At 38.5% G+C, this 121,896-nt stretch overlaps 1 protein-coding gene across 1 annotated transcript; it reads left to right on the top strand.

Annotated features, from left to right (window-relative positions):
• The first annotated feature begins 985 nt into the window (after positions 1 to 985).
• On the top strand, positions 986 to 106,083 carry VCAN (versican). Its single transcript, XM_088522107.1, has 15 exons — positions 986 to 1,358; positions 10,086 to 10,161; positions 18,009 to 18,371; positions 29,144 to 29,318; positions 29,434 to 29,561; positions 40,912 to 41,205; positions 50,941 to 54,126; positions 73,368 to 78,893; positions 81,034 to 81,147; positions 82,004 to 82,117; positions 89,571 to 89,729; positions 90,146 to 90,228; positions 104,154 to 104,298; positions 105,268 to 105,450; positions 105,880 to 106,083. Exons 2-15 carry the CDS (start codon positions 10,092 to 10,094, stop codon positions 106,008 to 106,010), a joined length of 10,671 nt encoding a protein of 3,556 aa, XP_088378233.1. The 5' UTR covers positions 986 to 1,358; positions 10,086 to 10,091; the 3' UTR covers positions 106,011 to 106,083.
• Positions 106,084 to 121,896: the final 15,813 nt, after the last annotated feature.

Genomic DNA, 121,896 nt, shown 5'->3' with positions numbered 1-121,896 from the left:
AGGCTGTGTTGGGAAATGTTCTGGGCTCGTTTCAAACTCTCTGTCAGCAAAACTCCAGGGATACAGGAGCTGGAACAATAATAGTGAGAGGCACTGAAGGAAACCCCCTCCTGCATCTTCCTAGCGTTTGCGCCTGAGGCTGCCAGAAACGTGCCCAGATCAGACACACCTATGTCTTCAGGCTCTTCTTTGCTGGGCCTGGATTTACACCTTCTGAAGGGAGGAGAACGTGGCACGCGCTCCTCTGGGAGCGAGCGTGCCAAGGCACAGCTGCTTGCCAGGATTTTGTGCCTGCTGAAGGGTGCCTCTGTCACACAGCAGGATAGGTACATCCTGGGAAAGGAGTTGCATGTGAAACAGGGGCCGAGCTTTAATTGGTGAGAGTCCCTTGTAGAAGGGTGGGTTAGAGTTCTGCTCATGACTTCATCTCCAAGGGTTTTGGATGCAAGCACAGCCTCTAATCTCAATAAAGAAAGAAAAGCGGCTGGAGATGCGTAAAGCTAGGGTGGAGAAGCTTGGCTTGGGAGGCTGTAGATGTGAGACTGCCTGTGAATTGGCACAGTTGGAGGAAGTTTGGAACAATTACCAATATATTCTTTTATTACAACCTCCGCTGAGATGGGAGGAGGAAAAGGGGGGGGGGGGGGGAGAGGATTTCAGGCCCACTCACTTTCCCCATTTAGCTGGCTTTGGGAGCCAGAGCAGAGGAGGTCTCTCCATTCTCTTCCCAGTTAATTATTTAATTAGGGAACAATGTTTCTTTCACACTTTCCCGAGGGCTGATGCCTGCGCGCCGAGCGGCGCAGCCCGAGCCGCTCTCCGCCGCCGCCGCAGCGCGGCTCTGAGGCGGCTTCTGGGCCGCTCCGGACCGGGGCCGGGTCGGGGGGCGGCGGCGGGGCCGGGGGCGGTCGCGCTGCTCCCCCCGCGCCGGGCGGGCCCGGGAGCGCCCGCCGAGGCAGGCGCTGGGGGCTCTCCTGCGCCGAGCAGCTGCGGGAGCTTTGCAATTGCAAGGAGGCTCTTGAAGAGCCTCTGAACCCTCCTCTCCCCGAGCCAGCGCCCCTCCTCTGCAGCGCTGACGGTACAACGATATAATAATGATGGGTGGCGGAGGCTCGCATTTGAACTTGTAGGCGAGCTCCTTTTGCCCACAGCTCAGCGCAGGAGCTCGGAGTCAGGTGCTCGCCTGTGGGGAGGGAGGAGAGAGCGAGCTCTGGGAGAAGGGGAGACCCCGGAACCAGCATCTCCTCCCAGCACTAACAAGGGGATTTACTCTTTCATGCGGCCACTGGGATCTCTGGACTAGCCTAGCACCACGTTGTGATTTTTTTTGCAATCTCTGCAACACACTACCTTTTAAGGTAACTATATTCTTTTAATGCTTTTCTTTTTCCTTGCCAATAAGCACCTAGTGTAAGATTTAAGATTTAAAGCGATTGTTTTGCTGTTGGTACCTGTAAACAAAGAGTTGAACTGCAGACCTTCAGGGAGAGAGAAGGAATATCAGTGATTGGGGAATTTAAGCAACCTGGGTAAGTTCAACAACACGCGGGGAGGGAGAGGAGAAGGGATTCTCTGGGACCTACAAAAATCTCGTTGTGCAAAGAGGAGAACAAAGAAAACTAGGAAATAGAAGACTTCGGGGGTGGAAGCGCTGACAGAAGTCTCCGCATTGGTTGTTTGAATGGATGGGAAGGTAGAGCTGCACCTTGGTGTGCGATGGGACTCAGGAGGGAGAAAGGAAGCAGCTATTTTGCACGGGTATTAAATGCACAAAAGCACTGTAAAATCATGTAGCAGGAGCGGCAAGAAGGTCTGAAGACCCCCCCCCCCCCCCCCCCTTTTCACATTTGGAAAAGTGTATGCTCACTCTCCTCTGGTGTTATGGTGTTTTGTGCTTCCCCCATCCTTTTTTTTTTTTTTTTTTTTTTTTTTTTTTTCCTCTCCTCTCTCCATCCTCCTCTCCTTTCCCTCCCTTTCTCCTCCCCGATGTTCCTGGAAAGCTGTTCCCAGGGCAGAGCGAGGCAGTGGGACTGCGAGACTCAGACAAGCATCCCTCCAGGGGAGACAGAAAGCAGGCGTCCTTTGAGCCACATTTTCATGCTAAAAGGGAGGCGGTGGGCGAGGAGGAGGATCACAAGGTCAGCGGAGCAAAACGCCCCCCTTTTACACCCGCGAGCAGCTTCTCGGGGGGCACTGCTTTCCCCCCTCCGCTCGCTCCTTGGGGTCCCTCCTTTGTGTTACAAAGAAAGTGAGAGCGTCGTGAAAGGATCCCAGGGAGTTTCGGCGGCGGGAAAAGAAGAAGAGAGAGGGGAGAGAGGGGGGAGGAAAAAAAAAAAAAAAAAAAAAAAGGCGGGAGCCCCTTCGGCGGAGAAGCCCGAGCCGCTCCGGCGGCTCCGGCCTAACTTGGTCGCACAAAGCGGTGCGGGGCTTCCGTGCCGCCCCCCTGGTCCCGCGGCTACCTGGGGAGCTGCCCGCCCGCCCGCCGGGCGCGCAAGGTCTGGCCAGGGGGGCTTCCCTTTTGTTGCAAAGAGGTGACGGGGGGCGCTTAATCCGTTCGCCGTTGAAACGTGTTGCAGAAATCTGGCCCAGGACAGGGAGGCTTTAAATATTCTTTTTCTTTCTTTTTTTGGGGGGGAAAAAAAGAAAAGACTGAAAGAAAGGAGTTTCATTCCAAAAAATGAGTAAGACTTGGCAGATCTGAAACAAAGTCGAGTCAAATATAGGGATGGGTGGCTTTTACTGTGAAGCGTGTTGCCGGGGAAGGGAGAAGTCGGTGGCTGCAACGTAAGAATGCATATGTATGTATATAATATATATATATATATAGTTCTCCTAGGAGCCTTGTGCCTGGGCTGCTGGGGAGTCTCGGAGCGGGGCAGCGCGCGGAGGTTCCCTGCGCTCGGGCGGGCTCCGGCGCCGCAACTCGCGCGCCTCCAGCCTGCGACTTATTACTCAAGCGAACTGAAGAACGTGTCCAGATTTCTGTAAATGTCAGGGTGTGGGACGCGCGTCTTGACACAATGCAAACGCGAGGGGAAAAACCTATGTCATCGCTGGAAGCGGCGGCTCCGCGGACGCAGCTGCTGCACGCGCGCCGTGCGCCGGGGCAGGCGCGGGGGCTTCCGCGGGGCTTGCGCGGGGCCGGGCGGAGCGGAGCGCGGCCGCCGCCCCCGCGCGCTGTCGAGGAACGGGGCGGCGGGCGGAGGCCGGGCGCCCCCTGCCGGCGGCGGGAGGGGGCGCGGGGCCCGGGCCGGCGGAGGGGGGAGGCAGGAGCGCAGGCCGCGGGGCCCGTGCGCGGCAGCCGTGGGGCGTTTGGGGGGCAGGGGGCCTGCTGCGGGGACACAGGGTGTGTGGGGCACGGGCAGGGGTGCAGGGCTCACGTGAGGGGCGCAGGGGATGCCCTGGGTGGCATAGCGGGGCTTGGGGCCGCAGGGAGATGCTCCTGAAGGAACACGGGCTGAAAGCCCCGTCAGGGATGCTGGGCTCAGCCAAGAGGGTTGAGGGGCAGCTGAAGGGGACATGGCACCTCTGATGGATGCAGGGCTCAACCAAAGGGCTTGGGGCCAATGGAAGAGTCCAGTTCAGAGGTGGGGGGACATGGGGCCCAATGGAGGGGCAAGGGGGTAGCATGGATGGTGAATGAGCTGGGACTTGCATGTGGCAGTGTGGACTGGTGCTCCCTGGTCCTTAGCTTTCAGGCATCATGTTGCTCTTGGGATCTTCTGCCAGCAGCCACAGGAAACTTGCTTCTCAGAGAGCAAGATGAAAGTATATGCCTACAGCATGTAGTGTGCTGGATGATAACTGCAGGGGAGGCTGGGGACCACAGGTACAGACCACCTCTGAGGCTTTGCTTGGTTCCTCGTGCAGGGCTGGGCTCTGCTCCCACGTGTGCACAGCTGGCTGTGGGACTGGTGGTAGCGCACGAGCTGGTGAAGTTACTACATGCATTGTGAGGCTGCGCGTGGTGCTATTCTGAACATGTCACAACCATTTCTAATTAATGAGGGAAATACCTGATCTAGTTGTAATAACACCTATACAGGAGGGAAAAAAAAAAACTAAGCTTTTAGCTTTCCTAAGTGCTTTGTAGAGGCAGAAGAACAGTCATGCTAATGTCTTCAATATGTGTTGCGTACGTAACTCTTCACAAATGTCCTTGCACGTGTATTGTGTGTGTGTTTATTCGAGGGCCTTAAGTTCCCTGCCCATAGTGCAAATATAATCAGTTCAACTGGCCTCAGAGCACTGAAGCTGGAAGCCTCTGTCAGATGTGCTGATGACCCCATTGGCCTCATGCTGCACTCTTTGCTCCTAGGGTAGTTGTGGCATTGTGGCCTGTGGATTGTAAATGCCCCAAGCTGTGTTTAAATCAGTTCTGTGCTTGCAGCGTATGCAGCTGCATCAGTGCTCTTTGGATGAGCCTACTCCTTGGGCAGGAGGGTGCTCTACTGCTCTGCTTGGTAGCTGTAGGCGTGGTGTTTCCTGTCCCACAAAGTTGGATGGATAGAAGAAAGGCAGTAAAGGGGTCTCCATTGATTTTACCCTTTCTTGGGACAAGAGCTCTGATACTTTCTGCTTTTTCTCACCCAGTTTTCCTTCTCATTTCCCCCTGCTGTTACTCTCACATTCTTCTTGCCATCATGGCCACAGCAATGACATAGGTGAGAGGCAGATGGGGAAAGGAAGGGCAGGAATACCCAGAGGAAGCTCAGCAGGAGGCAGGAGAATGGTGCTTGTGCCACAGACAGGACTGGGATGGGCACAAGGTATGGGTGACCTGCAGGCACATGGGGTTGTGGACCCTGCTGCAGGCTCTACCTGAGGCGCTTTTCTGTTGTGTCCCAGTGAGGCTGCTTCCGCGTCCAGAGCAGCTTCTGGCATAAATTATTGCTGGCCGGGAGAGGGGGATGTTCTAGCGCAGCAGCCTCCCTGTAGCTGCCAGAGCCAGCGAGGGTTGCCAGAACATGCTGTGCTCTGGTCACTCTCCCATCTGCGCCTCTGCTCATGCTTGGGGCTGGAGGCAGCTCTGCCGGCCTGTTGTGACTCCAGCACCAGGGGACTCCTGCAGACCCTGCTGGCTGCTGGTGTGGGAAGCGGTGAGGAGAGGTTAGGGCAGAGGCCCTCAAGACCCTTATGGCCTTGTGCCCTATTGCAGGAGGCAACTTTGCATTGCCAGTGATGAATCAGATACAGGCCAAGCCAACCAAGTGGCAGCACAGTGAACTAATTAATCACATGGCAGAAACGTGGTGAAACAGGCTAAGTTAATTAAACAGAGCTTATGGTTAAGTTAATACATGTGAGCAATTAACAGTCAGCTGGCACAAAAGGATCAAAGGATGGCAAAAGAAAACGCAGACTGTGTGTGTTTGAGAAAGTATAGCAGCTCCAAAAGTTTCAACCAGAGTCAGAAGGCAGCGAGAGAAGTGCTACATCTGGGATAGGTCAGTTCTAGCTTGCCTGGTTTTCACTGGAAGGTTGTGTAATTTACTGTTTTATCCATTAGTAGGAGCAGTAACCTTAATTCACTTCTCTAGTGCCAGATTTTCTTTGGGATATTTTTTTTTTTCAGTTATTATGAACCTTAAATTTACTGTATAGGCAGAAAGGGGAGATGGGCAGAGCCTTTTTTTTTTTTTTTTTTACTCAAGTAATGTGTCCAGCTTTCCCAATATAACTGTAGGACGTGTCATTATGACATTTTGCTATGACCTGAAAAGTTCCAACCTCTTATGACAGTGTCACTTCTATGAAAGTAGCTAATTTCTTACTTTTCCAACTTCAGGAGAAAAAGTTTTGGATAGTAGATGCTACATGGATAATTCACTTTCTTAACCTGAAATTTCCAAAAGGCGTAGAGAGGGAGAGACATGATATTCTCCCATCTGGTTAAATTAAAATTGCATTGGTATGACATCAAGCCTTCATTGTAAGTTAAACACAAGCTGGAATGTGATCAGAACTTATTGCTCATACAAATTCTTGCTTAGCTACTACTTTTGTAAGGCAAAGCAGCACTGCCTGTAAAAATGGGAACTGTATTCTCTTCCCCCAAAAGAACACATTTTCATCCTTACTGCTGCTTTTCAAAGATGTGAAGTTTACCAGGGACTTGGCATCTTTCAATTAAAAGACACTGTGCCCAGTGTAGATCTGTTTGTATGAAGTAGCTGCTAGTAAACTGGATCAGTCTGATTGGAAACCAGCCAGCAGGCAACCCAAGTTTGGCCACATAAAGTAAGATTTTTATTTTATTTTGTTTTAATAGATGGTGGAAATTAAACACTTACTCAAGTCTTGTAGTCCTGAGTTGGCAGGGTTTCCTTATGGTATCCATACTGTTATGGCTTTTTTTACTCCAGGCATAGTCACACCAAGTGGGGAGAGAAAAGAAAAAAAAAATGGGGATGTGGAAAAAGGTGTGTTTAGAAAACTTTTGGCTAATTACTGGCTGTGGACTGAGCAGAGGTTTCTAAATTGTAGAGTGCAGGGATGGGAAATGCAAACCAGCACTAGAGCAGGGATTTCATTTATTTTTCAGAAAGCTACAATGCAGCAGTGTCAGCTGCAGTCTGGGTTAGTCAGCACCAGGAGAGGAGATGGGAATAATCACATTGGGATTAATTAAAGTCGCCTGGGAGTGTGGGCAGCACTGATTGGGATGCTGGGGACTAGCAGTAAACACTCTTGCCAGTAACTCCTAAAGAATATTGCTGATGCTGCATTTGAAGAGTTTTGCTTTCCAGCTCTAGACTGGCTGCCCTTTGGGGTCATGTTAGGTAGTGCTCATTCTGGCTGCTGTAGTGGAACAGCGCTCTGTAACCTGCAGCTTAGCTGGATCCCACTGAGGACCTGGGTGTCAAAACCCTCATGCTTGAGTGTTGCCTGGGAGTCATACCCATGGACTTAAGGGGCGAGGATTGAAGCAACATCTTTCATCACTTTAAAAAGCACCTCCAGGGAGAGAAGGTGTAGAAAAAGAAGCCATAGATACTCTGTTCTGTACCGATGGCTGATATCAGCTAGGCTTCATCACTCATAGGATGCCTTGCAGATTATTCAGTTGTCCTTCTGTTTTCATGGGCTGCCATTGCATTTTTTCATGTTTAGTGCCTGCAAGCTGCTGCTGACTTCTTCATATGGTTCCTCAAATTGTATTTGGAGTTCAGTCACTGATATGGTGTCTGATACGCTCTGTGTGTGTGTGTGTGTGTGTGTGTGTGTGCGCGCAAGCTGTAAAGGAATGGGAAGATGAGGTCCTGCCTTGAGCTTCAATGCAACTGGCGCTGCTAGTTCTCATAGCCCTTGTATGCAGTAGCATTGGTGGAATTACCTAGGTGTGGAACTAGTTGCACCATCTAGGAGTGTGAAGGACTACCCATCGGTGTGTGGTGAGTATGTAGGTACTGCTTGTCAGAGCCTGCCCCAGAGCCTTGGATCACCAGTCCTGTTGTGTGGTAGTTCTGAGCAGGCTGCTCTCTTATGTTCAAGAGTGCCTCTCTACAATCTGAGGTGTCTTAAAAATTTTTGAAACTTTCAACAATTAAAGGATACATCCTGGATTATCACAGCTTGCTCAAGAGAGCATTTATGCCAAACACCAGTTAGGTGAAAGCATTTTCACACCGACTGACACTCGCTTTTGCCACTCTTGTGAGTAGGGTGAAAAGTAAAAGGTCACGAAATAATCCTTGCCCTTCAGGATTGTCCATTAGAAACTATTAATCTGAGGCCTCCAAAGAGACTACTGATGTTTCCTTAGCCTTCCTGTCCCTGTTTGACTTGAAAGCCTGTTGGCTTTCTTCCCCCCAAAGGAAATGCCGTGGAATGGAAGGTGTAGAGCAACATGTAAATTGTGCTGTTTAAGTGCAGCATGCCCATTTTCAAGGAAAAACAAATCCTTTATTCTTTTTCTCTGTGAACTTCTTTTGTTTGTTGTATGAGAAACCAAGGTTGCCTTCTGGGGGAGGAGGGAGATAAAGAGTATGGGAAAATATGAAAAGCTAAGCTTGTAAACAATTTATTCTTCACTATTTTGTTTGTTGATGAGCCAATGGGTGACACATAGGAAACACATGGACAGAATATTTCAAAAGAAGGTCGGGAGCCACAGCGGTCTCATCAAGGCCAGAACTTTAGCACTATCTTGAAGGCAGGTCAACTATTTGCTGTGTTTGAGGGTGTCAAATTCTGCAGCACTTCTATTTTGTGCCTTTTTAGAGTGGAGGAGCTAGTTTGTAGTAATTTCTGTGAGTTATGTTTCACAGTGGTCTCAGGATATGAGGGCTGGTTGAAGTGCCTTCTAGTTTGTGCACATGCATAGACTTAAACTGACCTCTTATTTCCTGAGATGTAGTAATTGCGGTCATTTCATGAGTATCTAAGCAAACACAACTGCTCTATTTGAAAAGTGGTCTACTGCTTTCAGATGAACTCTTGATGCCTGCAGCTCTTTCTGTGTAACCTTTCCACTCCTGACTGCCTTCCCTGATAAATTTCTGAGGACTACAATCACTGTCTAGATTTTTAAAGTTACTTATTAAATGGATGGTTTTGTTTTATCCGTGTTCAGCCATGCTTGTATAAGTAGGGGAAAGATGAAAGACCGTTTGGGTGTTGTTGGAGGATGTGTGTTAGTCTTCAAAAATGTTAGAGGAGACTAGGACTCAACACGAATTAAGTCTAAGATATCAGTTCTTGTTTAGGATTTGGTCATAAAAAGTGCAAATTCCATGGAGCTGGAGTTGCAAAAGAAGTGATATCACATCATAATCTCAGGACACTTGAATGGCTGAAGCAAAGATAGGGCATCTTTGGCAAAGGGCGGTCAGCTGCATGCAAAGCAGCTGGGCTCTTTCCCCACACGCCCTGGGAACAGATTGCAGCATACAGTGTAGCTAGCCAACTCTGGCCATCATCATACAGGGGAATGAAGCACTCTTGGGTTTCCAGTACTTTTGGATGGGAATTCTGAACTGTTACGCTGTTATGTTAGAGCTGGGATGCTTTCGTGTTAGAGATTGCCTCATTGTAAAGGCTTGGTTTGAGATATTTTGCCTCCTTTCTGAGCCATTTAGCTATTACAGGGTGGACCCAAATTTGCATAGACTCTTGAGAAGTTTGGGCTATAGCTGAAGGATGTGTAGAGGACTTCCTTGAGTTTGAATGTATGACCAGTAGTTTTCTGAGTTTGTTACTTTGTATGCATTAGTTTGGCTGTCATGTTCAATATAATCTGTGAAGTTTTGTGGTTGTATTAGTTATTGTTTTAGCCCTAAAACATGATGTGGAAATATTAAGCATTAAAATGCTCATGTGTAAAATTCTAAAATATGTAATACAAGTTTTATAGTTGTAATATAGCTGTATATCTAGTAAATCTCAGTTTCAAGATTCCCAATAGCAGTTAAACTGTAATATGTCTGGGATTGAGAAGAAAAATGTTGGGTTGGGTTACTAGCTGAAGCAAAGAGCGCAGGTAGTATATTTTGAGAGCAGTATTGGGAAATCTGGAGTTTTTGTGATAAAACCGTTTCAACAGCAGTGTTTCACAAACTGTTGTTGAAAGCTATTTCTTATAATTGATGAATATATCGTCCATGAAGAGAGACCATTATGAAGCCATTATAATGGCTGACATTTATGGGAATTGTTATGCTTTTTTAGTGCACCACTTAAATTTCCGTATTAGCTCATGTTCAATGCATTAACTAGGAAGTGGAATAAAAATTACAATATGCTATTATGAACACACTTTTCAGTTGGAGCACAGCAACCTCAGAAGGAGGTGAGGAGCACACACAAAGGGGATTGACAAGTCTGAATATCGCTTGAGAATTGGTAATCTGAAATTCATCTATGAATCTGTGTTAAATATGTCCCAATTGTCATTATAACAAATCTCCGTCATAAAATGTGTGGGGAAGTCTTGAAAACAGGAATCCTTGGGCAGCATGTTTGCAGATGGAAAGCATCATGAGTTTATTCTAATATCAATGACAGTTATTGAGGTACTGAGTTATAGCACTTGACAAGGCCATGGTGGAATGCCTTTGACTAACTCATTTTTTCTTTATCTGTAGGTCAAGATGTTGTTAAATATAAAAAGTATCTTATGGATGTGCTCTACATTAGTTGTAACACATATGCTTCCTAAAGGTAAGTCTCTCACATAAAGAATTATTTATTAAAATTCATTTTACTGACAATGGAAGGCATCATGGATCAATTTGTAGCATGTATCCCAAGATACAGGAGATCCAAGATACAGGTTTCTGGTCTTGTCTTTGCTATTACTTTCTGCAGTATTGTGTATCCAAGTTTGCTTTTATGTTTTCTTCTTTGCTTTACTAATTTACGTAGAGGACTGTGGTGAGGGTGCTTCTGCAATATCCATATGTGTCCATCTGTTGTCTCATAAGGTCTTAAGTGACACTGTAGGTCAAATAATGAAATGCCATTGGATTACATTGTGTAAAGTAACTTAGATTCTCTTCTCCAATTTTTCAAGAATAGAATTTTAATTCTGTAACCTGTGCTTGTGAAGTGCTTGACCTGTGGGTCAGATGAGTCTTATACCTTCATTTTTCATGGATTGAGGAAGAGCTTTGCCTCAAGAGATGAGGAGAGGGCTTCCAGGAGGGGTAACTGTAGCAGAGGGCAAACCCTGTCCACGGGAGCTTCAGCCTCGCATTCTGGAGGAGGCAAGGAGTGATGCCTGTGGCCTGGCTTTTGGGAGCAAGAGCAGATGCTCTATGTATGTATATCGCTCCTGTATATCTTGCCACAGCACTCTTTTGGATTTATAGGACACATGCTCTTCCGTAGTTCCTACTCTCTATATTCTGGAGTGGGCAGTGACAACCCCTTTGTTGATGGTGGCAGACTTGTGTGGTTTGAGTGATCTTCAAGATATTGAGAAGGGGCAGTTTCCAGGCTGTTGGAGCCTGGAGCAGTGTTGCATTAAGGCAGATGCAAGTGTTAGGCTTGTGTGATAAGGAGGAGCATTTCTGTTATGACTCATTTAAAATCTTATGTTTACTTAGGGTATAACTTCATGGACACTATAACCTCACAGACATTACTTCTCCTTCTCTATCCCCTACTGCTAGTTTTCATGCTTTCCTTTGTACTGACACTAGTATTTATGTAGGTATATGGTCAGCTGGATGAGGTAAATACACTGTCTGAAAGACAATCTATTACATTTTTAAAGGTTACTCTTTAGCTAGGTTAGATCTTTGATCTGACTCTCCACTCGCAAAAATGTTAGTGCTGGCAGAAGTAGGGAATGGGGAACTCATCACTGAAAGTAGGGTAGAGTGGGACTGAGCCTTGTAGTGGTAGAAGATGAGTCTGCACCTCTAACTAACCACTAATTATTTACTCTGCCTTTCATGATTTACTGTGCCATGAGCCTCTAAAATGGCTCATGTGGTCTCTAGAGTGAATTTTTTTGGTAAATAGGCAAGTACATACCAGGATGTTTGTATGACAATGCTGGTTAGAGGTTCTCAAAAATAGTAGTCCGGGTTCTGACTAGTCCTTGTTTGCCTGGATCTTTGAGGAAGAAGGTAGAAAGAGCTCCTAAGAATACATGGTGAAGACTGTGGCTTTTATTTTTGAAGTTAGGGGCTGTTCTTTTGTCTGACATTCTTAAACATGCTCAAAGCATGTCCATGATGAGGAGAACAAAGATGATAAAACATTTTATTAAAAAAAATATAGACTTGATTATATCCTTGTATTTTCAGAAATATCAGCTAGTTCGTGTATTGCTGGTTTTGAGCAGGAATATTACAGGATCACTGAAAGCTTTTCCAATGCAGCTGTTTACTTTAGCTGAATAAAAAAATCCTATCTTTGTGTCTAGAAGAGCTGGACAAGGATTTCTGAAGCTTCAACTTTCTTCTTTATAAATTCTCAATTGGAATACAAACCTGAAGCCTTGGAATCTTTCATGAAACACAGATTCCCACATGTCCATTCCCCAGATGGGTTGGGTAACTCCACATGTTTTTAAACAGGTGCTGCATAGCAATATTGCTTTCCCAAAGCTTTCAGGTAAAATCATTCTGAAAATTTGAAAACCTTCCCTCAAGAGGAAGGAAAAAATGGAAAATTTGTCAAAATTTACACAGGTATTTAGAAATTAAAAGTTGAGCTTCGAGCTGTCATTTTATTCTGGGGAAAAATGCTGTGCTGGAAACTTTGTAAGCATCTGTAGTATATGGTGACTAACCTATTTCCTGTCAGTCACTGCTCTGGTGTCTAATCATCTGTCGTTCAACCTAAACCTGGCATTATTATAGCTGCTTAGTTTATTCAACAGCTTAATATAACATCTTCCCAAGCAACTTTTTTTTTTTTTTTCCCCAAGCTCCCCAAAAGATTTTATTTGGATATTTCATTTGAGTCCTGTCTCCCTCAACCTGCGTCAACACACTTTATTTTTTTTTCTTTTGAGTGCAAATCCTGGAATCCAAGAGTTTAATAATAGGTGTAAGAAAACTTTAGCTTTACTTAGAGTTTATAAGGGGTAACTGTAGCAGAGGGCAAACCCTGTCCACGGGAGCTTCAGCCTCGCATTCTGGAGGAGGCAAGGAGTGATGCCTGTGGCCTGGCTTTTGGGAGCAAGAGCAGATGCATTCACTGTCTTTGTTTCTACTCATCTTTGAGAGCAGTTGCGTTCATAAATACCTAACATATTTGCATGGTATACTCATTAGATTTTATACAGCAGTGTAAGAATTTTTTTGTTTGAATGCAAATTGAGAATGCTTTTGTATGGGTTCTTTAAGACCTTAAAGAGAGGAGAGAGGTATGTCATGAGGGCAGTAGGAAGTCCAGCATAAGCCTCTTGGGTCACAGGAGCACTGCTTTGCAGGACCTGCAATGTTTGCTTTGCTGTACGTGAAGGATTAATGACAGAAGTTAATGAAGAAGTTTTACACCTACTGCTAGCTTGACAGTTATGCACTTTTAACTACCTAGTGTTAGGATATTGTAGTTTATAAGATAGCCTTGGTGATTGTGCTAAATATTGGCATTTACTTTTTAAGTATCTATTTGTCATTCCATGAAAGCCCTGTAATCCACAAAAGAACAGAAATTTCCTAAATTGCACTTTATTGTCTATTTCCAAGTAGATACACAGCAGGTTATCTTATGTTGCATATGTATGCATGCATAAAATACATGTATGCATGTATATGATTTTTGCATATATATTTGTGTGTACACATGTTAGTGAATTCTGCAGCTGGGACTGCTACTTGCCTGGCTGCCTGTGATTTACTTGAAGAGTCTGAAGGTAATTTATTCTTCATTACTTTAGACTTTCTTCAGTTACTCTGCTTGCTCAGACAAATCTCCTGGTAAAGAGCTTGGTGAGGGTTTTTTGTTGGGTGTCAGTCTATTATCTCCACTGTCAAAGTCCTATGCAAGTTTGTGCAAGCAATGCATTCATTTTAATTATTTTCTCACCAAAAGATTTAGGGTTAATGGATAGACTTCTGAAGTTCAATTTTAACAGTCAGATTTACAGAACACACAAGTTCATTGATCCTTTCTATGGCTACTGGGCCTGTTTAGCCTGGAGAAGAGAAGGCCAAGCGGAGATTTGATCAACATGGTCACGTACCTGAGAGGTGATTGTAAGGAGCATGGGGCCAGGCTCTTCTCCATGGCGGCTGGTGGCAGGATGAGGGGCAACGGGTGTAAGTTGAAACGTGGGAATTTCCACTTCCATATGAGGAAGAACTTCTTTCCTGTGAGGGTGACAGAGCCCTGGAACAGGCTGCCCAGAGAGGCTCTGGAGTCTCCTTCTCTGGAGATCTTCAAAACCCTCCTGGATGCCACCCCATGCCACATGCTCTAGGTGTCCCTGTTTGTGCAGGGAGGTTGGACTAGATGAACTCTAGAGGTCCCTTTCAACCTTAACCACTCTGACCGTTAGATCTATAGCATGTATGTAGGTAGGCTGTTGATGAACTCAAAGGGGAGGTTTAAATGTCCTTGTCTTGCAAACTGGGCTTAAAAATAGAATCTTTTACTCTTTAAACTGTGTTTTTGGCTACTTATTTAATAACAGCATTCTGTTTGATTAAGATTAATTTTGTAGAAAAGTTGTTCTTCTAAACACTGTCACCTCCTATAAGGTGGAATCTTTTCTTTTGGATTCAGACTTCATTTGTTACAAAACTGGTGTTGTGGTTAGTGTAAAGCAACACTTCAAAGTTCTGTAATCTTTTTCTTTACAATTTATATGTGCATATGTATACAAAAAGAATACCAGGGAAAGAGACTCTCTTTTCAAGCAAGAAGTAGGTTTATAGTTTGTGTCCAACTTCTGAAGAAAGCCATCAAAGCCATACTTCGTTGCTAAGATGAGCTGACTTTAGAACCCAAAAGATAGGCTGGAAGAACCTAAGGCAGTTTGGTTAACAACGAGGGAGGAAAAAAAAATCTCTTTTAACTCCTCTCTAAAAATAAATCACAAAGTCTCTTTATTCAAGGTGGGTAGCAGAAGCCATGTCAAAGAAATCCAGGAGATTTATGGATGCAGATTTATAGCTTATCAAGTTACTGCCTTTAAGAATGTCCCTTTAATTAATAATGCAACCCAAACCAAAACCCAAAGCATTTGATTAGGTCATCTGGTAAGGAATGGCTCCAGGATCTTGGGCCATAAGATGGGAAAAGGCTTGTGATTTTTGACTATACCTGAAACCTACCTTGCCTTTGTGCATACATTGGCAAGTATCACATGCCGTCAGTCCTTCTTCAGTCCCATGCACCATGAGCCTCCCTACAATAAACTGGTAAAAATACAAACCTTAGCCTTAGATTTGGGGAAGTTGTATGGAAGTCCTACAGTCACTTATGCATTACACTCCTGGTTTTTATTAGGATCTCACATGGGGAAAGTTTTCATTCTGCCTTCTGTCATTACTCATCCTGAGTACTTGACGTTATTTAATGTTTAAAAATGAAAGATACAAACAAACAAAAAAACTACTGAGCCACAATACAACCCTGCCATAATTTGACTGTGTGCTACTCTGGACACAGCCCTGCAGCCTCATCTCATACCACTCTCATTGACTTTTCCAGGATGTGCAGCAGGGGTCCAAGTGATTTGTACTTGGCTGTGTATTTTCTCTTTTCATTGCCCGGGTATTTTCCCTAATGAATTAATCTTGCTTAACAACCGCATGTACTATATAGCAAAAGGAAAAATGACTATATTCATCATATTAATCACCAAACATGTTAGTCACTTCAGAACTGTTCCCATCTTTTTCTTTTTTTTTTTTTTGAAGTCCATGATTTTATTGATATTTTAGGTCATACGTGGCCCATGGGATAAAAGAGCATTCAACAGTAGGGAATTTCCATCCTAATGAATTAGCAAATATCTTCCCGTCTCAGCTTGTGTTCAGATTTACAGAGTTACAGAACGTTTTCTTACTTGATGGCTTGCTTGTATTTTGCTAGCCACACACTGTTTAAGGAATTTATACCATACCATGGTGAAAAACAGACCTAGTATGGAGCATGAGCAAGATGAAATGTAAAAGGAACAGAAGTAATTAATAGGATTTGATTAATGAAATGGATTAGTTAATAGGAGAGGATTAAGAGAGTGATGTTTTCTGCATTGGTCAGTAAACTCAGCTTGGGTAGTCAGCTTGGACTACTGCAAGAAGTCCTGTTTTTTGAGACAACGCAGGAACATTTAATCCAACACTTTAGTTCATGTGTTTTGTTTTTCCTCCTCTCTACTGTTCTGTCTCCTGCAAGTCAAAACAAAGAGTGCTTTTATAGAAGTGCTTTATAAGACTTCTGCAGTTAGACAGATGTATTTGTAGCTGCATGGTCTTCCTATTCTGGGATCTAGCCCAATTTATGATAGATCTAGTTTGCATATCATGATGAGTTGTGTTTGCTGCCAAAAGCTTTCAGTCTACTGAATGTGAAGATACAGATTTTAAAGGGAGAAAATTTCCTTAGGGGTCAGTACTGATAGTCCAGATCACTTGCAACAAAAAAGAGATCTATAAAAGCTATTAAAATTCTTTCAGTCAGGATAATTAAGAGAAGGTCATTTTTCATTTAAGAAGTTCCCGGTATGTATTTAAATGACAAGAGATCATAATAAATACTAAACATTTGGAGACTGATTTTAATCTCCCACCTGTGCAATTTGGCAGTCATTCTATCACAACTGACAGGATTTGGTCTTAAGTCTTTCCTTAGTTCTACCGCACTGTTATTTGCTAAAGTTACAAGAAGTTAAATGTGATATAAGAATGAGTTGGGTTTCCTACTGGTAAAGCCAGTCCTTCCTAGTTTATGGCAATCAGTTGGCTCTAGGGAGGCAATTTTGTATTTCATTGCTAGTAATAGCCATAACTTTTTTTTAAAAAAAGTATATGCAAACAAAAATTTTGAGCTAGTCTTTAGAAATTTCTACTGGCTTGTCTGTAAGCCTTGGGAATTCTCCAATGTACAGTTCTTGTACCGGACCTGCTTTTTTTAGTCTTTCCTATTTTGCAAATAGATTCTTGCTAGACTTGAGTTAGGTATGAATGGAAAGACCATGAGCACTTCTGTTCCAAATTGTGATTTTTCTCAGTGGTCAGTTCAATTACTCCATTTTTCTAGTAAGTAGTTTTAACTAATATATCAAAATGTTTGGATATCAAGATGATTATTCTATTGAATCATTTTAAGATAATACTGCTAATACCTTTTTTGCTGTGTAAAGGTCCATATCTCTGATAAAAGTAAATAACAAGTATTTTTTCCCTGTTTTTCTTCCTCATTCTTTTCTTTCAAAATCTGCATTGTACATGCAGAGATAATGTTTTTGATGGTAGATAATATTTCATGCATCATTGTGCCTAGTACTTGTTTGAAGTCCCAAACTTTATGAATCTTAGATGACTTGAAAGTGATAATCAGCATTTTCAGCCTTTCTAAACTGTTTGAGTGCAGGACAATGAAAGAAGATATGTATGCATGTGTATATAAATACACAGATATATGTTACTGTACTATACCTAATGAAGCTTAAAAGCTGGTGTATAATAGTATCTAACAGAAATCCTCTTCTCAGACATTTGCTGTGTGGAGGTTGGATGAACAGTAGTTAGCTTTTTCCTCAGGAGAATGTCAGATGAAAGTATTTTAAAGTGTTTGCAGCTGGTGATGTCATAAAATTGATAAAGGTCCTATCATGTCAAGTTTGAATCAAGCAGGGGCTTTCTGTGCACTTTACTTCCATTTTTGCTTTAACATCATAAAATACCTTATTTCTGTAACATATTAAAGGCTCTGCGTCTGCAAGGAAAAAAAAATAAAAGAATGACTGGTTAGAATCTGTCTGGAGAGACTTTTGTTTCAGTACCTATGCAATAAAAACAGTTAACCCTTTAAAGATTAATGGAGCAGTGTAATGAAACCTATGCGAAGTCATAGGCTATATTTTACCCTTAGGATGTGAATGCCTAAAGAAGTTCCTGTAAGAGCATGAACGTATAGCTTATCAGTAGCTCTGCTATGTGCATGCTGCCGGAGAGCAGTAACTCGCCCTCTTTTATTGAGCTGAAACTGCCTTTACTCCTATGAAGTAACAAAGCGTAGCTCTTACAATCCATCTGGCAGCTGAAAAATTCAAAATGGTTTGCATAACTACAATAACTACGTATAACAAATGGAGAAAAAAGGTCGTCATGTATTGAATTGATTAGCCTAGCCAGGAGAGTGGTGGAGGCAAGCCCAGGGCCTTTGGGCTTAATGAACGGCTCAAGTTTTTGGAGCGGTATTTTTTTGTTTGTTGTTTTGTAGTGATCATTTTGGGTATGAACCACCTAAGGATCATGAGACTCCGGTCTTCCATGACTGTGAATCCTTAAATAACACTGTAATTCATATATTTTCTAGTTTTCTGGTGCTCTAATGTGACTTCTTTCTCTTCTCTCCCCCTCCTTTTCTTCTAGTCAAAGCAGCCCAGGTAAAGGGATCCCTCTCGGAAACTTCAATCCTTCCATGCTTCTTTTCAACTACACCCACTATTGCCTCCAGCTACGCGCCTGAATATCTTCGAATCAAATGGTCAAAGGTTGAACTGGATAAAAATGGAAAAGATGCAAGAGAAACCACAGTCCTGGTTGCCCAAAATGGAAACATCAAAATAGGTCAAAACTACAAAGACAGAGTGTCTGTTCCGACCCATTCAGAGGAGACGGGCGATGCTTCACTGACTTTCTCTAAGCTGCGCGCCAGCGATGCAGGCGTGTACCGCTGCGATGTCATGTACGGGGTTGAGGACACACAAGGCATTGTATCATTGGCTGTGGATGGTAAGGATTTCCTTATTTATTATCAGCAGCGATCGCACTAAAAAGTAGGAATTGTGATACAACTAGAGGACAGTTTAAGCAGTGTCTTTAGCAAATTGTTCTTCTTAAATTGTTGACTCTTCCAGTTCTCTTCTTTTCCTTTGTTTATTCTCAGGAATCTTTTTCAGTCTATAGTTCCCCATTTCACCATTTGTCATATTTTTGAAGTTACTCCTAATGATATTTGTTTGTTCCTGAAGTAGTTTGATATTTTGCTCATATTCTTTGCAAGATGAGCTCCTGCTTTTACAGTCTTTTTTTTTTTTAGGATAAATCTCTGTTCTCCAACACCAACTCTTTTGAGCCGTGGTGCACCGTATAATAATATATGTCTCAAAATTACTTTACAAGTGTCTTTACAAGAAGATAAACTCGGCAAGCAGAAACAATTTCATTTTTATGTAGGATGAGAAAAAGCAATTGTCTTGCCACTGGAGCTCTAGTTGGCCTTGCTTGCCACTGGCTGTGCAAAAAATAATGCAGACTATACTGGGAATCACTGTGGTATGAACATCAGTCGCAAAGGAGGAATTTCCTTTGACATGATAAGAAAGACTGGGCAATTAGGAGTTTTGCTTTTCTAACAGAAAAGCAAAAAAGAAGATAACTGCTAATCTTCTCATTCATGGAAGATCCAGAGCTGAGGCTTGGCTTTTGAGTACTCAAGGAAATAGCATCCAAAACTTTGAGGAGAAGTGTAACGATATGTAACAAACAGGACCTTAAAAAGTGCATAAGTGCCGAAAGAAGCACCTGATCTCTATGTGCTTTAGCTCTAGGAGCATACTTAAACAGCACAGTGAGTACAGGGTGAGAGAGACTGCTGCAGGGCGTGTGTGTGTGTGTGTACTGGAGCAGGCTATACTTGCATGAACATTAGCTTGGACTCTTTGCTTAGCACTCCTTTTACATTTAGGTGTTTTTCTGAAGGTTTCGTGAGTATTTATTCCAAGGACTGAATCCCAAAGCAAACATTAATATTGACTGCTGGAAATCATGGCTTTGGCTAAGATTTTTCATAGGCTTAATACTTCATTGTTCTTCCAATATGCTTAATGCAACTTTAGCAGTTGTTTGGCAATGATTCAATGAAAGGTTTTAGAGGTGTGGTCTTAATTTGGAAATACAATAAATCAGTATAGCTATTAGTGTCTGTATAACTTCACAGGCTGTGTACTCTGATTGGCAAAGGCAGAAGAAATGCTGGTTTGAACATTATTTTTCAGTAGCTAATGTACCTAGCATTCCTTATTCCTTTTAAATTGCTCCCTTGACTATATATCTATATCCAGAAGCAGCAGACATTTACTGCAATAGAATGTCTGATTTATACCATTACTTCAGCTTGTATAGCTGGTGCTGCTGCAAAACACTGTGTGACATGCAGAGTTCAGATTTTCTTTTTTTTTTAATTTAGAAAGTTTCACACAGCTTTCTGCCAGTGCTGTTAGTGATTGCTCTAATGTCAGAATTTGGGAAAGGGAAAAGACTAGATCTTGATCTAAGTGGAAAATAGCATTATTAAATTCTCAATTGTTCCCTCAGTATTTTACCTTTTCTATTAAGTAAATAAATGACATTTATCAGGCTTGAGGGGCAACAATTTTATTCCATTAGATTGCTGCCTTGTCTGTAATTTGAGCTTTTATTTACAAAAAAAAAAAAAAAAAAGTCCCAAATAAAATTAGTTTTCAACGTATTGTCTTTTTGAGACTTCAGCCTAAAGCAGTAACAACTGCCTAAGGAGAAATACAATCTTTGGTGCTTATTCTGTTCTTGTTCTTCATTGACTGTCATTGCCATGGTACTGGAGAATGTTTTTTTCAGAGCGAAGGTGTTAACTGCAAAGCTGGCAGCTAAGACCATTCAGCACTGTGTTTTGGTCAGCTCTTCTAAGCTAAGTGCAACTGATAGGAGTGCTTGTGAAGGAACCCTAGGAAGACCTGGCAAGAGCATTACCAGTTTTGCTAATGCAACAGATCAGAAACATGGTTTCATTACTCCAGTATAACAAGTGCCAAGTTTTAGATGAAGTGTAGTAGCTGAACATGTGCAAACTTTAAGCTCCTAACAAATGAAGAGAAAAATGCATTCTTGAAGCATGCTTTCTGTGAGGACTGAATGGGCATGTTTTAACCTTTTGAAGTGGATTTTAAGTGGTTATTGTGGGTCAACTGATGCTGCAGTAACTCGATGGTTGTCCTGAGCCTAAAGCAAAGCAGAATCCTTTTATTTAAGGTAGGAAGCTTTTGCCAAATTCCCCTGCTTGAGGGTAATTTGGATGTAGAAGGAAATTTTGCTGATATTTCAGAAAGCAATGTACTACTTCCTTGCTCAGAATGAGTATTATATCTTTCAGAGAAGATTTTGTAAAGGACTTTGAGATCCTTCTGGTAAAAGGAAGTATGCATGTGGTCAAAATCACTGTAACCATTATTTGCTGCTGTTTTTTTTTTTAAGTTTGCTGCTGTTTCCAAGTTGAGCTTTACAGGGTGAATAACTGATATTAGATATTGAGAATAAATAGTGAAACACTTAAGGGATGATTTGTTCAAGCATCCTTGTCGTCTTTCTGTATTGCATATTTCTACTAAGTCCTTTTTGACAAATGAAAATCTATATAAAAAGCAGTCAGCTCTTTGAGATTTTTGGGAACTTCACTATAATTCTGAGCTTTTTCTCTTTGCTTTAGTTATGTATACAGTTTATTCCTGATATACAGGTGGCCAGCAGCTGCTTACATTAGTTCTGTCTGTTAGGTGTTAGCATGCATCGTTAAGATGTTGTGGTTTAACATGTCACCTGGGCAGTGCTTATGAGTGCATTATTAGCCCATGATGGATGTGAATTAGTTTAGCTTTTAGTTTTAAAGTTGATCCCTCTTAAGGTTATGTCTGAACACTGGGGTTATGAGAGCTGATGTGGGGCTGGGCTAACTCAGTCTTGTACCCTGCCCTGAGGATCTGATCCAAGGGAGGTCTCCTGTGTAGGACTACAAGGACATCACGAGTCACATGAGTTAGTTGCTTTGTTTTTTGCTCTGGGTTATCTGCCTTCGTAGGTCTGCCTTCCTCCCAAATCGAGTGGGAAGATGGTCCAGTAGCGACAGTAATCAGGCATTTTGTACAGTTCGCCGCAGATCAGTGAGGTTAATTGAGCTGTACCTGCCATGCAGATTATCGTGTTTATTTGGCAGCTGGTGCAGGTGTAGCGGAGAAATGTGCTACACTTAATTTTAGTCCACACAGAAAGTTTCAGGGTGGCCAGATGTCCTTGCTAGTTAGCTGTGACCACAGGATTGTCCCTGAGGCAGGGAATGAGCCAGTGCTGACGGGTCTATGCTTGCTGCAGAAGGGTGTTTTCATCTCACAGGGCATCTCCTTTCCTGTTACTAATTGTGAGGAATACTTTCCATATACCCTGGTTGCAGTTAGAATTCTAATTCCTCAGGCAGAAAAATTTTATGCTCAAGTAAAGCTAATAGTCTTACAGCATTATATGCTTGGACCTCTTAGAAAAAGTGGAATATGCAAAATGTCATTCATATGTATTTTTTCTTTTGAGGTGTTATCTTATCTGTCTTCTCTATGCTTTGTTCTATTTGACATCTTCCCCTTTTCTCAGGAACTACCCTTTCTTTGCCAGCTGTTGTAATTTTATCTTTCTACAGCATTTTCAGTTTTAATTCTGGACCCTTCTATTATCACTTTTATTAAATCCACGGCTCAAACCATCTTTCAGTAGGAAACCTCAGTCTCTTGATTTTTGAATGCTTGGAGTTATTTTTTCTTCAGTCTTAATTGTTTTCTTCGCACTATTACCTAAAAACATCAAGCCATGCCAGAGCCCTCAGATCTCTAAGCAGGATGGCTTTCCCTTCTCTTTAGCTACCAGTGGTGGAGGCAAATGTATATGCCTCTTCCTTCCCATTTCATGGGGCTTTCCCTTTTTGCAGGTCTTTGGATTTTTGCCTTTGCGCCAGTAGAGGCATAGGGATACCACAGAGAGGTTGGCTACCAGCAGGTGATGCCTTCTGAAGGGCATCTCTGAGTATTCAGCTGCCTGCTAATAGTTCACCGAATGCAATTTCATGATGTTGAACTTTGACGTATGACTCCAGTTTTGAAATTAAGAGCTAAAACCAGGTTGGGATTTATTTTAACTCCAACTATTAAAAAACGAGACGGGGGAGAGGCGGAACAATCCAACTAATCTGTTCAACTTGTAGGCTGTTGCCCCAGTCAACTCCTCTTTGGTGAGCGTCTTGGGTGAGCTCAACTCCAGCAGTCTATATCCCCCTCCCTTGATTAGAGACTTAGAGGACTAACTTATCTTAGTAGTCTAAGCTAAAACTTCAGTTTGCTACAACTTTACTAGGCAAGCAAACCTAGGTGAACTGACTCCCCCAAAGATTTTAGAAGGAAGCACTGCTATATCTCTCTGTGTCCCTGTTTGTTTTCTCATGATAGATATAATAAAACTGACTTTTATAGAATAGTTTTAAGGCTCCTTAGCAAAAATCTGACCTAAGAGTGCCGAGTAGCAGCTCTCTTCATTCTGGAACATGATTGGATATTTAGCGAGTTTCTCGTTTTGTGTTCTGCTATGGTGTTGGGCAGTAAAAAGATAACATCTGCCCATGTCTAATCCAAAAGAAAAATCTGAGTAAATCACTTATTTGAGAGGATTTTTGATAACTGTCCTGAAAATGCCTGCAGATTAGTGCTATCTTTTTCTCACTGATATCTTGTGAGACTGCTTCTTTCGTAGGCCTGTTGTTTTTATGCGATTTTGCTGTAATTCTGAGAGACTTTGTAGAAATCAGGTAAAAAAAGAGAAAGCCATTAAGGAAAATCCTAGGTTTACAATACTGATTTAGTTAAGGGGAAGAAGCAGCAATTAGAGAAGCAGACTTAGATGGTAATTCACATTTTCATTTTTATGCAAACTCTTTTTTCTTGCAGGCATTATAATGATAATAAATGGGAATTGTTTTCTATGTGGGAACAGTGCTGCTCAATTGTCTTCTTAGCTCTGAGAGATTGTGTGTTGACGACCTAATTGATTTATTCTCTAAAGCCAGAATTCTCCTTCATTATCTCTTAAGTATGGCATTTGAAGAGATGTTTTTTTATTTAATCGCTCAGAATTATGTCATGCACCCTTATCAGTTCTTCATTGCTAACTAATTTAAAAAAGACTGCTACATCTTTAGAATTGTGTTTTCTGCCTTGAATTACTTATCTAAGGAGGTTCCAGCTTCCGCAGCTGAGACGGGAAGAGCACAATGACTAACTGCTATCAAGTGGAAGGAGAGATGAGTTTATTTCTGGTCAAAAAAAGACCCAGGGTTTATGCACAGTGCACCTCAGGGGAAGGGAAGTAAAAACACCCCAAGAAAGCTGCTCTCCACTTCCTGCAGGGACTGGCAAAATGGCTGCTAATGTGCAGCCTGGTGGGGTTTTGTGCCAGCCTGGAGGACTTGGAAACAAAATGCTCCGGGAGCTGCATCAGCCTCATGGCATTGGTTCTTCTGCAAGCAGCTGAGGAGGGCAGTTGCTGTACATGGCATGATTTTTCTATTTTTAATTGATCAGCACTGGCTTAGCCTCTGTGGGTAGTTGCACAAGTAGAAGCAAGGAGGTCTTCCACTCGGGAGAATCTGCCCCGTGAAAAGGTTAGGTAGAGTACAGCATTAATTGCTTATCCCCTCTGGACCAGCTTGTTCAGAGCAGTTTGTGTACCCATGCACGCAGCTGTGTTATTCTGTGCAGCTCAAACACCCCAAACTCTGTGCAGAGAAACAAAGTTAGAGTCAGTTCTAACTGTTCCTACCTCTGGAGAGCAGGAAGCCCTCATGGGTGCATGGGAGCAAAGCAGTTGCTCTGCACTTTGTCTGCATGCTGAGAAGCTCCCCAAGGTGTTTGTTGGTGGAGCTCCCACTGATGCAATGCAGCCTCTGCTCCTCAGGTGCCAGAGCCTAGGACAGGGGTTAGAAGATGGGTGCAAAACCTCGAATGAGGAACACAAATGAATTATTCATACAGGAAGCTGAAAATGCTGCCATATTCCTTCCTTTCATGCAGTGGCCTGTTCTATAGCCTCTATTTTGGTGTTCATTTGTGATGTAAATTGTTTTCTGCATTAAAAGCAGGGAGGATCATCAAATTTATGTAGAATTTGATTAGCTTTGGAAATAACATGGGGGATCTTTGAGAGGCCTGTCCCTCCCAGACTATCATTTGAACCTAAAAATTAACAGATTTGCAGCCTCTGTCATCATAATCTTAGTCTTTTCTCTTGGGTTGCTATTTGAAAAGCCCAATTAGATATTCTTTGCTGGATCAGACGGCTTGCCAGATTCGGCTTTCATGTGGCTCTGAGACTATATGTTGCAGCAATATGGGTTCACTAGTGATAGTGAATAGCAATTTATTGGCCACAGTAAAGTATGCACTGTCTTATGTGAGCCTCCCTCTAGTAATTCCTAGCAAGGAATTACTGCAGCGTGACAACCTAGCAAATTAGAAGGCAATGGTGGAACCCAAATGTGAAACCTCTGGACTAGTCTCTTGCGCATGTAAGTTCAGTTTCTTAGAAGTGAAATACTTTACATTTTTCTCTCATTAATGTAACACACAGATAACTGACTAAAAGACATGCTCTCCCAGACAAAATTCTGTCATTTGGGCAGTGAATCTTGAATACCTCAAATTACTTTCTTATGAGTGCTCTTTCTTGCTCAAAAGTAGTCACTGCTACTCCTTCCTGTAATTATACTTAGCTGTTTAGCCAGATGTCCAGCAACTATGTTATGCTGCTCTAGTCTGTTTTCCAGTTGCTTTATTTGTTGTTGGACAACTTTTTTTTCTTGCCTTTTCTTGCAGAAAGCAAATAGACAAAGGGGAAAAAATCCTTTACAAATGTTTTAAAGTGCAAAAACTTGGACAATGGATTTTGCCCCTCTCTCTGTGTCTAACTGAAACAATGAAAGTCCTGCGCTTTAATCTCCTTAGCCCCAGGGGCTCTTCTAATTATTGCAGCTGTTGCACAGGCTTATACATACTGACCTCCTCCTTCCCATTCATCTTGGAGGCTCTTTCATGTCCATTAGCTCCTCACTGACAATGGAAGAGCCTTAAACTCTAAGAATAGGTGAAGTTTACCTTTTGGATCAGGGTGAGGAGAACAAAGCATTCTCCAAGTTCCTTTCCAGGATTTACAAATGACCAAAGGCTTTTTCTTGACCCTGCAAAAGCTACTTTAAATTGGGAGTGATACCAACATTGATACAATTCTTTAGTTTTGCCTTATTCGGCTATCACAGAGCTTGCCAAAATATGCCAACTGAGAAAAGCAGTGGTTACTCCAAAAATGGGAGAGAGTTGAAAGATAGTTGGTTCTTGGGAATGTACTTGCATTTTTAAGCAATATGAAGCTCTAAAAAATGAGTTCAGAGAAATATGTTGCCTCTCCTGCTAAATTAATGAACCTTTTTGTGGTTTTGCTGAGCAGAAATGCTTTTGATCCCAAATGAAATGTTGCATCAGTCTAGTAATTTTGAAGGAAAAAAAAGTTTATTAGAGGCAATGAATCTAAATTTATATAAAATGCATTTTAATTAAGGTTAGAATACCAAACCAAATGAACAAAGTGCTTCACATACTTCTGAATTTATGGTTGGTGTCTGTTACAGGCTCAGAGTCTGATATTGTATACTATAAACAGCTATATATATATCTTTATATATAAAATATATATTCTATTAATTCTATATGTTCTTATAGTTTTGTCTTTAGTATTCAGGATAAATGTTTTAGCCGTTTTCCCATTTCTTATTTCTGGCTGTAAAACCCCAAACAGGTCAATGAAGATCATATATTTGTTTTCTACTGAACCACTGAATAGAACCATGCTGATTTATACCAGTAGGTAATTGGTCCTCAGTGTCAACTGAAGTAACTAAATATCTTAAAGAAAAAACAAACAAATGAAAAACACTTATTTTTTGCAAATTTAGCAGATTAAAACAATGAAGTAATCTGTAACTTCTGTCTTTTTTTTTTTTTTTTTTTTTTTTTTTTTTCTGTCATGAGATAGTGCTCTGTGATGGAAATATGGATTAAAGGATTCCATGATTCCATGTTTTGGGCAATGCAAAAACAGATGACCTTTATGTTATCGAGAGTGATAGTCGAGAGTCAGTTGAGAGACTGAGGGAGCTGGGCCTGTTCGGCCTGGAGAAGAGAAGGCTGAGTCTGATCAGTCTGATCAGTGTCTATAAGTACCTCAAGGGAGGCAGTGAGGAGGATGGTGCTGGCCTCTTTTCAGTGGTGGCCACCGACAGAACTAGAGGTAATGGCCACAAACTGAAACACCAAAAGTTCCACATGAACTTAAGGAAAAATTTCTTAACAGTGAGGGTGACAGAGCACTGGAACAGGCTGCCCAGAGAGGTTGTGGAGTCTCCTTCTCTGGAGATCTTCAAAACCCCCTTGGACCCAGTCCTGTGCCACGTGCTCGAGGTGACCCTGCATGTGCAGGGGGGTTGGACTAGATGATCTCTAGAGGTCCCTTCCAACCTTAAGCATTCTATGATTCTGTGATTATGCACGTATACATTTTGCATGTCTATACATACCTTTTCACACAACTTGGACAATGCTAAGAGTCTATAGATTTTTTTTTTCCCTAATTAGATAACCGTGTGTGTCACAGAACAGCAAAAGTGCATGACAAGCATGAGCTAGTGTAGAGCTTTTTCTGCCACCCCCTCTCAATCTCTCCTATTCCAGATAGTCTTTATCAATAAGGAAATGTGACTGAAGCTCATCTGTAGCACTGGGGCCAGCTGGGCCCCATCCATGCTGCTAGACGCTTTTGCCTTCCAAAAGAGGATGGGCTTCTTGAACAGAGCCTGTGGGGAGGTGTCCCCAGTATTTACTTCCTCCTGGAGCTTTCCCAGAAATTATTTGGAATGAGGCCAGGGCCAAGTAATGCAGTGAGCTAATCTAACCGTTTAGCAGTTTTGGTGATTGACTTGCAGGTACCTGATGAGTTGAATAACGTAGGCTCACTAACCTAATGTAGGCACAGTAGGTTTCAGGATGTATTCTTCAGTTGCTACTTTTGTCAAACATTGCTTGAGTCCATTTGATGCTGTCTGAAATTATGTCACTGCTCTGAAGAAGCAACTGTGCCTTATCCATTGTCAGTCATTCTGCAATTGCAGTTTACTGGACACTGATGGTGTATGGTCCTAATAATTGGCACGGCTGATGGGTGGATCTGTATTAAGTAATGAAATATGGGAATTCCCCAAATTTCCTCTTCTATCTCCTTTTTCTCTGCCAGTAGTTTTGGTGGAGTTGGAGTTTGAGGATTGGGATTTGATTCAGCTCTGTATAGGTTTTACACAATGTGTGCGGTTGTAGTGTTTTTGTTGCTGTTTTTTCTCGCTCCATTTGGGAAATTTTCTTAGCAAAAACATGCAAAGAAGAAAAAAGTATATTTTCTACTTATTGCTCATATCCAGATCTCTGGCAAAATGGCAAAATTTCACTGAATTTGTAAGACCAGAACTATTTCTAAGTATATTGAAAGTGCATAATACTACTTACTCATAAATTATCAAATTTCTTCTGCCTTTCCACAAAAAGTTCTAATAAAAGACTTATAGTGAATTATTTATTGCTACAATTCCTCTATTTTGAAAAAAAATATGTTGGGGTATGTTATTTCCTCATCACAAAAATATTCCCTCCACAAAAGTATTAGAATAAAGGAACACTATAGGATTTATTCTTCTGACTTTGTAGCCATTCTGTGAGGTAGATTATTTATAGTGTTGCAGCTGTTTCTGCAGACTTTAGAGTGAAATAAATGAGGCTGTATATTTTTGCTCAAAGATCATCATGAGATATTCTTTTGATGGCAGACCATAGAAGACGTTGATGGGATGGAAGGAAGTGATCCTGCTGTGAGGAGTGTCTGATTTCTGCCATTTCTGTGCTGGTACAGTTTGTGGTTTGTTTAAACTGTACCTTTGTAACTGTTGCTGAATTCAGAGAGTTACAGCCAGCTGTAGAGAAAAGAGAACATGGCACTGACATAGCACCCATCTTTACCAAAGCCACCTCAACTCTGCCTCTCTCTCTCTAGCTTCTGATATGTTCAAGTAACCCTTTAAAGTCTAAGTTCTTTTTAGAACAAAACAGCACCAGATAAAATCAAGCTTTGTCTAGTCTGTATTGTTTACAGCATGTGTAGGAAAACAAGTTATGAAAAGTTGACCAACAGCCATATGTTTGTCAATGTTTTATTTGTTGTAGGCTTTGCATGCATAGGAGCAGATGTCAGGCTATCTCTGATCATCAGATCTTCATGAGCAGTAGAGACCTGCTCCAGAAAGTCCATTTTTCTTAATCCTCTTCTTTCCAAGGGCCGGAAGTGCTTAGCCTTTTCTGGTCACACAGTTTGTGCCATGCAGGCTCTGTGCGTACAGGAAGATAATTTCTCCAGGCGTGCCTAATATAAAGTGCTGCATAACGTGCCAGTAGCAACCGCTAGAGGGGGACATCATTTATATGACAGACTCTTGAAGATTCTTACTATTTTTATTATACCAGTCTGTTTTCAGCATTGTAACAGTATCTGGGGAAAGTTACAACATAATGAGAAGAGCAAAAAATGATGCAAGATGTGTCAGTAATGCGAATTTGTTATCTTTGCAGGTGTTGTATTTCACTATCGTGCTGCAACCAGCAGGTATACTCTGAATTTTACACAAGCTCAGCAGACTTGTCTGGACAATGGTGCTGTCATAGCAAGCCCTGAACAACTGAAAGCGGCCTATGAAGATGGATTTGAACAGTGTGATGCTGGCTGGCTGTCTGACCAGACTGTTAGGTGAGACATTTAAAAGGTCTCTAGACAGCATTTTCCAAAATTAATATGCTTAGCCTGTACAAACTTGAAGTGCTGACTTAACCATAATAACAAATGTGATCCTGCTGCATTTCAGATATCCAATTAGACATCCAAGAATTGGCTGCTTTGGAGATAAAATGGGAAAGAAAGGAGTCAGGACATATGGACGCCGTTTTCCTAATGAGACTTATGACGTGTATTGCTATGTGGAACACATGAAAGGTAAGATAGACCTATACCTATTCTGCACTGCAAAATCTAAAATGACTCTAATACAGAGTCTAATACAGAAAGGTAGCAAAATAAGTAGTTCCTTGCAAAATATGTTTTGACTGTTTTTAATATGAAGAGAGTTGCTGAATGAAGTGAACCTATAGCTTGTTCTGTAATAAACCTTGCTTAACAGCGTATGTGAAGGTGTACAGCTTACTGAGAGACAATGTTAAAGAAGCAACAGTCAGTAACAGTAGATCTCACAAAAAGTTGTTGAAGCATCTTCTTTATTTAGAATGTTGTTAAAATACTTTCAAACTAACATATTTAACACTTGTGTGTACATATATGTAAAGCTGAATATAGTACATATGCTAACTGTATTATAGCTATGTTTACAGTTAACATTTTACATATTCAACATTTTAAATTAGACAGAATTAATAGGATTTAATTGCAATCAAGGACTAATGCCACCTTTTTATGAATAGTCTCTCACAATTGAAAAAAACAAACAAGCAAAAACTTTCCAATGAGGAATCTACATCTGTGTGTTTTTTTTTTTTTTTTTTTTTTTTTTTAATAAGATGCTTTGTGATTCTGTAGTATGGTCATAGCCTTTGCAAAGGCTGCTGTTTACAGGCTCTAATGCAAAGGGTGTCTATGAACCATGGATCATGTTGTGCCGTGGTACCCCAAGATTTGTGGAAGCGTTGAGTTCTATGATCAGTACTTATTCAGGAAAGAGTGGAGTGGTAAAAAGGAAAAAAGCACAGTAATTTTTCCTGTGATTTGAGAGTTCTATTACGCATAACTCTCCATATTACAGGTGTGATGGTATAATCATTTCTTTTCATTTATCTTCTAGAAAGGAATTTACCTATATCCTTCTAGGTGGCTTACAGATATATTCCAGATACTACATATTTATATGCTTAGACATCACTGTGACTAGTTTAAATATTTATACTTAAAATATAAATTTAGAAATATCCATTTCTGTCCTGTAACCTTTTTTGTTTGTTCTTTGTGGTTTTGTTCTTGTTATGCTCATGGGAACATCACTTTGGGAGCAGAAATACCTTGTAACCAAAGTGCATTTTCCATCTACCACAATGATCCGAGACTGTAGTTCTGCTCCATTCCATATCAGTTCCATTGTTTGTTCTAAAAGATACTTTAAGTTTGTAAGTGTAGATATTAAGGGGCAGATCGTTGCCTGATACACATTTGGTATAACACTTTTGACCTCAGTGAAGCAATAAATCAGACAGGGCTGATTTATTATATACATGTATATTATTATATACAAACAGCCTGCCTGTTTGTATATGTGTATATTCCTAACAATAAATTGTAACATTTAGCTGCTTCTCCAACCCCTTCCCTCCCTCCCCGCCCCCTCCTCCCCCCCTCCCCCCCCCCCCCCATGCCCTCTACATTAGAGCTGAGCTAAATTAGGTCATTAAAAGGGTTTTCTTCTGATGACGACTTCTGGAGACTTCAATCATTAAACTAGTAAATGTTTTTCTTATATCTTAGTAGCTGAGAATCTGGCCCAGACTGTGTTCACCTAAGTTACCAAAAACGAGCAATGCAAGTCTTTCATCAATGCTCAAAACTCTCTAAAGCTTACATATAGCCAAGAGTGAACAGCATACCCAAACACTTGAAGTTGATAACAATGGTTCTTCATAAATTCTTGGTGGAATTGAATTCTGAATCAAAATCATGACTCTAGCCATGTAAATTTAATTTTGAATTGTTGATTTTGAAAAGAATAGTCAGAACTTAAGCCTATTTTATTGAGGCTGATATTCTCTACTCAGAACAACCCACAACCAGTCCGCACGAGTCTCCCAAAGAGGTTGCAGTTACTGCTCAGTTTTCTTAGGTGAAGATGCAAACACTAATTTTCAATTTCAAGTCATTCTTAGTTGTTACTATACTTCAATTACCAAGATACATGAGCTGTCTTTCTTCCCTGGATAGCTGTATATTTATGTTCTATTGTAGAAGGTGATGATTTGTTTTTCTCATATTCATGTCTTTGTGCCTATGAGCTGAGCTGCAGTAATGTGATCTGCCTGGCTATGAAGCCTTCAGCATTTCACAAATACAGACTAGCACTGATACTGAGTATCAGCCCAGGTTAAAATAAGCACAGTATTTTTGCCTTCTTCTTGCATAGTGGCTTTCTGGGGAATATTGACTAAAATCAAATACAGTGCATCAGCCTTTTCCATGAAGGTATTCCATACCAGACCAAGCTTTTTATGAACTGCTTAAAAGTCTTTCTTGAAAACTGATTGAGGACTTCACTCCTTTGGTCCAGTGAGGCTCTTCATTACAATGATAAAGCCCATCTTATAGTAAAAGAAAATTCAGAGAAATGGTACAAGTCCATGTTGAGAATGAAATTCTGCAGGAAGCAAAGATACCCACAGGTTTCACTAGCATATTTTCCAAATGGCAAGTGTGCTTGACCTTGTCTTGTCTAAACGATTATCAGCATTTGGGTATAATATGTATATTATACACGTATACTGATAATATATATATGCCCAAGGATATCTTTCCCCAAATTAAGAAAATAAAGCGTCCTGTCTTATACTGGGATATGCATTGTATATGTATTTCCTGCTGAAGATGGCCTAAGAGGAAAAACAAAGCAGTATGTGATAAATGATGGTTGCATGTTTATTTCTTTTAACTCAATTAGTTTGACCATAGACTTCCATGGAACAGAGTTAAGTCAACACGGTTCACATAAAAAAACTCACCCTTAGGCTCTCTATTTATGTGGCATGTTCTGCAAAGAGATACCTGCCTAATAGCTGAGTACCCTTTGCCCAATGTATAATGTTTTTGTGGCTTCTGATTATCTTGATCAGTTTTAATGCCGGATGAACATCTTAAATAATACCTAACCAAAGATGCCCAAAGATTGATTTCTCCCCCTTGTTTTCACCTGTTTGGTTTTCAATTAACTAGAGTCAGAAAAGGAGTCAGTTTAACGGGTATAGATATACTGTATAAGAATGTTATACTGACATACAAGAGGGGTAGTCTCTTCTCTCTGGATAAGAAAGAACAGCTATGCTGTTACGAACGCGTGGTACTACATTGTGGTATCGTGCAGGATAAATTGTTCTCCAGCACCTTCACAGAAACTTGAGACATTGAGGTAGACTTTCTTTTTAACATAATGCTGAGAAGCCAAATGGTTTTGCCTATATAGTGGAAACTTTCTGTAAGAACATGGGATAGTTTCAAATACTGAACTTGACTGAAGTTACACAGCACCAATGGGATTACAGTTTGGAATAGCTTATTCATGGAGAATTTTATAAACTGCCAACAAAAGTTTTTGGAAAGTGGAGACTGCATAAAACTAGACCCTTTGTTTTGTCTGATTGTAACATTTGGGTAAAAAGAAGTCTTTGTGTTCAGAATGTAAGACTATGTTGAATCTTTGATTGCCCTCTCTAATTATGACTGATGCAGGAAGATGCAACCTTTCTCTTATAAAGTGTTGAGTGCTCTCAACAAAGGATATAGGTGATAATTAGCATATTGTAGGACTTTGTAGACATGATATTTTTCATCCTAATTTGAAAGTTGGTGTCTGTGTAGTTGGTTCTAATTCAGTGCCAAATCTAATAGACTTGCACTAAATAGGTCCAGAGAGCTAGAGTTAATGGGATGACTATTCATAGAATAAGATGGTGTTTGATTAGTGATACCAAAATCTGGACCCTAGTGAGAATCGTGGAAGCCATTGAACATTTATTGGTCTGTTGGCCTGGTATCAGAGAGGGTGTTAGCCCAGAAAACCATAAATGGTGGCAAAAATAATTGCAATTCTTTTTAGCTTAAATCTGTATTGAATTTTTAGCACTAATAGTTACACTGAGGATTTGTAGGAGCAACACCATTTCAGCTTTCTTCCTTTCTGGTCATGTGAAATCATTAGGTTAGCCAGAGAAATGGATTTCTCCTTGAAACAAACAATTAGTTTAAATTAAAAGCAGTTGTCTAGGCTATTACCATTCTCTTGTTCTGAGAGAAGCCAGAGATATTAAAGACCATGTGCAATTATAAGTAAAATATTCTGAATCTTGGTAAAGAGCACAAGAGAATTATTATGGGAAGGATTTAAAACTTCCGAACTCCTAGTGATATAAATAAGAATCTGGAGACAAAATTTCACTAAAATAGGTGTGGGCATAGTCTCTTATTACAAACTGGTTTACATTTTTCATATTTTATTGCAATTCATTTTATTAAGCTTAAAATATTTTTATTAATAGATTTGGATGCAACCTGGAGGTATGCTAAGCAGCTTTAATGAAATGATGTCTTTACCAGTGCCTTCTATGGACTAATCCTTGTGATGTCTGCATGAAAATGGATGATCAGGAAGGAAAAATTTCTGTTCTGTCTTCAGATAAGAGTGTGTGTGATTAATTTGTCAGTACTGTGATGTCAGAAATGGAGACAGTGAAATGTACTCGCCAAAGCCCACCGATGAAGTGTGGGGCTCTGAATATGTGGTGCAGAGCCAAAGCACAAGCTGCTCCATGCGGCATTGTCTTCTGGCCAAAGTCAGTGAGAGAAACCATATATGTCTAACAAGTATATGTAATATGCAGATGGGGAGCCATGCAAAGAAAACTATTTTGGGGTGGCTGTGAGGAGGATTATAAAGTCTCCTTTCCATGCACCATTTCCCCCCCAGTTAGTGCAGGTAAAAAAAGAGAAAAAGTTTTTTTTTAAAAAAAAAAAAAAAAAAACCTCAAACCAGATGTCTTTTAATACTTTCCATGCAATTTTGCTAGTGTGAGATACTTATGTGAGAATAATAATAATTTTTAAAAAGTTGCAGCCTAGGTAAAGCTTCAGGTAAGAAGTTTCTGTGTTTTTGGCAGCTAAAGATCTTTTCTAGAGTTCATACAGGTTCTGGAGAAAGCACTAGATCAAATTTCAATTAAATTTAATCCTGGAACACAGACAAAAAGGTCTTATCTTTTCTTCTGTCTTTCAGGGCCTGTGATAGGGACATATCTTTTGCATTAGGCTAGACTGGGCATGTGTCTCTTCAGCCTTGAACTGTGTGTCCTAATGTATATACAGCATGCAGGAGTGCATAAGCGGAATATAGGGCCCAAACATAGGAAGCTAAATAATAAATAATACCGTGGTGCTTTTTATGCATAACCTGGTATGTGAACTCATAATGTGAGTAAGCTCCTCTTTCAGAGGGATGCAAAAATTCTACCTTCTGAAAGCTTAATGTAAGAGTAAGACATAAGAAAAAAAAAAAAGTTAAAAATCAATTTCTCTATTTCATATAACTCAAGGTCAGTGACATTCTCCAACTTTATCAGAGCTCTTTAAGGGTGTAGCAGTCACCATGCTACTCTTCATGCTTCATGACAGCCTATGGAATAAGATGAACTCTTCTAAGATGAACTCCCACTCCTGCCAAGTGCGGTGGGTTCCTCTTAAGCTATCACTTTGCATAAAACAGACCTAAGACATTCAGGAGAGTCAATTAAATCATTACTGAGGTATATCTAGGTGAATCTACTAGCTTGTTTTAACATGTGAAAGACTTCTTCAGCTTGTCTAGCTTTCTGCTTTAAAGTAACTGACCTAAAATGTTCAAATGTTCTATTTTCTTCTGGAAGGGCCTTTTGTTTGGGCCAAAGAGAGAGAAGAGGAGGAAATGGTCCCAAATATGCATTGGTAGATATTTTAGTTGCCACCATATTCCTTTTTCTCTAGATACTTGACTGTATTCTAGAAATCAAGGGTTAGACAGAGTTCATATTCTGAGTAAAAGGAAGACACAGAGTTCTAGAGCTCTAACACACTCATCAAGGCAGCTCTGCTTAATAAGTTTGATAGGTTTCACCATCTCTCAGAGCCAGCTAACGAGCATGTCTGGAGTTTCCTACAGACCTATTATACTCGAAAAGGAAAGCTACTGGACTTCTAGTGAGGAATACTGGGTCTTCTCCTTAAATGTGTGAAAATATATTGAATGTTTTTTAACTTAGAGTTTTGAGTGGTAAGCATTAAATCCTATAGGAAATGATTAGCTTTTTGTGTACTTGGTCTCCCTTTGAATTCCCCTAATAGTTCCCTTGGTCTTTCTTAATTGAGACTGAAATGAGGTGAAGGTCATAAAATCAAACCACCACCAGGTAAAACTTCTGAACATTTCTTCCTAATTTGTGATACTGAATTCCAGATGAGACAGTAATGAAGGGAACTGTTGCTCTGGGAGAGTAAGATGGGGGAAAAAGGCTAAAAATATGAAAAAATAAATAAGTGTAAGTTTTTGAGGTGTTTGATTTGTTACCAGATACGTCAAAAGCACTTCGTGAGCAGCTACCTCTGTCTTGAACTCCCCTGTGGTTTTGGGGAAGCCTTTGTACATCAGCGTGTGCCATGCCATTGAGTTGCGTGTCATGCTTTTCTCTGCCAGGTGCAAGTACCTTGTAGCTCCTATGTTCGTCCTGGCATGCAGGGTGATGGTCTGTGAATCAGGGGGGACGGTGTTGTGCTCCAGGTTTGGGGAGTGACATAGGCAGGCACAAAGGTTTCCTCTAGAATGTTACAGTCTACCCATCCCTTAGTGCGGTTTCATCTATGGAAAAAGAAATTACTGATGAGATCTGTGCTGGAGGGCTACATCTGACTTCATTAGTTTTGTCCTAGTCAATGCATGTTGTGTATTGACTCCTGGCTATTGGTCTATCCTATTTATATTTCCATACTTGCTTTTAAGATGTGCAATTCGCAATATTCATACCTACAGACATGTCCCACTTAGGGAGATATCTCCAAATGAGAAAGAATATATGTGTTATCCTTCAAAGGAATGAAACTTACTATAAAATCTGTTGAAAAATCTCTAAATCTTTTTGCTTGGGGGTTGTAGAATATCAGCTTTTGTCTTCAGGAGAAAAAAATTGGCATCTTCATTTGACTTGAAATATTTGAGAGAGGAATAAAGCACCACTGTAGTCAGGTGTCTTTTTAAATGAACTAAAACACACATAACAGGAAAATCCCGGAGATTCTCTGAGTGGTCTGACTGCTGAGGCTAGGCAATCAGCCTGAAACTTGATTTTAAACAGGGGCCAAGAATAATACCCATTGCATTATTGTCTGCAGTCTAAACATTGTCACGGTCTCCATTTCACCCCCTGGTACTATAAGACTCGTTTCTCTCTATCTGCTGGTGTAAGCCCTGGGATTTGTCTGCATAATATTGCTAAATTATTCAGAGTGGGCTCCAGCTATGAAAACATTGTACATGGCTTTTAAACACACACACACAAAAATGGAATCTTTTCAGCTTTGGTGTTGGTGGCTATGTCACTCATTTATCAGCCAGACCAGTTTTGTTTTTATTTCCTTGTGTTACACTTCTGCTTGTTAATCAAGGTGCTTTCAGACATCATAATTCAGACACCGTAAGAGTATAAGAGTATATTCCTGCTAAATATGGAGCTTAGACCATTTGTGCTTTCAAAATAGGACCTATATGGATTAACACATGGATTAAATATATTTTATATACTAGTTTATAGTTTCACTATTGACTTTTTATTACATTTAAAGGAAATTTCTGTGTAAATATTCTCTATTTAGTAGTTTGAACTAGCCAGATAGTTTCAGCTACTGCAGCTGGCAATGCAAGGCAGGATAGGAGCATAAGTCCTTTCTCCCATAGCCTTTGTCAGTTTTGAGGTTGAAGTATTGAAAGCTGTGTGCAGACCCTAAGCTATATAAAATAAGTTATTTTTTACTAAATACTTGGCTCTTCTGAGGAAATTTCCAATGTTCTTCCTTTAAGTACCAGCACCTTTCTTCACATTCATACTTCTGTTATTTCTGTCCTGCTCTATTACCCAGTTTGTACATAGATTAAAGGGGAAACGGTGTATTTTCCAGACCAAGCCTGCTTTTCTTTCTTTTAGATAAGAAGCTAGGTTTACAGTGAAGTAGGACCATCCCTCTTTTCACATGGTATAAACAGAATTATCTTATGGCTCTGAGGACAAAACTGCAGGGAAAAGCTTCAGGGGTTATATAAGTAGCCCTTCCAGAGCATGTACACAAAATTTGTAAACATCAATAATTCGATAGCCATCTCTTTCTAACCCGAGAGGTGTCTAGCAAGAGCCTTGGCACTTATCACATCAGAGAGGTGATGTGGATTGCAGAATGTTCTCTGTCTGTATTAATGGATGATACCTGCAAGGGCTGCCTTTAGGAAATATGGGGCCATCTGCATCACTGCTGTCCCAAAGAAATGTGTGCGAGTGCTTCAGCAATGTACACGAGGGCTTACTGTACATGAGTCCTGTTTCGTTTTCAGTATGCAGTTCCCCGAAGTGCTAAGTCCATTGTGTGGTCTGCCCACAGTTTGCTCCAGATGAGAAATGCAGGAAATATTGTACAAATTTGTCACATATCTTGGGGCTGCTGTAATCAGATTGATGCTTCCTGTCCTTGAGCTTTGAGTGCTGTTTTCTTCCCATGTGCTCAACAGAAGTCATCTTTCTCCCTTTTTTTTTTTTTAAATTATGATTTCGGAAAATTGTAGGACAACTTTCAAATGTTTTCAGTTTTATTTGCATATTATCTCTTGATATTGCATATCAAATATACATTGAAACACACAGAGTTTTCTTTCTTGAACTGGACAGGCCAATTGCGAAATCATGTCTCATGAGAAAATGACCGTTCTTTGGAATTTGACTTTTGCACTCTGCTGGGTTGTTTTTAAATAGGAGCCCTAGAGTCATAGCAAAACACTCCTTGATTGGAGCCGTTGTGAGCTGCTATGTTTTAACTTAGTTATACTTTTTATTTTGCTGTTATCATTTCCAAAATACACGACTCTATACTCAGTGTACCATGGAATGACAATAAAAGCATTTTGTTAGTTCTCTGGCATCTTTTCACATTCTTTTTGCCTTTATTATTAAAAAAAAAAGTCAAATAGGTGACAAGGAATGCAACTTCACTTGCTGGAGTGTTCTGGTTAGCCTGTATTTTTTCTTAAATACATACTTTTTCTTTTTAGGATTTTGCAGGGTTTTTTTTTGTTTGTTTGTTTTTTTTTGTTTTTTTTTTCTCCTTCTGGTAAAACGCAACTTGGACAAAGATGGTATCTACATGACATTTTCTGACTTTAAACATGAACCGTATAAGTAGGTCTTGGGTCTGCAGGATAGACTTAGTGCAGAGCAGGATATGCCACTCACCTTTCAAATGTGCATTATCAGCTCTGCATATGTAAGCATACTCCAAGGCCAAGTTGCATTTTTATATGGAAATTTGCCTAATTGAAAGCAAATTTTGAAGAAAAATGCAACTTGTGAGATTTGAAGGGTAAGTTTTTAACTAGTGGCCTCCCTTATATAAGTACAATTTGAACACTGTGTTTTGAAGTTTTGCAGCCAGACATGAGTTTCGCTAAGCTTCCTTGCTTTAGTGGTGCGGATATCAACTTGGAGGAGTAAATACCTCTACCTTTAATGATGCTACACAAAGCCTCCATTTGGAGGCAGTTGGCTTCCTATGCACAGTGATCCAGCTTAGTTGATGGAAACTTTACAATGCTATTAATCTTACTCTGTTTAACTATTTTCCTGTCTTTTCAGGAAGCTTTACCCAGAAGGGATGTTGTGGGTTCTTTTGGCTTTATTTACTTTTTTAATGTATCATATTTGTTATTAGCAAAACAATAAAATACGTTGGTTTTCTTACTTTCTTGTCGAACCAGATTTAAAATTTCCCTTCCCAGGAGACTATTGGATAGTCTTGGGTGGGTTAGCAGAGTGGATTGCTGTGCAGAGGTCTGTCCTTGCTTCATTGATTCACAGTGCTGCCACGGGGACGATGTTGTGGGTAACTCTTGTGTATTGGTCTGTACTGGCCATGATGCCAGACCCACAAAAAATGTGTAATAAAAGGTGTGTTTTTTGTATGCTCCGTAGGGTTAAATCATTTTAGAACTTCTGAGGGTTGTTCACTCCTCTTATCTTAAAGTGTGCTCACTAGACATACCCTATCCCTCACCTGCTACAGTACTTTACCTGTGTTAGAAACATCCTACAACACGTATAAAGAAACTTACATTATGGGATTGATATTACAGCTGTAATAACAAATCATAATTTCTACCTAGGAGGAAAAAGAAATTTGGCAGATTGCCTTCTTTCACACTTGCATTCCTTTCAAGCCTGAAACAAGTGTAATGTGAATGAAACCGCTTGGGGTGATGTAGTCTCTCTGTCTGCCTTTTGCTAGTTTGTCTTAAGAAAAGTACAGAAGCGAGAGAGATTGCATGCCCAGTGTGAGCTAGCTGCCCTGCAGCAGCGGTCACTGTTGTACACTGGGCAGAAGAGAACATCTCATAATAAAAGTGATGAATTTACGGTGTTTTCTTCAATTGAGCATCTGGATTTTAAGTTTCATCAGTTCTGCAAAATCTGAACAAAAATTAGAAAGGAGTCAGTCTCCTACTTCATTCTCAGCATGTGAACACTAGAACTTTGATTTTGTTTCTGATGTTTTAGTGAGTATATGTGCCAATTAAACCAACTGTATAATGGTGATTTAACTTAGAGGATGTGCTGCTGGAAGATATTTGATGTGCTGTTTATTTGGATTTAGTATCTGGATAGAAAGGTGATGTTTGCAAATTATAATTCTGTGGAAGATAAACCAAATTAAGGTCTGTCTAGCTCATTCATCTTTTTTCAGGTGAAGTTATGGGTTTAGTATACAAATCATGTCAGGTGCTTTCTGTCATTTTTTCCACCTTGGGGCAAAAGAAAAACCAGTGGAAATACGATATTAGAAGCTGCTTTGGAGCAGCTAGTGAAGAACATTTGATTTTTGTATGCATCTCAAGTGAGTTTTTAGTGATAACTAGAAGGTCAGACAGGGAGCCTGCAGGTGTAGAAGATACGTTTTACTGAGAAAATAAATGTGCTCAGATTAATTAGCGCAGCTGAGTTGCTCACTGAGGAACCTCACCAAGGAGCTCTAAGGCCCACCATTACTTCTGCCTAGAGATTCCATCTTCAGTCCCAATGCATAAGGTTAATATGTAATGTTTCTGCTTTTGAGGTAGGTGCTTTCTTATATTATGATCCATTAGCTTTTCTGTCTACTTTAAGTTTTGTTTAATTTTAAGAAAAAAAAAGATATTTAAGCAAAATTTGAAGAAAAAACTTGGGGGACCTTGGCAGAAAGAGGGAATCTAGACTGACTTGGTAATAGAAGGTGATACTCCATCTTCATTATCTGTGTTTTCTTCCCTTAGATGAAGTGGTTCATGTTTCGGTTCCTGAGAAGCTAACCTTCGAAGAAGCTAAGGAGTTGTGTCAGAAAAGGGACGGCGTTCTTGCGTCCGTTGGGAACCTGTACGTTGCCTGGAGGAACGGCTTTGACCAGTGCGACTACGGCTGGCTGGCTGACGGAAGCGTTCGCTATCCTGCTTCTGTGGCTAGGCCCCAGTGTGGAGGAGGTTTACTTGGGGTGAGAACCCTGTATCGCTATGAGAACCAAACAGGCTTTCCTTACCCAGATAGCAAGTTTGATGCCTACTGCTATGAACGTAAGCTTTTTCTTTTAGTTATAATTTTCAGTATGTCCACAAAGTCTAACCCTGAAAGTATTTACTTTGTTACATGTTTTGTTTCAGTTTTTCAGTGTTTGTGGAGCACATGAGTATGGTTTTGCTTTTGTTTTTTTGTTCTTTTTTTTTTTTTTTAATCACTCTGGCTTTAGAAAAAGAGGAGAAAACCCAAATTAAAAAAAAAAGTTTTTACAAATATTGACAGACAAGTACAGCAGAAAATTAAGGTGAGAGTTCAGCCTAGGCTGTTGTATTTAAGCTGAGTGACACACCACACCTGGGGCTGTGGAATAATAAGTAATTCAGTGTCTGACTGGCTGTATGTTAGTATCTTCTGTTTGATTTCAATTAACATGGAAACTGAAGAAATGCCCTAAGAATAAATGCTAGATCAAATGAATGACTGTCATCTAGATTGATGCTCTATTTCCAAAGATGGCAACAAGAGAGACTATTACAGACTACACACAGGCCTGGCCATTTCCAGGTCTCCCAGATGACTGCTATTTTGGGTCTGTCATTTGATTCCAGGCATTTTCTCCCATCTTATTTTTTTTGGCTTCTAAAACAGTTTTAATTTCTGCTCTCTGTCACTTGATATATTTCATGTGTATACTGTGGATGGTTTAAATTGCCTTTCTTACTATGATTGTGCAGCTTGTTTCCCCCCTGGTATTTTGAGAGGCAGATTGAGTGCTTGCCACATCCGCCTGGTAGATTGCATCAGTCTAAACCAGATTCTCTTCTATGCCTGCCAGCTTTCCTCTGGCTTTGAGTTCCTCTGCAACCTTTTACATTTCCAGTGCCAGCAGCCTGGCTCTGTTAAGATGATCATGCAGTTCATCCTTCTCGTACAGGTTCGTTTTGTCTGCAAAGGTTCCCTAGCTTCTAATAAACCTTCTTTCCTCCTTACTATACTGCCACGTCATCTGTGCATTGTAGTTCCAGATCACTGCCTGCTTATCAGGTCTCCCTGAAATTGGCAGTCTTGGGACTATCACCATGGAGGTCCTGGGCTCATCTACCTAGCAACCTCCAGATCATCCATCCTACATTTCTGTTTGTGGTTCTGTTTGCTGTTCGCATATACTTCCAGATAACCTATCCATGCATCTCATGATGTCCAGCATGCAAATTGCTGTGCAGACTTCTCAGGCGTCACAAACCCAGCCATATGCCTGCCTGCTAATAGAGACTTCCACCACCTTATTTCTATCCTTTAAGATCCCTTCTGTCGCTGGAGTGTTCTTGGTGCAAGAGGACACTGCTACTAGCGAGAAGGTGAGTTCTAAGAGATTAGAGCACTTATTTCCAGCTGAACATCCCCTTTCCTGAAACTTACAGCCTCCTCAGCAGGACAAAGCTTTGGACTGCTCTTTGATGTCCTTATGGAACTTCTTTGAGGCCTCAGAGAGGCCTGTTTGTTCAGTGAACAAGTTCCTGTTGTTGCAAATAGTACCTGTAGTTGCAAATAGTACCATTGACAGTAAGGAGTAAAGGCTACTTGTGCTGAGTTCAGGACTTGGTCTGTAACTATTTTGGGGGAGGGGTTTCTCATGTGACTTTAAGTCATGGCTGCTTGAAATGTGCAACCTCTACTGCCCTTGTTGAGCCAGCTGTAGCTACAGATCTTTCCAGCACAGGCACTGGATTCTCTTTTATGGACAGTCTTTGCTGCTGAAAGCAAATCCTGGCACCTGGCGTAGTATTGCAGTCTGGCAGCTCTCACTTCAAAAGTGTGTCAGTGGGAGTTGGAGGTGCCCCATGTTCTCACACTCCTATCTGCAACATTTTAAAATACTTTTTTTTTTCTTTGTTGTTTTGTGGGTAAGATCTTGCAAAACTGCCTGTGGAAGCAGTCCTGATGGACTTCAAAGGAGCTACATGCCAGAGGAAAGACTAGTTAAGCTCAGGAGTGTGCGCTTTATCTGCATAATAGTATTTTGTCATACTTTTCCTTCTGTCCCTCTGCTCAAGTGTTTATTATCACTTTTAGTGTGATGGGTAAAATTGACACTAATGGGGGTGAAGCTCCTCAGTCCATTCAAAAAGCTGGGACAGGGACTTTACAATTTGCCTGTAATCTAGTCCGTAGAACAAGTTTCAACTTTCCAAGCCTTTTGTGTGAGTGAACGTCACTTATTTCAAATAAAATGTGTGCTCTGACTGTCTTTTCAGGAAGTTTTACTTAACAAATTTTAGTGATGTACCGTGCATCCTAAAATCATCACTCACAAGAACTTGGCTGGTGACTTTTTTTCTAAGCGTTCTTTCTACAAAGTCGTGTCTTTCAGACAAAGAGAGTAAATATTTCATCAGTTTACAACCCAAGAAGTAGACAGTTTATTACTTTGGATCTTTTTACAGGCTAAAAAAAAAAACTAAACAAAACTTACATAATTTTTTTTAGACAGGACTCACTAGCCCTTTTAATTGCAGTCAACGTTAGATCAGATTTACTTAAGAGCTACTGATGATTCAGATTTTGCTAAATACAGCTCTTTTGTGTATGGAAACACAGCAGTGTTTCTTTGAGCCGTGTGCCCTGCTTCAGCCTGTGTGCCATTTATTTCAGAAGTTCACAGAATGGTTGAGGTTGGAGGGGACCTCTTGAAACTATTCTCTCTCCATTTCAGAAGATGCTGAGGATGTCACAGGAACCAGCTGCAAGTCTTCGTTTACTTTGGTAAAAGATTTATACAAGTGGTGAGTAATGAGACTCACTGTCTAGCATCTTGGACTTGCACATGTCAAACTTCAGTGACTATAGAGTGAGTCACTCTGGAGCCAGTCCTTTTTATGAGGAGAGAGAAAGGAAAAAAAAAAGACTCCGTTGTATAGCAGGAAATTTGAACATAAGTCCTTGTTCCAATTAATCTTTAGTCTTAAAGTCTCTTCTGAAACATCCCGGGCAAATCTGTTTCAAAGTTTCCATATAGGAATGTATTACGTGAAAGTCTGCTATCCCTAAGCCCAGCCTGCTTTTACTCTATGTGAAGCTAGTTAAGCAGTCATTTTATGCAGCGTTCCCATACAGCCAGCCAATAAAATGGTACTTTCGATGACCTTGAGTCTTGAATCCCATACAATGCTGACAGCTTTTTGTATCATTACGTATCGAGAGAGTACCATACTGTTAAGTTTGCTTCCTAGCTTGAATACCCAGTCAAACAAACAAAGAGCTTTTTCTGTTGCTTAAAAATAAATAAATAATAAAAAAAGGAAGATCCTTACATTCATTTGTGAGATCCAGGTCTGCTAAAGGGAGAAACACAGAGTTCCTGTGTGAGCCAGGCAAGATCAAGCTGGCTATCTAGACTAACACCAGTACCGGAGGTCTGCAGAACAGATGTTTCATACAGTCGGAAACAGTGATGCCACATTTTTACTATGTCCCAGGAAAATTTCCTCTCACTCTTATGTGAAAGCTAGTGAAGTTCCCATTAACTCCACTTCAAGACCGATATGGCCACGCGCTGTGTCTTTGGCTTGAAGTGAAATGACAGTGATTAAGGATCTGTATCTGCCACTTTTACTCATGCTGAGTAATTTTATACTCTCTCAGTAAGTCCATGAGAACTAACGGCTCTCGGTCCCAGAGAGGATTAGGGCAACTCTCAAATTTTCCCATACTCCGAAGCAATAGATCTGTGTCAAAGCAGACGTCTGGCTTAATCATTACAAAAACAGATCTTTTACAAAGCTGATTGATAGGTCATTTACAAAGGTGATATCTCTTTCTTCAGTACAGCTTGTGGTCTTCACTCCTATCTGAGCCTTATTGATGGGAAATCTCAATATAATAATTTTAAATTGCATCTAAGTTAGAAGAAACCTTAAACTATATTTTGAAATCTTGGATGATTTTATAAAATGTGCTATATAGATTTAAAAAAAAAAAAAAAAAAAAAGTAACCAAGCAGTATGTTGAACTTACAAGCAGTAGGCATTAATTTCAATAACATAATCAGCCTGGGCCATATTTAACTGCAGTGCAGTTAAATTTCAGGATTATAACTTCAACTTTATTCTGGTTACAAAGTCACATTGTACAAAGTGTCTTGACCTTTAGAAAACACTTTAGAAAGTAAAAAGGGCTTAGACTAATAATTTGTGATTTAAAATACAAAATCTTGTTAAAAAAAATAAGACCTTCACTGCTTTAATCACAAATATTTTTATTCTACAGAAACCACATGGCCCTGAGTTTCTAAAACATTAGTCATGTTTATCTCATCCTTCCAAAACTTCCTTCTTGTGGAGACTGTTTAGTTCTCCTTTTTTGACTGAAATGTACGTAATGATGTACCTGGTGAGGCTTTAAAAAATTCCAGTTAGGCCCATGATTAAATACTTGAGACTCTTTGGGGGTCATCATCAGAATTAATGTATTTGAAGTGTTAACATATAGGAATTTTCTTCAGTAAGATAAATTAATTTAAATTTTTTTTTTATTTAAAAGAGTTGTAGATAAACAAGTTGCTGATAAATAAGTTTTTGAAAAGTGATGCTTATTTGTAATTGAATAGAACATTGTTTCAGCAAAAACTATTTAACTTTTAATGATTTCCTATTTAATGGCTAGTGACTGCATAGATACATGGATATTTAAATAATATTCTTTTTTTATTCTTTCTTGCTCTCTCCCTCTCTGTTTCTCAAGATTTGATACACTGAAGTTTGTGGGAATCTTGTCACTGACTTCAAGAGGCTTGGGATTAGACATTTTAATAAAGTAGCATCTCTAGCATAAATTACACTACATAAATGCACTAATCAAAATGCATAAGGTTTTTGTCTTAAATACTGGTGCAAAAGTGCACTTGTTGAACCTGTTCATAAAGAGAAATGGTTGAATTTTATGAAAAATAAATCCATATTTTGCTGAGAAACACTGAATACTTGAAGTTATATTGCCTGAGACCTATGTTGATTTTGACGAACCTTTCAGTAAAACATTTTTTTCCTGTCTTCATTTCTTTCTGGATTGACATTTTTTTTCCGATCTGCTTTTTGTTTTGGCTTTGTTTCCTGCAGCTTTGTTGTTTCCTTTTGGTTTGGATTTGTGATTTCATTTTAGCTCTAAATTGGAAATATTCAGGTTTTGAATAATTCCTGACGCATTGTCCCATGTGTTAATTCACTGAATGAAGTTCAAATTATTTTGATTGTTTCAACACACCCACATCAAGGGTGACTTCAAGTCACCGTCTTCTTGTGACTAAGGGCCTGTTTGCCTGATGATTTGTCTGTCTAAAGCTCAGAATCAGAGATGGGTTTTGAAAGAAGAAATATAGGAAGCAACAGCTTTCTTAGTATGTAATAGGACAGACCATTGTTATGTGATGGAAATGAAAAATAGTTGTGTCTCTGCAAACCTCTTCCTTGCTCCCCCAGAACCTCTATTTCTGACATTCCCGAGAGTTCAAGCAAGAGTATTTTAGCATGTTTCTGTGCATGTGGTGCAAGGCAACTTGCAAGTACTGTTTTTTTGTGGAAGACTTTCTGTGAAAACACAGCAAACAGCTGAACATAACAGAGCCAGTGTATTATACCCTTCGGTCGGCTCAGCCCAGTATCAGAATGGGCAAAAAAGAGTAGGGAAACATCTCAGTCATACGACTGACCACAGGCTGTTAGCTCTGCTCATGCTTCCTTTTTCGTATGTGAAGGTGAAGGCTTAAATTGCTTTACCGAGGCAACTACCTTCGCTCAACAATTTTCTGGAACGATTCTCTGTTAGGAAGATAGGTCTTTGACCTTCTCTCAGAAATGCAGTTTAGTAAGACATGCATCCCTGCAAATATCTCTGGTAATATCTTGGATGAGTATAGGTCAAATAAATCCCTAGAACTCTCTACTAGCTTCATAGCATGCACCAAACATTACAAAGGAAGTACATGATAACAGTTTCCAGCATGTTTCTTATTAAAATCGTTACATGGTATCATTAAAATGTACATGCTTAAGTTGCACAGTGTGCTTTTCTTGGAAAAAAATACTAAGTTTTAATGGTGCTCCATTATTTTAAACCCCTGTTTAGACAATGATGGGAAAGAAGGTGAAAAGAGGCTATACAGTGAAAGCATAAGACAGAGAGAATGAAACAATATCATATCTGTACAAAACTACAATCTCCATCCAAAACCAACTTCATTCAGGTTGTTCATAACATAAGAATCAATAATAATAAAAAAATGAGATAGCCTTTGATATAACCAGCTGCTGGTGAGATGACTTGCTTTCTTGCTGCTAATAGGTTGATGAATTTTATTAGGAAAATCTGCCTCATGACTTGCATCAGGAGGAGGACAATATGCATATCGCATGCATCTCGCAAGGACTGCAGTAATGTAAAACATCTGGGTAGAGAAGATGACAGTTGAAACTGACATTCAGCCTATTAAAACAAGTATTAAAGATTTTTGTTTTCTTGCAGAAAAATAAATTAAGAAAGATAGATTTCTTCATGAAGAATAAGCATTTTTTTTTCATCCACTCAAAAAAGCTTGCAAACTTGAACGAAGTGTGTAAAAGATCCTATATCTTCTATTTATGCCAGCACAGTTCTAGTTGTCCTGAAAATTAATTCTAGCCCAAACAGCTCTTTGGATAGTACTAGATTTATGTCACTCTGCACATGATAAAAATTGGTTGTTTGTTGATAAAATCTTTAAAAGTAAATGTTTTCTTTACAACAGTGTACAAATGAATATTTGCTGAATAGAGTACCTTTGGGATTTGCTCTGATTTTCTTTATAAATAGATACTTATTTTATTGAGGAATTATCAGATAATGAGTGATGAAGTAACAGCATCTCAGACATAAATCTATGAACATCTGGGGCTTCCAAACGTTTTCTTGGAAAGTTACCTAAACAGTTGTGAATAAGCACATACCTGGAAGTGATGGAACAAGATTGACTTTAACTTCACCAATTATACCCTCATTTTGTCCAACTTTGCTGTATAATAGTAGATAGTGATATTCTTTCAAACAGTAATCTTCAGCATTACTTGAAATATGTCAATTGAACATTGAGCAAGTGACTGATTTTTGCCTTCAAAACAAAGTCTGTCTTCATTAAGGAAAATCACTTTGCCTTTAGAAGGGATAATACAGGACTATGCTGTTTACTTTCTACTTTTTCATAAAGAAGGGCCATAAGACAAATCTGTCTTGGGATGAATGTTTTTTTTATGAATGATTTTGGTTATCTTGGCATAAGAAGTCACTACCAGTATATGGACCAATATTAACTTAGTTACTTGTAGTCTTAGCTCCATATCTGGGAAGTGAAACTCATCTGTTTAAGTGACTCATTGATGAAAAATGATTTCAAGTATAGCAGCATTTTTTAATATATATACATGTATAATATATATTAATATAACACTATATTTATACATATTATATATATATATTTGTATATGTAAATGTAAAAACATTGCCTCAGAGTCAAATAACACAGATGTTGTAAGGAGTAATAAGCATCCATTTTAGGTCTTAGCACCCCAAAGTTTAAAATAATTTGTTTTAGTCTGTGCTTTCCTTTGTGAGGTCTTCAGAAGTTTACTCGTTCTTGCTCAACTGAATGCATAAACCTACAAGAAAGAATATATAAGTAACTAAATCTTATCTATCAAATTACACACATACACACAAATTAACACATCATAGAGAAAATAATTCATTCCCTTTTCCTCTGGGAAAGAACACTGCTCTTTTTAACCATAGCAATGCCATATCTTTTTATCCTCATAATTATGTTTTCACTTTCATTCCTTGTTCAAGGCTGAAATACCAATTATTTTTCTGCATTTCCCTCCTCTGTAAGTCTATCCATTCTTCCAGAAATTCTAAGCAGCCAGCCTCTGGCAAGCTACTTCTGTCTACTGTACGATAAAATCAAATAGCTTTCCTACACAGGCAACAATTTCAAAGTTTGGTGTTTAAAACTAAACAAATATTTGAGTGACCCTAACTTACATGCACAGAATCCATATATACAAATACCAGAGAGGCACCCAATTAGACATGAATGTGCGAAAATAACTGATTCATGCATACATGCTGTGAATGCTTGAGCGTCAAATATCATTGCACAAATATAGGGCTACAGTTAAGTCTAAAATTTTCTCTTTCTTTTAATTCCTCGTTTTTGCTCATGCTATTATATAACCCGAACTTTCCCCATATTCCTTAAGTTCCCACTGAGTAAGATAATGTTTCAGCATCTAGAACATCTTAATACCTGTATGTCAGGCAATAAAAGTTTATTTCAAAACTCATTTCTTCTCTGAATTGTTGTGTGTACTCCACATAAAGTAGATTTTTCCTGAACTCTTTCATTAACTCAGAGCTACACTACCAAGCTTTTGTCTTCGAGGTTATCTCATAAAATATTGTAACTATCTGTGGTATTTCTTGCATGTTTGAGGAATAGTTTTCTTGCCCTGTTAAAGGTTTAGCCATCTTGAAATTGTATTCTTATTTTGCTTAGTATGGTTTGAAGGGCCATATTTTGCTCTTGACTTGGTTCCATATAGGACTTTTGACTCTGGACTGCTTAGCAACTAGGATTTAAGATGTTGGCATCTAGCCTCTGTCTGTTCCTATTGCCCTTCTAAAGATTATTGACCTTATAGAAGATCTGGCAGAAGGGAAGGTGTTTTCACCCTGGGCTTTTCCTGAGTAAATCCTGTCTTCTTAGCACATACTCACTTTTATCACTGGCTTGAAGCCAGACACCAGACTTTGCAGCAGAATGGCTGCTGGCATGCATTTCCTTCTCAGATAGGGTGGAAATCTTTGGCAGAAGGAGGGGATACGGGGCATTTTAAACTATTGTGGTTTGATTTACCGGAAAGGCTTTACTTTGTGTCTTGTGATCAAGGATAGTTACTTAGTAACTCCTTGCTGTCACACTTATTCAATATTCTGCCTTTTCATGTGCAACTTTCCCATAAAAAAAGCTTTTGTGTGTGAAGGAAGTTTAAATGTGTACCTTTGAAGTGTTTTCCCAAGACCAACATCACTAGAGTACTAAGTTTATGATCTTAGAGCTTATTGTTCTCACCTTTCTCCATAATCTACATTTCTCTGAGTAGAATTTAAACATATGTCAGCAAGTCTTGTGGCATTGTGATATAGTGTTTTCTCATGGCATGTTTGTTTCTACTGCTGAAGCACACTCTCGCTCCTATGAGTGCTCCTTTTTGTGTGCTGAAAATAAGCTAAATTGATATTTCACTGCCTCTCTACAGCTGAGCTGGAGAAAACCCACAGATTTGAAGTACTGTGCCTTCTTGACATCGTGAAGTAAATGTATTTATTCTCTGAACAGTATTTAGCTATCTGGTGGGTACAAATATAGTATTAGGCTTTCTGGGGGTAATTATGTAAATGATAAATTTGAGGAATACTGCTACTGTGCTCATTTCATCTCTAATTGAAAATCATCCAAGTTGGATGCTCTTGCAGCATTGTAATGTGGTATTTTATAATATCATTCAAATCTCTAATGTATTCTAAACAACTGTCTAAAGCTTTTGACCTTGATGCTTTTCTCATAGTAGCATTTACTTTTTGTCAGGAACATTCACACTAAATTAAAATATCATTTGTTTGTGCTCTTGCTAAATGATTCCTTAAAATGCCTTTTTTCTCTCTCTCTCTCTCTTTTTTTTTTTTTTTCTTTTTTTTTTTTTAAGGTAAAAAAGTCATACCAGAGTCTACAACTCTTAAACTGGGTACATCTCTGAACACTATGTCAGACAGTGTGAAACCATCATCTGCTAAAGTTACTCTTAAACCTCCTGTTTTTGAAGCTTCAGTTACCGAAGTGGCTATCACCGAAACAAAGGTCCCTTATTTAGAGGAAACAGCCCTTGAGAGTGAGGAAGATACAGAAATGGCTACTGCTTTGGCTGAGGAAAAAAGGGAAATGGAGGTGCTTCTGAAGAACAAGTTAACCACCCTTCTACCTCAAACTGTCACAGATGGCGAATTAAGCACTTATGATGCACTGGGAGGGACTCAATATGATGTTTCACCTAGCTTAACAGAGAGCACATCTGCAACTTTGGAGGAGCACACTTATTCTGAAGCAGAATTGCCCGAGGAACAAGGTAGGTCTGAAAGCATTAAGGACGCTTTCTTGACCTCTGTCATTTTTCAGGATAGCACAACTGTACTTAAGAGTTCTTCTGTTTCATGGGAAGATATTGAAACAGGCAATTCAGAAAACCGTGATGATGATGACCAGACTGAAGAAATAGAAGTGGGTCCTATGATGACACCCACAGACAGCTTGGTATCAACTTCACAGAGTGGGTTTCCCAGGGCAGGATCTTCAGTTTCACTAACAAAACAGAAAAGCTATTTTGCTACCCAGTCAACAAAAGAACCCACAAAAAAATCAATGGAAGCAAAATCTGACAAGAAGTTTACAACTGTTGTAATCCCCAACTCTTTTTTCACGGATCAATATGATCTTACTACAGAGGGGGAGGGCAATGAAAGCATGTTCACTGTTATGCCTGATAGGATTTCTGGCATGGTTACTAGTAACATCCCAGAATCAGATGTTCCTTCTGTATCAGAAACGTTCTCAGATGAGCATCTGGTAACCACTGAACAATTTTCTATGGTCAGTGAGTCAACACCATCATTGAAATTTAGTTCCTCTGCAACTCTGTTTGAGAATAATGAAGCATCGGCTGAAGGAAGCAGAGAGGACTTGAAAGATGAGCAGCCTACCATGTCATCTGCAATACCTGTGTCTTTTACTCTACCAGCTGTTAATCAGACAGGATCTGAGCCCATCGTTCTCTCAGGAAGTGTTACTTCCCCACAAAGTTTTGGAGAGAGTTTCACATCCATCATCCACTCATCTCCACAAACAGTAAGATCAGTCATTTTAGAAGAACAGGAAAAAATGAAAGAGACAGAAGAGCAGACAATAGATGTTACAACCCCTTATGGCACAGCAGTCACTCCTGCTTCTATTAAAACAGAATCTGAGGGACATTTTGTAAGAGAGAAGTCCACACCTGCTCCTCCAGTCTCCAGCATATGGCTACTGACAGAAAACGATCTGAATTATATAAGAAGAGAGTCATCTCATGTTATGAGAATAAATGAGATAGATACAGAAGATGGGGTGTCTGGAATGGAGCCTACATCCTCTCCAGGGAAAATTATGGAACATACGAAACACCCAGGAGCAACATATTCAGAAATAACAGATGAAATTAAGATAAGCCCTAAACCAATGGAAAAAAAAGATGATGAAGAAGCTGTATCTGCTGTTTCTGATCAGAGTAAAGATATTGGAAGTGTCTTCCCCACAAACAGCTCTTCAGATTTGGAACAGGTCACCGTATCCAGAATATCAGTGGATGAAGATAGTACAATAAAGCCTGTTAGATCCTCAAATGATATTGAATTAACAACTGTTTTGCCCACAGTTAGGGAGGTCACTGAACATGAAGGATATGAAACATCAGGGTATATTTTGAAAAAGTCTATGCCTACCCCAGAAGTTGGACAAAGAGAAGTTGCTGAGAGTTCAGTAGCAACACCTGCTGATGAAGATGTCACTACTGAGATGGAGGTTTCATTACACACAGTGACAGAAGAAGATCAGACAAGCATTGCAATGGTAACTGAGGAAGAAACACTGGCAACTCTTCCAGACATAGAAGGAACATCATCATCTGGCTTTGTAGGAACAAAGGAATCTATAATGCTTACAGATATAACAAAGATAAGTACTACAGTTGCCCAGAAAGAACGTGATGCTTCCATAGTTCCAGTTACTCTTGAAAATGAGATCACTAGAGATATGCAAATAATTGATCAGACCACTTCTGTTGGTTTCATTCCAACAGAAACAACTGCAAAAGACAGTGAAGTATTTCTAGATGAGCTCTTCAAGAAAGATCAAGATATGAAACTAGGTACTTCTACAGATTTGACCTTACCTGTGACAGCCACTCAAATACAGGAACAACAGATGGCATCAGAATCTGAATCATCTAAATCAACTGTTCAAGAGAAACAGGATGAGGCAGGTTCAGCCTATGAGGAGACATATCCAGCAACAGAAGTATCAATGCCTTCGGTAAAGCTGACAGATTATGGAAGAGTCCTAGGACCTGCTGAAACAAGCACTGTCACCCTGCTCCTCACAGTGACTTCCAAAGCTGCAACTGCTGCTGATCAAGAAGAAAAGATTACTGAAGCAATGTCTGCAACAGCAAGTACTCAAACAGAAGCAGATGAAAGGAGAGGAACCCCTGCCAGAGAAGAGGACAGCAGTATAGTGAGCTGGGAATCTGTGTTGCCCCGTCATACAGTGCCGGCAGACCATTCTACTGCAGAAAGCATTACTCTTCTGACATTGGGAGCTTCTGCAAGCCAAACTTTGGAAGGTTCGGGAGTATCAGAAGAACCTGAAGAAATCAAACCAGTTATAATTTCAGTAAATGCAACGGAAAAAACAATCCCCAGTGATGTAACTACATTTTCCGTTAGTGCTGTAGACAGAATTCAGCCTACATCAGCATCCAAACCTACTCCAAAGTCACCACGTATCATTGTTGAGGATGATGAAGCAGTAACAAGTAGTGACATCATAATAATTGATGAGTCTATTTCCCCCAGCAAAGCCACTACTGATGATGATCTGACAGGAAGAATGTCAGAACCAGAAATTGATAATGAGTATTTCACATCATCAACTGCTACTGCAGTTGCACGACCTACTGCACCACCCAAAGTGAAGGAGGCCACAGAGGCATTAGAACCTCAAGAGGTCTCTCCTTCTACTTCATCCCCTGATAGTGGAAGTGACATAAGATTGTATGTTATTCAAATCACAGGCAATGATACAGGTAAGATTTTGCCTTTTAGACCTACTGTCCAGCACAATGGACAATTTATCATAACAAAATGGTGTATTTTAGAATATATTGGAGGTGTTTCTTGGATCACTGAACCATGCAAAGTACCGCATTTTATCTAGACAGCAACTTACTAAGTGTTGGTATGTCTATTTTTCTATTGATTAGAAAAAAAACTCTGCAGAAATGCATAATATATATGGTTTTAGGCCAGATTGCTTTTCATGTAAGAATGAAGATAAAACACTTGTACTACCTATTAAGAGTCTTGATGATTATATTCCTGTTTTCTTATATGATGTTGTCAAGTCATTGATTTAACTTCAGCTGCCTGTGAAGCAAGCATTTTAATATCACAGCTTCCATTCCATGCATTACTGGTCTTGAATGAAGCACTAGATTATTTTAACATTCCATTAGTCTATAGCTATTAACAATGCCATTTACGGTGTAGTCAGCTAAAAAAGATAAAGACGTATTGTTATGTCCACAGATGTATCTCATGTGGCTTGGGGGAAGGATTTTTGCAGGTTTTTGTAGCACATCATAATATTTTTTCTGACTGGTTTGTAGCATCTGTGATGCAAATTGACATAATTTGTACAGGCTCATCATATTTTTTTAGCTGATGGCACTGTATATGTGTACGCAGCTTCAATTTCATGGGTATCCAGAACAGAAACTGCCAAAATAGCAATAAAACTATTGAGTTTTGATCAATGTGTTTCTGTAATATAACAGCTGAAGGCCATATAGTTTTAAATTAAGGAAGCCTATAAACAGACAATTATATCTCTTGATAAAGCCTTATTTTTTAAAAATGAGATAAGAAAACTGGCAAAAAATGATAAAACTCAAAATAGTTATTTATTTATTAAATATTTATTATATAGCTGTTTATTTTTAAAAAGGTATATTTTTCTTTTTTTGAAATAACACAGTAAAAATACATTTTGTGTGCCTTATGTATCATAACTGTATTTCTGATTTGAATGATTATAGAACAAGATGGTTTCTCATTGATTCTTGACTTCAATTTCCATATCTCTGAAGGACTTATACAGCTACCGTAACTTATGCAAGTCTTTTGATTTTGTCAGGAGTTGCATTCTGTTTAGCAGAGTTTTTTTCAGAAATGAAAAGGCAGTTGTAGATCCCTTGAGATCTGCTGTATCGTTATTGAACCTTTGGTGCAGTGGATTTCGTATCCTTACTTACTTTAGGCTTATTATGCTATTTTATATTTACAAGATGTATACTTGCACAAGTTATATCAGTGGCAGTTTAACCCTCTATTTCAGAAAATAATAGCTCAGTTGTTTAAACATTTTTCTGTCATATAAATACTTTTGTTTCTGGGATACTTTAAGGATATTTTGGCTATATTGCTAGTGTATGGGAAGTTAAATGAGACAGTCTGGTAAATCTGTCAAGAACAGAAGGTAATTTCTGCAGATTAGGTTACATACTAAATATTTTTGTAACTGTGGAAATTTGGTTAACTGAGACGAATAATTAATAGTGAGACTGTACAGTAGTGATACAGTTTCCTGTGTTATATTGTTAGGTTATACTACAGTTTATTGCACACAGGAGAGTAGATTGCATTGAGCAGCTATGTATTCAAAGTAGAGGGGAGGAAGTTGTGTGTTTTGGAAATGTGTAGAAACTTTATATTTTCTTTCATTGGTATACAAGATCTATCTTTCAAGATTTCTCAGCATATGTATCAGGAAGAGTCATGGTTTATGTTTTGCTTAGTGCAGTTGGAGATATTGCGATTATGTGAATTGTTAATCCAAACTGAACTATGTAAGGGACAGTGGATCAATGCATTGTCACATCCACAGCTGTGCTTGCTCTCATTTGGGTGATCTAGCCCTGAGGATAGACTTTTTTTTCAAGGTTTACTTTCTGTGTCTTCACAAACTTGCTAAAGCTGTGCATGCATATTTGCAAAAGTGAATGTGTTTGTATGTTTGTGGATATTTACATGCAGGGTTAAAGGTATACAGTCTTCAAATTCTGCCTTTAGGAGTGAATATTCTCTAAATGGAAGTGTCTCTCCCCTTCCAAAATGCAAGGAATTTTATCATGTATTTAGTACAAGGTCACAAAGGAATTTTCTTTATTACTCTGTTTTCAGAATCTGACAGTGTAAGTTCCTACAATTTTAGCTACTTGCAGAGAAAAGCCACCCTATACCTACAAGGTAGCTTAGAGCTGCCAGAGATTTATTCTGTCTGAGGATTTGGATTAGTGTTTTCTGTTCTTTCTGGAGAAATGAAAGGCTGAATCTGGAAAATCCTGTCAAACACATTTTCATTGCATTGTGCTTCAGAACATAAGGTTTCCTTTGTGCTGAAGGGAATGCATATAGGCGGTGGTGGAGAGGAGTGGATTTGGCAAATATTCCTAACATATACCCTTTACTAGGATATAGTTCAACTTACTCTATCATTATTGATTTAGAAATTGATTCACAGTCATCCAGGAAATACACAAATGGTACCTTTGACTTCTAGTTCTCAACTAAATCAGAACTATAAATAGTTTTCATCATTACAACTCTCTGGTAAAACAAGAGTTTTTTCTCTTTTGCCTTGGCATATTTTCAAGGCAAGATAGCCTGGCATTCTTAAATATACGATAATAAGAGTATAAGCAAAGGCCTTCATGATTGTGAAGCCAAGAGTCCAAAAATGCTAAATGCTAAAAAATGGCAACTTGCATACCGTGCCCTCCAAATAATAGGTGTTGTAAATAGGAAACTATAAGGTGAGGTTTGCTGTATAAAAGTTGTATATAAATGAATATAATATTTTCCTTCTTGTATATGCAGTAAAGTTGGCAATATTTTTTTAAGAAATATTTCTTTACCTCCTTGTTGCTCAGTTTTTGCTAGAAACAACAGTCATTAAAGCAGAACTTGATAGAAATACAGTATCATATTTTGCTTCATATCAGACACATCACTTAATTACAGTGAAAACTGACTATTATATTAAGACACTGAATATTGCTCTCTGTAGCTCCATTTGCCATCTGTAGAGTAGGCATAATAATACTTAAGTGCTCCACAGAGGTGCTGTTAGGCTTGGTTAGTTATGAGCTTTTATACTCTGAAGGGAAAGCAGGGGTCATGCCAAACTAGAGGAGTTTGGAGAGAAGCAGGCTGTTTTAGCAGTACTCAGAGAGCAGGACAGCGTGTGCCACGCGTAGCTGCATCTCTCTCTGCAATGTGTGGGTTGTCTGGAGTCCTACTGAAGCAAAGGAAAGCCCTTTGCTACTCCAGGTCTAGTAACTGTGCCTGTGGCCAGGATCTGAGAGAAGTAAAATCGGGAAGCATTTCTTGCGCCATTCTTCTCCCTCTTAAACCCTCACTGAACTGGCAACGACTTTCCTGAAGTGCTTTGAAGTCTTTAGATGGAATGTGTTATGGATGTATGGAATGTGTTACAGATGTATGGAATGCAGGGGATATTATTCTTTGTTATTATTTTAGATGCAAGCCGCACTTGAAAGATGTTGAATGTGGACAGGGTTAAATTCAATTTACATATACTGCTGAGAATCTTAGGCTGTCTTAGACCTCCCAGATTAGTCCTAAATAGTACAATATATACCCTCAATTTGATCCTAAATATATTTGTCCTTTTTAAAATGCAATGCTCCCTTAATTTTATTCGACCAGCCATCCAGAAAGACTTTTTCCTAAAGGTCTCTTTTGCCATCCAAGAGTTGAATTGTTATACTCCTAACTTCTCATACGTTTGCTTGTGATCAGTTAAAACTTTCATTCATAAATGAAGTTTCATTTATATAAAATTTCATATAAAAATTTCATATAAAATTTCATATTTCATATAAATTTCATATAAAATTTTACTCATGGAAACAGAAGTAATTAGGGACCTGGTTGTAGATCCTACTCACTGTCCTGCATTTTGGTAAATACACTCAAATGCTCAAAAGAAAGAACATAAGTGCTGCTTATATGTACAAGACTTTTTTTGTTTTCTGTCTTCATAGTTTTTTGTGATAAAATGTATTGTACAAACAACCCATATTCAGCCCTGTGAGCAAATGGCAGGCAGGAGCACAAATTAAGAGGAATATAAAGTGTGCAGTTTCTGACAATTTATGGCACAAACACACAGACCTAGGACAGGTGTTCAGATTAATGAGGAGAATATGTTTGTGCATGGGGAATAATCCCTTTTTTGTTATAAAAAGGAACAGGCACATGGTTCATAAGGGAAAGTCCTTGAGACTTCATTCGTTTATGTGGAATAACATGTTACTCTCTTTGGCTCATGACAACCTTGTCAAAATGATAAAGCTCAATAACCCTGCTCTGTGATGTGTTACCATAATAGCGTTTTTCCGTTGCATCAGACAGGACCTAGAAGTTCTGTCTTTCATCGCAAAGAAGTAAAATTCACCACTTTTTGCCCTTTTATGTTCAAATAGCTACTGTGTATTGTAATGGCAGCTCTGATGCTGTTGCTGGAAGGTAATGGATTAGCAGCTGAAAAAAGAAGACTGAAGGAACTTTTCAGCTCGTAAAGGTTTTATGAGCTGAAAAATGCTTGTGGGGGTGTTGTTTAACAGTGGTTGAGGGGATACTGGAAACCTAATCCTGTCTGTATCAGAAGTAATTTGCACACCTGCGCTTTTTGGAGACATTTAAAAGTCTTTACTTAGTGAATATGTTTCAAAGTGCTTATTGGACCCTGGGACTCACACCAGCTCTATCTGGTTTCTTGTCGCCTCCAGCTTTGAACAGAATGAAACTGCAAGAACTTGTGCTTTATAGAAGTGGAATTTTGTGGAAAGAGGCTATAAAGCTCTATGTTTCAACATGCAGTTCTGTTGTATGCACATTTCTGCCTTAGAAATGTAAGAGAGTATGTGAAATTTGAATAAAAATGAATACTGCAGAGTACAGAATGCTAGCAACTCATTGTTATAAACCTTTTTAAAGGCAGATTACAGTCTTTTCAGGTCCTTCTAGACCGTGTTTCAAGGTTCATTTAGTCCTCTTGTCCGCAGTGCTCCTACTGGAAGGATATTCCAGAGCATCATGATTTTGTACACATTTATTCTTGCCAGCATTGTCTTTAGCTCAAATAATTCTTTTTTTTCTCTCTGACATTTGTCTCTCAATACTCTTTTTTCTCTGTTGAGGTATACCAAATAACTGTGTCCCCTTCATTTTGCTAACTTTGGGGAAAATATGTGCATGGAAGGATGGAAATGCTTTGGGCTACTAGGGGAGGAGCAGGCCCTGTTCTAAGAGCTGTGTGTGTGAGAATGGTGCGATGCCCTGATTAGATTACCGTGTGGAGGGATGGGAGTAATATGCCCTAAAAACACAGTTTTCGGGCACCACTTCACTTGCACCAGAGCCATCAAAAATACATGGGGCATGTACATTTGTATCTGCCTGCGCCTGTACCCCTGTTGTTCTCTTTTAAGTTATTCTGTCTATGCCCCCTGGCAAATCTGTCTGGACAATGTTCTTTGAGGTATATACCTGTGTGCTACATGCTATTTTTGTTGTAATTTTCAAAAATTATGTGTATTAATTACTGTGTTAGGAGGTGAGGAGACTTCTTAGTTTTTACGCTAAAATCACTTTGTTTTTCCACAAATAAGTATATCTTCCTAAAACCTATTGTCTATTCTGAGTACCTATTTCAAATCTAAGTTTCTTGTATAGAAAGTTGTTTTCTTGCATTAACTTCATTCTCTGACTGACTTCATGTCCAATAGATGTGTATGAATATGATTTCTCAGACTGTGCAAGTTTATCATCAGTAACATCTGCTTAGTATTAGTAGTGCTTAATTCTTGTGATCACTATCATGCATCTAAGAGAAAGTAAGTTCCATATTTGTCTAAATAACATGATAAACAGTGCACAATGTAATTTTAAGTACATCTTGACTTGTATATGTGCTGGTGTGGTATTCTGTGGCCACAGCTTTATTGCTATTGTGCTAGTAGACTGACCTGAGTTCATTGGGATGTTGTAGCAATAGGGAAAGCAGTTCAGTGCTCCCTGAACCAACTTCCCTACTTATTAAAAGCAAAATCTATATCCTGCTTTAACTGAGGGTTGGCTCTGTATCCTTATTAACTGCAATACTCTAGCTAATATTGCAGCAGCTGCTGGTGCTCTTTAGTCCTGGAGAAAGGATACATTCACCCCTTTCATGAGTACTGTAGTCAATGGACATGGTCTTATTTCTAAGTCTGAATGATTAATGCAGGCTCTTGCAGCACATTGGTTTCTAGCACTGTGCTTGTGTGTTTGGCTAGGAAAGGAAAAAACTTAATGGTTTTGAAACACATTTCCAAGTGAAAAGGCTTGTTAATGCCAGATAGCTATTCAAGTAATTTTCGTATCCTGAATGACCAAACTCTCCATATTATTCCTGAAACCTGATATACATTGAGCCAACTTCTCATTTTGTTTAGAGTAACTCAAGTGTTAAATGCTAAGTACTGTGGCCAGATTCTGATATCATGTTCTCCAATGTAATTACAGCATAATAATTCCAATGAGCTGATTGAGAGCAGAATAGTTTTGGGGATGGTAGGTACCAGAATATCTTCATAACCTTTACCACCTTCAGTTCACTTTGTAATTATGGTATTCTTTTCTTCAGGATGGATTTGTGTTGTAGAGAATTAAGTGAACATATTTAATCCTAATTGATAGACCTGTTGCTTAATTAATATGGCTAGATTTTTTTCTAAATTAGAATATTCAAGTTGCCTTAGTATTGTAAAGGGCTTTTAGAAATAAACAAGACACAATCGCATATAAATTAGATTTATAATTCAAAAGCAAAAGGGTCCTGTGTGACAGAAAGCACTAATAAATAAATAATTGTAATAAATTCAAGCTTTTTGTGCTTTGCTCTTTTTCCAAAAAAAGAAAAGAAACAGAAAAAAGCTCAACCCTGTATCTAACAGAACTGAAATTTAATACTTAAAAAGTTTCAAAAGGAAATAAAACTGAGCCTGTGAGTTAATAAGTACTTTGTAGGCCACTATTACTGGCTATTCCTGGAAAAATTGGAATAAAAATTTCCCTTTTACATTCCTGTATAGACTCCCATAGATACAAGGAACAGTGTCCTCACATTATAGAGGGTTCAGAGGTTGCCTACGCATTCCCTGCTGTTTTTTCATTGTTTCCAAGGAAACATCCCAGATATAGACACAGGGATTACACATTTCTGGTTTTCTTATAGCTCTTTCTTTATTCATGAGAGAAATGAAAGAATTTTATTCATAGGTACAGTGTAGTTTCCATGCATCTGTTGTAAATGAAGAGGAATCCTTTAAGTTTTGTTTGTCTTCAGAAATTGTACTGCCGAAAAAATGAAATACTTTTTAAATAGAAACTACATCCAGAATATGCACTGACATTTTTAAGAAAGGTAGTTGTCCATATCAGAGTTTCTTGCTACTTTCAGAGAATGTTGTCCTTATCATTTTAGTGCACATAAAGTGATTCCCTGTATAAAGCCAAACTCTGGATAAATACCGGATGCGATCCTGGAAATTTAAACAAAGATGTTCTTGTAAGTGACTCAGACTAAGACTCTTAGTGGAAAGTCATTCTGTTAAGAAGGGTCACTTGAAAATTATTCTGATAACAGAGCTTTAAAAATGCTTGTTGGCTATTCTTTCTTTTTGAAATCAGCTTTTAGGCTATTATTTTTCAGTAGCATTTTTTTTGTTTGGTTTTTCTTTTGCACATTTTAGACCTCTATGAATCTTTGAAATTATTGAAGTTCTTCTTTCTAATGCAGGGAATACAGCTAGTCTTTTTTTCCATCTCTCTCATTTTGGCAGTGTGTAGATGATTGATAAATTTGATTAATAGCCTGCATAATACCTGTCAGTGTCTTTGAAGATCATAGAATCATAGAATCATAGAATGCCTAAGGTTGGAAGGAACCTCTAGAGGTCATCTAGTCCAACCTAGATCCTTGGAATTGTTTTCTGGCACAAGTCAGGATGTGTTCAGAATGTCTGCAACATATTTCCTGTAGCCTTTGGGAAAATGGAGTTAAAGTTATCTATCTTGTTATGCTGAATAATTCACATTAAAAAAAAAAAAAGTTCAGTGAATTGTACTAGGAACTGTCTGACCAGCCCTGCATTATTACATTGTTACATTTGCTTAAGTGAGGAAAATTCAGTTTCAAAAATTGTACAGAAATTTTTCTTCATTAATGGGTAGACTCCTGGGGAGGAAAACTTCAATTGGAAGTTTGCTCCTGATCTTTCAGTAGTCCCTATGTGCTTTTGTGTTTCCTCTGCTGTTTCCCTTTTTAACCCAGCATTAGATTACAGAATGCGTGAGAAGCATTAATTTTTAGCTAAAATCTTGTATATTTTTCATGTAGTTCCTTGTCAAGCAGAAGTTCCATAGAGTTACCGGGAGCCTTTTGGCATTAAGAAAGAAATTTTTATGTATTTGATGTAATTACTGTGTAAAAACTGCATCAAAGAATATGAGAAATCAGAATCCATCTTTTTAAAGTTTTTATTATTGAAGATTTTTTTAGATGAATAGTAACTATTAGGAGCAAAAATATCTTAAGGATAAGAACACAAGGTAAATCCTCTGGTGAAACTAGCTAGTGCTAGTGGAGTTGTAACGGTGAGTGAAGATCTGCCTTCACGCAGGTACTTCGTCTCGTATTTGCAGGAGGTGAACTTAGCATAAGTTCTCACAGGATTTATTTGACTAATTGCCAATCAGTGTTAGCTGATTTCATATCTTGGGTCAGAAAGGCAATAATGGCAAATTTGACTTAATAGTGGATTAGATGATAATGTTTGTTGTTCTTTTGTGTTGGTACTGGAGTTACCAAGCTGGAATCACAGCTGAACGTTGCAGTTCATGTAATGGATAATAATTTAGCACAAGCATGAGTGTTGCATTACTGAGATTATTCAATGATCCAGGAGTTAAAAGCTGTAGTCTTTAACCTGAAAAACTAGTTTTTCATATTTAACATGAATTAAGAACGCTATAAAAATCAATGAAAGTGAACTATTTCTGCCTCTCCAGATAGCATTCAATCATTCATTTGTTCTTGCTTTATTTAAATTATTTGCCTTTGTGGATGCTTTATATTTTTTTTTTTTTACCCATCTTCTTCTGGCTACAGAGCCTGTCAGATGCATGCTGACACGGTTTTAGTCAAAAGTCTGCCTTTTCTGTTCCCTATTTTTCAGTTGTGTACCAGGCTTACCACAGCTATACAACTATTCTTAGCAATACTTGGTTGAAAACTTTTGTTCTCAAGTATTTTCCAGCAAAAAATTCTTTTTTGAAAAACAAATGTTTCTAAAAACAAATTAATATTTTTCCAAACCATTGTTACAAGGAGAAAAAATGAAAAAAATACATTTTTAAAAGAAAAATGAAATGTTTTCTCTTGTTTAATATATATTTGGTTATATGGTTAGAAAAAAATAATTATTTTAATTATTTGTATAGTTTATATATTCTTTTCCATCTCAAAATTATAAAATCGTTAAAATGTTACAGGCATATAGTAGTTTGCACTCGCATAAGTCTTCTCCACTAACAAGCTTATCCTGGAGTACTTCTGCATTAGGTTTGCTCTTCTGCTAAGCTCTTCTTGTAAAAAGCCACTTGCCATTTATGTCAATATATATGTGTATAATCACTCTAATTGTATATAGTCTAAATATGTTTTCATTTAAGATGTTATGAAAGATAATTCATAGAGTAGCAACTCTAATCATTTTACCCAAGGCCAAGAATTATTTGTCATGTATTGGGCTATTTTTGCAAAGCTTTGGTCATATTTCAGTGAAGAAAAGTGAAGGCTAAAAATAGACTTTCAGTGACAGAATAAATGTATCTTGTCACACGATTAATAGCTCTCAATATCTCCACAAAAGGAACAGGACTGCAGGCAATCCGTGCGATCAAGTGCGGTTTTGAATGCTGGCTGCATGAACAGTTAGATTGTGCAGAGGTTAAATTAAAAGTGTACCCTGAGATACTGGAAAGATACTTTAAAATTTCTGGTGGATAAAATATCAGAACAGCTTCATGATAAGTAGCAGCATATGTACATAAACTACATCAGATTTCAGTAAAAAGAGCATTATGGACTAGATCAGGTGGAATAATCAGGATGATTTCAGTTGGCTGAAAGGGGCTGTTCAGAACAAAGCCAGTTTGAGTAGAGAGGATCCTCCTGAACATTTTTTTTTCTTTCTATGGAGATAAATCTTTCATATATTCCCATAAATGTATTGCCATATAAATAAGCACAGCTGTCTATATCTCTGTAGTAGGACTGGAACATGAGAACATTTTCTGTTTTTTCTTGTTTTTTTTTTTTTTAACCACATAAAGTTTCCCCTTTGAGACAAATGTTGTTTTTCAAGAAAGTAACATTTAGCTTATGTCTACTAAGTAAAATAACCTTTATTAATACTGCACAAGTGTGATATCAACCTGATTTTTTTTAGAACTGCACAAATGAATTAATAAGTCTACTGTAAGTTTGTTCCTAAAGTCAAAATATATTTCTTTCATGACAGTTACCAGGGAAAGGGACAAGGGAATAAATGCTCCTTATGGGATATTTCATGTCTGAGCAACTACAGTAACAGTCCAATGGTGGGCAACATCTGCTTCAACGTTGTTTGTATCTCTATAGTGTTTTGACATGTGAACCTCAATTGTGGCAACAAGTCATTTTTACGTCTGCGCTTTTCCCATGTTAATAAGGACAGAGTTTATTGACCCTTGTTTCAACTGTGTAATAGGGGCATTTTGAGGTTCCCCTTGTGTAGCACAGAACACTGTTGGGAGTAAGTATCACAAAGAGACAGTGGTGAGATCGATCTAGGGTTGAGTTCCCGCTGTTTCCTCAGCCAGGAAAGATCGTATGAGATGAAGCCTGAAGTAGCTTTGGTGAGCAGTCACTTTCATTATCAGCCATCACTTCTGTCTGTCACCTGACCTGCTGAGTTGGCCTGTGCAGTTGGACTTTTCTATACATATCCAGACAAACCAGGTAATCCAGGTATTATGTGACTGCAGTCTGACTTTTTGCTTTGTTTAGGGTTTCAGCTGGAGGAAAGGATTTAATATTTTCCAGCTATTTGGTTTTGGGTGGTTTAGCCCTGCAGAGCTTACGAATTGTTTTCTCCATGGGCAATAAGTAAAATGTTGTCATTGGAAGGCTAACTGTGGCAGGACTGATATGGTAGGATTCACTGAGGAAGAAAGGCTGTGGTTAGAGCCTTTTTTTTTTTTTTTTTAAGTCATATCCTGGACTGGAAATGAAATGGGGAGAAAAATAGTTGTCCTTAGAATGTCCTATGACATATACTCACTTATTCTACAGGAAACTCAATCCTGCACTTTCTGGGGCTTAGACTTGCCTCTGCAGGACTGCTGTTTTTAACAACTTGACATTTTACTCAATCTGTTTTGTCTTAACAAGCCTACCACTGGCATGGTGTGAATGGGGGAGAAGGCAGGAAGCAATGAGGCCAGAGGAAACCCCAGAGATGGTCAGAAGGCTTCATGAAGCTCTTTTAAAATAAAATGGTTTCTTTATTTCTGGTATGATTCTTGCGTCATCATGTCTATTACTTCAATATTTGGCAGAGAAGTGTGAACACGACCGTGCAGGCCAGAGCCTTGTGCAAAACAGATGTCCACAGAAGTGACATCCACTTTGCACAGGTGTTTCTGGTCATAGCCAACTATTCTGGCAAGCTGGAGCTTGTGGAAATGATGCAGTTTGTGCGAAAAATTTAGTTTAAGAGCTTTCCAAACCTTGATACTAGGTTTTAAATAAGACTGTATCTTGTGTGGTAATACAGACACCTAAATATTGTTAAGCATTCTGGTTAAGTGCATTTGAACAGGCAAGACTGGCCACCCATCCTGAACTACTTTCAGCTCCTTCACAGGCAGCTATGCAAGAAATTATCATTTGTCATACAATATTTGTATTGTCTTCCAAAAATTTACTTGAGAGCAGTGATGCATCTTATGCAAAGTCAGTCTATATTTGATATTTTTTATATATACTACTGATGAGATTTAATAATACAAATTTCTCGTTCAGTTATCAGAGGGATAACAAAACGTGATTTTTGATTAAATTTACAAGGTTAAAAAAACTTTTGAAACATGCACTGCAAGGTAGCCAAAGTTAACAAAATTTTTGGAAGTATATATCCAGCTGGGGAATATTTTTAAAAGAACTAAATGAAACTTTTTGTTTACTTAGACTGAATAGTAAGCAAGAACTGATTTTACAAGACCTCATCATACATATGGGTAATGTTAATATAAGGTAGAAAGATAAAAATAATCAAAAATTTTAATTATTTCTGGATATTTGTTTGTTATCTTTTACTTAGGTGTGTATAGTAGTAGCCATGTTTCTTTAACACCTTACACCAGATCCTTGGCACTATTCCCAGCTTTTCCTGACGGGGGAATGGGGTATGCCTGAAGCACTGTTGCGCTTTGACTGCACTTAGTTAGGTTAATGATATTACAAGATGGCACAAGTTAGAGGAATTGCAAGCACTGAAGGCTGACATTTGGAATTTTCCTTCAGCAGGGAATGTTTATATTTCAAAATCTTATTTCTTTTGAATTGAGATGAAAAGAACCTTGAAAAAATTGAAAAAACCCTTCCCTATGAAACAAAATGGCACAAAAGATGTTATCAGAATGTTTTAAGTTGAAATAAATAAATTGAAGCATTCTGTTCCAATTTAAAATTAACATTTTTATAGGAAAAACTCTAAATGTAAAATTTTTGAACCAAAAATAAAAAGATTTTTTTTTTTCCTATGGGGGTCATTTTGTCATTGCTTCCTCACTCCCTTAGTACAACAAAAAAGTTGCAACTGACACATTGCAATGGAATTGTTAGAGTTTTCTTTAATTGGAAGACTGTACTCATAAAACTGTTTAAATTAACCCACACTGCAAAGCTTGTCCCCTACAGGTCTTTAGTTCAAGAGAGTGGAAATATGACATAAAGCTGCCTAAGTCTTTCCTCTTGCAAGATACTGAATCCAGATACAAGGCTTCACCGTACTTCTATACAGTTTAAATAATTCTTTCTGAATCTTTTTTTTTTAATTTAAGGATTTCTTAATATTTTCCTGATGAGGTAGAGACACCCATTGAACAAGTTTAATTGTGCTGGTAGCATGACCATTTCTGATAGTTCACTTTTGTGAGCTGGTCAGGAGAGTCTCATAAATGTGCAGGGATTTTAAGAGAACAAATTAAAGCCGTTAGGTTCCATGATGAGAAGTCTTAACCAGATAGAATGTGCATGTTTAGTAAACTGTTCTGTGGATTTTCCATTTGGATCAGCTTTTCAAAGGAGGTTTAATCCACAGCAGAGCGTTCACTCAGAGAAATTCTGTGGTCAGTGTTGTATGGCAGGTAGGACTAGAAGTTGGTCCTGAATCTGTGCATAAATTAAAATATAGCAGATTTGTGTGTCTGCTTCCATTTGTTCTCTTTGTTGTTAGCATGATTTTCATAGCACGCCTTTAAAATTTGGGCCTGCATTGGCCCATTGGTTTAGAAATAATAAAAAGCCTGATCTATAGCTGGTATGAAGCCTGAGATGTCAGACTTGAGCTGTAATGGAATGGCTTATCTAAGCCGATGATCTCTTCTTCCATGTCTAGCTGATGAACTAAGTTGTTGTGCCAACTGTGAGATATTACAATTTTGCTTGTCCCATGCTCCTTGACTCATATGCATCAGACTTTGGACTCAGCACCTGATCAAAGGGAGGTGATATGTAAGGCTGTTATTAGGGAGCAAAGCTGTTTATGGTAGGTGTAATGGAGTCTTCTACATTAGATGATGATCGTGGTACTGTACAACTGACTGTAGCCCAAAGGAGTCCTGAAACAAAACATGCATCAAGAGTGCAGAGACTCAGTGTGATTTTGATTTTGTTTTTAGTGATTTCACATTTTCATCTCCTATAATCTTTAGCCAAAGTCACCAGGCTAAAGTCCTGAATGGTCCATCAATCACGACAATGGTAAAGAACAAAAAAGCACAGTCCTCAAATGATGGTAAGGGTTGATTGTTTTGAGCTAATGTGTGAAAGATGGTTTTTCTTCAATCTATGATTATTTTAATTTAAGTATAAAGGCATTTTGGACGGTTTTGTATTAGTGGGCTGAGATCTAGGGTAGACTCTTGTTAAAGATTTTGAACCAAAGTAATCACAGATATAGACATGAACTATATGAAGGCGTGTTTTAAAAATGGGGAGTTTCGTTTGTGCAAGAATGGGCAAAGTGGCATGCAGACCCGTTCTTTTCCGTAGTATTATTACATATCAAGGTCCATGTGCTGATAGAGGAGAAGCCATTTCACTGCATGGCCCGGTGTAGTTGAGTGCATCTTACTTGAGTAGGCATTCAATGCATCTAAAAATAAATGCAAAATAAATATCTGAGGGGAAGCAATGAAGTCATTTAATGCGACTGTAGTTGGCAAACAAGAAAAGAGCAGGTTTTCTCCTTTTTTTACCTTAAACTAACTTGCTTATTGCTTTTCTTTGAGCCACACATATTTGATTCTTGTTGAAATTAAATTATGATGTCAGCTCTTTTCAGTCACTGAATGTCACGTTTACAGAAACTTGATATGGACCCATACACTTGCAATATTTTATGATATTTTAATCATTATATGAAATAAATTCTCCTTAATATAATTCTTTTGAAGCAAAAATGAAGAAATTCTGGTCCTCATGCACAGAAAAAAAAATCAATAATTAAAACTCTTTTATGTTTTCATCCTAACCTGCCATGTGTTAATGTGTTCTTGATAATGTAACATTATGCAATTTGTAATGTTGTCACATGGAATGAAACTCTCACTTTCAAGACACAAACGGCCCTAAAAAGTGTTTCTAAATTCTTCTCTTCCTGTATTCTAATCAAAATACAGGCCCTCATTCAAAATCCATGGAACAATTTGTGAATCTTTCAGTGTAATTCATGGGTTTATCTGAACTCCAGTCCTTCTACAGAAGACTGAACAATATTATTTCTCACAAACAAGTTGCCAAGTTGTTCTCACAAACACTGGGCAAATTGCAGGATTCTGCAGGCAGAATTCTGTTATTTGCAGGATTTCAGCTTAGATGCTAACTGTCCCAGTATAAATGAGATTTTGCAAAATTGTGCTACATCCATAAGTCTTCTGAATAGTATCATTCATTTTTTTGAAAGTTTAGAAAATGTCAGAAACTGTTTTTCATTTAGTTTACTATTCATTCTTCTTCAGCTGCTTATATGAAGGTAGAGAAAATGCTTCCTACTGCCTGACTTCGAGAAAATAATTTAGAGTTCTTTGTAAAATATTAAAAATATTTTCTAGAAAGATAATTTAAAGCTTCTATATATATTAAATGGGTTAAGAAACACTCTAGGCTGCTCATGCACCTATATATTTAATCTATGTCCACTGTATACTTCTTCACTTTCCTTAATGAAAGGCTTTTCTGATAAATCTCCTCTAGGACTTGTTTGAATTGGCAGGCTGAACTGCCAAGCCTTGTTTTTACAACTTTTCAACTACTTATTTTTTTCTTTTTTTTTTTTTTCCTAGAAATTATACTAAAAAAATCCCCTCTTTGAACAAGCGCTATTTTTTGGTTTGCTTGTCATGATAATATATGAACTATTTGTAAAAATACTGAAGAGCTGAAATACTTTCCTTAAAATCTTCACTTTATTTCCTATGGAAAAGTTTGTATCTGTATGGCTTTTCCTGTACAGGACACTTCAGCTGAAATGGACATGAACATAAAAATTCTCAACACATGTCAGCTCTACCTATACAATTAAAAACTATTGCAGATGCTTGTGTGTCTGCCCTGAGGGTCTAACAAACCAATTTAATAGATAAGACTTTTCCCTAAATGCATATTTTATGATAAAATTCAGGTTTTCATCCCCATCTTTTTCTTATTCTTAGAAAACAAAGTTATATGTTATATGACCTGTATTATTAGAGCTATGAGCTGTATAATTTTGGCCATCTATAGGTTTTAGAGAATTTACCATAGTTAATAATGCTGAACATTAGCAACTTGGCCTGCTAAAGCAGAATAATCTAAGCTCTAGAGAGGAGATTTTTTTTTATTAGAAAGAATTGAGCAGAATTCAGTGTATTACTGTTTTCTTAAACCTGATTTTATTCTTGAAACAAATAAACAGAACAGAAATGCTTCATATTTAATGAAAGAGATTTTTAGCTAAGGTTCTTTTATGTGGATCTTTGTGGCATGTGAGATCTTGAAAAAGCTAACAAAGTAAAAGTAAGGTCTGATAGAGATCTTTGTGTATGTAAGAATTTGTCTGTCTTCTACGTGAATTTGGAACAGATGTTGTTCATTAAATTTATTACCTACCATAAATGATTTAGCGTGAGCTAGTGATTTGAGGGAATCCCAGGTGTGCACTGCTACAAAAGTAGTACACTGGTCAGAACTTGTTAGTCATGGTGTCTTCCTACACCATAGAGCCTATCCTGTTCCGCAGAGATTTTCAAAAGATTTTATGTATAGCTGTGTGCAAAAGGATGCCTTTGTGCAGACAGCCATGGAAATCATATTTAAAGGTTGTTATATTTAGCGTATATACTAGGCCATTTCTGCATATTTTTACAAGGTCAAATTGATCAAATTTGCCATTTACTGATTCATTTGCCTAATTCCATTACATTTTTGCATTCGTAGTTTTGAAAAGACAGTATACAAACCTGTGTTGATTAGCATTTCCATTTGTGTGAAAATATGACCTGTAGGTATTTCTGATTTTTAAAATTTGTCATTTCTGAAAGTGACATTACTGCTCAGTTGTAGCTATGTGTCTCCATGACAGATTGCATATCTTGCACAAATAGCTATTTTTTTTCTTTTCTGCATGAGCAAGATTTGAAAGGTAAAGTAGATCTGAGAAAACTCAAATAAGCAGCTGCAGAAACTGTATTTTACCTGTGGAAGCATGCAGCCTCTGCCAATTAAAAAAAAAAAAAAAAAAAAAAGCTACTGGAGAAAGGAAGAGGATGAAATGCTCCCTCTACAAGCACAGAATAAGACAAATCGAAAAATCTAAACAAATCTATGTCAGGGAGAAAGGAGGAATTTCAATTCTATAGTTATCTAATGATCTAACAGAGATGATGTAATTCAGGATGAAGTAGACAACAGACTACTTTGGGGCAATATAGGACAGATGAGACAGAAATGAGGTATAAAGCAACATTTTTTTCCCTGCTTTGGGAACACTGAACTTAGTTCTGTACCTCTGGCTTGTACAAAGAATCAAAACTACTGCTTCTGATTATTACAGTGGAAATACACAACACTGAAGATGATTTATTCTTTGTAGAACAGGTATGGATCTTATTTTTTTTTCCAAGATGTTTGATAATTAAACTTAAACCTTAGAGTCAGGACATCCTCATTTCATGTTCCTGATAAAATATGCCTGACGCTGCTATTTACCCTTCAGCTGGAAGTATGTCAAATTGAAGACTCAGTAAATACTTCATACATTTAACTGCAAACACAGGGTGAGTTATTAGAACATTAATTCTCAATAAAGTTGTAATGACCTTTTCCAGTCAATCTGCATGCCCCAAATGCCTCAGAAGAATCAGAGGCCTCTTACAAGGTTATGCATCAGTTTAATGTGATTTAATACGTGCTTTTCCAGAATGATCACCTGATTACTGTATCTTTGTGGGTCCTGCAGGTTCAATGGTGTTCATATTTAGTAGAATTACTTCAAACTGATGAAATATTTTACCTGTCATATTTTTTTTATATGCAAGTTAGATAGTTTTAATGAGGAAAATTTATTTACACATCGTCTAGTGTGTATAACAGAATACCTGAAGGTATGCTGTGGAGAGCAACTGTTGCTGACAATACTCTAAGATGAGGTGGTCAGTGTTGGTTCAGATCCTCCAATGGTAGATGTAGGCAGAGTTCCATTAGCTATATCCATTTATACCAGCTGAGAATAAATTTGTTTTGGAGAAAAGGCTTATATACTCTCAAGCAAGATACATTATTGGAATAAGGATTCAGGACAAAGTTTCCAGCTTCAAGTCAGTAGGTTGAACCTTGCATCAGTGACAGCCTGAAATATTGCTTTTTTTCTGAGACATTTTTTTTTCAGTGGGTAGCATACATTACGTAGTACCAAAAATTTTCCCTTATTGTTTATTCTGAGATGGAGTACTTGAAAAGTGGCTGTTGAGTTATGAGCTATCTGTTGGGATCATAAATGTTACGGATCATAATGTTAGGATCATAAATTTATGAGGGGTTTGCAGCCTTGTCTACACAGAACTTTCTTCCTCCTTTTTGGCTCTTTTGTCTACCTAGGAAAAAATATTAAAAAGGAGAGGTTTTCAATGTGTGTGTGTGTGTGTGTGAGAGAGAGAGAGAATAATTCAAAGTGAGTGATAAACAGAGAAAAACTACTGAGTTTTTTTTTGTATTATTATCTGGATAATGGTTCAATTTTTGTATCCAAGGTAGTTTTATTTGCTCTTCGTTTTGGAATGGTACATTGCAAGACTTCTGGAAGTTAGTCTTTGTTTATTAATCTAGGGTCTAAGAATAAAGAACCAAGGAGCTCATGGAGTTTTGATGGTATTACTTGAATTAGAGGATACATAGAGGATAAAAGGAACTGCAGAGATATGTTCTATACATCCTTTTAGTAAAAAGTAGTAGTAGCTAGTGCCACAGTTCTATAAAAGCAGTTGCTGAATGTTTGGATCACAATGTTTGGTCTAAGAATGATTTTCATCTTGCTTATTTCTTATGTCTGCTGAATAGGATGAGTCAGCTCAGATCTGGTTTGGGGGATTACATATATGGCAATCGACAATATTACATGACCTTCATTTTTAATATAGATGAATACTTCAACTGAAAAGTCAAGTACTGTAGAATCTTTGAAAATAGTGTCAATAGAAAAACATTTTTGTTTATTTCCTGTGTTGTTTTGAATTTTTTATATTGTTTTTTGTTTCAGTATATGGTTTGTTCTGCATATAATGCACGACCATCTCTGTCACTTAGGGATTGTGAAAAGCTCTTTTTTTTTTGCAGATCATCCGGTGAACAAATTATTGGATGAGCTCAATCCCCACAAACTTCCTCAGGCAATAGATGAGCCCCACATTGATGCAGAATCATCTCAGACTGAACCCTGTACTTCAGACTCTGTGCAGGATTCATCTGAATATATTGGACCTTTTCTGTTGGATCCTTTCTTTCCAAGTTTTTTAGACTCTTTGGAAGAGGAAGAAGACTGTGAAAATACTACTGATGTTACAACTCCTCCAGCTTTGCAGTTTATCAATGGCAAACAGCAAGTGACAAGTGCACCTAAAAGCACAAAAGCTGAGGAAGCCAGAAGTGACCAAATTGAAAGTGTTGCACATTCCAAAAATGTAACCTTTTCACAAATCAATGAAACAAATACATTTATAATATCTGAAAGTGATGCTTCTGATACAAGGCAATCGGGCAAAGCTGGAGAAGTAACAGGGGTGTTTGAAGTTACACAGCCGACAGCAGATGTTGCAATGTTAGAACCTGTATATAGTGGTGAGTCAGAAATTGCCACAACAGATAAATCAGTAGAGATTACTTCTTCATATGACCATTCTCTACAAAAAGGTAAATCGACTGTAACATGGCACAGAATGGATAAGACTTCTACTGAAGACACAAAAAACTTGCTCTTGGTTACAAGTGAATCATCTGGAGATGGCTCTACTGAATCTGATTTGTCTAGTTCTATATTCTCAGAAACAGTAAGAATATCAAGAAAGGAAGATGATGAAAAAGAAATAGGTATAACTTCTGCTCCTAATGCAGTTACAGTGGAAAGTTCTGCTGTAACTTCTCCATTAGATGCGGTTTTTGATACTGCTACTGTTCGCATAGCTGTGAAGGACCTTAATCCTGAAGAGGTTACCTCTGTTCCAGGAGATCATTATAAATCAACTGTTCAACTTGATGCACAGGCCTCAGTTGAAGGTGTTCTGGAAATGAGAAGTCATACAGAAAGGCCCAAGATAAGTGCTTCTTCATTTATAGTTACTGAAGGCTCAGGAGATGTAGAAGAAGAAATCACTATCGCTTCAGCAATGACAATAGAAACAGCAGTAACTGAAAGTCTTTCTATGAAAGATATTTCTTTGGGCTCTGGCACAATACTGCCAACAAAAAAGTCTGTAACAGTTTTGGGAATCGCCTCCTCTTCGGCTAGAGGCACAACCAGTCCTCCTTCTGCTTTTGATCAAAATTCTGGAGTAACTGTTCCCACAAAGTATGTACCTGAGTTTATTACAGAAAAAGTAGTTGTGAGCTCTATATTAACTGTAAATAAAACTGAAGATGAAAAAGAAATACCTACCACTGCTTATTTAGCTAAGAAAAATTCAGCTTCTGTTGTTGAGGGAAAATCAGAGTTGAATGAAATTGAAAGCACTACTAATGATGTCAGAACTCTAAGTCAGGAGCCCACCACTTTCAGAGAAACAGTACCAGGCACAAATATTGTACATTCACAAATTAAAAATGTTACTACCATTCCTCTCATGAAAGAGAAGAGGCCTTTCATAAGTGAAGGATCAGCAGAAGAACCAGCTGACATATTTTCAGGGGGTCCCACAAGAAAAGTGGTAAGTACTGACTCCCCACTTATTGATCCAGGTTCTGGAGATATAGATAATATCATTGAGTCTGCTACTTTGACTTCAGTTTCACCAAGGTTTATAGCTGAAACACAAACAGAAAAGCAGGAAGGAAATGTTTACAGCATAGATGCTTCATTGAAGAGCACAACTTCAGAATATGAAGAACGTACAAGAAGTGATAAATTAGCAGTATCAGTTTTAAGTACCGGGTCAGATGACTTGATGAAGGAAGCTGACGTAGCAAGTCAGATGTCCCAGAATATTTTTAGTACAGGAAATCCAGGAGTACTAAAACAGGAAACGGAAGCAACTTATACAGTGCCTTCTCATGAAAAATCTAGCCCAGGTTCTAGAGAAGAGGTGACATCTCATGTTACATCAGGAGATCAAACTGAATATTTACAAATGGGTGAGGTCACATCGTCTCCAGAATATGTGGTTAAGAACAACCCCCCTGGAATCACGGTGACGCATGGTATTGGCAGTATAAAAGCAGTAGCTGAATCTACAGAAAGCAAAAATGAAAAAGATGGTTCTTCAACTGTCTCTTTAGGCAAAATTTTCCTAATGGAACTTGGCTCTGGAGAAGAATTTAAAGGTGACAGCAGCATCTCAAAACTAATATCTAATGGACGTGCTGAAAAAATAGTTGTAACTAATTTCTTATTTACTGATCAAGGATCAGGAGAAGCAGAGACTGTCACTGAATCATCTGCAAAGATAACAACTTCACCAACTAGCAGAGCAGAAATACAGGAGAATTATGACAAAGAAGTGGTAAGGATATCATCTGTAGATTATGCCTTCCCTACTCAACCTGATGAGCTAGTTACAAGTACTGAACATGAAGTAACTACACTGAAAATTGTAACAGGCATAAAAATGGAAGAGAATGTGTCAGTTGATGAAGTGATGACAAGAGATTTTATTACACATTTTCCTTTGGAGAAAGACACACATTCTGGGGAGAATAGGCTAATCTCATCAAAAGCTACAGAATCTTCTGAAGAAACAACAGAGGACCCATTCTTTAAAAGTACACAGTCTAAACTTGAATATCCAGGATTTTTAAATGTTCCCACAGTAAGGCCATTTTCAGGAGAAAATAAGTTAGAAACTGAATCTGTTAAAAATATATTTTTGCCATTTCATGAGGATAGAGTAACTGAGCCTGTAAAGTTTGAAAGCAAATATATAAGCTCTTCGGTTACAGGTACAGAAGGAGAAAATTATTTTGGACAAGAGGTTTTCCCTACTGAGGATATTCCCAGGTCACTCCTGACACCTAAAGAAGACAAGCTAACAAATAATGAGATCACTAATGACCTGTTAATTTCAGGAGAAGGATCAGGAGGTGACCTTACTGTTAGTCCTTCTATAGTGCCACTGGCTGTCAAAGACATCACAAGTACTTTAAGTCCCCAAACTTTTCATTCTGCAAATGTGGGATCCAAACTTTCAACTGACATGACACAAGACTTTGAAACAGTTAGCACTGAATCAAACACTGAAGTTAAGGAAGAAGTTACAAGTGCTGCAGAAGAATTGATTTTAGAATCACCAAACTCAATAACCACCAGTTCCCCAGCTTTAACCAAAGCGAGTTCCAAGAGCTTTGGCACTAAAGACGTGAAAGAAGTGAAACAGTATTTTATTGTGAGTGAAGAACCTCATACTAAAGAAACTAACTATAAGAGAGAAGCAAATGAAACATATAGGACAACGACTACTTCCAGAGCTGTTTCTCAAGAGGAAATTCAACATTTGCTTATTAGAGATAGTGTAACTCCCCCTTCTGTAGTAATCAGTGGAACTCCTAGTCTTGAAATAGAAGAATCACTCATAACATCAACATTAAAAAGACCAAGCAGACTATTACCTGAAAGCTCTGGAGAAGGATCTGGTTGGGTTGATGTTTCAGGTTCATCTTCCCCGGATACATTTACCCACTTGTCAACTCCCCCCATGGCAAAAGTAGAACTAAATCCTTTATCTAGTGTTCCTGCAGAAGTTTATTCTGAAGTTACAGCAACAGAGGCATCAATATCACAGATTGCGATCACTGGATTATCATTCTTCTCCACAGAAGAAAAAGAGACAGTGACAAATCTGACTTCTGTTCAGTCAAGGACAGCTACATCAGAAGAACTAACAAGTGATAATGGTATATATGAGAAGAACATTCCAGTGTTTGATGATAAAAGATATGTACAGAATGTTTCAGTTTATGGTGATATTACACTAATTGAAGATCGACTTGAAATCATCCCAGAAAAATCAAAAATTATAGACATGGATCACTCCACATCAATGCCTGAAGATATAATAAGCGTGCAGACAGTGGCAAACCGTGCCATACAACCAACATATAGCAGTGATGTTAACATGAAAGTTGAAATGGAGAAATATGATTCAACATCTAATTTTGACTTACACAAAGAAAAGTCACTTGAGTCTGGTGATAATCTTTCCTTGACTACTTCCAGTCAGCCAATAAATAGTGAATCGACAATAGCTGAGCACAGACTAAAATCAAATGACAGGGATTTGGGTTCAGGCGATGCCATGGAGTTTACAACAGAAACTTTCAGCACTACTGAACTCTCTAAACTAGACGTTTTCCTTCCAACTGTACCATCACTAGCAAGCCCTCATGTACCTCATGAATCTAAAGTCACTGAATTTGTGACTAAACATGTCACACTGGCAAGCACAACAGAAGACACTTATGAGTTGAATACTTCGGCAAACAACCAAGTAATAGCAGATCAAAGTGAAACCATTTCCATCTCTGGTATTTCTGGAATGGGACAAAAAGAACTAGATGATAAGAAACCAGTGGTTCCTTCCCTTAGACCAGATTTGATTACGGAGACAGAACAAACTTTGACAACCAACATGTTTGATGTAAGTATTGCCACCACACAGCATACCTCCCCCTACATAACGGTGTCATCTAGCAAGGATGAAGAAGAGCCCTCTACAGTTTATATAGCCACAGAAAAAACATCAACAGAATCAGAAGAAACAGATTTTTATTCGGTACCTCAAACTCCTAAATCCTCAGTAACTGTTCAGTTAGTTAATGGAGTATCTGAATATCCCGAAGTTGTCATTCCAAGTACTTTGTCATCAGAGGATTCAGATCAGTCCAACTATTCATCAGAACAAACCTTCAAAGAGGTTAATTCTGATATTGCAGCAACATATAAACCACTTATTACAGAATTTTCTGAAAAAACAAAGTCTCTACCACAGTTTTCTCCTGAACCTGAATCAGAAAGCACAACTACAGAAAGTATTCCTCATTTTAGTAGATTTGTAACAGACAAGAGAGAGGAGACAGAGACTTCTGTAACTGATCTGGTTGTTATGGAAGAAACTACTGTTTCTGGAGATTCTCCATCAATACCTGTCTTCCCTACTGCTTTTTTGAGTTTTAGAGAAACAAAAGCGCAAAGCACAGTTGTTCCTAAAGTTAGCACAACTGAAGTTGAAACTTCTTCAGGGAGAGCGAAAGATCCTAGTCAAGAAGATGACAGCAGTAACAAGAAAGAAATTCCATGGCTTTTTTCCACACCTGTTTTGGTTTCTCCTGATAGTGTTGGAGGTAGAGGATTTACATCTGAATGGGAGGCAGTTACAATGTTAACTTCATCTTCAAAACCTCTGCAAAGAAGCATGGAAACAAAATCAGCTTTCTTTGTGCAAGAGGATAGCACAACAATTTCTTCTAACATTGCAACAACCAATAGAGCCCCTGGAAACAATCCTTATCAAAATAAACATACAACAATAAGTTCTGAGGAGCTAAACAATGCTGAACTTGTAACTTCATCATTTTCACTTCCTGAAGTCACTAATGGATCAGATTTCCAGATTGGCACCAGTGTGGGCTCAGTTGAAGGCACAGCAGTGCAAATACCAGGTAACTTCCCAATCTGATCAATGTTTATTTTGATACTTGTATATGTTTTTCCTAACTCTAATAAGAGGTATGATAACTGAAACATTGTTGAAAGGCATCAAAACTCATGAGCCTCAAGCTTTGAAATCAGGATAATTGTTGATTGTGTATAAAATTAAGAAGAATGTGGAGACTGGAATCCAAGCTCAGTGACTTTTTGAGTGTTTGCACCTGGATCACAGTTAAGGTGACCAGCTAGTTCTAAAAGGCAGGAAGGTAACATTGACTGTGGTAGAAAGTTCAGCAGTAATTACTCAACTTTCAAATTTGTAATAGAAATAGATATAACTATCTTATCTGATAGGTTTTCTCTCTTAACATGATGATGTCATGCATATATACTATTGATTTATAAGTAGTCTTTTTATAACATACATAACTGACTTGGATTAAAACTGAATTATTTTCAGTCTACAAGATTATTTTCAGATTGACAAACGAGTCTCTGCAAATTCTGCTGTCTGCAGTTGAACTGGTTGATGCAGTGTCCAGCTCACATAAATTCAAGAGCTCTCTGTTAGACATCATTTGCCACAATATTTTGCTTTATATTACAGTTATTAGGCACTGTTTCACGAAATACACAGATGATACAAATAAGCGCAGTTTAAGTAGTCTCGCTTTAATTCGTAATTTATCTAGATACCGCTGAGGAAAGAACTAAATGAGCTTAATATTGTGGGAGTTTTATTATTTAATCTCCAATCATCCAGGTAACTGTCAATCAAAAAATATTTACTGGGAAAATATCTAGTCCTTAGGAGGACCAGCAGACATAAACCCCCAATAAATATACTTAAGTATGTCCTACATTTTGGACATTCAGCAATGCCATCACAAAGCAAGTACCCAGCTTTATGAAGGTGATCGGGTTCTTTTGAAGCCCTCCCAAACTGTCCACTTAATTACTTGCCCAAATTTATAGCAACAGGATTTTCTGAAGCTACTTTTTTTTCTAGTGGCTGCAAAGGGAACTTCTGTGATTTAAGAAACCTGCTCCGTTACAAGTTTAGTTTGCAGTGGTAAAATAATTGTTTCTTATTTTTTTATTTCTTAAAGGATAGTCAAAGTATCTCGCAAAAACACAGCCACCAATCTATTTTTCTTCTCTTTGTGTGTGTGTGTGTGTGTGTGTTTGTGTGTGTGTGCGCCTCTGAATGAAATTAGGTACAGAACTTTTTGTCACTTTGTAAGTTCTCAAATAAAGCCAGGACTCTGTTTTGGTACCACAGAGGGAAGTACTTTGTGCTTTTACTCTAGCTTTGGAAAGCTGGTACTTAAAATGGTTGTCTGTTGCATTTCTGTTCTCTAAGTGATCACTTTTATTCATTAAACCAAGTGCAATTACCTAAGTGTAACTCAGTGTACTCAGTTGAAATAAACGTCACTAGAAGGCATCAAAACTCTTCAAAGAAAAGCATTTAAATGATAGCTCCCCTACCAACTGAGGATTTCACAGCAGGTAAGATTTATCTTAATGTTTTAGTGCAATTGTGAATGTGTTTAGTATATTTACTTTTCTTAAGTGTGTCTTCAGGATAGACAACTGAGAAATATGTTTGTTCCTTTCAGAAAAATAAGACTTTGTGGGAATTCATTGGTTAAATACAAAAATAGATAAATAAATAAATAAAGCCAGATGATGTGTTAGAGAGATGTATGTTCTGTGTACCCAGTCATGCTACACAAACTAACCTTGTTCAGTAAATGCATTTTCCATTCATTTTGCATTTCTTTAACAGTTTTTAGCTATAATTGTCATGTCATGCCAACTAAATCCTCATTAGAATATCACAACTACTTGTTATAGTACCAAGTCCTACAAAATGCAACAGTTCTGAAAATGATTTATATTTGTTCATTGTAAATATCATGTTATTGTTAAAGTTGCAAATAATGATGCTTGAAAATAGGAAGCTGTACTGTTTTACAAAGCATAGTCTTCTATAATGTTGTTACAGTTTCTGTAACTGTAAACAGTAAAGCCTACAATATCAAAGCAAAAATAAGGAACGTATTTCTTCTTCCAAAGAACCAATACCACTTTTTTTTTTTTTCTGAAAACTGCAGAGTAAATATGCATTTTCTATTTGTTGAACAGGCCAAGATCCATGCAAAAGCAATCCCTGTCTAAATGGTGGTACCTGCTATCCGCGTGGTTCATTTTACATCTGTACATGTTTGCCAGGTTTCAGTGGGGAGCAATGTGAATTAGGTAAGCTGATACCATCTACATCCTAGTTAGAATATAAAGTCTTTGTATGTCTGATTTGGACAGGAAATAGTGCATTTTAAAGTTGATAAACAGCTAGGCATTGGAAAAATTTTACCATCGGGCCTGAAGAACAATAAAATTGAGGAGGTCCACTTGCCACTTTCCCTTATAAGTTGTGCATGCACACATACACACACAAATCTATAGGAACTATTAACTAAGCAGAATGATCTAGAAGTCATGAAAATGATTTTATAACAGCATTAAATAAAAACAAATAAGCATTATTATTTGAATAGATCCTTAAAAAGTTTGTCTAATAATTTGACAGGGTGATAAATTTCCCTAGTCCCAAACATTATTAGGAATCAGAGCCCTGAATACCAGCTGATTTTTTTTTCAGGCAAACTGTAAATATAATCATACTCAGATACAAAGATATTTTTTTTTCTGTGCCATTGTCACACACCTTGGAGTCAAATGCAGAGTCAGATTCCCCACATAGTAGGGGAAGTACTGCATTCTGCGCAGTTCACCTCCTTTCTCAATAACAATGAGATGAAAATCTAGGTTTTAGAAATTAACTCAGAAGTCACGCTGCAGAGTACAAGATTCTATACGTATAAAATTGTGGTTCATTAATATCCCTTTCCCAAGGGAACTGCTGTTTTTTTTGTGGGTGGGGAGAGTGGAAGGTTGTGTATAGTGAAATCAAGATTATGCAAAGAAGAAAAACCACCCTGTTAGATCTTTTGCAATACTATTGTGCCTAATAGTAATTATGACTAAAGATGAAGAACATTTCCTTTCTAGTAGATAGGTGAATTATAAAAATTCTTCTATATTTATTTTGTAGATATTGATGAATGCCAGTCTAACCCATGCCGGAATGGAGCAACATGTATAGACGGCCTCAATACATTTACTTGTGTCTGTCTGCCAAGCTACATAGGTACTCTCTGTGAACAAGGTAAGGCACAATTTTTAATCTGTGGTGATCTAGATCTCAGAAATGTTGTCATCAAAGATGACAACAAAGCTCCATAACTTTTCGAGGAGCTCTAATACGAGTTTTTACTATTAACACTAAAAGCACTAGCAGTATTGTGGCATGGTGTTAGCAGTTTTAAAGTATCAAAGGGGATATAGGCTGTTGGTGCCTTCCAATCAGGCTTCTTCCCTGCAGTTTTTAAAATCTGAAAGTTCATCAAAATCACAGAAACATAGGATGGTTTAGGTTGGAAGGGTCTTCTAAAGAGCATCTAATCCAACACCCCTGCTCAAGCAGGGACACCTAGAGCATGTGGCACAGGTTGCCTATAAAGTTAAACTGTACCATCATGGAAGATTCTCAACTACTCTTCATTATGAAGAATCATACCAGCATCTAGATAAGACTCTCCCAACTTTCTACGCTCAATTTCATTTTGGAAAAAAATATCTGTTTCCTTCTGTAAAAACTAGGCAAAGTCTTCTACAGGAGTGGATGAATGGACAAATCTGTCAAAATCTGTGGGGGGTCATAGGTGATGAGGAGAGGTTATAATTTTTAGTACTAGTAAAATCTGAGTATGTCAGAGGCCCACCTTTTGTGGCTCAGGACTTTATTTAAAGTTCCACCTGTGCAATCTTTCACAGATGGACAGGAGCGAACTCCATCCACATTAACTAGAAGCCATATTACTGCTGCACTGAATATGAACTAACTAACACTTTCTTTTTCTCAGTGTGTCTCATTTGGGCAGGCTTGGTGTCTAACTACAGCCATTCAGTTTTCATGTGGCTCTGTGGGAAGCACAACATGCTCATATTTACTTGCAAACTACTGGAAAGACAAATAAACAGTCTGTAGTGATTATTTATAGTAAGAGGGAGTAGGGGGATTTTCTGACAGAGCTTCTGCCTCACAAAGCTGTAAACACTGTGAAAGACCCAACACTTAGAACAGGCACCATTTGAAAGCAGTAATATTTTGCTGAATATACCTGATCACACATCCACTCACCAGGGGCCATACCCTTGACATCTGCATCCCAGACTCTTCCAGAATCACTCGTTCTGTGATTATTCTAGGAAAAATAGGTGCAGAAGCACAATTACAAGGAAGCTGTAAGAGATGTTCTAAACTGGATGGTTAAGAGTAGATTAAGTATCTGAGTCTCCATAATTGTTAGAGCATTACCTGCGTAAAATTCTCCTATATTTAAGAGAAATGTTTACAGTGCAAGATACTTACTCAACGTGTGTGTGTCTGAGAGAAAGAAGGGTATCAAAATCTGGTCAGTCAGTAAAACTAAGGTAGACATCTCCTTAAGAAAAAAAGAAATTGTGCTTTAAACTTCCTAAAGTCTGTAAAATATTTTTATCTTTTTCTTCAACTGAATGGTTTTATTCACTGGCCAGTGAACTAGAAATTCTGATATTGTCTTATTAATAGTGAATATTTCAAGGCTTGTGTCTTATCTTCAGCTAAATGAGTGAAAGACAGTTTGCAAATTCTTCCAGGTCAACTTGTAGAGTTTGTTTGTTAGAGCAGAGGCCTCAGGGAACTGACTAGCTCCAGCAGTTGTCACTTGTCACTGTTTAACTCTGTTAGTAGTCTGGCTCACTTTGCAGTTTGAAAGGCTTTTCTGAATCTGTTCTCCAGAATTACAAGTTCACCGTGTTTTCACAACAGAAGAAAAAAGTGTTCATGTTCCCTTCCTCCTCCCCTTCATTTCAACAAATCCATAGTAGTGAATGGCTCTGAGTAGTAGTAGTACTCAGTAGTAGTTTTAAGCAGCTTTTTATGACCAACCTGAGAGTGCATTTTAGGTGGTTAATGGGAACATTTCCTAGTTTGTCAATCAGAAACAGAGCTCTGCTCAGTCAGCTTTGGAATTTAAATTTCCTCCACTTAATGTCTTGCAGTGGTTTGGGACCTGGGAAAAGTGTTCAGTGCCAAATTTCCATTCCACCAGACAAAATAAAACTGTGTTGGCAATTCAGACACACTTGTCTGGCAAGCAGACTTTATTTCAAGGCATCAGTCCTGACCTCACTAGATTTAAAGACCAGCCAGAATGACAGAACGTGTATCTCAGTGCCACAGGAAAGGTGGAGCTGAGCACACCAAGATTATGTTTCATAACTACTTTTTTTTTTCTTCAAGTACATATTATTTATTTCAGAGATCTTAAAAATAACAATAATAATAATACATCTGGAGGTCTTAGTAGACATGGTGCTGAATATTCAGGATGTCATGAAAGTGGGATTAGAGTATCTATCTATGTTACGAGGAAAGACTAAGGGAGCTGGATCTGTTTAGCCTGGAGAAGAGAAGACTGAAAAGGGATCTTATCAACATATACAAATACCTGAGAGGAGGTTGTAAAGAGGATGGGGCCAAACTCTTCTTGGTGGTAGCCAGGGAAAGGACAAGGGGTAATGGGTGCAAACTGAAACACAGAAGTTTCGTCTGCATATGTGATTCTGTGAATGGAAGCATCTAGTGCATGTTTGTAAAAATGAAACAACAGTTCCCAAAGCACTGTTTTAGGAAAACATAGAGTTCAGAGTATAGCCAAAAGAGAACAGAGTTCAGAATATAGCCCTGTGAGACTTTCACAGAATAAGAACTCCCTCATCTGATGTTTGAACTAAGATATCTGCATGGGATTAAGCAACTGTTGGTGTTAGGGGAGGGCATGGCTAGAGGACAGTGTGGCTGCATTTGGGGGATTTAAAGCCCTTCAAGGAGCACTGTCAGGTGATTAAAGTTAGAGCGGGCTTCAAGGTGATCTAACTTAGCATAAAAGAAAGAGCATAAAATCAGTGAGCTGTAGTTGGCCCTTTGACAGGCATTTTTTCTTGCAAGGCAGAATTGGTTCAGCAGTAAGTCTGAACCCAGGAACCCGTTCCTGAAGAGAGCCAAAGTTGTCTGATAATAAGAATAGAGCAACCAAAGGGTTGTATGTGTCTTTTGAAAATACAGCTCCATATTCTACATACCATGCAGTACACTTTTTAAAGGCAGAAATATCCAGAAAAGACTTTCACAAACACTTTTCAAAGTGTTTGTCTCTAAGTTTGAGGAAAGGGGAAAGAAAGCTTGGTATCTTGTCTCACACTGAGGAACAACAGCTTCTCTGCAATTCAGTGGGACTAGTCATAGAAACTCATCCCTAAGGACTATATGAGAGCTGGTGACTATTGTTTCAGTATTTGGTTGTCTGTATTTGTAATGAGGAGTACCTTATTTCGTGAATACAGGGATAATACAATTACGGGGATAACACAAAACAATAGAGAACTGCAAGTTGGACTTTAGTCCCAATAAACTACTAAAGTGTTAGTTATGAAAACTGGGTGGATAAACACCATTTGATATATTCCTTTTCCTCCCTTGGTTGGCTAGGGTTTCTTTTTTTTTTTCCTATCATTTTCCGTGCTATTCTAGATGGTGCCTACCTGCTTTCAAGGAATGATATTTGTGTTTTGAACTTAAGCTTTGGCTTTCTGCACTGCAGGATTTCTGCAGACACTCCTTGCCTAGCCTGTTTGCCAAACGCAGCTGCATGAGTGGAGCCTCGTGCCAAAACGGTGCATATGTGTTTGCTAGTGGACATGCCTCCTTGGGATAATACAGCTAGCTGTCTTGTTTTTCAGGTTCCCAAAGCAAAACATTTCTTTTCAATTATCATCAGGAACATTGTTTTTCATAACCCGCTTTCTTTGTTCAAATGTTTATGATTACTTCTGTCTCATCTGATTCACTTTGTTCCCTGAGCTTGGTAGCTTGGGATGGAAGCATTTCAGAAGGGCTCAGTGCAAAGATGCCTTCTCAAAACAGATGGTCTCTAAATGCTACCTTTCAGCTGAGAATGAATATTTTAAATATTTACCAGAGAAATGTTTTTTCCTCAAGATGTGTGGCCTAATGTTTCTCTGAATTTGTTCACTACCTGAAGCCAGACAGTTGCAGATAGAATTCACAGCTGAGTAAGAGTCTTATTATGTTCTAATATCTGTGTTTCACTGTTTTCTGTTCAGAATCTTACAGGATCTGTTTAAAGATAAGTAACCTATTGTCAGCAGCTTACTGCAATTATTGAAAAAGCAGAACCTGCAAAAAAGCATTGAAAAAGCATTACACCTGCAGGGATGAATATATTTAATGTAGTATTTAGAGATGTTATGTATTTACAGTTATAGAGAAGAGAAGTTGTGTGGGTAATTCTTTGCACACATTACTGAAAATTAACCTGTAAATTATAATAAAGCTTAAGACTAGTGAGACAATTTACAAAATGCCATAAACATGACAAGCAGTCAAGAACTGTTTTAGTCTTTCCATCATGTTCTGGTGTAAGTTTGCATAAACTTCTGATTACCTTACAGGGTAAGTATACAATGAATATGAAATATTGTATTCAATAAGTTCTTACACCTAATCTGCTCATAGAAAATTTACACACACCTGCAAATAGACTTTACTTCTTTGACAAAGACTTTTAAAAACTTAGACTCTTTGGGAGCCCTTACCTTTGTGTAACTTCGTTAATGTAGTAGAACAAAAAAATCCTCAGGACAAATCAAGACTTGTTCTCATTCACATAGCACAGAGATGAAAGCTGTTTTTAAATAAAATGCATTTTTCATCCCCTGGCCTCCTGACTTACCCTGACAGTGAGCCTTTCACCATACCTTTTTTTTTTTTTTTTTTTTTTTTTTTTTTTCAACCCTTTCCCACCCCCCACTCCTGGAAAAAAAAAATCCTGTGTCTTCTATGACCTTTTGCCCTTTTCCTCCTCTGTAGTTTTAAACAGGTGCAGAAGGTATTCAACAATCCCCTTTTTTTCTACTAAAAAAGAACATAAGAACATGACATTTTGGGTTGGGAGGGGTTGTGCATACACCATGGATGCACTGTATTGGCTCTAAGTACATACGGCAGTTTAGTATCCTCCATCTTAAAGTTAGAATAGAAATGCTGATATTCATATTTCAAGGTTAGGCCGTTGAATCTTGTTCTTTGAACTCAGCCTTTTAGCTCTTGCGCTTTCACACACTCTGCCTCCCTCGTACTACCACTCAGCAGATTTTTCATCAAATCTTGTACTTCTTCCCTAGCAGTAGAGGCTTAATCAGAGGAACCTTGAAGCTACTTTCTGAGCATGAGTTTTCTGAGCTTGCAAAGCTGCTTGTAATCTGACTTGTTTCCTGTGGGATGAAGTGGTTCCCAAACAATGAAAAATAAAATCTTGTGTGCCTTCACAAAGGACATTTTGCTGACTATTAGTCAGCATTGTGTGGTTAAATAAATGTTCTTGAAAACTGAAGACAGACTAAACTTTAAAATGGCCTAGATCCCAGAGATTAAATCTGTATTTGCAGCATGCACCTAATACAGCATACAGCAAGGAAAAACATCAACAACTAACAACTTGATAATAAAGATGACATTCCTTTTTCATCCTTGAGGTTGCTCAAAGCACAAGCAGTTTTCTACAGTTTAACTTGTGGAAACTAAATGCATGAGAAATCAGTTTAAGTTCTATTTTACCTCTTTATTTGCTTTTGACATTTATGTCTACACCAATATATGTGTATATATATGTTTGTAAATATTTTGATACCAGACTCTTAGGACAATAGCTACTATGTTAACAGTGTTGCCAGAAATTATCAAAGAAATGCCACTGAACTGGTAAAAATGTACTTATATAGGTTTAAAAGCGTAAATGTAGCTGAAGCTTGGTTTTTATGTCAGGAGATTTTTGAAATAGGCAAACAAAATTTCTATAGAATAGAAGCTTTCATGCTTCAGTGTGTGAATGATCTCTTCCTGCTTTGATTAACAATCAGTCTGGCCTTATTGGCAAATTATTCGCTAATTGTCTCCCTGTGATGGAGTCGTAACTGCTCACCACTGAGTATATATTAGCAGCCGAAGTGTCTGAAGGGTCTGATCCATTTTGGTACTTTATATGACGTGACCTCTAGATAAAGCTTGAAAAATATCATAATCAAAGAATGGTTGGGGACATTTTGTAGACTTAGCTTTTTCCGTACAGTGACAAAAAGAACCTCTCTGGCCATACCATGTTACTGGCTTTAGGAAATCCCATTTCATATCCAGAATATATAAATACATCCTAAAAGGCAAGATAGTTGCTTTCAGACGTGGTGGAAGTTTGAAAGACTGTTGCATGATGAAAATAAAAACTCTGCTTTGTGTTTCTGTGTTTGAGCACCCCACAACAGAGGCCCTTCTGCACGCAGTGTGTTCAGATAACTGGAACAGGATGTAGTCAGGATATGCTGTAATTTTGAGCTAAAGTGTCCTTATGATGTCATTTCAACTGTCATAGCTCCAGTTTGAGTTTTCTATATAGTTTCTCCTATTCCTCCCTAAGAATGTCTCTTTTTGGTGGCAAGCTCCTCTCATCATCAGGTGCTGCTCAGACACAGTCCGGCATCATGTTTGTTATGCCCATTTTATTGCAGGGCTGATATTGACTGTGATTTATTTCTGCAGTATTGATGCAGAATCAGACTGGGGGTGAGAACTGTATTATTTCTTGCCTTCTATTCTGTTTGCAGCTACCTAATGTTGATAAAATCATTAATGTCCCATCCACAGATTGCTACAGCTCCAAATTCCATGTTTATTTCCCTTCAGATAAAGGGAATACTGACTGATGTGAATTGCTACCTGTCACATGTCCTTATCAGTCCCATCTCTCAGGAGTACAGACAATACCCATTTCATTTCTTTGTATATTACAGTTGTCTTTAGAAAACTGATACCTAAAATTTTATACTTTGCAATGGAAGGAGGGTTTTGGAGAAAGACTTGGAGAGGTAAATTTAGTCTTCAGGAAGATAATACACCAGTGGATTGAATAGTAACACATGTTTTCCTTTATGGTTACTTTTAATTATTGGTTGTTTTCAAACCCAAGTAATTCAGTCACTACTCAAAGAACTCTTTGTTGTACAAATAATAACTCTTATCCCCATGTACAAACTCTGAAATAAATAAATAAATGCATAAAACTCTGACGAAATGCAATCTATCATCCAGGCTTTTCATTCATCCAGAATTATGGACTAAAGATGTCCTCTTGGGATTTCCCAAATACAGCACAATAGGATCAATAGAATCTCACAAAGTGGCTAATGAAATTTACATTCCTTATGTGAATAGTATTCATACAACTTATACTGAAACCTGGTAAATAGGAGTACCTGAAATATTAAGACTTCAAGAGTGAATGATTATTTTTGCCTTTGCATTGCTTAAGGGAGGGGATACCTGTTTGAGCCTCTGCACTGCAGAAAATCTGTGAAATACAGGCACATTTCTGTGACACACATTCACATGTGCCTGTATTTCATGCTTGTTGTCAGAAATATGATTTTTTTGTTTGTCACAGACACAGAGACATGTGATTATGGCTGGCACAAGTTCCAGGGACAGTGCTACAAATACTTTGCCCATCGTCGTACATGGGATACAGCTGAACGAGAATGCCGTCTTCAGGGAGCGCACCTGACAAGCATCTTGTCCCACGAAGAGCAGATCTTTGTGAACCGTATGTATTAGTAAAACTCTGCTCAACAAGAAAGGACACTGAGGATTCAGAACTAGAGAAATATCCTTCTGATCACTCAGCTTTATATTTTCTTTTTAGAATACGCGTAGAAAACCTTTCAGAGCGCATATTGTGTGCTTGATGTTTACTTTTGCTGTTTAGTTCCTTATCACAGTTATTTCTTATGTAGAAAATATCTTTCCTGGAAGTGTAATAAAACTACTTTTTGGCATTGAAGAGTATACAACAGTTTTTTTTTTTTTTTTTTAAATAATTGTTTGCACAGTGAGTAAGAGAATCTTAAGAACAGGATGTCCAATTCATTCCATGCAAGTTCCTTTATTAAGATAATGATGAAAACTCTCCCATTTATGGGAAAGTTAATAAAAATATCCTTCTGGTTCTTTTTGCTTTAGGTATTGGGCATGACTACCAGTGGATTGGCCTCAATGACAAGATGTTTGAGCGTGATTTCCGCTGGACTGATGGTAGCCCGCTGGTAAGATGCCTTTAAAATGAAATCACTCATTTATTTTTGTGGTGGTTTCTCAAATTCCCACAGAAATGAGTGAAACTCCACCAAAAATGCAGTCGCTAAATATGCAAGCAAGCAAACAGCCAGGAAACTATCTTGTTTTGGGATAGCTCCTTTTCTGCAATATCTTTCTAAAATATTATTCTTTGTTCTTATATAGGTGGGAGCTCCCAAAGTTTCCCAACAGAAACTAACACTTAAGGTTTAGTCTGAAAACATAATTAAGAGACTTTGGTAGCTGGTTTCTGCTTATCTCTACTTATACAGTGATACATGTGAGAATTCTCCTTTCTTTCTTCTGTACGTGGAGAAGAGCACATTTTTCAGATTTGTGTGTGGCATACATGGCCTTATATTCATGGGATGTATTAAGGAGTCTTAAGTGAACTCTTCTAGTGTATATAGCAACTGTACAGCTTGGACTGAAAAGCAGTCATCCTTAAGTAGTACAGGAGGCCTGTAATCAGTCCCTAAAATTTTAAGATGTTCTTGATATCACCTATTGCCTTAAGACAGGATGGAAAACCAACAGAAGAAAGGGAAAACACTCTGTACTTGCCTTTAGCTAAAATAAATCAGAGTACTAAATACAGGAAATTGTTTAGCTCTAACCAATTCAAAGTAGTCTCTTCCATATTAGAGACAGGTGATTTATTGTCCTTTAATACCCTTTAAAGAACATTATTTAAAAAATTGGTCATGCTTATTACTGCTTCATGTAAACTTACTAAGACATAAAGTTGCCTAAAATGAGGACTAGTGCCTCTAAATTATCCACCTCTTGGGAAACTTACCATGTGTGGCAGATGAGAATACAGGAAAAAAAGAAAAGGAAGATTTTTTTTTTCTTTCATAGCTCTCTGAGGGAATTATAGTACCCATTTGTGCTTGGAGGCACAGTGTCTTCCAGACTTTAAGCAACAGGAGTTCTTCCAACCATTTTCTCTTACCTCTGCCCATATATTTTGGGGAGTATCCGATGTGCCATGTCCTTGAACTCCACTTATTCTGGAATTCATTCTGTCTCTTACATGACTTGTTACAAACAGTGACTAGCATCCTCTGAGGCCTGTCTAATTTTGAGCGGAACTTAGGGAAATGCTAATCTTTTTTCATTCATTGGATAAGGAGCCTACACTTCACTAAGGAGCTTGGAGTTAGCAGTTGGAAATTTGCCAGTAAACACAATCCTTGAAGGGTCAGCATGTCACTCACACTGGGAGTCTGAAACCACACGCAATATTGCAAAGACAAATTTGATAAGTCAATGATGAATCTCAGGATGGGGTGGCGCTGAGACTCGATTTCTAATTTAAGCTGCTGGGCAAAAGTGTTAAATTTTTACTTCATTTTTTAATTTAAGCAAAATAAGGTATTCTAGCAGCAGGATAAGACCATCTGCCATCTTTTGACTGATCTTATCTTTATCCCACTTTCCTAATTTTTTTTAACAACTTCTCTCTGTCTCTTCCATCAGAAACAATCTAAGTGTCTCTTGAATTAATTTATGTTCATTGTTTCAGTAGCTTTCCCTCATAACTTATTCTATATGCTTCATGGATGCAGTAGTAACTTGTTTCTTTTTTTCTCCTAGGGTAGTTGTTTTTTTACGTACTTTATGACCCCCCATTCAGGTGATAGTGATTTATTATTTCACTAGTAAGTGGGGTAACACCCTAATGAAGCATAGGTGTCAAAGATATTTCTTTGGTGATGTTTTAGAATTCCACTGAATTTGAACACTGTGTAGGTCAAAAAATATATTTCTTGTGTATTTGCAGGTGAACAATATGCATGGTAGTGTTAAAAGTGTTTGTGTAATTCAAGATCACAAAAATCAGCATAACTCCATCACCACTCAGATTCTAATCTGAATTTCTGAGGTTAGACATAGCGCTTGCATATAGACAAGTTCTAGACTGTTTTCTCTTTTGCCTATCAGGTGTATCTGTAATTGAGCCGTGCTTTTATTTTTGCAACTTAACTCCATATTTTCTTCAAGGCAGTATTTATCCATCTAGACTGCTATTTAAGACTTCCAGCTCACTAGAAAATTTGCCAAGTCCTAATCTTGGTAGGGCAAAAAAAGAGCAAACAGACAGCAAAATCCACAGGAGACGGACTTGTTGGCCTAGTGCTGCTGTTTTACCCAGTACAGCCCAGATAACTGATGAATGTTGTTTATACTAAATCCTCATGATTTCCTTAATGTGAATTTTCATTCTGAACCAAGACATTTGGCTGGCATGGGGAAGTAGAGTTTGGAATCTGTAGACTTCAGACTCTAACACTGGAGATTATGGAATAAGCTTTCGATTATTTTATTACACATTTTCCATGAACATGAGAAAACCACAACTTAAATAATTGGTATGCTGAAAGAAAAACTTTTGCCAAGTGTTGTCATGAATGTTAATAACATTTTCTGAAAAGGAGCTCAAATACTCTTTTTATTTCTTTGCATCTAAAAGATATTTCAACCAATGATTTCAATGAAAGGAGATTAGCTTTTTTTTTATTTTGTTTTGTTTTTTGACATTTTCAGCCATAACCCTGTTATGTTTTTTCCAGAAGCTAGATGCCAACCACTATTAAATATAATGGAGTTGGACAAAAAACACATGTGAGAGTGCCTTATTGAAAACCAATGAATGTACTTCCAAGTGTACTGCACGTTGTTTCATACTACACTGAGTTCCTGAATACACATGTCCACCTTAATTCTTTTTTTTATGAGTTGCATAGTCACATGCAGCATTGGTGTACAAACTTTGTGCTGTCTCTCATTGCTTCCCAAAATACAGGACTTTTATGCATGTTTTGCTTGCAGGTTCATGTGAAAAAAATTGTCACTGTCATTGCTCTAGTAATGTGGGAAAGCTTAAATTCCCAAATGTAGTGGTTGGAATTTCCTTTCCTTCATGGAAAGGATGAATGGGTGAAAGTTTTGCAAACTATATAAGTAAGGACTATTCAGCTTTCTGTGCAATAGGACAGATTAGATGGTATCAGTTCAAGCCACTTTAAAGGGATGAGAGGCTTGTTTGCTTCTAATCAACATTGATCAACATTTTTAAAAGGCTATTATGTAGAAGTAAGCTTCTTACTGGGAAACTTACACTGAATATTCCATTAAAGTAACTGGCAGGCCCACAGTCATATTGAAGAAAACGGTATTTTATATGCCTGATAAGAGTGTGAGCCTAATCAGCTACTTTGGATAGTCTTGGCACTGTTTTTTTTGGTCCCATTCTCCTACCTTCTCAAAATACTGTCTGCTTTAATTCATCAAAACCAACAGTAGTCGAAAAAAGTTATTTCCTGTGCATGATTTTCTTATGCTAACTGGAATTTATGTGAGATTACCAAAAAGGATGCCAGTTAGCAAATCTTAGAATACATGGAGTGTCATCTTATAAATATATGGCTTGATCTTAGCAGAGTTATTTAAGGAGGGAACTTTTAAGATAAGGACAATTATCCTCATGAAATAGAAACAGGCACGGTCCTAGTTGTCGTATTGCAGGCTCTGTTCTTCCAAAGGTAATTTGAATAGACTTTTGGTCTACCTCACTGAAGTATGCAATGATGCATAACTATTTGTGCATTTGTAGGGGATTAGGGTTTTAGTCTTAAATTTGGTTTTTATTTAAAAGTGCTCAGCAGTTTTCTGCCCTTTGGGCAAAATGACATCTCAATCTCCTGGTATATTACAATTTTTCAATGTCCTGTGCCCATTATATCTCAAAAACATACTCATCTTAAAAACTGCAAAATAATATGTAGAATATTTTGGCCTTACAACTGGTTTCTAAACATTCAGTTGTCAATCTAGGTGCTAATTTCCCATGAACAAGTTAATATTATTTCATTATCTTGTATTTTATTGGCCAGACTATGCTTTGTATTTGTGTTGCTTATAATTAAAAAAAAAAAAAGAAAAAAAAAGGGAGTTTCTTGGCTGAGGTCAAGACACCTCTTTAGAGCAGCTCCTTGGCTAGGCTGTGGGTACCTCTTCCAATATGTAAAACAAAATAAGCTATAATTACCCTAATCTGGAATACAGTGCTGGCCACCCATATGAATCTCGTTTGTTCTGATTTATTGTCCTGTGTCTGTGGGGCAGCAGGAAATGACCTTTTTTTTCATCTACGGTGTATTCAGTGTTCGGATCCAGGTGGATTCATGGAGTTGATGGGCCATATGAAAAACTCTCTGGCGGCAGTAACTTCTTTTTTCTCATATCAAGTGAAGAGAGTTGACTAGCAGCTGTGCTAGTACAACATAGAAGGGTCATTCAGGAAACCTGGCCGCACACTTCTGGTGCAAGTTCAGCTCTGACCACAGTGAGCTTTGCCGATTACTGGCCACTACTAATATATTGGCAATGTAAAAACAAAGCAAACAAAAAAAAAAAGAAAACACATGGACCAGTAGAAACAGAATTTGAAGTCTGCAAATTTTGGCCTGTCTGTTTAGTCCCTGTCTTATGGATAACGTGTCTCAAAGGTATAGAGAGCAGGCACTGATGTGAGCCCAGAGCTCTCTCATCGTCCCTACATTTCTAGAGCACTATTAGGGTGTACTTCTTGAAAATGCTGCAAATTACTGATCAAGACATTTCAGGTAAGTTGTTTCTCTCAGATGCAAAATGTGGAAGAAAATAATAGTTAAAGAGCTCTGTTTCTGTCCTATTACAGTGTAGTTACAGGGCTGCCTATTGGTATGTGGTGTGAGGAAAAAAGGTTTTTCTCTAAAATACATTTTATTTGAAAATGAAGAACTAGCTGCATAATATAACTTCAATTCTCCAAAAATTCTAATTCTGTTCTGCAGCTTTTTCTCATGGTATTTCTGTGATAGTGAGTAACTGCCATTTTTAAGAATGGATTGTGGACAATCTTCAGTCCACATATATATTGTAAAAAGCTGTAAATAATAAAAGCAAATCAGTTTAGGATAACCACAGTCATACTGGAGTAGAAAGCAAGACCTAGATCAGTCACACAATTGTGAGAAAAGAGTTTGTCCAAGCCTGATTGGATCAGTGTAACATAATTAAATAGTCAATAATAATTTTATTAAGAAAGAGCCAATTATTACTAATAAAACTTGTGCTATCAGTAGGGACACTTAAAAACTGACTTGATCAAAGAAAGAGTGAACACAATGCGACATGTGAAACTATCTTAGGGAAACTGAATTTAAATAATTCAGTCCTGTGAATAGTAACCTTTACATCTGTACAGCATGCCCATCCAAATAGAAAAAAAAATGGTGTTGCTTTTGGCAGTTTCTCCATTGTATTTGGATTGCTGGCATTTTACTATTTAGGACCTTTGTGAACAGGCACAGCAGTTAACAGAGTCCTTTGGATCTATTCATGTTATGGATTAAGCACATATAGCTACTTGTGGTTGTGCCTTGGGCCTCTGTCTCACAGGGGGAGTTATTCATATCCTTTGGAAAATGCTGTTGATAATTAGTGCTTTGTACGGTGGTGAGCTCACTCCCATTACATAAGATTAGTGCTGTAATAAGGAGCTGGCTAGTGTCTGTGGCCAGATTGTCTGTCACTTATAGAGCACTGCCAGCTAGGAAAGTAATGGGGCATATTGCCACTTTTAAAACTGTCCAGAGACCCAGGGTTAGTTTTTCTTCCCTTCGGCGCAGCAGTGTTATGCTTTGTGTTTGCAATGCTGGACTTCAGGTTGTCAGAGTTAGGTAGCTGCATAAAAAAGCAAAACAAAACAGAAGTTTCATTCTGGTAAAAACAAAGCCCTCTCTTTTCGCCTCCTTTATTGGTCAGTGAATCAGAATGTATTAACTTGAGCAAATCTATAACTATTCCCTGCTCAGAAAGAGTAACTCCATTGAACACAAAACCCTTCCAATGGTATAGGATATTGTAGGGAGGTAGGCTGCCTCGGAGGGTTAAATAAAGCAAACAAACTAAATAGTACTGTAGTCAGCTGCAAACAAAAAGCTCATTGTGCTGGCGTTCCTGGATCCTTGGAGAAGGAGATTTTAAATCTGCCAAATGTTTTGATTTTGTGCTGCAAACAGTCATTAGAGCCTCTCTTCAAGATGTTCATTTGACCTGCATTAAATGGAGGAGAACTATATAATGTTATTAATGATAGGTATGTTTTGAACTCAGGCTGTCTTGGGCTATAACGTGGGTCTGTTGGACAAAGTGGCAATTTATTTGTCTTATTTTTACCAAGGGGTAAGCAGTTACTTCAGAGCCTCATTACAGTTGGCCTTGGGCGGAAACTCTTGAATAGCTTCGAACCTGCAATAATTGTTAAAATAAGTGACAAAATGAAGGATTTTTTCCCCAGTGACTCTCCAGTAAATTGCACATAAAAAAAAAAAAGAATTATCACGTTGATAATATATAGTTATGTCAGTATGACTCCCAGAGTGCGTGTATTATATCAATGAACCTTTATTGCTCTAGCATGCTTCTCTTCAACACTAAAACATCTGACCATTAGCAAGAGACTTTCACCAGCATTTTGTGCCGTTTGCTTTTGGCAGCTCTGCATGCTAAGGTGTGTATTCTGGGTCTTTCAGAAGCCATATACATGCACCAATGAACAATACAGTCCTCTAAAGGAGAATTTATTGTATTTATTATATTTAAAATCTCTTTAAAATACCCTAAATGTTACAGCTGTAAGAGACCTCGATTCAAATGAAAGTTGATGGAATTTTGTCCATTGGGTTACATAGCTTTTGAAGAGTTAATCAAGGAGCTTGCTGTCTGTGTCGTTATTATTTTGAACCCATTCAAAGCCAGTGCCTAGGCTCAGCAGTGAGTAGACATTGCCATCTAGTGGGACTTTCCTGCCATATAGAACATCTTTCCATAGAAAGTTGTCATATTTTGGTACTGTGCTTTTAATATATAGAACATACATATAACATATATATATATATGTTTTCATGGGTCTTTTTAAAATCTGTGATCAATGCTGCATATATTCATTGAAATACCTAAATTTATGATATTTTGGTTTCTCTCTTTGCAAGCTTCATACATGAAATGAAAGAGTTGCCAACAAATTCTACTACTTACTGTGCTGGAGGGAAAACGAACCCCAAAACTTTAAAGTAAAATCCTTTGCAAGGTTCACTAGCAAAGCTCACGCTTTATGTATCTGAACCAGCGAAGCCAGGAGCACTTCTGAGCTCCTAGAGCTGGGAGTTTGCTGTAGTCACACTTTGACTCCCTTATAGAGAAAGCTTTGGGTGCACAAGTGATCCACATTCTGGCAGCTTCCCAAATTATGTGCAAGCAAAGCTCAGGTTAGGGACTTGAAGAGAGGCATGCAGTTGTGATATATACAGTAAGAACCACAGCATGCAAGTTTGTATGTACTCACTCTTTGATAAGGTTAAACACAGCAGTTGTCTTTGTAGGGACTAGAATTTCTCCCAGAAATGATTTACTAACATGTGTAGCTTGGTCCCTTGTTCAGCATGTTGTTTTGGCATGTGCCTGAATTAGCCATGGGATCTGCCCAATGGAGTCTGGTGCACCAGTCATGTCGTTAAAGTGAGGTATGTGTTTAGACCCTTACTGAATAGAGTTTTCAACCTCATGAATCGTTTTGTGAGTTCTGTCCAGCTACTCCCATTCATAAAATTAAACAGAGAATCTTTTGCAAGACTGAGGTGGAATTAAGTGAAACACAGGCAATGCTATAAGGTAGTTGTCTTTTCCAATGTAAAAAATGTATGTAAAGGCCAGGTGATCCTAATGGAAATACTACTGTCACTGTCAAGTCGTCACAGTAATCTTTTTTTTTTTTCTCTTCTCTCTCCTCTTTCTATTGGAAGGAAATGGAAGCCTTTTCAAACTTTCTATGAGTGTCTCATGTAACAGCAGCAGGAGTGTGTACCAGCATGCCAGAAAACAGGGGGTTCTGGGCTGATCCATATACTCCTTGTAACCTTGTGCTGGTCACTCTATCATTTAGCCAGCCTTAGGAGTGTGTAATAGAAAGAACTTAACAAGAGATGTAATTTTTAGTTATGCTATTTAATTATAGCAGAAGTGCTGAGGCGCTTGTTCAGTAGATTTTCCTGATTTAAAAAAAAAAAAAACTAAGAATTTTATCTGCTATTGTTAATATTGTTAAGAAAAGGTATATTCCTGCTCTAAGCAGAGTTATGGAAGAAGAGAAAGACAATAGCTGGTAAGCTTTGCAATGCTGTTTAAGCCAGTTTCGTGATAAATACCAGGCATGAAATGTTATTTCTTTAAGATGAAATGGAACAGAGTGTAACCATTCAACTCAGTCCCTGGATATTTCCTTCTCTTTTTGATTTACCTTATTAGTCTTTCATTAAGTTACAATCAGATAGGAAAGCAGCCAGAATGAAATAAAAATCCCACTGGAAATTACAAGTGCCAAAAATGCCAAGAGAGATTTATAAGTTAAGCACATGTAAACATATTGAAAGCATGCTTCCACAATGAAAAGCATGAACCCTAAAATCTAAATGTTAGATGTATTTCTAGTGAATTATTTCTTAGCAGAGATTATTGGCCTTTGCACAACAAAGAGGTCAAGTAGTTAAGTTTTGTTTGCATCAGTAGTTTATTTTGTTGTGCTTCGTTAAACATAGTGTGTTGATTGTTCTGGAATGCAAAATTCAAGCTATTGATCTCAGCCACTTGGTATGCCCTTCAGAGATAAAGCAATGGCAGATATTTCTAAATGCATGTCACAAAGCTGAGGTGCAGCTTACTCATAGATTCACCTTGGATATGCAAACATCTGAAAGCTGAGTGGACTACTCATTAGTCAGGATATGAGTCCCCAAAATAAGGTTGCTTATCTGAAAATAGAAATAATACATCTCCCACAAGGTCAGATCGTGTTCATGACAGGAAAGCTATGCTCAATCAGATTGATTAGCGGTCATCTGAATGACAAAACATAACAATTGACTGATAAAATTAGCTGCTTTATGGCTCTTAAACCCTTGCTTTTTGAGACTTAATTAACCAAAAAGGTCAGAGTGTCACCCAGTTGGTAGGTTGTGGTTATTGCTTGATTCAATCTGATAGTAGGAACACCTCCAAAAACTGTGGAGACCTGCTTCCTGGGGAACTTAATAAAGGGCCTGAAAAAATAAGTATGCTCTTGCTACCTCTGTATGCACTGGAAATTTCCTGTGAGGTAGGAAAATACACTGACACTGTTTTACAGGTTAGGAAATGAGTCAGCCAAGTGTATTTCTAATGTTGTGAAGGAAGCCTGAAGAACTGAACCCATGTCTCATCTGTGGTTCTCACCGGTGGACCATCTACCCCTGTTTTGCCAGGAAACTTTCAATATTCTCTAGCAGAGAAAGCTAGTAATTCCCATGTGTAACTGTGGACTTCAATTTTACCAAAAAAAAAAAAAAAAGGTACAAGAAAGACTTCTTTGAACATACTATAATTAAAAATGTAAAGAACGTATGGGAAGCCCTGTTGCCAGCTTGAAGATGATGGCAAGACAAGGACTCCTAAAGGACCAAATGAATGCATGGATACCAAAATCTTGTTCTAAAGGCCAGTGCTCTGACATCTCAATTTTTGGTAAAAAGAAATAAATTTCTAGTTCTCATAGATGTTAAGAGTTTTGTAAAGTGACTGATGCAACAATATGCACATGAGTTAGAGAGTTGTGTACTTCATGTACTCTAGCTTTGAACGTTCCTCTCCATGGCCCAGCAATGCCATGCTTTATGTCCGGAGAAGAGTGGCCCATGTTTGTATTAAAGATTATAGGGACTAAAATATAGAGCCTGGAAATGCTTTGCATTGTAATCTATGGGAGAATGTTCCATGTGTTATGTTAATGTTCCACAGACATAGCCACTTGAGGAAAGACATCTTATTTAGGATTTCCGGGCAATGTTTCCCAACAGGGGAATTATGAATTGAATATTTTAGATACTTTATTACAAGGAGAGGGAAGCCTTCACTCTTAGCACGTTTTGCATGAGAGATTATAGGGAGTATCTCTCTAAAAACAGTGCAATACAATATGTGACACATGGGATTTGGTTCTTTCCCACTGATTTTGTGCTCCTGTAGTTTTACTTGACATAGTGAGAACACCCCTGGTTTACACTAGAGTATGCAAAAAAAAGAGAATCAAGCTAATAGTCATGCAAAAATGTCATCAATAAGGAGAAAGTAAAGTATTAGTGTATTTGTCTAGCAACTTACCAGTCAAACTGTGAGAATCTTTTTGTATCCTCATCCCCCTATCACTGGCTAAATAAGGAATTGAATAACTACTGAAGAGCTGGGTGGAGACTTAAGAAAGCAATTCAGCAGTCTGGAACTTCCTCTGCTAAGCAATTCTGGCACTAAAACCAAGAAAAGCAGAGTTACCCAGCCAAAATAAATCCATGCAATGATGATATCAGATGTGAGGTAACAGTATGTTGTGCTGGAGGATATCAGACATTCTTGCATAAACCACAGCGCCCAGAGCCTAGATATGATTCTTTGCTATGACACGGCAGATCTGCCAATGAAGCAAACAAAAAGTTTGGAGTCGATATGGCAAGGTGTGTAGGGCATATGGCATCTGTGTGCCATCAGCTGGAGCACCTTCAGCCCTCACACCCCCAAAGGCCATTGCATGTCTTTGCTTCCCACACTCAGGTCCTTAGGGAAGCAATCAGCTTTCTGGTGTCATTCCTACAAGAAACAGCTAAAAGCTGCATTGAAGTTTTCCCTTCTCTTTCAGCACATTATTGATTGAACTTTTCTATCACCTTCTGGCTGTTTTCCTTAATTTTTGTTTGTGTCTGCATGTGTGGTCATACTCTGGAAAGTGACTGAATTGCCTCATTTTAAGAAGCTAATTGCTTGTCATCTGAGCAATATAACTGGCCACGTATGTCTCCAAGCTTACAGTAGTAAGTTGGGCTTTAGTGATTTGAGAGGTATCACTTCCTTCTGCTTGTCCTGCCTCCACAACACACATGGATGAACTTGCCTGCAGCAGGAATGAAGCCTACAGCAATATTTGTTGAATGGCTTTTGAGTTGTGGTGTTTGCAAAGCTGTGTCGAAGCTTCCACGCCTGTGGAAGAGATTGAACATATAGCTGGGACATTAGTGACGTTAGCCATTCCCATGTAAATTGTTTCTGTTAGCAAGCCAGAACCATCGGAGTGTGCCCAGCTATCACTGTTTGGGGGCGCAGGCAGTGTCTTTCTACCTTGTAGTAGCATGAACTTTTCCAATCATATTACTGTGTCCTTAACCAACTCTGTTGTAGGTAGGTGCTAAACTTCAGGCTGAACAGTTAGTCCAAAATATTCTTTTGGAAACAGGGGGCTTGTGGCACTTTGAATTGCTGTAGTACACAACATACATGAATACATTTCCTCTGCCCTGTTTGTAGAGAGGAGATAAGTACAGAGCTTTTTGTTTTTTGCACTAGGTGTTATAGAAAGCCTCTCAAACACAGATCCTCCTCCACTCATATATATAGTATTTTGCTACTGTGCTTGCAAAGCTCACACCCTCATTTTAATGTGAAATGCTAAAATCTGGACTGAGTAAAGAAGGTTAATGTTCATATTGTGGATTAGGATTATTAGGTATTGAAACATAGAGATGAAATTATTCTAGTCCCACACAGAAAGGAGGAGGGAAGCTTTATGAGATGACACCACTAATAGAGTCAGTACAGAACAAATTCATTTAGAGCATGCTTGTTAAATTCATTAAAATTAATGAAAAGATAATTAAAAGCCATGGTGGATAAGATGGAACACAGTACTAAAAGGTTAAGTATTTAACTCAGGTTTTTGATTAGCTTGATTCACTTTGAAATAAATGCTGCTTACATGCAGTTTGTTAGCATTACTTCCAAAATGTGTTTGAACAAGCCATGAATAGTGGCTATTCTGTACTGATAGAGAAAAAAAAATAGCTATGAGGAAAGACTGAAAGAACTGGGCCTGTTCAGCCTGGAGAAGAGAAGGCTGAGAGGGGATCTAATCAGTGTCAGTACCTCAAGGGAGGCAGTGAGGAGGATGGTGCTGGCCTCTTTTCAGTGGTGGCCACTGACAGAACTAGAGGAAATGGCTGGAAACTGAAGCATCAAAAGTTCCACACGAACTTAAGGAAAAATTTTTTTAACAGTGAGGGTGACAGAGCACTGGAACAGGCTGCCCAGAGAGGTTGTGGAGTCTCCTTCTCTGGAGATCTTCAAAACCCGCTTGGACGCAGTCCTGTGCCACGTGCTCTAGGTGACCCTACGTGTGCAGGGGGATTGGACTAGATGATCTCTAGAGGTCCCTTCCAACCTTACGCATTCTATGATTCTATGATTTCTATGACATCTACGTGGGCCAGCTCTAGTCAAAAAGAAGTAGGCAGTGAGTTAAAATATAAGCCCTGTAGAATGTGTATAGTTTTGACCATACAAGGGGCTAGCTGACTGGTTAATGTCTGGCATCTATGTACATTCCTATACTTCTAGATACCTATTTTTATTCTTTGTTAAATTCTTCTAAGAGTGACACAACAGCAGTCCCAAAGAAAATCACTAAGAATAGCTTCCCAAATCTGTTCTCACTTTTCTTTGCATAGTTATATAACTCTTAAATTTCTGTGCTTCGTTTGGCGTAAAGATTATCCCACCTCTACTGACTGCAGCATATTCTCCCCTATCAAAGACTACCAGACAGATTTTCTAGCAGTTTGACAGTCCCTTTGCTTTTTTTTTCTCTTCATTCTTATTGATTGAAATATCGGAGTGATTCCTTCCTAATTTTCAGCCAAAAATGATACTCTGCAGTGATGAACTTAGCTGTGCTTGAATGCCTACAATCTGCAGTGAAAAAAGTGGATATAGCCCATGTGCTCTGCACAGCCTGTCAGCAGTCAGTGTCATGCTGCCTTGGCAGGGCTACCTCCCTGCAGTTTGTCTCAGCAGGCACATCTCTCCAGGTAGATGCAGAGCTGAAAGTCGCAGGAGCTGTGTAGCTAAACCAATGCCTCACATAGCCGGTTTGGAACCGAAATCTCTGCCTGCCCAAATGGATATGCCAGGTGTGTTCCAGGAGCAGGACTGAAGAATTAAGTTATTTTTCATACTAAAGAACTCTGCCATTTGAAGCTTTGTCACATACCATCAGTGAGCTTCTGCTTCTCCAACTAGTCTACCACATTCTACTTTTATTCACAGCACCGTAAATCCAAAGGTCTGCATTCTTGTTGTTTTTTTTTTTATAGAGGGCAGAGATTGAGTCATCATTTCTAAAGCTGAAAGTCTATGGTATTCGTCCAGCCTGCCACCTAAGCCTTTTAAATGGAAATGTCAATCTGTAATAGGTTGGGGACGTATTCTGACACCATATTTTCTTATTTTATGTCTGATTCTGCAAGTCAGCCCACTGAGTGACTTTCCGAAGTGAAATCGGAGGGTAATTTGAGTCTGACAGGATTGCCTATAATTTGCCATTTAGTAGACCAGAAATAATAAGAATAGTGGAGTATTTACTACATTTTCTGTCCTTTCAATTTCCATCTGTCATGTAGGATAGAGAGAGTGTGCTTAGCACACTTGGGATCAGATTTCACTTGGTCTGAATTGTGTCATTCTGTTTTGTTCACATGACATCAGTTTACAGTAAGTGAAAAATTGGCTCGGAATTTTTTTCCCCATTTGAGATTATCTCCTAATAGAGTGGGAAGATATTATAAATCTGCCTTTGTTTAGTTTGTGCTTAACTGCCTCAATCAAACATTTGAGATCGTTCTACATCAAACGTAATATTATGTGAACTTCTGTAAAATGGAATGTAAGTATATTCCAGCACTGATGATAATGGTTTTGCCCCTCTTTTCTGCAGCAATATGAGAACTGGCGACCAAACCAGCCAGACAGCTTCTTTTCTTCTGGAGAAGACTGTGTTGTTATAATATGGCATGAGAATGGGCAGTGGAATGATGTACCATGCAATTATCACCTTACCTATACCTGCAAGAAAGGAACAGGTACAAACTTTGCTGTAGCAGTAGCTTTAGTAACCATATTTTTCTAAAATCCAGTTTTGCAAAGCTAGAAGGACAAATTCTAGCTGATTCCGAGTGACTGGTACAATGATCCCACAACTGAGTTCACCGCACAAAATTACCCTTCATCTGTAGCCACATATTACATCCCTTTCTAGTCAGTTCTTGTCAGAACAAAATTTTGATAGACAATTGGAATAGACAGAGGTCCACTAGTGTGTAGTTAGTGTTTTAACTTCAGTTGGCCATACTTTACCCCTATCATGCTACACTCTGTCTTCTTGTTTTCCAATATCATATGGTTTAATGTCACCACTGGAACCTGAAAAAAACATTTGGTTTATACAATGTTAGAACCAATATGCATGTGAAACCCAGCAGTTCCCTGGAGCTATATACATTAACACCTTAGGGAATTCCCTGCCTCTTTGGAATGGGAAAGCAAAAATCTAAAACAAATTATTTTATGCCTCCATTGCTGTCCACTTTTGTTTATGTTTTATTGCCAGGTTCCCTCTACCTTGATGGATCCAGATGGATCCATCTATTTTAAGTATTTTAACATATTCTGTCACAATGGAAGATTTTTTTTTTTTTTAAAAAAAGCTTGTAGTTACTTCAGTAGTTATCAGATTCTTCAGCTTTCCAGGGAGAATATTCTTTGTATGGCAACCAATTTGATTCAAAAGTCAAAATGTCAGAAATTCAAACCAGAAAGGAAATTCTAAACACACTGGCAGGAATTTCCATTATTATTATACTTGGTCTACAAAAGCCAGAGCACTTCAGTATAGGACAGACTTCCCTGTCCTTCTTTGGCCATGCGTCTTAAATTTCTTAATGAAGTCATTTGATAACTTTCCTCAGTCAGGATTTTAAAATCAATGCATCACATTCAGAAGTGTATTCACAAACTGATGTTTTGAGTTTTATTTTGTTTTCTTCTCTTAGTTGCCTGTGGTCAGCCTCCTGTTGTGGAAAACGCCAAGACCTTTGGAAAGATGAAACCTCGTTATGAGATCAACTCCCTTATTAGATATCACTGCAAAGATGGTTTCATCCAGCGTCATATTCCAACTATCCGGTGTCAAGGAAATGGAAGATGGGATATGCCTAAAATTACTTGCATGAATCGTAAGTTCTTTGAAGGGAAGCCACTTCTTGATCAGAAACAATAAAATCATTAACGCTAGAATTAATAAGGAGTGAATACGTATCTTAAGAGAATAACAAACCGATATTCCAGATGACAGCAATACTGGTCATGTTATCTGTTAAAAAAATATCAGGCCTCCAAAAATAATGAAAATATTCATCTTCAGATTTTACAGTATCTACAGCACTCTTAGAAAGACCCTGAAATCTGTAGGTTCCTAATAACCCTAACAGTGCTTTCTGCAAAGGTGCTCTATGTGTAGGAAATGCTTTCCCTATCTGTGACATGGTTACTAGCTTGTTAATCCTCTACTTAACCAATAATAAATGGAACCTTAGTCTGACATATAGCCATCCTTAAGGTTCATATAATTTTAAAATATTTTCCTTGTCTCCTCTTTTTTGCAGCGTCCACATACCAAAGGACTTACTCGAAGAAATATTACTATAAACATTCTTCATCAGGAAAAGGAACACCATTAAATTCATCAAAACACTATCATCGCTGGATCAGGACGTGGCAGGACTCAAGGCGCTGAATGTTAGGTGGTGAATAGGGATTTCCACCATTTCAGCCAAAGTCCTAACTTTCTGTGCCTTTTCTATCACTTATGGGGGTATTATCAAATTGTTTTGAAACTACAGACTCCGGTATTCACAGTGCATTTTGCAAAAACATGGCATTTATCAGAAAATTCAAATAAAAAAATTAAAAAAATATTTAGCGGAGTACTTGTGGAGAGGAGAGGAGAGGAAACCATTTCCAGCCTATACGGACTATTAGTTTTCTATATGCCAGCTGTGTGGACAATTTTATGATGTACACCAGCCTATTGCAATATTTAAACAACGCAATTTTAGCACCAATGAAAATGTAAATAAGATGATTTTAATTGTTCAGTTGTGTGTTTTTAAAATCCTGTATATAAAATGAAAAGTCACACTAAGTTCAGGCATATTTAAGGTTAGAATGGCCTCAGAGGTCTTCAGTCATTTATGACATTGTTTCTGTGTCATTCACCTAGGCTGGAAATGGTTGAAAAAACTTCATTGACTGAGATTTGCTGTTACCAGATCAACATAAATACACAAATTACATTACTTTTTTTTTTTTTTTTTTTTTTTTTTTTTTTTTTTTTTAAAGGGGATCTGTGCCGTTTACAATCCAGGGTACAATTTGTGTCTATTTGATACAAAGTTTAGACACAGCACATAAAGTGGGGATGAAACATGAACTAGGGACTGCAATGTGGAACTTTTTTCTGCTCTCCATTGCAGCTTCATTATTCATGAAAAAGGAGTGCATGGAGGACTTGTATATGACAAGGAGGGCCTGTAAAAATCCAAGTGCTAATACATAAACTTTATCAACCAGGGCCACTTTTTTGAAAAAAAATAAAAGAAAAAAAAACAACTACTTTCACAACATTAACCACAAGGTCTAAATTACAGGTCTCTGCATTCTAAAATGGAGCTAGACCTAGTGCTTGAGGATTTTTTTTTTGTAAAAAACAAGCAAAAATCAAAAAAGTAAATAATTTTGTATATATAACCATTTTTTAATCTTTTTATAAAGTAATGAATGTTTGTGTATGAATGCTGCAGCTGTGAAGCGTACATAAATAAATGAAGTAAGCCATACTGATTTAATTTATTGGATGTTATTTTACCCAAGCAAAGAAGATTAAAAGAGCTCACCAGTGCCATATTAGCCCCTGAGCTCCACTTTTGGAACCATCTTTCAGTTCAACCACTGTTTCCCTGGAGAACAAAATTCCTACTAAACAGGATCATTTGTTTGAGATTAGATGGGTGAGAACTGTGTGATTTGCAGAAGAATCAGGATCTTGGCTTTCTAGAAAGAAGTGTGTGCACAAAGAGATTATAGATTGTAGTTGGTGAAGTGTGTACGTAGGAGTTTTCTTTTATGATTTTTTTCCCCTGGTCAGCTCGATGGCTGACCTGGGTGTGTACAGTAAGTGTAGAAGGTGACATTTAAAATAACCTCTCCACAGAAAAAACTGTGTATGGTTATTTCCATAAAGTGCCTTCCACATCTTAGGGCACAGGAAAAAATGTTAAAAAAAAAAAAAAAAAAAAAGAGGGGGAACAGTAAGTTCCCTATGATACACCTTTTAAAATATTGTTACAAATACAAACATAAATGGGGGATTTATGCATTTTTGTTAGTGTGGGGAAACGATGCCAGAAGTTGAAAAGGAAAGGAAAAGAACTGGAAACCTTGCCAATATGCAAGAGCTTGTACTAGGTAGAGCTGCTCATAACATAATCTTGCCATAGCTCACGAGGTACAGAGATTGCAGTCCTGACAACATCTCTCAAGACACTCCAGTGACCATTTCAGCAAGTATATCTTGATTTTTGTGTGTTCTCCAAGGCAAAACGTCACTGGGTTGGCCGGTTCGTTCCCCACCCACTAACCAATGCACATAATACTTTTCTCTATTTATATTATATCTTGTATAGTGTATAATGTGAATGTCTGTTATTTTGTGAATGAAAGTCTAAAATCTTTGTAACTTTTATAACTGCTTCTGTTTCACCAAAGAAACAAGGTTTTGCTATACTGTGACTTGTCTTGTTATTGCATGTCTTCCTGTTTAAATCTATGCAATGTGATTTTTCCATATGAATACAATTAGATCATCATGGATGAGCAACTGTCAGGTACTTCACAGTTATTATGGGCTGGAGTCAAAGAGAATCAGCTGGCTGAACTTTAATAGATGCTGAGTTTGACTTCATACAAGAAACTGTAAGGGATTTGGGAATGGTATTTTAAAATCTACAGTGTGTGTTTTGAAAACACTTTTTGCTTGTGTAAGTCAAGGCTCTGTTCATAAATATACAATATTCTACACATCACTTCCTTGTACCAAAACATACAGAACAGAAAGTATATTTTAACACTTTGCAAACTTTCTCACCATATGTATAAAAAACCCTGCATAGATTTATTGTTTTCTTGTCTACTTGTTGGATTTAAACAATGTTGTAAGGCATTCAGATAACATTGTGATTGTAGTTTAAATAGGTTAGGTACAGTGCTTATATTGATTTTTTTTTCACCTCCTTCTCCTAATACTCATAATAAAATAGGACTGACAACATTCCTTATTGAAAAAAACAAAACTGTTACCATGCTTTTTTATTTAGACAGAAAATGGAACTTTCTTCAGCTCTGGGGGCTCTTTTTAATACTAATCTAAATCCCAAATGGTCTAGTACTAATTCACTGCTAGAAGCCCCCATTCACATCCTAGAATTGCCATGCTGTTTGGACTGGTGTGATAATTGCTACCCAGAGAGGAGACGGCATTTCCACAACTAGTGACACAATTCCTTTACATGCAATGTCACTGAACTCTAGTATACGAAAGCATGTTGAGTTTAGGAAGATAAGCTTGAAATACAATTTTTTTCTTCAAATGAATGTTTCTTAAGTCTGTTTTCTCACCTTCCAAATTTGTCCAAAATTCTCTTTAACTTCCTTTTTTTCTAAGCTGCCTTGTGTCTGCTGCAGTGATAGAAGAGTCTGGTTTAAGCTGTGAATGAAACACAGGCAAGGCAAATAGCAGAGTAGTATTCCTGTAGCAATCCCCTGTTGTGTAAGTATTAAGTTTTTTCTGTCTACTAGCCCACTTTCTGCTGCTTAGTAAAATCCTGAAACAGCTATTGATGAGGAGCTGGAAAGGATGGGGTGTTGCTGATGAAAGTCAGTAGCTAAAAGGAAGGCAGCCCTTCCTTGCACATCAGTGGCTTGTTGCATATGCAATATTTGGATCAAACCAGGCTTGAGTCGCAGGACTGCACACAGAGCTGAGGATGCCTCAGAGAGCAGCTGCATTTCACATACCCATGAATATGGGAGCACGACAACTCTTTCTCCAAATGCCGTCTTGCCCTGTTAGGTAGTGACAGTATTTAACTATTTGGCACGAATCTCAGCTGATGGGGTTCACATCCAACTGCGGTTACTGCTGCACAGAACAAGGTACATCCAGCTGCTTATTGCGGTACAGTTTCTCCCTGTGGCCAGAGAGCACACTGCTTTTTGGAAACATTCCTGTATTTCAGCTGGGTCCTAAAAGATGCTGATCTTTCTTAACGTGGGAAAAAGCAGATGTGTCTATGGCAGACCTTCCTAGTGGACACTGGTTTCCACATGAACTTGTGGTCTGTCTGAGAGGTCGATGCAATCAGGATCTCCTCAGAGGCTGGATGGAAGAACCGAAGAACCACATGGGAGAAAATACACAGTTCTGGAAAGGTGACTTCCAGGTGAGCGAGATACAAGAGGCTGCCAAGGGGCTGGTAAAAGAAAGCAGAGCCTGCACAGGAGACTTTGCAATCAGAAATTTGCTTGCGGGACAGTGGCTGGAGGAATATTGTCCACAGCCTGACCTATGGGCATGGTTTAGGCCCAGGTCAGTGATTCATCCCCATGGCCAAAGTACTAGCAATGAGCATATGCAGAAGTCAACACACACATGTAAATGACATGCCAAGAGGTGGCTGGAGCTGCCGCAGCTCCTGAGCACTAGAGGTGTAAAAGGACCATCAGTGCAGAGACTGGAAGTGATTGGGGAGGAAGTAAAGGAAGGGGAGGAGGAGGTGGAGCTATTAATTTGAGTGCTACTAAGTAGCTTTTGAAAAGCTGGGTTATGGTAGTAGCCCTGAAAGCCTTACTTGTGGATATAGCTAGAACTGCTGTGAAGATCCACGGTTTGCTGTTCTAGCATATTTTACTTTCAGTTTTTGTCTCATATTCATGCTGTAGAGAGTGATATCTCCGTTTGCGCGTGCTATGTTTTCCTCTGCTGAAATGCTGTTAAATGCCACCTACCTCCTTCAGAAACAATGAATTCTTCCTGCTGTTACGTGCACGCGCACACACACACAAAAAAACACTTTTGGATGCCTCTCTTCTCAGCCCCATCCTTGACCAGCAAGTGGGACTCCCAGAGCTCCTGAGCAGCTCCATTTGCTTTGGTAGGATGTATAGGCAGGAGGCATGTGGCAAAAAGCAGTTCTGTGGCTCAGTCTAGACAATAAGAAGAAGGAAAAAGAAGGCAATTGTGTTTTTAGCTTAATTAAAAGCCTACTAATGACCAAAGAATCCATGAATTCCTGAGGGATCCCTGCGACTTGAGGTGGAAGACAAGTCAAGCAGTTTAGGGTCTTCAGCTCTCCAGATAGAAAACTGCTGCTTTAATAGGAAGTAATGAAAGGTTTCTGTCTCAAAAATGGCCATAAAATCTCAGGGCTTAGAGCAGTTTCATCATACCTGAAGAGAAATATCTGGTCAGGGCTAAAACTTTTCATTATATTATTTATTGTAAGCAGTAATGCTTGTAGGGAAAATGATGTGGTATGGGAGGTCTTATAAGTTATCAAAGGAATAGAAATGATGCTTGGGCTAAGCATGAACTAAAACTGTGACCCACAAACAAGCCACATAAAGCTCTTGATACTGTAAGATTGGAAAGTGCAGTTGTTGAAAAGGAGGGCAGAAGCATCATGCAGTGAAAAAAAAAGCGTGATTTGAAGATTGAACAGTAGTAATAGAATGAAATTTAGGAGCCTGCTGAGCACCATCTGATGCAATTTTAGATTCTCATGAAAAACAAATGTGTTCAAGTAGGGAAGCCATCAGTTGTTATATTACAGAGGGTATGTTATTATTTAAATATGATACAAATAAATGGGACATAAGGATATGTCAATAAGGATTTTTTTTCAGAAATGGGAAAGGATTCATGCTCCTGTGAGCAGGAAAGCTCCTCTGAATTTCTGGCCACCAATAGTCAGGAGAAGTGACTTCATGCTGGAACTTGAACAGAAATGTTTCTGGGATGACCAGGAGAATGGAGAAGTCACAAGCAAGGCAAACATGAGCTGTGGTGCTGCATTGATGCCACAATTTTACACAGTAATCACACTGCTGCTTTCAAGCTCTAGAAGATGCATCATGTCGTGGTGAAAAGTTTTGTGAAAGTGAAAGCCCCATTAAATTAAAGTAGGGAGTATGGGAACCCTAGTAAAGAGTATGGGAACCATACCTTTAGGAAAGGTATGGTTTAGGAAAGGTATGGTTATCTTCAGGAGTAGTAGTTTGGCAATTTCAACCCTGCATTTCCTAAACTACAATGCTCAAGGCATTACTTAAAAATAACTGTTCCTACATGGTAGAGAAATACAGTTCAGTGACTATATGCAAAGCCAAGAGATCTGCAGTAAATCCAGGAAATGAAACTACGTTTCCTGAGGGTCCCATTTCTTAACAAGTCAAAAATACTGCACTTTGCTAAGAAGTCAGAGGAAGTCTTGATTCCAAAAGCACTGGGATCCCAGACAGGCTGGTCTTTTCAGAGTCTAAAAGGATCCCTTGAATCATCCGTGTGCTATGTTAATATTGTCAGTACTTTTAGAAAAGGAAAAAAGCAACGGATCTTCTTCCCTGGCCATGTTCTTTTCTTCCTGGATGTCTGATTCCTTTGATAATGAAAAACATATTTTTCGACAGTGTTTCTACTGCAATTTTCTGCTCTTTAACTACAGCAGTTTTTAGATGTGCCCATATGATGACTTAGTACAGTGCACGGTAGCTTAACAGGGGAAGTGACCCCCTCCTGATACTGCTCTCATATGCACCTCTTGGTGAGAAGAGGAACAAGCCATAGGCCCTGTGGCTTGGCATGGCCATTCCTGTGGTGCCCTGCCTGTGTAGAGAGGTAGTTTTGTCCAGGGCACTGCAAGTGAGGGTGCTGAGCTGGGGTTAACATCGCGGGCTTAGAGTGTTTTGGCTTAAAAGGCTTGTGAATGGCAACATGTGCTGTAGGCACTTGGTAAGACAGCTACAGCTACCTGGAGGACAGGGCTTGGGCAGTTGCAGTCTCACTGATTTAGAGGTTGTGCATGCATGAAAATGGAAAGTGAAAAATAAGTGTCTCTTTTAGTGTGGCATTTCCTTGAGAGAGAGGGCTAAACAGTGTTGATTATTAGGGTTTTGAGAGGTGAGCACATGACCAGGGTGAGGTGCTGGCAAAAGGCCAAGCCGAAGCTGGACATTGGCTTGTTCCATCTGTGTCGTCACTGAGATTCCTCTCTGCATTGATGACCCAATGCACAGTCTGCCCATGCTGAAATTGCGACCAAACTGGTTATCCGCAGTTTGAAAGCTGATAATGGTACAAAGCTGATTGATAGGTTTGGCCTTAGTTCCCTTGAAGTTTGCAGTTAAGGGGACAGTGGAGAAACAGCCCTGTAATTCTTCACATCTCAGCAACTTCTCTTTGCTTTTGGAGAGAATAAATACCTTTTCCTCTCAATAGGTGAACAGGTCACACAGTCATGTAAAAGGGGATTCCACATCTAGCACTTGATTGACTCATGATCCCTAACCAGTTTGGCCCTTCTGTGTCTTGCGAAAACAATCTTCATGTGGTATCTATCTTCACGAGAACTGTCATAGGGTGTCAAGGTCTATCTCAACAGGGTTTGTCACTGATAGTGTCCAAGAGCAGATGTTTGGGGAGAAATAAGTGAAAAATGTCGTATCACCGTGACATGTCTCCCTGTATTCATCCAGTGCCAGCAGTCTGGGTCCCTCCCTGGATGCCTGCTCTCCTGCCAGGCTGCTGTTTGGTCAGGCACTGTGTGGAGGAATGAAGTAATCGGAAAACTTTGTTATCAAAGGAAGTCATGAAGTTTGAGACAAAAATACAGGAAGAATAATGATGGGGGGAAAGAACATAAATCACTTTTCCATTCCAATTTCCAATCAATACCTATGGTAGGTTTGCATTAGAAATTTTATACCAGCTAGACTGTCTGATCTCTTGCAGGAGAGAGTAGCATCCCCACTGCATGCATATCAGTATGGTAGATGGGTATAATATAAAACAGAAACTATTGTAGCTTTCTATAAAAAGGGCTAATATGTGTGGTTTTTGTTTGGTAATGTTGTTTTTGTTTGTGCTCTATGGTTACAAGAGTCTCCTTTTAAAAATTCCTATAATCCTACCGGATTATTACTTAATACAAACCTTTTAGTCTGTGTTTGTAGAAGTGGGATACGCTTTCAGTGACTGGAAAATTGTTAGGAACAGCTGTTTGTCCTTGTAAAGCCAAACAGCTTAAGCTTAAAATGACAGGCAATGGGGAGATGAAAAGATTTTTTCAGGATACCTAAAGTGAGATCAACATATTGCGTAAGTGGACTGGCTTCTAAAGATTATCCTAAAGACAAAAATGATGTCCAGCTTTTCAAAAATTCATAAAAGATTTTTTGGAAATTTTGTTGTGTGTCACCATGAGATATGTCTCTCCTAATGTAAAGAAAATTCAGAAATTTCACTCTTGCAGAGCAAGTATCTTTGTTGGAAATAGTTCTCATATGTTTAAAGAACAGATTTGGTGAGCAGTAAATGGAATCTTAGGTTTTCAAATTTATATTTAAGAACTCTAATTCACTTTTCAGCCATCGTATTGCCTTATTCCAATTACAAACTTTTCCAGTGAAAGTTTTGCTGTGATCCTTTTTGTGGCATAATGTAGAGGCAATGGTTGATGTAGAGCTTTGGGAAATACTAGAGAAAAGTGGACAATTTTCAGAGTTTTGTGTTTACTTACTAATTTATGTTTCCATGCAATGCGGGTGGAGGATAACTCAACAAGGATTCTCTGGAAGAAGCATGAAGGTCCCGGTACAGCCAGTTCCATCAGGTCATTAACAGGTTATTCCAGCACACTCTTAAATCCCCCATGGCATGGGACTGAGAGGATAAGATGTGTCAAGGACAAGATGTGTCTAAGGGACTGTTCAAGATCACTATCAGGAAGGTTCACTTTTAAGGAGTGGAGCAAAGGACTCTAGCGCCAGCGATTTATTCTGATCTTGTTCTGTGGAGGTAGCAAACAAACCATTGGAAACTTAGACCAGAGCATGCGTCTGAATAAACTCAGAATAGTTGTACAGCTGAAGGAGTGGTTTGGTGGGAAAGAACATTCCCAAGCCACTTAATTAGGATTTGAAACAAATTTCTTTAATAGAACACTTGTAAGTTGTTAGGGCATTTACAGTTTAACATAACTGCCCAACTTGTTGGGTAGATTACTTTTACTTAGCAAACGATTTAGAATCACCTTTGGCAGCTATTCCTAGGCATACTGAATCAAAGGCAATATCAAGGCTGGGCGCAAACTTGGATATGCATCCTGCTGTGGGCTCCAGGTGGGAGATGTTGTGCCTGGGGGGTCTCATGTCTTGGGACTTGGCCATCCTTACCGGGCAGGGGCAGGTCAGCCTACAAACCTCATGGGTGCTTCTGTCAGTGGTAAGAAGACTTATTTCATCTGTACCTCTGGCCCTGATGATAAGGGACAGGCCCAGGCCCGATTAACTAACTGTTGCATGGGAACCTCCACCTTGGTATAAGGATATTGTGGAGGAAAAACATTGCTCCTGTGTAAATTTAACAGTGGGTGGTAACAGACACTAACATTGTGCCAGCAAACACATATTGAAAGAGTCATTTTATCTCAGCCTTACCTTAACAACATGGGAAAACATCAGTTCTGACATGGATATTTACTTTGTATACGTATGTATACATATTCTATAAATATATGTATAGCATGACCAGATAAGGGAGACTAGCAAAAAATAGGGAATATTATGAAAAAAAAAAAAAAGTTGTCTAGGGGATAAGTTTGGAAGGATGTTAACAAACTTATTTCCAAGAGCAGCCTCTCTACATCCAAGAATGAGATAAGCTCCAAGAACTATTGGAGTACACAGATTTTATTAAAGTTTATTACTTTTGCAGTTTCACACACACGAAGAATTAAATCCATATAGTTATGCCCTAGGGCATTTGTATGAAATATCTAGGAGGATGATAATAGCAGAAGCCTGTTATTTTTTAACCCTTCCTGCAGCGGACACATAGCTGACTAATATCTGGCAAATAGTCTGTGGGAGAATTAATTGTGAAGGAACCTTATTTGAAGGACCCTTATTTACTTTCTTGAATAATAAAAATAATTAGTTTAGTAAAACGTCTTACTGAAAGCTCTAAAATAGGGGGAGTTCTGGAGGGAAGAGAGAAGCTTGAAAAGTCAGGACAAGAGAGGAGAAAATTCTAAAGTTCAGCTCAAAAAGGATTTGCAGCTTTTCTCCAATATTTATTGGTGAAATAAGCGTCTTATTGCACAATTAACATCACACCCCTAGGCAGTGTTTACCAACAGAAAGGTAAATATGATGCAATGTTTCTGATTTGCTTCATTGAGTATTTAGGAGCAGAATCAAAACTAAAGCATGCAGCTATAAAATGTTGCTGCCTGCAACCTCAAATATTCCAGTAGAAGTAATATCATGAAGAGGCTCTGTTTCCTGCTGAAGTACAATCCAGATTCAAGTCCTAGGGCTTGTATTTTGTGGAAGTCACCAATACCGCTTTGAAAGCAGCAGTGGAAGCTGAGACAAGTTGGGTACAATTCCAGAAATATTATAGATGGCTGGAAATTTTGATATAGCAGCAAAGACCACAGCTTTGTCCAGGTGAAACAACCATGCTGAAATATCAGGTTATCTTTCTCTGCTGCCTGTGGATTTTCCAAAATAACAAGAGGTCCACTTAAGGAACATTTGGTCAAATTTGGGTACAAAACATCCTGGATACATAAAAAGCCTCTTTCCTTCAGTCATAAAATGGCAGCTGACATCAGAGATTTCAGGAGGCTAGCTAGAGGCATTTTTTTAAAAAAATATATATGTATGTATTCATATGTGTGTGTATACACATATAAGTATGTGTGTATACGCACACACAAACACACAAAATGTGCCTGTTGAGAAGGATGTATAGAAGAACTTAGCACTGACCTGTTCCCCTTGACAACTCTGGGAGTTCTATCTGGAGCCATGGTCAGATGAGCCATGCACTCCTGAAAATCTTAATTTATGCATGAAATGCGGATGACTATAAGAGAGACAAAAATCTGAGAAGCAAGGCTCCTGGAGTAGTAGAGGAAAAAGCAGGCAAGCATTCCAAAGGATATTGTAGCACTGCAGAGACAAGAGCATGTTAAATGCCAAAGAATAAATGGCTGGCAAGCTTTTTCAGTGGGAGGCTGGTTGATTGAGAGTGAGGAAAAATCCATGGCAAAATTATCATGTGTATATTTATACAAGAATCCTAAAGAAGAAGATTTCATTATTTTTACACTAAATTGGCTACACTCATGATTTCTTCATGCGTACTGAGACATGCCCTATTCTGCTAATTTGTCTTTATTTAGCTGTTTGAGAAGCAATAAAGCTAAGATGCTTTGAAATGCTTGTGACATCTTTCAGTTTGTTTCCTTGCAAAGCTACCCAGCAGGGACTAGAGACGTATCTTTTCTGAATAGTATGTAAGATTCTTTTTTGTAATTTAAGAGATTCTACCAGAGGAATAGTATCTACTGAATCATGGGGATTATTTTATTTTTATATACATGTATGTATAGTGTCTCTTTTTTTTATCATGTAATGCATAAAGGTAAATACCAACTATCTAACTATAAAAAATTATCACAGGCTGTTAACTGAAATGTGCAAATAGCACTGCAAAGGATGGATATGAAGTTGATGATGATAGCTCTAGCTAATTTTTGACTCACTTTCTAATAGCTTTGTCAGGCCAGACAGCAAACTTGCTGAACCATGTCTGTCTGCTTTTTTCCTAGGTTTTCTTTTCTTTTTTTTTTTTTTTTCCTTAAATCTTCCTCTATGTCCATGGCTGAGGTGAGCACACTTGATTTGGGCCAGCACCCCAGTGTTGGGGGGTCATTTACACCTGATGGGTGCATGGGACTGCCTTGGGGAGGGTTGTGGTAGGTGACCCTCAACCTGGTCAGGATTTGGTTTTCTTTTTGGCGGTTTGTGCTGGCTGAGGTATAACATCCTCTGTTTATGGCCATTGGGAGAAGAGTGTGACACTGTTGTCAAGAATTTTTGCTTTCCATAACCACTTTAGGCTTGATTGTCTTTAACTCAGGCAGCTTATAAGATATTGGTACAAAAGGCTCTGTCCTTCTGCCCTCCAGACTCTGGACTGATGGCCGTATTCACTGTGGGGTGTTTTGAGTTAAAATATCAGTGCTCTGTATGCCATGACTTTCTAAATTAGTTTATTTTTGTATATTTGTTCTGACTTTCTACTCATTCACTGGCATTTTCATTTCCTGATAGTGGTTGAATATGGGAAGTATAGCTCCAGTTAGCTCAGTCACTTGTTACCATCCTCTGCGATATAAGGTGTCTTCTCACAATTTGTTTTGGCATCTAGTAACGTCAGGAAAAATCATCCTCAAATTCTCCATCTATTAATTGTTCCACTTTATAAGGAAGAGTGATGTCCTCTGGCCTATGAATTGATGTTTTCTTACCAGGGAAATATTCGGCATGCTTTCTCCTCAGACTTTCTTACATGGGCCTGGAGTATCTTTACGGTGACTTTCCTCCACCTTCTGTAGTTTTTCAGGAATGATAACTTTTCAGGTATGAATTGTTGCAAAATGTAACATGGTAATGCAAGTTAAATTTCTCCAGCTGGAGCTAAATATTATTTTCTTGTCTGGGGGAGGAGAGAAAACATATCAGCCTCAGGAGATTTTTCAGCTTTCCTCTTAGACCAAAGGAATAAGCTTCATTTTCCATCTCTATTAAAATGTCCTTTCTTCAAGCTGCATCTTCTTATAACCTTTGCCTTTTGTTATATCTTTAGACCACTGTGGTGTAAATAGCAGATTTAATCTTAAGACAGAAATACTCTTCCAAACTGAGATGATGCACCCTGTGTCCAAAATCATGTTCCTTTTTCCTGTGATATCATTTGACCAAAAGAGGTACTCTTTGTAAATATTTTGCTTCTTCCCCTGACAATTAGTGATGAAAGCAGGATGCCACAGAAGCTGAAAAGCCAAAGATAGGTTTACAAAAGCACTGGGAGGATTTAGGAGCATGAATACTATTTCCTTTCAGCAAGACTTTTGCCCATAACTCTTTCAGGAACCTCTGAAAATCTCTTCTCTGTGTTTTATTTATTTGGCCTGCCAACTGACAAGGGCTGAAATTACAAATGCCAGTACATCTACATGACAGTGGCTATTACTGCAATCCAGTAAAGGACCTCAAATACAACTGCAACATTCCTTGCAATTTGTATAGAAATTAAGACACTAACTTTCCTCTGAAGTTCATTTCTTCAGATGTTTTTTGGTTATGAATTGATATTCATAATGCCTGTAAAATATTATTTTGTTTACTGTCCAGATGAAATAAACTGAGTTAATTTATTTAGGGTTCAGTGCCAGTAATAGTCTTGCGGGAAAGGGGAAGGCAATTTCGTACCTATTATCAAATAATGTATCTTAATGATTTTTTTTCTTTCTTTTTTTCCTTTCCTCTCTGACATGAGTAGTTAGGCATTGCTGTAGACAACTCGGATAACCTTTATAAACTTTATAAACGCTTTTTCCTTTTGTCTCTTTTGAGGCAGTGTCAGACCATGCTCTGCAAGACACGACCATGTGGCTGTCTGCCTGGGCACCCCCCAAAACACTAGTACCTCTCCCTCCCCAACACAAATAAAATAAAATAAAATAAAATAAAATAAAATAAAATAAAATAAAATAAAATAAAATAAAATAAAATAAAATAAAATAAAATATCATAACAATAAGTTGCAGAAGCAGGAGGCAGATGGCTCTGCCAGCCCCTGCCACCTTGAGGCCGTGGCCGTCGTTCACCCAGGCTGGCGCTAGATGGCACAAAGAGGAGGGTTATTGCACTGTGTCCTGCCCACGGCTCCCAACGCCAGATGTGTGGGCAGCTGTGGAGGCTGTGCACGCAGCCAGTGAGGGTGATTTATTATTTTTTATTTTTAGTCTTCAATTCTAGCCATGTATTAACTTATTTAAAAAATATACCAGCAGAAATACCAACACGTAACAGTAGAGCAGTAAAAGCAATGTATTTTTTTGCTAATAACATGATATGGAATATGTTGGTTTATTTGCTATACAGTTATGTGTTGGTGTTTCTGCTGCTTTATAGAAATGCAAGCCATTTTTACAACTAATGACAATGTGGAAAAATTAAATGAATGCAAACCTGCACTAGACTATTGAGAAATTGCACATTTGTACACAGGCAGCACACAAACTCAATTTAACTATTAACTTTCTCATTTATTACCATACTCATTTCCCATGTGAGGTTTGGTACTGAACATGATAACAAAGTTCAGGCTCCTATATCACCCTTCCAAACTCTTTGCTTTTCCTGACTCTAAAGGAGAGAAGATTTTTAATCAAAATATATGCCTTAGTTTCTCCAAATGCTCTGGAATACTGCAAGTCAAATTTGCACTTATCTATTATTTGCTCTTTGGAGACCATTGGCAGGGGAATTGTGTGTCTGTTATTAAAATTGCCACAATTGTCCAGCAGCGCTGTGTACCTTGCTGTTAGGTCCATTTGCAGAGTTTGGCAGCCTTTCACTGAGCAATTTTTACCGAGTCGTTTTTAAATGACTTCGTTGATGCCTGAGACTGAGACTCAAAAAACTTTAAAATTGTGTTACTCTGATAATCAACAGTGGGAAATGGATACTACTTTGTTATATTGACATAAATCTCTTAAGATTTTTGGAAGGCTAATTTAGGTGTTATATAGAAGAATTGCTTTTGAAGATATGCTGACTTCCAAGCGTAAGGAAAAATACTCCACAGTGTAGGTTCAGCAAGTCTTCACAATTTGGGGGCTTCTAAAACCACTTTCAAGAGGCTCCCTCTCATGCGCTAAAACCTCCTCACTTTCTCAAGTCTCTCAGTGGTAGCTCAGGAACTTCTTTCTCTTCTATCCTCCCTAGGCCGGGTTTGAGTGAGAGATTAAAAAATCCAAGTTTACGATACTTGTGGAAATAATAGAGTTAGCCCAACAAGGATAAGCAGAATTTTGGCCTCTGTTAGGGGACTTTGTCCACATACTATACCAGCATATTTACACCACTGGAGATCCTGTATATGATTGGTGTACCTGCAGTGCTTGAATTCTGTGAAGTTCAGGAGAGAGTTGCAGAGAGAGTATAATTTTTGTTATAAGGAGCTGTCGGTTTGTAATCAGAACTGCGCAGGGTAGGAGTAGGCAGGTGAGCATTTGGATGTGCATGTGGTGCATGCATTGAGTTTGGAAGGAATCTCTGGAGGTCTAGTCCACCTTGAGCAGGTTGCCCAGGGTCATGTCGAGTCCGGTTTTAAATATATCCAAGGGTGGAAACTCCCTATCCTCTCTGGGCAAACTGTTCCAGGATTCAACTAACGTCACAGTGAAGAAGGCTTTTGTGTGCAGTGTCTTTTTTATGCTTAGTTTCTTATATTTCAGTTTGTGCTATTGTCCTGTAATTAGGCACAAGCAAGAATCCTGGCTCCATCTCTTTTCTTTACTCCCTGCATCAAGTGTTTATAGACCTTGATAAGGTCACCCTGAGCCTTCTCTACTCCAGATTGAACAGATCTGAATCGCTCAGTCTTCCCTTGCATGACAGATGCTCCATTCCCTTAATCATCTTTGTGGCTTTTTGCTGGACTCGCTCCAGATCGTCCATATCTTTCTTGTACTGAGGAGACCAGAAACAGACACTTCCCCTAGCAATAAAATTTAAGAGAACTGACAGCAGAGTTGTCCTAAACTAAATACATTTTTAAAAAAATTTCCTTTAGCATTCATTATATGTGCAATGGATTATATTGCACATACAGTGGTGGAGGTGGTGGAGTTGCCCTTTATGTGAGAGAGGAACTGGGGGTGGATGATGAGCAAGTTGAGAGTTTACAGGTAAGGGTTAGAGGGCAGGCTAATGTGGGAGACACTGTGGTAGGCGTTTGCTACAGGCCACCTGACCTGGATGAGGAAGTTGATGAGGCCTTTTATAGACAGCTGGAAGTAGCCTCATCGTTTCAGGCCCTGGTTCTCATGGGGGACTTCAACCACCATTACATCAACTGGAAAGTGTTGCAGTTCAAATGGCTGCAGCGACCTGGTTCAGGGACGGCACGGCGACCACCCCCAAGCCACTCGGGCTATCAGCTAGTTGACAGCAATGTGGTGGACGGCAAATGGCCTTTATTGATGGGAAACAAGGTGTTATATATCTAGGTTTACAACGTCACATCCGTCTGCTTACACCATAGACTAAACACTATTGGCTACTAGGGGCCCTATCTTTCCGTACAGCACGATATCTTCCGGCCGCCGTTCCCTAACTATCTGCAACAACTTCCCCCCTCCCTATGCATAACAAAACTAGCTAAAATACAACTATCTTATTCTTATTACTATCTTATTCTATTC

The sequence above is a fragment of the Tinamus guttatus genome, unplaced genomic scaffold (assembly GCF_059628265.1).
Source record: "Tinamus guttatus ecotype Peru unplaced genomic scaffold, ASM5962826v1 Tinamus_guttatus_pri_ptg000149l, whole genome shotgun sequence".
Classification (NCBI taxonomy): Eukaryota; Metazoa; Chordata; class Aves; order Tinamiformes; family Tinamidae; genus Tinamus; species Tinamus guttatus.
This window is presented reverse-complemented; position numbering and strand designations above follow the sequence as displayed.

Coding starts and splice junctions, on each gene's coding strand:
- VCAN (XM_088522107.1), top strand. CDS start 10,092: ATGTTGTTAAATATAAAAAGTATCTTATGGATGTGCTCTACATTAGTT. Junction 54,127..73,367: donor AATCACAGGCAATGATACAG/GTAAGATTTTGC, acceptor TTTTTTTTGCAG/ATCATCCGGTGAACAAATTA. Junction 78,894..81,033: donor CACAGCAGTGCAAATACCAG/GTAACTTCCCAA, acceptor TTTGTTGAACAG/GCCAAGATCCATGCAAAAGC.